Source organism: Sarcophilus harrisii, chromosome 6 (genome assembly GCF_902635505.1).
Source record: "Sarcophilus harrisii chromosome 6, mSarHar1.11, whole genome shotgun sequence".
NCBI classification, from domain to species: Eukaryota; Metazoa; Chordata; class Mammalia; order Dasyuromorphia; family Dasyuridae; genus Sarcophilus; species Sarcophilus harrisii.
Window position 1 is genome coordinate 178,764,690 of NC_045431.1, and position 127,876 is coordinate 178,892,565.

The following is a 127,876-nucleotide window of genomic DNA, read 5'->3' on the forward strand; positions in this document are numbered from 1 at the left end:
ATGAAGGCAGCTGAAGTGGGTATTGTGGAGTGCTTAGAGCTTGGTCAGACATTGAAGATGTCTGGGTCATTCACTGCCGCCCAGGCCATCATCAATCATCTTGATTTTTGTCTTGCCACTGGACTTCAACTTCACTTTCTCTTCCAGGGTAATTGATGATTTTGTATAATTCTATCTCACTTGCACCCAATTCACACATGAAGCAAGATATCTCTAAGGATGTCACTGATCTTCTTTAAAAATGGAGAAGGAAACACAGCAACTTAATAACTACAAAATCAGCTGTTCTTATTAACTTGAATTGGCCACAACTGAGCATATGTGATTAAAGAGACTGAGAACCAGAATGGCAAAGCAGGGTCTACTTTTGACACTGACGGATAGACAAAAGTGTCTATACCTTCGCAGACCTAATCAACTATCTCATCCATGCCCCACAGACTTAGCAAAGCAAAGTTTTTGTACTCTGTGTAGATGCCAGACTCCAAGGTTTGGAAATTGCCTTGGGCCAAGAGAGTGAGAGGGACGCTAGATCCTGTATATTCACCAGCAGAGGTTTGGCTTAGAGTAAATCTCTCCAACTCATCCACAAGAGCTCACTGAAAAGTTTAAAGACTTTGCGCAGGGGCAGGGGCTACGCTTTCATTCAGGTCTTCTCAGATCTTAATACATCTCTGTTCAAGCCCTTTTATGTGAGGGGTTACTTCTTTCTCTGGTATTCTTAGAACTGTGTGTGTTTCTCCATTAAACTGCTTTTCATGTGTTTCCCATAAAAGATGCTTCTGCTGCCCTTTCAATAAATAAAATGTTCACAAGAGAATTGCTTAGTGCCAAGGGCATACCTTACGCGGGTAAATGTCATGAATTCATTAGAAATGAAATCTCTACCTACGGGAATTTCAAGGGTCAGACACTCCTCCCAGCTGGGGACATCCTCACTTCCTGGTCTCCCATAATGTACTCTGGGTTGTCTTTTTTTTTTTTAACAATCCCATAAATGTGAGGAAATTTCCTCCCTCCAGTGCAGATTAGAAGCTTCTTAGCAATTTAGAGTCTTGGCTAATTGGCAGAGGCATAGAAAGCTTAACAGACTTGTCTAGGATTATTCAGTCAGTATATGTGAAAAAATTGGCTTGGACTCAGATCTTCCAGACTTGGATCATACTACACCACATTGCTTTTATAAAACTTGCAAGAAAATACACACACTATTGACCAGCCCACTCAAATGGTTCATTAGCCTATTTAGGATCATCCACATGGGAAAACGAAAGAAGTCTTCATTCCTTGCTGCAAACATAGCTTGCTTTGGTCCTTAAAAGGGGTATGTAAAATAAAAGAGGATGGTGATATGATAGGATTTTGGCATGAGGAAAACTTGAATGTGAATTTAGTCTCTGGTACCTACTGGCCCTGGACCATAATTTATTTGTCTTTGCTTCAATTTCTCTATCAAATGGGAATGGCAATTATACCTGTGGCACTTATTGTGAAACAAATGTTGATTAAGCATCTACTATGTACCAGATGCCGTGCTAGACTCTAGAGATATATGTACATTAATGAAGTTCTGAATTAATGAGGTCACCAAGTGGGAGAGCATAGAGAAAGAAAAAGGGGGAGCCCAGGACAGAAGTCTGGAGCACATTCACGCTGAGGGGATAGGATCTTGGTGATGATGCAGAAAAGGGAAATAAGGAGTAATTATACAACTAGGAAAAGAATCAAAAATGAGCAGTATCATGAAAATCCAGGGAGAAATTAAAGTCCTCTTTCCTAAATCATAAAATCAAATTAATATCATTCAATGATGCTATAGAAGGCATTCAATACTACTGCTGTATAGATCCCTCAGTTGCGGTTTTGACTCCTTCCTTATATATCTCTGAATGAAACCCATTTCTCAGGTGTACCTTTCCCACTTTCCCACTTCCATAGTTCCTCCTACAACATTCTGTCATTAACAAATTGACAATCCTATTAGATCTGTGGCTTTCCCATCCCAAGTTATTGGGAATATATTTTATTCTTAATTTTCTATGAACCTCCCCAAGTAGGATACAATCACGTTTCTCACTATCAGGGCCAGTTTTGTTTTTGTCTCTGGTTCTGGAGATTAGCAGAGTAACTACAGCATATAGTAGTTAATCAGATAAAATCTGCTTAATTAAATGGAAAGAATATTATTGACTAAGAAAAGACTGTCATATTTGGCAGTTAAGAGACTAAAGATAACTATGAAAAGATTTCTATTTAGTGATGGAGTCAGAAGACTGAAAAGAGTTGAAATTGTGGTGGAGACAATAGCGATAAAATAATACTTTTTCTAGGAATTTTCCAGTGAAAAGGCCTTTGAAGGTAGCTATCACATCTCTCCCAAGTCTTCTCTTTGGGCTAATTGTCCCTCATTCCTTCAATCCATGCTTGCAAGAAAGTGTCTTAAACTCCTTCGTGCTTCTGGACACCTTCCTTAAGACACTGTAGTTTGTTCATGTCCTTTCTAAAAGTGCTGAATATAACATTTCAGCCATGAAATATTACCATCACAATTGAATATTAAGCATGCCTTACACCTACCTAGGCACTTTGCAATCATAAATCCTGTTCTGGCCCTAGGATATGAAAAATGGAACTACAGGAGGTGGTTGGTATTTTCATTAAATAAAAGGCACCACTTTGTACAAATTAAGACAACTTTGAGGTACCACTTACATCTCTCAGATTGTCTAAGATAACAGGAAAAGATAACGATAAATGTTGGAGGGCATGGGGGACACTAATACATTGCTGGTAGAGTTGTGAACTGATCCAACCATTCTGGAAAGCAATATGGAACTATGCCCAAAGGGCTGTCAAACTGTGCATACTTTTTGATCCAGCAGTGTATCTACTGGGCTCATATCCCAAAGAGATCTTAAAGGAGGGAAAGAGACCCACATGTGCAAAAATGTTTGCAGCAGCCCTTTTTGTAGTGGCAAGAAACTGGAAACTGAGTGGATGCCCATCAGGTGGGGAATGACTTAATAAGTTATGGTATGTAAATATAATTTATTGTTCTATAAGAAACAATCAGCAGGATGAATTCAGAAAGGCCTGGAGACTTATATGAACTGATGCTGAATGAAGTGAGACTATTGTACACAGCAACAACAAGATTATGTGATGATTAATTTTGATGAACTTGGCTCTTTTCCAACAATGAGGTAATTCAATACAATTCCAATAGACTTGTGACAGAGGGAGCCATCTATAACCAGAACAAGGACTATGTTCCTCACATAGTGAATGTGGTTCACATCATAGTATTTTCACCTTTTTTGTTGTTGTTTGCTTCCTTTTTTTCTTTCTCAGTTTTTTTTTTCCTTTTTGGATCTGATTTTTCTTGTGCAGCAAGATAAATATAGAAATATTTTGAGAAGAAATGCATGCTTAACATATATTAGATTGCTTGCTGTCTAGGGAAGGAGGAGGGGGCAGGGAGGGAGAAAATTTTGGAACACAAGGTTTTGCAAGGATGAATGTTGAAAACTATCTTTGTATGTATTTTGAAAATACAAAGCTATTATCAAAAAAGGCACCGTTTTGCCTGTATAGATCTGATTTCACTAAGAATGAGATGGCAAAGACAATACCGGCTTTCATACAGTCCCTGTCCTTCATCATACAAGCCATTAATACTGGCAAAAGACATGAAGGAACCCGTCTAAGATTAGAGGGCACTCTCTAGCAGCAATTTTATAGTCATCCTTCTCAAGATTATGCCCTCTAAGCCTATTCCATACTATTTATGCCATCTATTGACACAAATCTCTTTATTGCTGTTTCTTCTCTATGTCCGTGGGTTTCTCCTTAGCTGTGTTTCTCTTTCTCTCTCTCTCTCTCTTTCTCTCTCTCTCTCTCTCTCTCTCTCTCTCTCTCTCTCTCTTTCTCTCTCTCTCTCTCTTTCTCTCTCTCTCATTTTGATCCTTTGATCATCCACAATTCTAATTCTTTAGAGACTGTGATGTCCCATGATAACTCAAAGAATATCAATGTTAGAAATTTAAAGTTTTCCTTGCCAATGCATAATTTCCAAATGTCATTGAACCCATCCTTCTTCAATTCTAAATCTAGTTCATTATGCACTTAAGGATCTATTCTGATTGACCATCTCCATGAGCTGTCCATTCTATTACATATCATAAGGTAGGCAATTAGCACAATCCATACATTTGGGGGTTTTGTGGAGAAAAAGATGTGGATTAGTTCTAAAGAATGAACTCAAAGGATGACTGACAGGCATGTCTACAGCACTGGTATTGATGTGGGAGACTCCTGTAGAGAGCTAATGGGAAGACATCCCACACAGGATGGACAAGCATTGATGAGCTAGGCTATGCCTCAAAGAAGGGAAAATACACATTGGTGAGATCATGGATCCATCAAAGGACTGCAAACAGACTTCAGTCATCAACAATTCTGTCTTTATTTGTGAAATAAAAGTGGAATTTAACTCAGGCTCTTACCATGATGAATAGAGCCAATGTCTTTGTGTCTCTCTAAAAACCAATCATGGCTTCTTGCTGGTCTTCAGCAACAATGAGCATATATGAGGCACCTACTAAGTGTCAGGAACTTTCCTAAGTGTTGGAAATACAAAGACAAGGAGCTCCCAGCCCCTGTCCTAGTTCTGTGCCCCTAAGCAGAGCCCATGGCTCTTTCTCTGTTGTCCCAGTTGGCTGCAATTCTTCTTTCTTATCCTTAGCATTCATCAGAAAAGATTTAAGAAATGAAAGGTCTTCTTGCATTCAGAGGCACATTTTTAATTACCTGTCAGCAGGGAAGGCTGAATGGTGACAAAGCACTGAATGACTGGACTCCAGCAGTGCAGTCAAAAGATCTAAGGACATTGAATTTGGTTAATCCAGTGAGAATTAATGTTGAGTGTTGGACATCTGAAGGTGGTTTTACAGGCAAATGGAGGCACAATTATTCATTTGAAGGTCAAAGGAAGCTCTGAAAAGGCACAAAAAAATCTATTTGAAAAGGCTACCCAAGCAGTACAATAGTGTGCAGAATCTTTACATCAGCCCTGCCTCTGGACATGGTCCTGTCAATCACTGGTGAGAAAGAGGGAACAGAATATTCCTAAACCTGCCTCTGTCTCAGTCAAGAGAAGTCTCCGTTTACACAGGGATTCTTAGTCTGGGGTCTATGAACTTGGCTTTTTAATATTTTGAACGCAGTCTCTCAATAGAATTGGTTTCTTTTATAATTCCATACATTACTCTATGCATATAAAAATATTGACCTGAAAAGACAGTCATGAGCTTTACCAGAATGATTGTCAATAGCATCCATTGACATAAACAAGGTTAAGAGCTCCTGTTTCAGAAAGCCTTTTTTGATGACAATCTGTGGCTAAATCAATTAACCCCTAGCAATCCACAAATATTTATTAAGGGCTACTGGGCATAAAAATAAGAGCAAAACTATCCCTGCCCTCAAGGAGTTTATGTTGCAATGGAAAAACAACATCTACATACAATATTCTTAAAAAATAATTACAAGAGTAATGGGTGAATGACAGGAATTCAAGAGAACAATGTATACAGTAATAGCAATGTTGTTTTTAGAATAACTTTGGGTGACTGTTATTTTATTTATTATAAATACCCAAATAAATTATATAGGAAATATGAAGGAAGATGCTATCTACATCCAGAAAAAGAAGCAAATGTGAAAAATTCACATTGGCATTCTCTTTGCCAAAATGTACCTTCATTTATAAGAAAAGGTTACAGACAAAATGAAGAGGTAAAATAGATACCAGGAGTAGTAAATATGAAATAGATTTGGGAGAGAAACAGAAAGATTTTAGTTAACAAGGAAAGGGGTTCTAACAATTAGCAATGGAAAAGACAAGTTCCCCAGAGAAACTCACAATTAACCAAGAGAAAGAGAAGTGGAAGTATGCCATTAACTGGTCAACTATATCCACAGAAGAGTTTGGCAGACTAACCCCAAAAGGGTAAGCACGGGAAGGGGATTATAACACTGGTTGGTGGGCTTGCCCTAAAAAGGATTTAGCACCCTAAAAGAGTTAGCTGTAGCAAAGAGAAAGACAGCATGAGGCAGGACACCAGGGTGGACTAATCCCTAAAAGTTATTGAGCAAAGATGGTACAAGCCATGGGCAGTAAGATGGGAGTGGAAGGGAATCAGGAAGGTAAATCTGAACGGATCCCATAAGTGCCCTTCCTTGCTAACCTAGGGAATTTATAATCTTATCTTTAGGCTTTCTTTGCTACCACACCTAAGCTACTCAGGACCTCATTAAACATGTGTATAGAAAAGCATAATTATATATATATATATATATATATATATATATATATATATATGAAATAGAAATATATATTATATTAGAAATAGAAATATATATTTCTAATTGTAGCCATCTCCAGGGCAGGAGGGAGGGGAAGAAGGAAGGAAAAAAAATTCACGTAATAATTTTGTTATATATTTGAAAGAAATAGCAAGTTTTGCACAATAGATTTGCACTTTCATATACAATTTTTTTATTGTCCAATGTTATGGAAAGTTTGTTTTATTCCCTAAATAAAATTTTAAAGATTATAATTTTAAAAAGAGCAATGGGGGAGAGTAACAGAGTAGGTTAAAAAGACCATTCTTTGGCTCATTTCTCTCTCACTTAGCCTTAATTACTGAATGGGTGTTGTCTCAATCAAGCTAAAATTTGTTAAAGCTTCAAAAGGCCAAGGTTTCCCACTGCATCCAGTACCATCTCTTCTTGTTCCAATTGCCACTTCCCAGATGGATCTGAAAAACAAAGTGAGATTGGTGACTTTGCACAGCCCTCTCTCATGGAAATCCATTTCACTTTCATGCCATGTTATTACCTTCCTAATGACATCATCCTCTTTAAAAATGAAGGACAAACAATAATAAGAGGGATGTAAAAATAGTGATGAGTGGATTCCAGGCATACAGAAGCCTGTGCAAAGGTATAGAGATAGGAAAAAGAGGGCCACGTGTGAGAAAACATAAAAATTTAGATAAACTATAGAATACACAAAAGGAAATAAACATATTTATTTATATAGATATATATTCTATATAACATATTCTTATTTAATATGAATGAAAAGAAAGTTGGAACTAGATTATAAAGGGTTTTAAATGACAAATGGAGGATTCCTTTGCTGTATCCTAGAAAATTTTAATTTATTCAAGGGAATGATATGTGGAGTCAGACTTGCACAGTAGGACTTGTATTTTGGCATGAATAGAAGTTGGACTTGGAAGGGAAGAAATGAGAAGCAGGGGACCCAATTAAGAGATTACTAAAATTAGCTAAGCAAGAGAGGGTACCATAGCCTGAATTATAATAGTGAAGAAAAAGGGTCAGAAATGAGAAAAGTTATAGAGGCAAAAAAGGCAAGCTTTGATTGGATATGTGGGATGAGAGAGTTTGAGGAGTCAAGGCTGATGCTGAAATTGTTAACTGGGATGCCTAGAAGAAGAGTGCACCTCCATTGAAAAGGGGAATTTGGGGAAAGAGAAGGATTTTGGGGAGAGATAATGAATTTACTTTGAGATGCCTCTGGGACATCTATTTTGAAATGCTCCATAGGCCATTGGTGATGGGACTGAGCTCAGGAGAGAAGTTAGGGCTGGTTGAGTGGAATTATGAGTCATCTGCAAGGAAAAGATAATTATATCCATGAGAATTGATAAGGCCCAGAGAGATAGTATAAGAAGATTAGAGAAGTGGGCCCTCGATGGAGAATTATAGAATACCCATGGTTAAGGAGCAGAAAACTTTTATGAGCCAGCAAGAGTCTGGGGAGCTATTGAAGAAATGGGAGGCGAACCAAGAGAGAACAATATCACAAAAACTCAGAGGAGAAAGAGTAGCCAGAAAAGAAGTCAGTGGAAGTATTCCTAATCTCAAGGGAGTCACTGACCAAAAGAAGGCCTCATAATTGCTATTTTATAGCAGCACTTTTTGTGTGATAGCAAAGAATTAGAAACAAAACTGCCCTAACAATTGGGGGATGGCTAAGTCATAGTGCCTGAATATGTAGGAATATTACTGTGCTATAAGAGACGTCAACCAAGTGGCACATAAAGGAGTATGTCATTCACATTGAAATATGACTGAGAAATAGTTCACAAAATAATTAAAAATACAATAAAACAGAGAGTGATAAATTTTAAAATTAACTCAAGTAACGTTTGCAAGAATCCTTATTTCTCTTACAGTTTAAATCTATTGCTAGATGAAGGAAAGCATGTGAAAATGAAGAATACTCTCGTTCTTTGATGCAAAGTGGAATCAGTAGATTATGGCAATGACCACAACTATGTAAAGGAGAACAAGCATACCAAATAAACAGAAATAAAAAGAGTAAAGCCTGACCCCAAAGAAGAAATGACAAAAGACATCTTCTCCTCCTTCTTTTTGGAGGTGAAGGGAGCCACAGGGGTGGAAGATGGCATATAACACCAGATGTTTTAAATGAATTGAGTAGTTTTACAGAGAATTTCTTTCTCTTCTTCCTCTTTTTTTTTTATTGTGTGACTCTGGGAAAGTCACTTTATCTCTGTCTGCCTCAGTTTCCTCAAATATAAATGAGGATAATTGTAACTATTTCTGAATGTTGTGAGGGTCAAATGAGATATTCTTTATAATGTACTAGGACTGTGTGTGGCACACAGGAAATTGTAAACAAATTCTTATTCCCTTCATGGCAATAGACCCTCCTCTCATGTTCTACCAGAAAATCTGTGTTCTTACCACATTTCTCTGTTCCATTATTATTTTCGAAATCAGTTTCTGTATGATAAAGTGGTTAGCCATTGTATTATTCATCTATGTGTTTTATTATTCAAATGTAGCTGAGATAGAAGCAATAGATGGTGAAGCATATGCAACAGAGACAGATAAGTGATGGAGATAGATACATACAGACAGACATGGAGATGGAAAATGAGCAGATATAGAAATAAAGAGATATTCATATAAAAAGAAAGAGAGAAATAGAGAGACAAAGACAGAGATTTGCACTGTCAGGATTTTTCCTGGCATAAGGGCTTGGTGCTGAACAAAATACAAATTATTGATTTGTATTGTTATACAGAGCAAGAGAGAGACACACAAATTTGACAATGTAATCAAAGAAATTCCCATGGCTCCCCACTTGTAACCCACAGTCATTATCCAAATAGGCTTCATCATTAAGCAAGTCCACTGCCTGGCTTCTCTGGGGGCTCATGATGTTCCAAGGAAAATGAATTGTTCCAAAGAATCATGGCAAAGGTCATGGCCTCCAGATCATTTCTTAGCATAGTCCACAATTTCAGCACTAGGTTAACCACTATGAAGTGGGTTCAACATCTTTGGAAATAATAATCTGTAAACTGATGGTACTGTAATACATTGTTTATATCTTTTGATCCTGTATTTCTACTAATAACCTTAGACCCAAAAAAAGGAGCAAGATAGCAAAATAAAGCTCCCAAATATTCACAGCAACACTATTTTTAGCAATAAAAAACTAGAGTAAGGAGAGGAAAGGGAAGGTGTGTGCACAACCATTTGCAAATGACACTAAAAGGAATGACAAAGATAAAGAATTCAAAGAAGTGTTGGAAGAATTTTATGAATTGATGCATCAGGGGGGAAAAAACTGAGCCTACCTAATTATAAAATAGGAATAGCAGTACTTACCTCACAGATTTCTGTGGTTATCACAGTGCCTAGAAAATAGTAGGGCTATGTAAATACTAGCAATATTATTATTATTATCATCACTATTAATACTACTATGAAATGAACAGTGATGATAACATTGGAAGCTAATATAACTTTAAATTGCAACAAAATCTGATAAACAAAAAATGAACACTCTTGGATCCAAGTTAGCTACAGTAAAAATTTCTTCCCTGCCTTTTTGTTAATTCCCACAAGTGTGGGAATTCACTCATGTCATCAATAACCATCACTATATTGGACAGTTTTTTTAATTGCTCTCTCATAGGAAGGTACAGGGAAGACATAAATGTTTTCTAAGACTGATATGACAAAACTAAATATCAGTTCAATCCTAATGATGTAATATGAGATATCTCATGGAGCATGGGTGGAGAGAGTTGGGGGCTCTACTTTCTTCTGGTAGGCTGTAAAAGACAAGTAAGTATGCCTGACCAGAAGCTCCTATTTGGTTGCTGACTGTTGAGTCCCTATGATTGGAAGCTATGTCAAAGATGATTGGTAGCTAACCCAGGAAAGTGACATGAGCCATATATGGGAAAGATGTGATCCCCCAATCACAGATGATAAATACAAAAGTATAGAGGTAGATAGAATCTCTGTGGTCCAACATTTTGGAGCTGATTTAGAAAGCTGACAATCATTTTCATAATATATAATTATATAATATAAATATTACATATCATATAATGCATAAATAAATATATGATATACAAAGTAACAATAACATTTTTATAAGAGGGAAAATTAATTGTCAGGTCCATACACCAATTTATAAGAGCTGTTGAAACACAATCACTATGGGAGGGGCCTTTAGAAGGAAGTGGGGATAGGAATCAGAAAGAAAAGTAAGACAGCCTTCAGCAGAATTTAATATGTGAAGGGTATTTGTAAGCCTCCCTTCTTTCCCCTTTATTTTTCTTTGCCAACCATTTTTCTTAGTACCTTTATTAATTATTAACACCGATAGCATGTATGAAGAAACCTACTAAAATTCTAAACAGCTCAGAGTTTTTACATAATCTTTTTATCTAGTCATTAATGATTTAATTTCTTATTAACTTATGCTAAAGAATTTAAATTAAGCACTCAGGATTATGAAATAATATCAGAATAAAGTCATTTTGGCAACAGAGAGAGTGTGTTCTTTTATTAGGTTTCTGGAGAAACAGGTTTTATTAGGTAGAGAAAATATGTTGGGAAAGGTAGTAACAGCCATGCAGAGAAACCCATTCAGAAACAAGCTGTTTCTAATCTCCATGATGAGGAGCAATGGGCTTTTATTTTAATCACATATTGATAAGCTGATTTATGTGCATGTTGAAAAGAAGCCAGTGTAAACACCCTGGAAACATTCATTGTTATTTATTCCTTTATGCTCCCCAGAGTTTCCCATTAATTTTATTTGAAGCTGGCATAAGGGGAAATTTATATTTGTAGTCTAATAAAATTTTTCAGTTCTCATTCTTTGATACAAACTTTCACATCTCCAATTAGAAATGTTTTATTTTATTTTGGAGATCATTATCGCTGGTTGAATGGGGAGAGATGAATCTTCATGACACAGGACATGGGTTTATTTTTAGTGTCCTTATCTAAAACTTCAGTGGGATCTACAGGTGATCTCACAATCTCCAAAGTCTTAGGTAGAATAGCATTAACTTTGACAGCTCCTGTCCAGACGGATAGACTCTTGAGTATGGCCTAATGACTGAATGTGCATCTAAAGACCAAACTCATCATCAAATTTGGCTTCATTTGGCCATTGCTTTCCTGGCCTGAGGTCACCTGGGCTCTGGTTCCAATCTTTCTTTTCTCTTCCAAGAAAGGTAACTGCTCTCTGGGTCACTCCCTCCCTCAGCAGACCTGCCTTGCTTATCTGCAATAGGGTGACTTCCCTCAATAGATGTCCTGTAACCTTGGGCTGCTTTTTCCTGTTTCAGCAGCACGGGCTCCCTGTTCACACTGATTCTTCTTCTGACATCTGCTTGTTGGATTTTGCCAGATCTGACTGCCTGGAGGGCTTTTCTCTAGTTCATACAGCTATAGCTATGTCAGTCATCAGGTATAATGTACAATCCCATGAGAATCTGAATGAGTCTGATATGTTCCATCCTACCATGTGTTCCAGTGACATTTCACTTCTGATCACATCATTTGTAGCAGCTCCTCCAACTCTGACTCAAAGTCAGAAGCCTTTTCTTCCTCCTAAAGGGAATAATTTAAGATTGACATTCTTTGACTCTCCAGCACTTCAGATACTGAAATTCTATAATCTCATGCATTATCTTTTCTGTATATGAAGGTCATCCTAAGAAAGACCCTTGAGATTCTGCCATAATTACACACACACACACACACACACACACACACAGAGTTCTCTGCCCCAGCTCCTGTCATGTCTAAATCTCATCAGTCCCAGTCAAGATTTATTATTTCTTCCCTGCAAAGCACTGTAGTTTTCTCTTTTTTCTGCCCTTGAGGAGTTTACATTTTATTTTTTTTATTAAAGCTTTTTTATTTTCAAATCATATGCATGAATACTTTTCCAACAATAACTCTTTTTTTTAAACAATTATACCTTTTTATTGACAGAGCCCATGCCTTGGTAATTTTTTTTACAATATTATCCCTTGCACTCACTTCTGTTCCAAATTTTCCCCTCCCTCCCTCCACCCCCTCCCCTAGATGGCAAGCAGTCCTATACATGTTAAATATGTCACAGTATATCCTAGATACAATATATGTGTGCAGAACTGAACAGTTCTCTTGATGCACAGGAAGAACTGGATTCAGAAGGTAAAAATAACCCACGAAGAAAAATAAAAATGCAAACAGTTTACATTCATTTCCCAGTGTTCTTTCTTTGGATTTCTTTCTTTCTTAGCCGCTTCTGTCCATCACTGATCAGTTGAAACTCAGTTAGATCTTTTCTTTGTTGAAGAAAACGACTTCCTTCAGAATACATCCTCATACAGTATCATTGTTGAAGTATATAATGATCTCCTGGTTCTGCTCATTTCACTCAGCATCAGTTCATGTAAGTCTCTCCAAGCCTCTCTGTATTCATCCTGCTGGTCATTTCTTACAGAACAATAATATTCCATAACATTCATATACCACAATTTATCCAACCATTCTCCAATCGATGGGCATCCACTCAGTTTCCAGTTTCTAGCCACTACAAAGAAGGCCGCCACAAACATTTTGGCACATACGGGTCCCTTTCCCTTCTTAATATCTCTTTGGGGTATAAGCCCAGTAGTAGCACTGTTGGATCAAAGGATATGCACAGTTTGATAACTTTGGGGGCATAATTCCAGATTGCTCTCCAGAATGGTTGGATTCGGTCACAACTCCACCAACAATGCATTAGTGTCCCAGTTTTCTTGCATCCCCTCCAACATTCATCATTATTTTTTCCTGTCATCTTAGCCAATCTGACAGGGGTGTAATGGTATCTCAGGATTGTCTTAATTTGCATTTCTCTGATCCATAGTGATTTGGAACACTCTTTCATATGAGTGGAAATAGTTTCAATTTCATCATCTGAAAATTATCTGTTCATATCCTTTGACCATTTATCAATTGGAGAATGGCTTGGTTTCTTATAGATTAGAGTCAATTCTCTATATATTTTGGAAATGAGGCCTTTATCATGATCTTTAACTGTGAAATCAACAATGACTCTTGCAAAACCTTAGTTCCAAATTTCCCTTCCTTCACCCCACTACCTCCCCTAAATGGCAATTAATCCAATATATGTTAAACATGTTAAAATATTTGTTAAATCTAATATATGTATACATATTTATACAATTATCTTGCTGAACAAAAAGGAAAAAATAAGAAGAAAGAAAAAAGCAAGCAAACAACAACAAAACAAATGAGAATGTTATGTTGTGGTTCACACTCAGTTCCCACAATCCTCTCTCTGGGTGTAGATGGCTCTCTTCATCACAAGATCATTGAACTGGCCTGAATCATCTCATTGTTGAAAAGAGCCGCGTCCATCAGAATTGGTCATTGTATAGTCTTGTTGTCATGTATGATGATCTCCTGGTTCTGCTCATTTCACTCAGCATCAGTTCATTTAAGTCTCTCCAAGCCTCTCTGTATTCATCCTGCTGGTCATTTCTTACAGAACAATAATATTCCATAACATTCATATACCACAATTTATTCAGCCATTCTCCCACTAATGGGCACCCACTCAGTTTCCAGTTTCTTGCCACTAGAAAGAGGGCTGCCACAAACATTTTTGCACATATGGGTCCCTTTCTCAAGGATCTTACATTTTTAAAAGGAAAGATGACACATAATAGAGAACTAGGAAGGAATTGGGTAGGAAAGTAAGCATATGGGGGCAAAGTTCAGGTGCAGCCTAGAGAAGGAAGATATGCCTACCATAGTCTTTTTCCTTGAAATGGAGATTCTGGAAGGAACCAGCCAATCAAAGAAAGAAGCTTTTTTCAATGTGAAGGCATTCCTAAGACAAGAAGCCTGGAGATAGAGTCAATTTTCAGAAGGAAGAGGTGATTGTGATATAATAGGGATAGTCTGAAAAATTAAGAGTTTCCCAGAGACAGAGTGTAGCCTGAAGAAAAATGAAAATATGACTGGCTTGAGGGTCAGGACTGTAGTTTTCCATATTGAGTTCTCTGCATTAGAGCTAATGAAAGGCCAGTCATCTGAAATCAAGAAGACCTGAGTGAAAATCTGGATTTAGACATTAATTAGCTATGTGACTCAGAGCAATTCATTTAACTTGTTATTCCTTCAGTTTCCTCAACTGTAAAATGGGGATAATAATAGATGAGTTTTTGGTTGAGTTTTTTAATGAAGATAAAAATGGGTTATGACTTGGAAAGGCACTTAACACAGTTCCTAGCACACAGTTTGTACTCTGTAAATGTTTGAACCTTTCTCTCCTTCTTTACTCTATCCTTAAGCAAGGTGTTGACTCTGTAGCCCCTGAGGTTGGTGCTATTCTTGCAGCATGGTTTGTGGAGAAGACATATGAATTACCACAGGGGATGCTTATCAGTTTGTTTGCAACAACTTACCAGGAAAACATCTAACTTTCTTACTAATTCCCAGCCATTGCCATCAAATCCCAAAGAGTTTCATTAACAGTTGTTTTGGGAGATGCTTGAAGATATAATTGTTTCAAGAGGTATATATACATAATTTCCCCATTCACTGTTCTACTATTCTCATATTTCTTACATTCCTCACTCCTCCTCCCAATAAATACACAAAAAATATGTTCTCAGAGAAGTGTTACCACAACTGAATAGTATCATCAGTACAGTCAAAAGACCACGGGCAGGAGGGAATCCTTGGGGTGGGATCAGTTCCTCTGACAAAGCATCAAGTCAATAGCATCTATCCAGCCATGGCAGCGACTAAACCCAGAGCTAGTCTGCAATTTGCCCATGTGGCTATTTGAGTGACCGTGATAAATAAAATCCTTTGATCCATACATTATATTAGGTAGAAAAGGTATTTTATGGTCAACCAGTCTTTAAAAAACCATCAAATATTCATCAGTTGGAGAATGTCTGAATAAGTTATGGTACATGAAAGTTATGGAATATTATTGTTCTATAAGAAATGATCAGCAGGATGATTTTAGAGAGACCTGGAGAGACTTACATGAACGGATGCTAAGTGAAGGAAGTAGAACCCGAAGATCATTATACATGGCTACAAGGATATGTAATGATCAACTCTGCTGAACATGGCCATTTTCAACAATGAGATGATTCAGGCCAATTCCAATAGACTTGTGATGGAGAGAGCCATTTGCACCCAGAAAGAAGACACTGGGTACTGAATATGGAGCACAACATAGTAATTTCACCTTTATTGTTGTTTGCTTGTTTTTTGTTTTTTCCTCATTTTTCCCCTTTTAAAAGTGATTTTTCTTATGCAAGAAGATAATTGTGGAAATATAGAAGAATTGCACATATTTAACACATATTAAATTACTTGCTATCTAGGGAAGGGGATGGAGGGAAAGAGGGAGAAAAATTTGGGACACAAAGTTATGCAAGAAGAATGTTGAAAACTACCTTTGCCTGTATTTTGAAAATAAAAAGCTATTTTTAAATTTAAAAAAAAATCAGGAAATCCTATTGCCTAATCATAGTCGGAGTCCTCCACTGAGGTATGTGTAGCCAACATGGAGCACAAACATTTGCAATATAGCACCTGGAGCACCACTCCCTTCTCTCAAGGGATCCCAGGATAGTTCTATTATCTAAAGTCCCCACTGATATATTTGTTTTGTTTCCTTCTTCCAGGAGAAGACACAGTTTGTTGTTGTTTAGTCCATTAGTTATAGCTGACTCTGTGATACTATTTGGGGTTTTCTTAGTAAAGATAGTGGAGTGCTTTGACATATATTTCTCCAGCTCATTTTACAGATGAGGAAACTGAGGCAAACAGGGCTAAGTGACTTGCCCAGGGTCCCACAACTAATAAATTTCTGAGGATTGATTTAAACTCAGGAAGAGCAGTGTTCCTGACTCCATGCCCAGCACTCTATTTTCAGCTAGCTATCTAGCTACCCCAAGATGATGTTCAAGGCTGATGGTATAGTAAGAAAAACCAAAATAAGACTGGGTCCCACTTACCCCACAATATATTTACCATCAGAGAAGAAATTGGGTATGCACGGTGCTCACACTTGTGACCAGGACAGCTCATGCCCAAGACTTCAGATGTCTTCAGCTAATGTCATATTGTTCATCATTCAGTGGGCAATTATTGAACACCTATTGCCCGTGCTAAACACTGGGTATATAGAGAAAGAGACAACAGACAGGCAAATATGTGTGAATAAGCTATAGATAGGATAAATATAAAATAATTAAAAGAGAAGGCACTGCTCCCATCTTCAGGACCCACGCTACTCCTCTGGTCCTTGCTGGTGCCATGGTGAGGAGCAGGAAGGAGACTTGACTGGTGTTTGGACTCTGCTTTTAATTTCTAGATTCCTTTTTTCAGAATAACATAAGCCAGTCTGCTTGGGCCAAGTCCTAAATGTATAGAGTGTAGACAAAAAAAAATGTTTCTCACTACCACTACTTTATTACAGTCTACTTATCCACCTTTCTATTACTTTACCACAGTGTACTCATCCATCCTTTCTCGTCTCAGTGAAGGGAATTCTGTTCATCGATACCATTTGGCACCAAGTTTCAAGAGTAAGAGAGTAACCTTCCTTAGAATGTCTTAAGCCTGGGCATAAACTGAGAAGTTTCCTCAATTCCTTAATGTGTTATCATGTCTATACCTTAGAACTATGTGTCCAAAATGCTTTTGGGTGTTATGGGTGTTATGTGTCCCATTGAAGCCTTATGGATCCACGTGTGGCCAACCAGATCTCTCTATGAGAGAGAATTCTGGGAGGCTGAGAAAAAGCCAAAGCCAAAGCAGGATTGAGCAAAAAAGGAAAAGCTGGAAGAATGACTTCATTTTCATTTAGTTAATTACTTATCAGGAGCTTCTAGTGGAATAGTCACATGGGTTTGGGCCAAGCCAGAGACATCCCATCTAAACATATGTATCTGTTGTCTAAAACTCAGCTTAGCTAAGAATAGAGTGAACAGGGATGATCATCAAATCTGGGATACTAGAAACACAGGAAAACTGTGTTTGAATGTGTGGAGGCTCCTGGGATAGAGAGTGAGTATACAGTGGATTTTCAAATTATTTTTTTAATTAAAGCTTTTTTATTTTCAAAATACATATGTGGATAATTTTCAACATTCACCCAACAAAACCTTGTGTTATAATTTTTCTCTCCTTTTCCCCATCCCCTTTCCTAAACAGCAAGTGATCCAATATATGTTAAACATGTGCAATTTTTCTATATACATATTTCCACAAATATCATGCTGCATAAGAAAAATCAAATTAAAAAGGGAAAAATTGAGAAAGAAAACAAAAAGCAAGCAAAAAAAACAACAAAAATTATGAAAATGCTATGTTGTGATCCATATTCAGTTCCCACTGTCCTCTCTCTGGCTGCAGATGTCTTTCTTCATCCCAACATCATTGGAACTGACTACAGTGAATTTTTTAACCATGCAAACAAAGACACCAAAAAGACATGCTACATGAGGCTTAAAGGGATATGGCAGGTATTTTTCTATTCCAAACTCCTCATTTTAACCCAAAAAAACCTAAGGCTCATGGAGAATGCATAATAATGTATAGTCCAAGACTACACTAATGCTAGGATCTAGAACCAATCAATCAGCTAGTTTTTATTGGGCACAAAATATATTTCAGATGCTGTACTAAATACTGGGGATGTGAAGGAAGGCCAAAGCAAAATTCAAATCCAAACCAAACAGTTTCTGGGCTGGGAACTGATGGTCTAATGGAAGAAATCACAGGCCAACAATTTCACACAAACAATCCAGAGAGAGAAGAGAAGGCACTAAGATTGAGGAGGACTGGCTTCTTAGAAAAGGTGGGACTTGAGCTGAGCTTTCCAGCAATCCAGGAGATGGTGGTGAGGTGAGAAGGGGGTCTTTTAACTCTGAATCCCCTGCTATTTCAAGTTGTTCAGGGTGTGGGGAGTAAGTGTAGATATTCCAATAGATGAGAATGAGGAAGGACATTGTTCTCTTCACCATCCATATTCAGAACTCAGCTTCTTTCACTTGAAAAAATTAAAGCCCAGAATCCAGAGCTGTACCCTTCCCTAATAAAAAGTCTAACCAACTTCCCCAGAGAGGAAGGTAGGATCCATTTCCAAGTCACCAAGTCTTAATTAAGTCCCTGTAAAAGTGGATCACACTAATGACAGGCATTTCTCAGTATTCTAAGGTTTACGAAGTCCTTTCCTCACAAATCACAGGAAGTATGGCAAACTACTGGACTGGGCCACCCCACATCCTGTGTGTGGGAATGGGCCCAGACTGTGAGCTTTCCTGGTGAGATCATGTGCGTTCTGGTTCTTGCCTAAGGGACATTCATTCTCCTCATTGGTCTTGTGGTTTGCGGAACCAAGATGGGATTGAGTCAAACATGATTGGTGACAAAGCTAGGAAGAGCTGACTAAACTCTAAGCAATGAGAAAAGAGAGCTCCATTATGAACATAACCAACAGCTATGAAGGTAATATGTTTTTCTTCCCTTCTTCCTCGCAGCAGCCATAGCAGCACATATACAGGACAGGGAGAACATGTAGCTCAGGTGAGACTGAGATGGAACTCAAGGGCCCTTGTGCCTTTTCACTTTCTTCATCTCCTCCTGAGTCCAGAACACTAAAAACTGAGAAAGGGACATTTCCAGTCCTCTTGGCTACCTATTTCAAGAGGCCAGAAGTCATCTCACTGAAGGTTGATGATTGTCCTGGGATCAGGCAGGGATACTGTCTGAAACTCTACTCTTCTCAGAGGAGAAGATAACCATTCTGGAACTGAAAAGCTTTTCAGAGATTGGCCAGAAGACCTGGACCTTGGGTTGCTGCAGTCACAGTGAAATCTACTTAGCACGCCCACAAGTCTCCTGGAAGTCTTACTGGTTCCTGTTTTGAAGTATGTGTTATTGCATAATTAGGAGACTCTGATGTTAATAGCATTTCTTTCAATAGCAGAGGAAAAGGCTGTCCTGTTCCTGACACTTATTACTCTGTACATTGACTATGTTTTCTGGAAAGGACATTTCTCATCCCTTTTGGTAATGTCATGAGCCACACAAATCTTTTCTAAAATATTTCCCCATAATTTTGGAGTCAGGGTTCAATAAACCAAAGACTAAGGGGGAAAGTCCTTAAGATTCAGAACTCAGCTTAGTCCTTGTAAGATCAGAGCAGATCTCCCCATAAAGGGGAGGGGGTATCCACTGGGGCCCCAGATAACACTATTCTTGTTCCCATTATACTGATGAAGAAAGGAGAGGCTTAGGGAAGAGTAGTCACTCAGACAGAAATTGTAAAAAGAAAAAAAAAAAGATTCATATTCCTGCCTCCTAAAGGATAGGGCAGTATTTTTCTCACCACATATCAGGACTGCCTCAAATATATTTGCTCACCACTGTTCCTTCTCCTCTGGTTCTAGCATTCAAAATTCATAAAAATTGAGTTTATTGTCTTCTAAATCAACACTCACATAGCATTTCTCTTTCATAATGCTATTATTTAACCCACAACTTTCATTCTTGTCACCGGGGAAGACAACAGGACATTATTAATGAATGAACTTTGCTGGGGCTTCCCTCTACTCATGAAGTCTGAATATGAAGTTTGGCTTTTGGAAGCCTTCCTTCAGACCCTGGACTCCCATATATTCCCTGGAGGGGGTTTCTACCAGCAGAGGTCAGAGGATGAAATGGAAAATGGAAGCTCTTCTTCAAAAAGCAAATTTCTCCAAAATCTAAATCATTTGTCTCCCTTACCCACTCACCCCCAGCTCCTAATTATAGCCACAGCCTTTAGTACCCCCAAAAGCTATTTCTAAAAGAATCTGTGATGTTGATAAGGGAGGGAAAACATATCTAAACCTGGGACTTAAACCACTTAAATTTGAATCAACAGCTAATAGTCATTGTTGGAAAATATGATGTAGTGGGGAATACACTAGACTTGCTATCGGAAGTCCCAAGTTCAAATCCCATCTCTGACATGTACAATCTATGTGTCTTAGGGCAAGGTTTTTCCTCTCCCTGGATCTCAATTTCCTTAATGAAAGGATTGGGATACCTGATATGAGATGTCCCTCCCAATTTTAAAAGAACCTATATATCTATTATCCCAGTTCTCTTGTGATTTTTTTCTTTTTACTATTAAATTTTTCTCAATTACATGAAAATAATTTTCTACATTTTTTTTTAAATTCTGAATTCTAAATCCTTTCCCTTTCCCCTTTCTTCTCCCTTCCTTGAGAGGAAGAACTTGAATATGTTATACATTTTGCAAACATGCAAAACATATTTCCTAAATATGTTGTAAAACAGAACACAGACAAAACACACACACACACACACACACACACACAAAGAAAGTAAAAAAAAATTAGTACACTTTCATCTGCATTCAGATTCCATCAGTTCTTTCTCTGAAGGTGAATAGCAATTTTCATCATTTTAAAACTATTTCTGAGAATACCTAAGTAATTCACAGTTGTTCATCATACATTATTGCTGTTACTATGTACAATATTCTCCCAATTCTACTCATTTCACTTTGTATCAATTCATATAAGTCTTCCCAGATTTTTTTCTGAAAACATCCTGCTCATCATTTCTTGTAGTACGATATTATTCCCTCACAATTACGTGCCATACTTGTTCAGCCAATTCTATACCACCACATAAATATTTTTGTACACAGGTCCTTTTCCTTTAGGAAAAAAAAAAAATTCTTTGTAGCTGTGTAAACCTGGGCAAGTTACTTAACCCCAATTGCCTCAGGGGGAAAAAAGACTTCTTTGGATTACAGATATAATAATAGTCTGAATGAAAGAGTACACACAGTTCTAGAGCTCTTTAGGCATAGTTCCAAATTGCCCTCCAGAATGGTTGCAGCAGTTCATAACTCCACCAACAATGCATTAATGTCCCGATTTTCCCACATTTCTTCTAACATTTGCCATTTTCCTTTTCTGTCATAGTAGCCAATGTGGTAGTTATGATGTGTGTTTTTTTTAAGCAATACTTTTTCTCAATTACATGTCAAGACAATTTCTATCATTCATTTTTACAAGATTTTGAGTTCCAAATTTTTCTCACTCTTTCCCACTCCTCCCCTCCTCTCTTCTGAAAATGGTAGGCAATTTGATACAATTTATAATGTGCTAACATGTTAAACATACTTTCATATTAGACACATTTGTAAAAGAAACAGACCAAAATAGAAAAATAAAAAAAAGAACAAAATAAGTGGAAAAAATATGCTTCTATTTGTAGTCAGAATCCATTAACTGTTTATCTGGATATAGATAGCATTTTCCTTTGTGAATCTATTGTATTTGTGTTGGATCATTATGTTGCTGAAAAGAGCTAAGTCATACATAGTTAATTATATCACAATGTTGCTGATGTTGTGTACAATGTTTTCCTGATTCTGTTTACTTCACTTTACATCAGTTCATATAAGTCATTTCATATTTTTCTGAAATCTGTCCGTTTCTTATTGCACAATAGTATTCTATTATAATGGACCACAGCTTGTTTAGCCATTCCCCAACTGACGGGTATTCCCTCAATTTTCAATATTTTGCTACCATGTAAAGGGCTGTTATAAATATTTTTGTACATATGGGTCCTTTTCCCTCTTTTATTATCTCTTTAGGATACAGACTCAGTAGAGACACGGCTGGATCAAAGAATATGCACAGTTTGATAGCCCTTTGGGGATAGTTCCAAATTGCTCTCCAGAATGGTTGGATCAGTTCACAACTCCAGCAACAATGTATTAGTGTTCCAATTTTCCCACATCCCTTCCAACATTTATCATTATCTTTTCTTGTCATCTTCTTTAGTCAATCTGAGAGGTGTGAAATGATGCTTCAGAATTTTCTTAATTTCAAGCTTCAGGTTCTTCATGCTGTTTTTAGAGCTAGTTCTGGAGGTCTGTAAATTTTCATTTCTTCCTAAGTGGTATGATCTAAGGAAGGATGTGGTCACTGCTCTCTTGGCTTGTGCTCTGGTCTGTGAATTTTCTGCCCTGGAGACTTGACCGTAGTCCCTGCTTCTATTAGTTACATTGGCGTGAAGCTCCCTAAGTGGTGAGTATCCCAAGGAAGGCAGATCTGTGGTGCTTACACCTGACACTAGTGATCAGGACCAGTTAAATCATTTCAGGGGAGTAAAGACTGAAAGTTGGTCCCTTTTTTAGACTCCCTAACAGATCATCCATGGGAAGAACTGATCAGGAGAGAAATTAATAATTATAGAGAATGTTACGGAGTATGGATTCCCTCCACATCAACAGGGACTGAAGAGAATTGATGAAGTCCTTGCTTCTCTTTACCTTAGAACTACAACCCAGATCCATACACAGATAATATAACAAGAGTTCTGTTTCCAGTCCCATCAAAGGATCCCTTGTAATCTTCTAGCTAGCTGCCCAACCCCTCTACTAACAAACAGGACTGAGAGCTCTGAAAGCCACTGCTTAAGTCTCCCCAAGGCCTGTTGCTAGTTTGCCAGGAGGCTTTATTCTCATCCCAATGAGACAAGCCTTTTCTACTAGTCTTCTAAACTGTCTTGGGCTGGAAAATTGTTTTACCCCGTTCTTTCACTGATTTTGCTGCTTCAGAATTCATTTGATGTACTCTTTTAACATTTAAAGAGGAATTTTAGAGAGCTCAGCCAAGTACCTGCCTTTATTTTGACAATCGTGGCTTTATCCCTCTGTTATTTAATTCTTTCCCCTTTTCTATTATTTTTTATTATTTTGCTTCAAGGCATATGACTACTATGTAGTCATCTTTAGTCCTTGTATTGCTGAGTAGCAATGTTGAAAGCTTTCCCTCCTTTTATTTCCCCTCCTCTCCCCTTCCCTTCTCTCCTTCTCTCCCCCCCTTTCCTTCCCTCCCTCTCCTTTTCCTTTATTCCATTTCTTATGCTCCTCCTTCCCAAAAGGGACTAAAATCCCTTCCTCTTTGCTGCTTGTAAGTAGCCACTCTTTTCTTCCTCACTGACCAGTTAACACTACTCTAATTATGCTAACCAGATGAGTCAGTCACCCTAAAGAGAGGAGAAGCCATGTAAAGGGCTATGTGACCCAGGATATGTGATTTAATCTCTGTGTCTCAGTTTCTCTTTCTATATAGAGGCACTTCCCTCATAGTTTTTCTGAGAATCAATTAGATGATATTAGGAAGCATTTTATAAAACAACTATTATTAGTTTTTGTGACTTTGAGCAAATACTTAAACTCTTTTCAACTCGGTTTCCCCTTCTATAAAATGATGGTAATATAGGAACAACTCTACAGAACTGTAATGAGGATAATGCGTGTAAATAATTTTGAAAACTTTGAAATGCAATATCAATGTTAACTATTAATATATTGTATCATATTATGTCATATTGCATTATAATTTGTTTTATATGTCATATTATAATACTATATTATACTACGTAGCATACCATATCAGCAGGCTCACAAATAATGGCACTTGAAATCTTGATTTGTACTTCTCTCTATAAAATTGGGTTGAGAATGCTTATATCTTTTATACAAACTAGGAGTCCCTTTTCTTCCTTAGAAAGACCTCTAGGTGATAAGCATCAAGCTCACACTCTGGTAGTGAAACACATGTCCTTGGAATAACAAACAATATTCTGACGTGGCTGACTGAACACAGCACTAAAGAGTGGCTATTTTTGTGTGCACTGTCCATGCTCAGGATTAACTAAATGTAGCATAAAATGGCTAATTATAGCCATGCTTGGGTGCTCCCTTTTCATCTAAAAGTAAGAGTAGACTTCTAAAAGTTATTACATGGGGAAGCACCTGCAAATTTGGGAGGAGTCAAGTAATTTCCTCTTGCAGACTATTAACTGGAAGCCAGATGCTTCTTACTTAGTGAGTGGAAAATTTAGAAGAAAAAACAATAAGAGATGAATCTCTCAAAGTCCCTTCTATTGGGAGAAATCAAAAACCTACCACTGTTCTTATCCATGAACACTGAAACCATGAAAGTAAAGGTTAAAGACTGTTCTAAGTTTTTGAAAAGGGTTTTGACAATACAATTTCTTTTTCAGGCTGTGGAAGTTTGGGGTTGATTTTTATCCTTTGTTCCTTGGCCCTAGAGAGAAGATTAGTGCCAACTGGCAGTCCTTGTCATGGAGGCAGCAAGTTGTCAAGCCAAACATGAGCCTCTCTTGCAGAGGCAGCTGGGAGGCAAAATTCTAGTTGGCAGGAAGATGAAACCAACTAAAAGTCCCTATAGAAAAAGAGTTTGAAAGTTGGAGTCTAGAGAACTGATTTGCTCAAAGGCATACAGCAAGTCAGTCAGAAAGGTGAAATCAAAAGCCCAGTTCCTCTGACTCCAAATACTCTCCATTCTACTGAGATTATTTTTCATGCAAAACTGAAATCCCAAGGAGACCAACCCCCTGGACCAAGAACAAGTACAGAGCCTCAAGATTGAAGAATCTAGCTCTAAGTAGGATGTGAGTGCACCTGAATCAAATGACCTGGGCTCCTGGAACCCACTGGATTGGCCATGAACTCTGCATTTTATGTATGTGTATGTATGTGTGTTTTATGGACCAAAATCTTCAGCAACTAGAATGAAAAGATATTTGGTTACAAAAAAGCAAAGAAGGTCCTTCCTATAAGTGGTGAGTTCACTCAAAAGGAGAATCAGCCCTCCGTGTAGCTGAAGCTGAATGCCATCAGGCTAGAAAATGGGAAACATCCTCAAGAGTCCACTTGTCACTCATTCTTCCTTGGTCCTTTCTGAATAAATAGAACCTTGTACAAATGACTTTGGAGACATAGGTTTGGGCATGGCCATGTGAAAAAATAGACTACAAGTAAAGTTTATATTCTAGTTGTCCTCTGAGACATCTGCAGATGATATATCTTCCTTCTATTCAAAGTTCATCAGCCCTTGAATCCACTGAATAGTTACTCTATGAACTAAGTAAGGACTATCCACTTTTTAGTTACATTGGTGTGATGCTCCCTAAGTGGTGAGTATCCCAAGGAAGGCAGATCTGTGGTGCTTACACCTGACACTAGTGATCAGGGCCAGTTAAATCATTTCAGGGGAGTAAAGACTGAAAGTTGGTCCCTTATTTAGACTCCCTAACAGGTCATCCATGGGAAGAACTGATCTTCCCAGGAGAGAAATTAATAATTATAGAGAATGTTACAGAGTATGGATTCCCTCCACATCAACAGGGACTGAAGAGAATTGATGATTGCCTTCTCAAATATGGAAGACCTAGGAAGCTATTTAAAACATGAGTTCTTTTAATCCTCCTTTTTCATCATGGTCCACCTTGAGCATTCTCTTGAAGCCTATAAGCATCTTTCTGACTGCTTTTAGATATTAAAATAAATGACTCATTGTTTAGAAATCGTTACCATAATATGCAATTTTAAAAGTTTATAGATCTTGGGTTAACAAATTCTAAAAGACCTGTTAGTCACTGACATTAGGAGGCTTAGGGGAGAGGACATTGGGCCTGGATTCAGGAAACCTGATTTCAAATCCAGCTTCAGATGTTTACTAGCTATGTTACCCTGGGCAAGTCATTTGATTTCTCCCTGCCTCAGGTTCCTCAGTTGTAAAGTATAATCACATACCTTCCAGGGTTGTAGTTAGGATCAAATGAAATATTTGTAATTACAATGTCTTTCACATAGTATGGATTATATAAATGTACACTATTATCCTCTCAGCAGTGTGTGTGCTTGACCCAAAGTAGGGGCACAAGAGACTGGAAAGATGCAAATGGAGTAGATGACCAGATTTTCAATAAGGGAACTGCAGTGGACCAGGACAACATATCGCAAGTTCAAAAAGAACTAAGCTATTTATTGGGTATCCAGTGGTTTTCAACATTGGAATTCCATAATGGAATCATAATGCACATCCTCAGGGCAGCAGAGTCAAGACAAGATGGGATTCATCTACCCAGCAGAATTTAACCCCTTTGAGTATATGTGTCATGGAATCTTGGGTTTGTGGGACAGGATAGGAGCTTATTATATATTTCAATGGCTTATCAAAGTTGTGGGAGACATTAGCAACATGAAAGTGTGGAGCACCTTGTTGTCTTTAGAGAGATCTTTGGAATAAACCGAAAAACTTTGTTTTTGTTACTCAAAATTCTTGAGGATAACTGTTGTTATAATCGGTGTTTCAACATTATTTTAAGGTTGACAGTGTTTTCCCTGCAACAATTGTGGTGGATACAAGTATTATTAACACCAGAGGGTGTTGCTGTGAAGAGTAGAGATGGCTGATGATTTTGATATGTGGTCTCTTTCTCACCTTCCTTACTAGAGAGGATAGTTTAATTTCTCTCAGGCCCTTCCTATCATTTCTCTTGCGGATGGTTTAAGGCATGATTTTTATGACCCAAGAAAAGTAATTAAACTCAAGCATATTGTTACGCTGATAATCTCACTTTTTTTAACTTATGGGCAATAAAATGATTTTCAGATCTATAAGTCATCTATTCATTATGGAGTTGTATCCTCCATCCATCCATAGTACCTCTCTATTTTGAAGGATTTTTATTAAAGTTATTAATGTGGGCATTTATTTAAACATTAATTGTCATTTACTATATGCCAGGCATTGTGTGAAATGCTAGAGATACAAAGAAATCACAATAGCTTGGAGCCCACAATTAGAGATTCCCAACATTGAGACAGAGGTCCGAGTCTTTGTCCTAATTTATAAATTGTGTTTAATCTTCATTTGATCCTTGGCTTTTCTGTATTTGAGACAAAAAACTGAATGCAGGAAACATTTAGGAAAAAGAAGCATTAGTTTTGTTACTAGATGGCACAGGGAGAAGTCTAGCAAAGAGCAGCTTTAGGGAGGTTGTTTTTCTGGGGGAAGGACTTCCCTCAATCCTTGAGGGAAATACTGCTGGCACTTTGGGCCTATGTCCCTGGGCCAAGGTATCTCTATACATGGCCCGGCCTGATCTCCCTCTTAAGACTTTGCCATGATTACACACTCATGTGTTTCTATTTTCATTTATTGACCTTACGGTTTCAATTCTTTCCATATGATTCTCCAAATCACTGTCTATTTTGTAGTTCCCGATTCATTCTTTTTCTCAGGATTGCAAAATTCCATATCCCAAGGTGATATTTCAGGGGCCAAAGAACCAACAGACATTCTGGGATGTAATTCAGGGAGACAAGCAATTCCTTGCTTGTCAAAGTGCTTTAGCAGGTGCCTAGAACATAGGAGGCGCTTGATAAATATTATTTTGATCTTACAGCTGACAGACTCAGACTCAAGTACTACCTAGGAGCTTTTAAAGGGATACAACAAGTCAATACAAGATAGGTTACAGCTTCTAGAATCAAATTTATTCTTGTTAATAGGGATTAAATTTGCAGGAGGGGATTTCAGTTAGATAAAATTGCTTAACATAAGGGAGGGAATTACTCCTTATCCTATCAGGCATGGAGTCATAGGCCTAGCTAGATTCAGGTCTTATTAAAAAAACATTAAGCTTTAAGGAATAAGTAACGTTTTTAAAAATAAATAACTGTTTATATGTGAAATAACGAACTTTCTGAATGTTGTCTATCAGGAAAGAGTAAAGAAACAAACACAATCACTAAGGTAAAAGAATTAGGCTCGGTATTTATAGTGGAATCATTTTCCCATGCCTTGTACGGAGGATACAGACCAGTAGCAATGTCCAGTGAGTTATGAGTCGGTGGGTGTGATTCCCTGAACCAATGGTGAAGGTTTCCTCTTCTTGCCACATAATTTCAGCTAAGGCGTCTTCTCCTAGGGAAGTGTCTTCTCTAGAAAGAGAACCCTAATCACTTTGGCTCTGGAGTGGAGGGATGATATATATCAAGGAAACTGCTAGAAGCAGATGAAAGCTATTGGATTTAGGGGCAGAGAGATGAGTTTGAATCCTACTGCAAATAGTAAATAGCTCTTGATTGAGTCTCTGCCTATTTCCTTATCTGAAAAATAGGGATACTAGTACCTATCTCCTAGGGTGGCTGTGATAATCCCAATAAAATCATAAGCTAATAGTTCAGGACTATTTTACTCAGAGGAGAGAGAATGTGGACCTATGTGGGGAGGTAGCAGGGATAAAGGGGAAAGGTCATCATTTCTCCATCTAACCTCCCTGAGTCTGTCCCCCCACTCTCAAACCCCCACCCAGGCTGAGCTCTTTTGTGGGAGTTCCATTTGGGAAGCAACAAGTGTGGTTGTGGCAGAATATTGCAGGGTTTCAAGGGTTGTTCAAAACATCCTGACTAGTCTGGGAAACCCCAGATGGCAGCTTTGCTGATGGGGGGAGCTTCGGTGGTCTGCAAAGGTGGTCAAGGCTGAGCAATGAGATCAGGGAAGTGTCCAAACCATGTGCTACACAAGGAGCATGAGTTTCCAGGGGTGTCTCTCCCTTCAAGGAAATGAATGGTACCTATTAATTCATATATGGATGGGGGTGGAGAGGAAGATTTCATTGCTTCATTTCCCGAGATTTCTTTTGCTGACAATTCAATGCCTATTGTTGGATTTAAGAGTCTATCCTAGGATGGCTGGCTACCTTCCCTCTCCGTGTCCCCCCCACCCCACCCCCACAAATAGCCATTTCTTCTCAACTCCCCCAGGCTACATTTATGAAATAGATAAACAATTGGGGGACTGCAGGACTAGAAGCAGAGGCCAGCAAGCCCAATATGATTAGCAATGTGTCATGACATGGTCACAAATAAGGGAACTCCGGGAGAGACCAGTCCTGTGGCCCTCTCACCTAGGTGAGCCACACTCAAAAACAGAAGCACTAGATCCCAGGGTCTAGTCATCCTGTGAGGGCAATTCAGAGAGTGGGAGGACTAGCAATTATTTCATAAAATGACCCCAGGGACAATACTGGGAGAATTAGGAGCTATGCTTGGAAGTATGGAGAGAGGTTGGGGAGGTGGACTCCTCAATATAAAGAAACTGTAACGACAGGAAAATGGCTGTTTGATGAGGTGCCTTATCACTTCACAGGTAGATGACCACTTCCTCTGGTGCAGTAGAAGGGCTTCCTATTCATGCAGGCTTTGAGGTTCTAAGAGTTTAGGACCAAAAGAAGTCACATTTCAGGTAGGAGTCTGGATGAAATATATAGCTCTGTATAGCTCCTTCAGCAAAATGAATTAAGCAGGACCCCACCTGGGCTCTGCCTGAATGTGGATGGCTTCATTCCTCCTGGCCAAAGTAGCAAATGAACAAAGTATTTGTCCAGAAGCCAATCAATCAGAATCAAGCAATAAGCCCCAAATCAGCTTACTAAAGCAGCCAAGGGGGTGTTTCCCCAAGTCCCTGCCCCCCCACTCCCAAAGCTCACTCAGTTAAGAATCGGTTACTCTGCCCTCCCAGCCACTCCACAAAGGCAGTCTATAAGCCAGCCCTGAACAAGACTCCCCTGCACAACCCATGCCCTGGCCTCTGCTTGAAGTTCTGAGGTAGGAGGCCACCGCCTCCCTTTCACTCTCAGATAGCTCTAATGCTTAGGAAGAACTTCCTGAAGTCCAGCCTAAATCTGCCTCTAGACAAATCCGCGCATACTGTAGTGGACCTCTCTATAGGGCAGGCACTGGGTTTAGCCTGGACCCTAAGGAAGGATCCTGAAGCTGGGGAAGGCCTGTGTTTCCTGCTCAATCCAAATCCCTGTTAACTTCTGGGGTGAGTGTCACAGTGGTGGCTCCATTTCTGCTCAGATCCCTCCACCAATAACTTTATTCCCCCCAAAAGAACACACTTGTTTGCGAGAGCTCATTCACTTTATCACAGTCACAGAGCTAATTCATACACATAGGACATAGATTTCATGCATATGGTTTGTGTCTGGGACATTGGCAAGAACACTTACAGGGATTACATTTGGGTTTTTTGACTAATTCCTGAACAATTCAGTAACTGTTAATTTCATTCCAATCCTGTACTATGTATTAGAAATAAATAATACCCTCCAACAGCTATTTGATGTGTCCTTTGTAAAAGTGGTGTTTACCTTCGTTGTCTTCCTAAAAATTAAATGCTCTATTATTTTAACTAGCAGAATGCACAAATAATTACATATGAGTCTAACTTATCACAGTTACTGATGGAACCACCAAAATTCTAAAGAACATAATGTTGGTATCGGGTACAGTTTATCTTCATGGTAAACATTCATCTTGGGCAAATCCTGCAGGATTTCATTTAATTAAAAAGCTGCAAAAGAAAGAAAAAATATTAAATGCTACAAATAATGACAGGCTTATCCCCAAACCCCAGAATAAATAAGGCTTTTCAAACTTATTCTATATTAAACTTTTTTTTTAAATGTCAAAACATAGCTAATAATGAAAGTATTTAGGACATAATGGAAGGCAATTGTAGAGAATAAATGACATTTAAAAGTTAAATCTGGGCCATTCAATCCAGTGGCAAAATCCTTTTACTTGATCTGGCAGGGTAGGGTAGGGTAAACATGGAAGGTTAGCAGTTGGGCCATCAGAAGGAAGATAATCAGGTAGCCATGGCTAATGCCTAGAGGTCATTATGGGAAATGGGTGAGGGAGATTTGGCTGGCAGGTGGACAGGTGTCCAGAAGGCCCTGGCATTGGAGAAGGCCCCTGAATAGGAGGCCTCTAGGAATGAACATGCATTTCAAGAGCCACAAAATCTCCTTCTCCACTGCCTATAGCTGTTTCTTCTGGGACATGTACTACTCAACGCTCAAGACCCATGGTGGTCAATAGCATACTAAGGTTTAGGCATCCAGGTTGAGGCACCTTCTTCTTGTCTGAAGTCATCCATAGATCCAAGCCTCTCCATGTGGACACAGACACAAAACATCATAAACTCAATTCAATAAACACTAAGGGTCTGTCATAAGTAAGGGTTAGCACAGAGACAGGAGCATTTAGCCTATGTTTGCATTGGCAGGAATCAAAGGAGAAGGTAACATCTGTGAATTTTCAATTTCCTCACAAAGCTTGAATATATGTATAAATCACACTTTCTGAATTTATGAACTACTAAAAACAAATTTATGGGAAGGCTTATTCATTTTCCTGTTTGGAGTATATAGCTTTCTGCCCAACTACAAAATCCAGATAAATCCCACAAAAGAAAACCATAAAAAAAGAAGAGACAACCTATTATTGAATTTCCTACCTATATTTGAATACTCCCTTTTCAAACAAAGGTTCAAAAATTAAATTTACAGAGACTAATTCATTAAAAATGAAAGACTTAGCACATCATTTTACATAATTTATTCTCAATTTCCTCATCTGTAAGATGAATTGTTGGATTTGATGAAAAGTTTTTTAGCTAAGGAGCCAGCACTTTTGTTTAAAAAATATCTGGCACTGGCATTCTAATATATTTCGTCTCAAACTCTTTTGAATTCTCATTTTGTCTTTAAACCTGATTGTAAGAAAGGGTCCAGGGGCAGCTAGGTGGTGCAGTGGATAGAGTACCAGCTCTGAGTTCAGAAGAACCTGAATGTGGTCTCTGATACTTAACACTTCTAGGCTGTGCCATCCTGGGCAAGTCACTTAACCCCAATTCCCCAACTGCCTCAGCCAAACATAAAAAACAAACAAACAAAAAAACTGAAAGAAAAAAAGAAAGGGTTTACTAGCTTCATCAGACTGCCTAAAGATACAGACACAAAACCCCGCCAGTGCAGATCCCCTGGCTTGAATAATATCATACCCACCTAAAGAAATGAATTCTACGTGCTTAAAGCCAACACTGTCATATGCTAGTGACTTATTAAGGTATGGGGGTTACCCTGGGTCACTGGATAAAAGGCTCCCTGCCAAACTAGAGAGGTTTGGGCCAGAGGACTGGCCAATGACCACATGTAAGCAGGCCCAACCTCCCTCTAGAGGTTGGCTCAAGGGTGTTTAAATATCACTCAATTTATCACACAAAAATACCAACATCACAAAGCAAGAAGAGCCTTATCATGGGGCTTGGTGGGTCAATCGATCCCTTGGGGAAGGGAACTGGCTGCTCAGCTTTGCTGTGGGTCCTAGTAGGGATGTCATATTTTACCTGGCACCAAACATCATTTACTCTGGTCCAACTGTCATGTAACTCTCTTATTTGTAAGATAAACCATCCACATAAGCACCTACCTGCCTTTGGGCACAGAAAGACCCCATCCTCCTCACACTGGCTCCTCTTGCGCCAGGGAGAATCTGGTCAGGTCCAGCTGCTTCATTTAAAGGTACACTTCTTGGATCTCAGTACTTAATCTGAGCCTCTGATCACTCCCTGCTGCTCTCCCCTTTGAAGACCTCTGGCTTACCTAAGGCTGGTAAGCATTATTCTCCTAGTCCTATGAGGCCCTGAAGCCATGCAGCAGCTTGCTGCCCAAAGCCAGCTCCTCTGCAAAGGGCATCCAGAGTGGCAATAGGTCCTAGTGGAGACCCTCAAATGATCTGTCTGGTGTCGGGCCTTCAGGCCAGGGTGAGTTTTGTGGCTGTAAGAAAGCCTAGTGGAGTCCATATGGTGGGTTCTCCTTGGTGGTCCCCTTTTGTGTGTCCCCAGGACTGTCACCATCTTCTGATACTGTGAAGATGTTCCTCCTCATTTTCTGGTGACAGCCCATATTCTCCTCTTTGTTTCTCATTTCATGTTTTTACAGGGGGGCAGGGCTCATACCCACCTGCTGATCCTTGTTTCTGATTACTTGGAGGGCAGAGTGTGGAGGGAAGTGCTCAGGGGATGGTGTCCGCTCTTCTGATACCCCGTGCAGGAGGGCTGACAGACCGATTAAACCTGGAGTCACTTCCTAAACCCTGCTCGTGTTCTACTCACAAATCCCTTGTTTAAGATTTAAGACTGAAGATGTTCTAACTGCTCACCCTCCTTTGCACTCTTCTTTCCAACCTCGTGGTCTCCTCTGACATCAGCCAAGAGTTGCTCCCTGTGTTCCATCTAATAGGTGCCAGTTTCAGTGGTGGGATTTGGGGCTCCATGCCAAGAGCCTTCTGACTTTTCCTCTCAAAGACAGGATTCAGCAGTGTAGAGAGGAGAATTCTAAGTCACCTGCAAAGCATTGGGACCAGTCTCCTTACTGACTCAGAACCAAGTTTCTCAACATGTTATCTGTCCTTGTCTATTCCCACCTCTGCACCAAAGCAGCCGAGACTACTTTTTCTGTTTGTGTTTTCATCCAGACAGCTTATCAACCTTCAGACACCTGTTCTCTATCTTCCTTCATTGCATTTTATCTGCTGGAGTCTTCTGAGAAGACTGATCCAATGTACCTGAAAGAGGTGGCTCTGGATGCCCCTGGATGCCCAATCACACCAGCATGGCCAAATCTTTGCCTTCCTTCCATTTAGCCCCCACTCCCTTTGGTCCTGGACTTCCCCAACTACCAGGTAGTAACCGTGTGTTAGTTATTGTATAGGAACTCACATTTAAAGTGTTAACACCAAGTTAATGCTTCTTACATAGCTGAACAACTGTGTGGTTTCTGCCCTGTCTCCTTTCTGCCCTTCTGGTATGGTCACTGTAGAAATGGAGGTGACAATGAAGGGCCTCCAGGCCATTTCACCTCCAACACTCCAGTCTCCAAGAGACAAGCCAGGCTGAACTTCAGTCTGCCATGGAAAGCAGATGCAGCTTGATAATGGGATTCTAGCCGAGATCTTTCCAGGCTAGGAGGCTCCCTCAAGGCTTGTACTCTGGGAAGCCTGGCCTCCACGATGAGACAATGGAATAGGTTTTTGTAGTCTCTGAGGGACACGCCATCTCCATCCAATGAGGATGACTGCCTTTAATGTTCCTCGACTACTTCCAAATAGGGGGCGGGTTCTCTGTTTGCCATTTCTTCCCTGAAGGAGTAGCCACAGTCAGCTATGAGCCTTCATTCAGAATAAGACTGACAGGACCCTTGGAAGGTACCCCAAAGAGGGAAGTAAACTCCATCTAAGGTTGAGTGCCAGCACCCGACCAAGAGCCCGGGTCACACGACACCCTGCAGTAGTAACTGGTCCTACTGCCAGGCCAAAGACAACTACATCCTTGTCAATGCTTCCTGAAGTCACCACTTGGTGTTCATGGGAAGGGTCCCTAGCTCAGAATCAGGGAAGCTCTGGACCAAATCAAGTTCTGACACTTCCTATCTGAATGACCCTGGCCACTTAATTTATCCTGGGACAGTTTCCTCTTTCCCTTACTGCCGAAGCTAGCATTTCTAATACAATATTGAATAGTAATGGTGATAGTGGGCAATTCTGTTTCATGCCTGATCTTATTGGGAATGGTTCTAGTTTGTCCCCATTACATGATACTTGCTGATGGTTTTAAATAGATGGTACTGATCATTTTAAGAAAAAGTAGTTTCCTCTTTCCCAAAATGAGAGGTCTGGCCTTTGAGGATCTTTCCCAGCAGCTTGGACCAAATGTCCCATGAAAGAAATCTGTTGCTGACCAGTCCTTGTTATGTTTGCAAGAATTATCCAGTTTTAACCAAGGCAGAACAATGCCCCAATACCACTCTCCTTGGAGGTGCATGAAGGTAAAATAAGATAAGGTACACAAAGTTCCCTGTAACCCCTATCGTGTTCTCCAAATAAACATCCAGCTCTTGGATCACAAAATGTTCATCACTTTTGTCTTATTTCTCCTTCCTCGACTCTTAGTTCCAAGAGACATGTTTAATTTCAGTCCATACATTTTTTAGACTCAGGAGCTCTAGGTAGGGCTGAGAGATGGAGGCTACACAGGGGAAGGGCCTGTCCATCTGGACAATGATTCCATCTCAAGGTTGACTTTATTTGTATTTTACAATCATTTAAAATTCAAGGTATGTTCTGATTTAGATTTGTTAAACTTACTAAAGATACACAATCATTCTTTTCTATTTATCTGGGTATGACGGATTCTTCTCCACCACATTTATCTGTCTAATCATTTTGATAGATAGACTCTAACAGTGTAACCAAAGACTCAAGAGTTATGCTTCTAATATCTCCTAATGTAACTCATAAAAGTGCATGAAATGCCTGAATGGCACACAAACCCAGTAAAAAGACAAGTAAAAAATGTGATTTATTTTCAAAGTTATATCTAGTTCTATACAATCCCATTCACAGAGTTTCTTGGATTGGACAGTGGGGAGGAATCTATCTTGCTTCTCTAGGCCTCTGGGCAACCACATACTCTCCACCCTCCTGTTTTCAGAACCCGATCTTTCTTGGTTTTCCTCCAGTACTGCCATCACTTCATAGTATCTGAGGGCCCCAAAGGGTTTCACTAATGAGGTTTGAGGTCAGGGAAAAAAATCAACTAGTCCTTTTGCAACCACTCCTTGGTGCTCCTGGTTCTATCTTCTGCTTGAAGGCCTCCACTAAGGGAGGGGATCTATTTCCCTTTCAAGGCTGATTTAGGACCAGGGATGGTATCGTCCTTAGGCCACTCTGCCACTCTCAGTTGCCCTTGTCCTGGGGAGGGAACTTCAAACATTTCTACTGATGTCTGCTCCAATGTTCTGGCCTCCTAGTTCCATGGTCTCCTCTAACCCTAAGACCAATTGCTTCTCTCCATCCTGACCCCACGTTCTAAGTCGGCTCCTCTCCTTTTCTCTCAGTCACCTCATCCCAGGCTCCATCCTCACTGGGGCTCCAGGCCTGCACCCTCAGAACTGTCCCATGGCAGCATCCCTGGCTGATGGCCCTTTCCTCTCTTCCAACCTTGACCTTCCGGTTAAGTGGTTCAATATGACTATTCTCTCCCTTTGAACACCTTGCCTACCTGGCCCGACTTGCACCCCCTGGTTCATCCCTAACCAAACTCCAATTCTGGGTTCCAAATAGATTCACAGTTCAGGAAAAAAAGAAGAAACATGGACACACCATTGCACATGCCATCCCCTCTTCTAGGGGGTGTAATTAAGAAAAAGAAATGTGAATGAAACATCTGACCACCCAGATGTAGCATGTCCCAGCCCAGCCATCCCCGTGACCCATATCACCACTGCCAAAAAGGCCCAAACAAGCTTCTCTAACCCCATGGTAACCCCAATGATAACATGCTCTCCTCCTGAAGTATTGAACACGATAAGGCATTTGCAGGTGACCAGGCAGAGGTGTGATCTCAATGGATTTCACTTTTTCTTCTGTTTTCATACTTCAAGTCCAGGCCCACCTCCTTCAGAGAGCCAATGCTTTCTCATGGCCTGCAGAATTTCCACCTGCTTGCTCAGTTTCAAGACAGAGAACTTCAACTCTTCCTATGTTTCTTCCCAATTCTCTGCCCCCCTCTTATTCATGCTCTGGTGGAAGTGGGAGTTGGAGTGCCCCCTCCCTGAGACCACCTCCAGGACAGGCAAAGAGGGCTTCACATGAACCAAGGCCTGTCCCTCTGTACTACAAAGATAAGGGTTTCTTGGAGGTTTGAATGAGGAAGGCCTCCTCACCCAACTGGGCTAGACACACTCAGTTCTCCAGCCCCCACGCTGTCTCAGTGCTCATTTCCCTTTGGGCGCCGTTCTCCTCACGGTGTCTGTGCTCCTCTGGGCGGTTCTGCCCAGAATACTCATGAGGGGCTTCTTGTTATGACATTAGCAGTCTCTGGGAGGAGCAGCACATCCCACAGTTCCTTCAAGTGCCATCCTGGGAAGCTCTATGAATACCAACTTCTGGAACATGGGAGGGCACAAGGGGTTTGCTCTGATCTGATAATGGGCAAAAATAACCAAAACCCATCCCATTCCTCCAATATCCTCCTGATGGAATCATGCTTAAGAATAAAGCCACAAAACTTTCAAAGCTGGAGGAACCTTAGAGGTAATCCTTTTGGCAGCCTGAATTAAAGTAAATAAATGTGATAAGGTGCTACTCACCTAGGGGCCAGGCACTGGGCTAGGCACTGGAGAAACAAAAGACAAAAATGAAAGGTGCTGCCTTTGAGGGGCTGACCATCCAGAGGGGGTGGGGGGCTCCACACCCCAGGAAGGAGGTGAGAGAGAGAGAGCACTGCTTGGAGGCGAGGGCTGAGCAGCAGGGGGCAGGCACTTGAGCTGTGCTCTGAAGGTAAACAGGAGAATCACCAGGTGCAGGGGGAGGAGGGGACATGCTCTGGGCATGGGAACCTCGAGCCCCAAATGACATCTGGTGAGCCGAGGGTCGACATGATGAATATGGAGAGCGCGTCCAACAGCAGGGAAATGGTGGGCAAGAGCTGCACTGTCCAAGGCACTCAAGGCTGGGAGGGGAGACTAGATCTTAGGCCTGATGCACTTCCTGAGCAGTGGAAGGACAGTGAGACTCGGGTGTATGTTGGCAGTTGTGAGGAAGGTGAATTGGAAGCAGGGAGACCCATAGGAGACTACGGCAACAATATTGGCAAGAGGATCGGATAAGGCCTTGGAATAGGCGGGAGGCTGTGTGAGTGTGAGAAGGGGAATGGATGTAGAGGTGCCGAGAAGGCATATCTCACTGGTCTGAGCATTTCACTGGGCAAGGGAAGGAGGTATAAGACACAGTCAAGAATGACTCCTCAGGGATTCCAGGACAATGGTGCCCAAAACGGAATCGAGAAGCTTAATGGAGGATGAGTACTGGTGAAAAATAACGGGCTCCAGTTTGAAGAGAGACATGAGACATATGCATGATGAGTCTTAGGGACATCTGGGGAAACTGTCCAGCAAATCTTTGGGAGAGGGATGAGTGCTGGTGGGGAAAAACTGAGACTTTGAGTGATGGGACCAGTTAGCCCAGACACATGGCAAGGAAGTGATGGAGCTGGAACTCCAGCCCACATCAGCTCTCTTCCACTCTAAGTCTCTAGCACACTACAGTACCATAGATATCAGGAATTTCTTATTTGATTCAAAGTCCTGGCATTAGAAAAGCAGGTAATGAAGACTTTCTGAATCTTGGAGAAAAAGGCTATGAACACAGCACAATCTCTCATGTCCCAAATTTAAACATTTGAAAAAGAGAGAAGATCCCACTGAGGTTAGTGCAGTTCTGAAAGGGTTTGGAGAATGCGCACATTTACAAATACCAAAAAAAATTTCTTTCCTTGATGCTGGGATTCCATATACTATAGCCAGAGGATGTGGTGCTTCAAATAATGTTCCCTAGGGATAAGCAATGTCCCATCCTGAATAAGGCGGCTGCAAGGCCCCTTGCCCCGATCTGGGATCTGCTTAGCTTTTTGTCCATGTACAGGAAGCAACAAGCCAAAAGCTAAGTAGCCTTTACCCTAAGGGCCAGTTTTTTCTTGGCCTACTCTCTATCAGCATTGATGCCCTATGGGAGCCCTTGCGTCCTTGGAGAGGGAAAGGCTGCAAGCTTCAATCCAAAGACCTTTAACTCCTCCTTTCAGTGTGGCTCTTTAAGATGCATGGGAGCAGAGACCTTGGAAGGGCACCTGGGCTAAGCACAGGGAGGCAGCTATGGGAGTCACAACATTTAAATTCCATTTTCAGTGTGATTTGTCCCCAGTAACCCTGGATCCCTGAAGATCATCAATCTTGGGAGTAAAGGACTAGTCCCAAGTCATTTAAACAAGCCGGACAGTGCCACCGGCCCCCTAGCCATGGCCCCTCAGCCATAGGGATCTATTTGGAGCACCGCCATCTTCCCTATCCCACCAAGGCTGGTAACCTTGGAGCCAGCCTGGACTCCTGGCCCTCACTCATCCTTCATAGGATATCAATCACTGGGCCAGGTTGGCTGACTGTCTCCATCACATCCTGCCTCTCCCTCACAGACCCTGACCCAGTTCAGGCCATCCTTCCCTTCTCACCTCCCTGCCTTCGACCTCTGTCATCCCAAATCATTCTCTACTCAGTTACCACACTATCACCTTTTTATGCATGTCATTGCCCTATTTCAAGATGGCCTCCTATGGACGAGTATTTTACAAGATAGATTCTGTGAAATATTTAAAGCCCATATTTCCAGGCTTCCTTTACACAATTCCCGCTAATACACTCTCCAGGCCTCCCAAACGGTGTCGTGACTGCTCCCTGTCTGTGATGCTCTGCTCTCCCTTCTGGGGAGCTCCTGTCACAGGCGCCTGGGACCTGTGGCCACTCTCCTCAGGGCAGGCTGCCTCCTGAAAGGCCTTCAAGATGCACTGGGGACAGACACAATTGTTTTTAATTTGTTTCACAGGCTGTTGTAGCCACAAGGGAGCATCTGTGTACTTAGCCAGGTCATATCAACCCAGGAGCACAGAGGCTCTGGGAAGCCTGGGCCCCGGTCAGTCTTGCTGCTACACCCCCAAAGGTGAATCCATCATCTCATAAGTGTTTATCAATGCCCACTTCATTGAAGTAGATGAGGAAAGAACATGAGGAAAGCTATTCAAAAATGAGACAAAACCCACTTAAAGAGAAAGGAATTAGAATGCCACAAGTCTGAGCAAGAAGCTCAGAAAGTAAAGTGGAGATGCAAACATGGGAGGAGAGGGAACACAAATGTTAGAGAGGTGAACATGGAGACTGCCTGGAGTGGGAACTGTGGAGGAGAGAATCTGCCTCTTGAAGGCCAGGCTTCATCTGAGGGAGAATGGAGTCTCCATGACCAAGGGGGCCTTGCTCCAGGAAGGACAGCACATAGGCAAGACCCAAAGAGGCACGAAGAGCATCCAAGTGATGGGGGTTTCTTTCTTTCTCTTCCTATGCTCCCCGCACTGTATGACTCCCTCTTCTTCTCCATATAAAGTCCCTCTCACCTTCCCATTCGTCTCCTTCTGTCTGATCCCTATGGTATTCCCTCTCTCCCTTTCCACCCACATCCCTGCCTGTGTCTTCCTCTTTATATGTATTTATACCTCTCTCTATCCATCTGTATCCCCCTCTCCCTTGCCTTGTCTCTGTATCTCTTGCTGTACAGATCTTTGTCTCCCCCCTCACCATATCTTTTTCCCCCATGTGTCTCCTCCCTCTCTTCTCTCTTTAATTTAAATTTGGTTTTCTATCACTTTGAGCTCTGAAAACATTTTTCCTTTTTTATTTTGCTCCTAGCTTGCATCAAGACTAGCACCCAAACTAAATCTGTCCCATTTCCACAAAACAAAACAAAAAACAAACAAAAAACTCATGAGACTAGAACTCAAGGAGTCCCTTGACCTGCTTCCTGTTGGAACCTTTGGGTTTCATCTCTTAGTTTGATATATTTTTCCACGTTGATAACATTCAAACACCTCAGCAAGCTTGTTGGAGGCAGTGGCACATGCAGGGCTCTGCACCCAGACATTTCCACCTCATACAAAGGGTGCATTTCTTCTGCCATTCTCGGGAGTGACATGGACCAGAGGTGAATGTAATGACCTGGCTCAGCACAATTTCCCTGGAATCCTCAGTACCTTGGCCCCCACAGCCGTCACATGTAGCCAAGGCCTCTGCTGACCCTCCCCACTCTCCCGGCCTTTCTACTTCACTTCCTTCACTTCTTCCACAGCACCCTGAAATATACTCACTGAAACTTGTCTACTCTCAATAAATACCCTCACAAAGCATATTCTCTTTTCCCTTAAATCCTGCCCCTTTTATTACTGGTGGGACACCACCATCCTTCCAGTATCTCAAGGCACTCAAAGCAGGATCCATTCTAGAGCCCTCACTCTGTCTCATCCCCCATATCCAAGAAGGTGCCAAGCAAGGGCTGTTTCCCTGCAGATCTCACCTGTAACGCCTGTCCCCAAGACCCCCTTCTCTTATCCGACGCTGCCCCAGCCTGGTGCAGGCCTACATCATCTCACACCTGCACTACTGTGCTCTCCGCACTCCAGTCCATTCTCCGTACATCCATGAAAGTGATTTCTAAAACCCAAGTTTGACCCTGTCACTACCCCTACTCAATCAACTCTAGTGAATCCCTATTGCCTCCAGAATCAAATACAAAATGCTCAGTTGGGTATTTACAGCCCTTCATAACCTATCCCCTAATACCCATCCAGTCTTCTTATACCTCAATCCCCAACTCATACAATCCAGACCCACCAGCCTTCCGGCTGTTGCACCAGCAAGGCTCTCTGTCCATCTGGATCGCGATCTATCCCCATCCCTTCCTCCCCCCCCCCCCATCTCTGTCTCCTCTCTTGTCTATTTCTCCCTTGCTTTTTCAATATCAAACAAGCTCCCCCGTGGAGAGGCTTGTGACCAAAAATCTGGGCACGGGGAGAGACTGCTTCAGGCCCAACAAATGCTCACGACAGGCAAAGGAGGTGCGATCCTCACTGGCAATTAGAGGAAAACTGAGGAAATCATGGATTGTCCAAATATCAAGCCACAGCTCTCTACAGGTGGAAGCCGCGGGCACACACACACTTCTGACAGCTGGTGCCTCTCAGTGCGTGTGTGTGAGCGCACGTGCCCGCATCCACCCTGACGTCTCTCCCGGGGGCACCGTGCAGGTGGGGGTGCTGCTGGAAGGGGGCTGTGTTGGGGTGGGGGATGTGCACCGTCTGTAACGCCCAGCACATGCGCTTGCTGAAGGAGCCGAGATGAGGCTGGCTTGGCATTGGATCAAGCGGATCTGAATGTCTCACCGGAGGAGCCTGTGCTTCAAAGCAAAGCCGGGACCCTGGCAGAGGGAAGGCGGATGGGCATGAGGCTCACCTGTAAGGGTATCCATGGTACTTGGAGCGGAAGATGGACAGCAGAAAGCTGAAGAAGAACACCACCAGGCCCAGGCCCACCAGGCAGATAACTGAAGAGAGAGAAAAGATAAGTGCAGGTGGACGTGTGGGGGGAAGAGGGGGAAGGAGAGGGAAAGAAATGGGAAAGAAGAGGGGTGGAGTGACCTGGAGGACAGCCAGGCCCATAATAGCCCCCCCCTTTTTTTTTCCTTTCTTTTTTTTTTTAAATTTAAGACATTTCCTCTTGACTTATTTGTCAAGCATTTAAGACCCAAGATAGATCTACACAAAAAGGAGCAATCACCACATTTTGCTTGAAAATATAATATGGTATGAATGCAACATTTTAAGATCCAAATTAGCTCCTCATAACAAAACATTTCATGGGAGGATTACTAATTTACTCTTATGCAAACCTTTGAGGTTTACAAAGTCTTTAGATAAATAAGGGTTCTTAACCTATGCTTCTGTCATGACTCCCTTTGTCAGCCAAGTGAAGCTTGGATTTTTCAGAATAAGGTTTTTCAATGAATAAAATTAAAAAAAAAAAACCAAAGATTTACAGAGGAAACAAATTATACTGAAGTGCGATTATCAAATTGTTTTTAAAGCGCAGACATTAAGTTTAGAACTCGGACTTCAATCAGATGAATTGGCTTCAAACCCTGATGTTGATGTTCATGACTTGTAGGACCAAGGACAGTCATTTAATCTTCTCTGGCCTCAAGATCTTTATCTCTTAAACAGGGTTGCAGGACTAGGCTGTTTATGAAGTCCCTCTCGGCTCTAAATCTATATGACCTTATGAGCAAATACATTCTGTCCTCCCAAAAAGGTTCTGTCAGGTAGGACAAATAATATTAGCTTCACCTTAAAAATGAAAGGAATTAAGCACTGGGATAGGAAGAGCTCCTGTTTCTAAAGAAAAGGTGACAGTGGGCCACTGGCCTCCTGGGATGAGAGGCACCTGGCCAGAACAGAACCAACTCCCGCTTTCAGCCCTTTCTCTGCCTCTACGCTGTCCCAGGGCCACTGAGGGTTTACTGGTTTTCGTTAGCTGCTCATCCCAGAAGGCCATGAGTGGATGGAGGTTTTTTTCTTACCATTCATGAAGGACCCTACATAATTTAGAGGGACACAATGTTAGAATCTCAGTAAATCTGATTTCTAAGTCAAAATATCTTTCTTCCAGGACAATCAATCATATAAGGGATGGTCTCTCAGCTTTCTGCACAATGTAATGACACATTGTATGTGCTGACACATATATATGATCAATGATGTAAGCCAAAGCATTAGTAAGCACCTACTATGTGCCACGCAGTGTCAGGCACTGGAGATCCAAAAACAACAAAGAAACTTCACTGAAGAGAATGGAGATGGTTCAGTTTCTTTGTCACTGTGGACTGTCACCTTTGTCTTCATCTGACTTAAGAGACGAAGTTGTCAACAACTAATATCAATGACTCGGGAACAAATGGCTACTTTATGAGGATTTCTTTTGTGAACTTCTATTAGGAATCAGGTTCAAGTCTCTGTGAAACTCCCCAAGAATGGCAAATGCCCGTTTCCTTAAGAGTCTCAAACCACAGCCATGAAGCCACTCCCTTCCACATGTTCTGTGGCCAAGGACTCCTGAGACCCGGCATCTCCTAATCTCGGGCTTCTGAGGTCCACTGTCCTACCTGGTGTGTATACAGTCATTGGAACATGGCCAGCCCTTGACTGTGAACTGCTGGGAAGGAGGAACCATGTCATTCTCTGTGTTTCCAGTGCCCAGAAGAGTGCCCAGCACACAGGAGGCACTAAATAAATACTTCTTGATCCATTCTTCCCCACAGCCCTGCCTGCAATGCCCCAGTGAGCTGTCAGCCCACTTTTGATATTGTGACTCATTACTACTTCAGAGGGCCATGGGCTTTCTATTATTGTCCCCCAACATTCTGATGTTGATTGTGTCACCTCACACAATCTGACAGGGTAGGTTTGATTTCCCAAGGAAGTCTAGCTAAGATGCATTCCCACAGGGCCTCTTTTAGGCCACACTTACACTTTTATTCCTCATTTCTGCAAATGGATAAACCAAGGCTAAGCCAAGGCTCCACTGCAGATGTTTTGGCTTCTAGTTGTTGCCCCAGCTACCCTGAAGAGGAAGCAGCCTTGATCCCCACCCCGACCCAGGCTTCTAAGGACCAACCAGTTCTGCAGGGGATTACTTACTTCTTCTCTTGCCCACATCCCCTTTGGAGGTGGCAGCTTCGTTGAGAAGGACCATCCCCATGGTGATGGCAGCATCTAGGGCAGTTGTCAAGGAAACAGCAGAAGAGCAGAGACCAGGAAGAGCCACGCCTACATGTCACTGACTCTCCCTGCCAGCCCCAGAATGAGAGGCTGGAATGTTCACACACACTCACACACACACACTCACACACACACACACACACTCTCTCTCTCTCTCTCTCTCTCTCTCTCTCTCTCTTCCGATCCATCAGCTTACCTGGATTATCTGGACATGAGGGCTTCTGAAGCCTCTAATGTCATGGATCCCATCAATCCAGTGAATGGAGAAGCCCAAAGACTCCTCCTCAGAACCATGTTTTGGGATATGTAACAGAGGAGATAACAAAAAAACCAACAACAAAAAACGATGCTATACTATGGGCATTAAAAGCATATTTTTAAAAGACAACCATGTCCTGGGCCTCCAGCAAGATTCTTTGCCGTACATGTACATATTATCCATCCCTTAGAATTCATAAAAAGGGAGCTTAAGGATGATACTCTCCTTCAAAAGAAATCTCCAAAACAACAAACAGATGGCCATATTCCCAAAGCCAAAGCAAATAAATACAGGATGGTCTCTGGCTGGTAACAAAGGGCTAGGGACTTCTCATCACATGACCAGCAAGGTGCCCCTTCCCTGGAGACTTGGCCCCCAAACCTTTGAGATTCTGAATCCCTCCAGGCCAGAGGCCAGACTCCCTGGGGGGTCTGTTTCTGGAAAGAGACCCTGGCATGGACAAGGGGTCAGGTTCTTGGGGCCTCCTCTCAAGCTTTACAGAGGCAAATGAGTAGCCCCGAGGAGTTCCACGGACCAGATGCCAGGATCCAGACCAGAGCTTGCTTTCTGGCTGTTTGAGAACAGAAGAAAAACCATCAGGAGACAGTACTAGACTGAACATGTTATGAGAGGGAGGGATTCAGGACTCACACTCACTTGATTAACAGAACCTTCTGTGAACTGGGCAGCATCCCTGCCCAGCCCCAAGGAGGTGATGATTCAATGGGGAAGAACATACAACATGTAAATAGAACCGAGGGGACAGAAACAGCAGTTGGGGGGAATCCAGAAAAAACTTCATGGGCAAAATGCTGCCCGACACAACATATAGAGCAGGGGTCCTCAAACTACGGCCCGTGGGCCAGATGCGGCAACTGAGGACGATTATCCCCCTCACCCAGGGCTATGAAGTTTCTTTATTTAAAGGCCACAAAACAAAGTTTTTGTTTTTACTACAGTCCAGCCCTCCAACAGTCTGAGGGACAGTGAACTGGCCCCCTATTTAAAAAGTTTGCGGACCCTGCTATAGAGAAACCAGAGATTCTGAGAGGTGAGAAAGATGAAGGAGGGCACCCCAGACACAAGCACCACCTAGTGCAAAGACACAGAAATAGAGATGGAGAGTCTTCAGAAGAGAAGACAGGGCCCCTAGTAACTGTTATGGGGAATCATGTAATAAGCAAGGACCAATAGGTTGGGTCCACTATAAAGAACTTCAAAGACCAAGCTTTCTATTTGAGCCTAGAGGTAATAATGAGCCACTGAAGTTGGCTAAGCAGGGGAGCACCGGGACAAAGTTAGCCAAAGGTGTAAGGAACAGAACTGAGAAGGGAAAGCCAGGACGCAGAAGCACTCAAGTGAGAGGTGATGTGGGTCTAAACTCATGATGGCACAGAGCCTGGAGAAGAGCTAAGACAGGGAGACATCATGGTACTAGAAATGGCACTGACAGGTGGTGGAGCTGAGGGTAAAGTCAAGCCACAAACCCAGATGATGCCCCTGAAGAAAGAGAGGAGTTTGGAAGATGGGTGAGATTTTGGAGAAAGATGTGTTCAGTCCAAGATGTCTCCGGGAAACTTCATCTGAAATATTCAAATGGGCACTGATGATGGAGCTCTGAGCTGAGGTGGATGAAAACACATTACAAGTATGGGAGAGGTTTGATTCAGAGGTTGGGTGAGGTCAAAGGAGCAGATGTTGGATGCTGCTGATGCTGCAGAGGACACTGGCAGGGACTGTACTAAATGCTGAGGATACAAAGAAAGGCAGAGCCAGGCCCTGCCCTCAAAGAGTGCCCAATCATGGAAAGAAGTATGTACAGATGGAGGGTATCGGCAAAGGGGTTCCACTGTGGAGGTTCAAGAAAGGCTTCCTGTAGGATGTGGGGCTTTAATGGAGACATGGAGGTACTGGGGAAGTTCCCAATCCACTGGTCCTTATTACCCATGATTCTCTCCTGTAGCCTAGGGGCCCTGTCTCCTCCAGAAGGCTCTCCATCTTTGTGTCTCTGCACTCGTGGTGCCTGTGCCTGGGGTCCCTTCCTTTGTCTTTCCCACCTCTCCGAGTCATTGGTCTCTCTCTAGTCTTGTGCCAGGAGCTTTTTGTATGAGATGCCAGGCCAGCAGGCCTCGATGAGAAGTGTCCAGGACAATGACCGGGGGTGGGGGTGGGAGAGGACCGAATGGAAGGGACCAGAATGAGAGCAAGCATCATGACCAAGGCAGGGGCGCAGCAGCAGAGGGCTCTAGCTGTGGGTGGGAAGGAAGGTGGTGGCCAAGTGTGCACGGGCATGGAGGGAGGGAGCCCCAGGGGCCCAAAAGGCACCGCAGAGAGAGACAGAGGATGGCTGCTAAGGAGGCAGAGAGAGCAACTGGTTTCTAACAGGGAAGTGGCTCTAGAGGGCACAAGAGGGAAAGGCATGGAGATGGGTGGGACTGAGCTAAGAGGCAGCAGGAAAAGGACACTTTGTATTGCTTTTCTTCTCCCCCTTCTAGGCAGGAGATGGCTCTGACTCACAGAGATGGAGGACTGGGGGAACCAGAGACAGCCACAGGAGAAGGTACCCACCTTCCTGGTCTTGGAACAAACAGCCCAGAAAAGGCCTGTAACTGGCATTCTTGCTGCCTCTTCACCACACCCTGGGAGTTCCACTGGGTGTCTGGGCCTGGAAGACCCTGTGTGAGGTCACCTCCCTGGCATCTTTCCAAGAAGGAATAGGACCCATGGGTGTCCACGTGCTGGTTCTGATTCAGCAATCAGCAGGGTACTGAGGGAAAGAGGGTGGGGCGCTCTAACTCAGACACGACACTCAGAAAGTCTTTCTGAAGGGGCAGTTGGGTAGTGCAGTAGTTTGAGCACCAGCCCTGAAGTCAGGAGGCCCCGAGTTCAAATCTGGCCTCAAACACTTAACACTTTCTGGCTGTGTGACCCTGGGCAAGTCACTTAATCCCAACTGCCTCGGGGAAAAAAAAGAACGTCTTTCTGAGATACCTGCTCTGTGCCAGGCAAAGGGGTTACAAAGATGAGAGTCTGCTCCTGAGCAACTTCCCATCTACAGGGGGAAGGTGGTGACAAGAACAAGGTCCAGGCACAGAACATGTTGAGAAAGGGCACAGAATAACCCAAGGGTCAGCAGACAACAGTCATCAGGACAGGGGGTGAGAGACAACTGGGCTGCAGTGTACTTCAAGGTCAGGCTTCTGAGTGATGTGCTGAAGGGAGCCGTATCCTAACCCCCAACCTGACCAATCAGTCAGAGGTATTAAGTCCAGGGCTGGATCGGGCAGTCAGGGATGCCACAAGGGGGAGCCAGTTCTTAGCTAGAGCCAGAAGAGGGAAGAAACTTAAAAGGAAGTTTTATTAATTATGGAATAAGAAAGAGAAGAAGTTTGTTAAGTAGGGAGTAAGAGTTTCAGAGGGCACAGTAGAAAAGGAAAAAAAGCATTTATTAAGTCTCTATTATGGGCTGGTCACCATGCCAAGGGCTCAAATGATCCTCAAAACAACTCTGAGAGGCAGCCGCTCATATTAGCCCCATTATAGGTGAAGTGACTTGTCCAAGGTTTCACGGATGTGTCTGAAGGAGGATTTGAACTTAAGGCTTTCTAACCCCAGGCCCAGCACTCTATCCAATACATCACCCAGAGGCCTCAGAGGAGGCAGAAAGAACTTGGGTAGGACACTGTGGGGTTAGAGTTGGGGTTAATGGAAAGGAGGAAGTAGACAGGACCATGTCCTAAAGAAATAAAAACCTGAAGGACTAAAGAGCTCCCTCTCCCTCTCTCCTTTTTGGCATTCGGACAGTTACCTCCCACTTCTTTTCAGTTCCCACCTTCTTCCGAAGCCATTTTCTTCTCTCTACCCCCTTCTTCCCCGGCCCTGTCCTTTAGCAACTTCTCTTCCTTTCTGGGGTTCTTCTTCTCCTCAGGTCCCTCTGATTGAGTCTCTCTCTTCCCTTTCTCCACATCAGTCTCATTCTTTTTTCTTTGGATCATCTCCTTTAGAAAAAGCCAATCTTCAGGTTTTTTCTTCCACCCTCCTAAAGTTCCTCCCTAAAATCTATCTAGCTTCTTCACAATTTCAAACTTCTAAAGACTGATCACTTTCCCTTGTGATTCCTTCTTCTTAAACAACTCATAATCCTTCTTATGGTCCTTCTTCCAATGCTTAATTCCCTCAGAAGCTAGAATATTTGTTAAATAAATTTGTTAAATAACAAATCCTTTGGAACAAAGCACCATGACCTCTTAGAGCTTTAAAAGCCAGTCTCTCTCTCTCTCTCTTCTTACCTCGGTTAGGAAACTGGCAAAACTCAATTTCATTTCATCATTTCTTCTTTTCTAAGTAAAAAATAAAGTGTTAGTTGAACTCATTTGATTCAAAAGTAATCATTAACATTAGGACAGAAATGTAGTTAGTGTTCCCACATCAGTCTAATCAACTGTAGTTCATGGGCAGCTCTAAATATTCCAATAATTTCACTCCAAAGTTTTCAAATCTTTGGATGTCATTTCATAGTTTCACTTCTAACATATCAATCACTTCCCTACTGTATAAATAAAAACTGAATTACACAAATTTGAGTTACACACACACAAAAAAGTTGCTCTTATTTGCATAAACTATATACAATATCGAGAAGCTGTGAACATTCTCCTGAACTGGTAACAAATATGTCAACATTACACACAGCACCATTCTCAACTATACCAGTTAAGAGGTTACATTCTCAGACAAGAGGGAAAAGGTTTTATCAATTTAAAGATAAATGAAATTAAATGTTAAAACAATACTAGACCATTATGGGGAGACTGAAAGTGGAAAAAAAAATTCAACTTGCATATTAACTTATAATAGTACGTCTATCCATAGGAGGAGCACATTAAAGAAAAAACATTTTTTCTGAGAATAATCTATCATCATACACTGATCAGTTGTGGTCCTGGGCAAGTCATCTGCCTGCCTGACTCAGTTTCCTCAATTGTAAAGTGAGGGCAATATTAGCAAACACATAACAGGGTTGTTCTGAGGATCAAACAATACAGTGTTTATAGAGTGCTTATGACAGTGCCTGGCTGTATATAAATGCCCATTGCCTTTGTTCCTGCCTAAACAACTCTCCCATCTGTTACTACACTGCATTTCCTTAGCAGCCTAGTCTAAGGAGGAATAACACTTTTAAAATCAGAGAAGAGGGGACTCTGGAAAGCCACCCTTGATGAAGGCAGAGTGAAGTGACCAGGTCCCCAAAAAGAAGAAACCAGAAAAGAGACAGATGCCAGGATCACACCTAACAAGAGGATGGGCACTCTGACACAGAGTGCTTGGAAGGCGTCGTGTGTGTCTAAGGTAGGGGCAATAAATTACCAGCCTTAGCCCAGGGGACTCTCAGTGGGCAGGAGGGCAGGGAGGAGCTGGAAGGTAGTCATTTTCCCTCACTCACCAATGAGCAGACTGGACGGCTTTGCCTGAGGTTGGGTCAGCTGGATTCCAAGCTGCCAATTCAGGGCTCCTGGCTGCAAGGCCAACTGAGGGATCTCCCTCCCAGTCAGGCTCCTTGCTTTGGTCTGTCTCTCCTCCCCCATCCGTAATTTAAAGGATACTCAGCAGTAGAATGATATGTGATTCAGCCACAAACTGAGCCTGGCTGCTCCCATGGATGTAACTCTGAAAAGGAGAGGACAGAGGGTTAGAGCAGGGGAAAACTCCTAGCCACATAGACACCTTGGACAGTGAATTGCCAGAGAAGGCTGCTTGCTCTTAGTCCCAAGAGGGTGGGATTCCTAATCTCTGAGAATTAACAGGAACATTACAACACTTGAGCTTCTCCAGCAAACATCCTGGGGAGAACCAAGCTCACTTCCTTTCACCCAAGAGACGGCCTTACTCCATTGCTATTTCCCAGGGATCGATGATTTGACATATTATGCCACAATGGCCAACTATTTCTGAATCACATTTACCTAATTAGTGTTACTCTTTTTACCATGAGCAGAAAGGCCTTATGGCTGGGCCAAGGCCAGGTTCCACCCTTCCTGCATTCCTGGATGTGGGAGCAGAGGCCCATGCATGGCACATTTTCCTACCTTGGCTTGGAGCTGGAACGAGAGTCTAACTCTCAGTCCTCACTGGCAGACTAGGAGCTAAGGCTGGCTTCACACCTCCCACTGGATGTTGCCCAGGCTCTGGGGCCTTGGGCTTCTCCAAATGCCCTCCAGGCCCACTTATAGGCACTCAGAGATGTTCCTCCCGCTTTCCTGAATGGTGCACATTTTTATTCATCAAGGACTTCAAGGCTCACAAAGTGGGACTCATCAAAGGGCATCTAGATTAACTCCACTACTTTACAAAGGGGGAAATAGGCCAAATCACAAAGGTTACAGGAAATGGTGGGGTCCTCTGACACAGGAGCCAACTGGTGCTCTTTCCACATCCCACACTGTCTCCTCCCCATTCCTTGGACCCCGTTTCTCAGGGGAATAGGGCCCAGCTGATACCTTTTCGTATCTTGTCTTTGCTAGATGGCCACTTCTTTTCCAGACTTCAAATTACTATTTTATATTATACCAAGGACACAAAACAAGATCTGCTGAGGACTGAGTGTGGACCCACTAGGACCCCCATGACAGATAAAGTCCTCTTCCCATTCCAAAGGGTGAGGGAGGGGACACAGGCCGGAGAGGTACATGGACCTGGGAAGAAAAGGGGAAATGCCAAGCAGGATGCCGTGGCTACTGTCCATGATAATCCCCCCCCCCCCCCCCCAGCAAAAGACAAATAGAAAGCTGAGGGAGTAACTGGGAAAGGCCAATGGGCCCCATCACAGTCACATATGCTGCTGAGAACAGAGCTAGGGTCTCTTCTTCCCCATCTTAGCCTCTGCTCCCCTTGCTTGCTCTCCCCTGTTTTTAAAGAGCTGGTTTTCTCCTCCCAAGTGCCACCAAAGGGCCTGGATTCTGGAGAATGAATCAGTTAAGTCCTGAAGTGCTGATCTGTGTGTACCCTGCATAAGCACTCAGGTAAGTGTTGTGAACCTTCCTGACATGGTGGCTCCAAGATGAACCAAAGAAAGAAAGAATCATGGGCTCCTAGTTTATAAAAGGGGGTCCACATTTGTTCCTAAGCAAATGAGAACAGAAACCTTTGGGGTAAAGGGAAAAAGGCTGGGAGAGATCCAGGAGCTGGGATTGAGGAGGCAGCTATCTTGGGTAATTCCTCTTTCCCAATGTCTTTTCCCACAGCCTGTTTGAAAGGAAAACCCTTTTCCATCAAGGGCAGAGCTGAGAGCTTGCTCAGGAGAGGGGAGGCCCTGGGAAAGGCCTCCCTTCAAGGTCTGGGGCAGTAAGAGAGAGGAAGTAACTGGACTTCTCACTAGCCCAGTAGTGAGCTCAAATCCAGTTGCTAAACATATAGCCCAGCCAAGATCTGTATCTATTCCTTGCTCCTAGAATTCACTAACTTCTCAGCTCCGTCTTCTGAAGTCCCTGACTTCCTTTACACAGCTCAGCTGACAACTCATGAGAAAAACTTCCCTGATCCTCCTGGCTCTCAGTTCTCTGTCTTCTGCAAGGTATCTCGGGACTTATTCATTGTTGTAATTCACACAGAATATAAGCGCCTTGAGGGAGAGACTTGGTTTCCATTTCTGTTTTAATATATTTAGCAGCTGGATCAGGGCTTTGCATACAGGCCTAGGAAAGGGAATGTGTACTTTCTGTTCCTAACGCCTGATCTTTGGAATGCACAATACTTTTAAAAGGTAGAAAAAGAAAAAAAAAGATGGGACTTTAGAAACAACTCAACAGTTTATAACATTTCTTTTGAAAGTTAAGATAGATGTTTAACAGAGTCACCATTACTCAACTTCTAAATTAACTTTAGCAATTAGCCCTTTAATGGTAATCCCAAAGAGAGGGAGAAGACTGGACAGCTGAGCAAAGGCAGGAAGGCAGAAGATACTGAAGCCAGAAGGGCTCACAGCAGGGACCTAGCTATTCAAGGATCAAAGGAAGATAAGAACAAATTATACCACTGTAGAGTTCTGATCAGCAAAGTACCATGACATCAACTTTAAGATGCCAAGATAATTATTCTCAAGAAGTACCTATGGTCTGAGGAGTCCTTTGACAAAAAAGCCCAAGTAAATCTCGTTCCCCTTTTCCCCCATCCAGATGATTTCTCCTTCTCTCTGCTGCACCCCCCTCCCCATATGGGACATCTGGTTAGCCATTCATAATAATAAAGTGAATTTTTAGAGGGACAATCACAGGGCACTAGGTAGATGGATGACATCTATCTAAAGAAGGTAGGGCGAACAGAATCACAGATGCTGGCCCATCAATGGACTGCTTGAACAGCCACAGCATTTTCTTTTTGTTATTTTTGAAAAAAAAAAAAACCCTCTAAACTCAGAGATAAGAAACTAAATTAGAGGTGACACATTACACATCCTCAGGGTCTCTCTTCCCCCAAATCCTAACAATCTATAAAAATAAAAATGAAAAAAAAATATGCTGGGAAGCCTCCAATATAAAACATATTTGATTTTAAATCAAAGAGCACTTGCCTAGATTTCAAAAATATGGGCTTCTAAATATTATCTGTCAAATACCTTGCAAAATTTAAAGCCAAATTGCATTACCTTTATTATCATTGTCATCAATATGAAAACTACAAACTGAATATAAAACCTTAAAAGTTTTATAGATCACTACAATAATCTGAAGGAGTAAACAGAGGGTTGAACCGAGTTCAAGCTGACTGAAACAGGGTTGCTGTGATGAAGATCTTTGGGGGGGAAGGGAATTCCCCCCAACAATACTCTCAAGGACCTTGACCACCCCACCTCCTCATTCCCCACTGGGGAATGTAGAGATACAATAAGTATATCTATTAGCTGCAATTGTTTGTGGCTTTTAAACTGGTCACCCCAAAATGAGAATCAAAGGCCAGAGAGATCTGGACAGGGATCAAGAAAAGAAGAGAAAAATCTCATTATCAACAACTATTTGTTCATGGGCATGGTAGACATGCCCATGATCTGGAAGCATCACATTAGAACCATGACAAAATTCTTGAAAACTGGCATCTTCACTGAGTTTGTTAAGAGAAAGTCATTGGGAATACCCACAGAATTAGTCAATGTTTTTATTCTAATTTCTTCCTGCCCCCAGGATCTAACAATTGCTCAACATACATACATGCATATGCATGCACACACAAATGATGTATGAAGTTAGTTAGGTTCCCCCAGGAGGTATTAAACATTGGGATATACATCAATCAGGCTTTTCCAGGAATTATTTTAGTAATATAACTGTTGGTCACAATCTCTCATCTTAAAACAAAAATATGATGCCAAAGAAAACTAATTTTAAAAAAAAGGACAGAAGGAGAGAAAGCTGAACACTAAAGAGTACTGATTTATACTTGCTCTTTTTCTCAGTCTCCAATTTTCTCCCTGGTCTGAGTCAAGATAATGGAAATTCACCCTGGTAGGTCAGTTTAAAACTCAGATTCAGACACTTCTGGGCCCTATGCTTGGTGAAGGCACCTCTAGACTAGACATGTGGGGATCTTCCTGTCCAATACCCTGGGCAAGCAGTGTTCCTAATCCCTCCTACTGGGATATCTAATGACCAGACCAGTGCTGACTTTCCCTGTGGCTCCTAGGATGAATTACACTTGATTTAAGAGTGACATCATCTTGGCTTTACTTCTAGGAAGCTGAAGACCTCAAATACAGCATAGCTTCCCTTCATGGTGGAGACCAGTCATGTGCCTGAAAGCTTTCCATGAATTCCCAGAAAATATTTGGGTGGCCAAAATTTCCCACATTTAGAAGTTCTCTGGGTTACAAAAGTACTCTGCACCTGCTAACTGAAATGCGTCTTTTCTCCCAGAGAGGAGAAGCCATTTTTCCCCTCATCTTCAGCTTTAGTGGCTATTAGATTTCTAGCTGCAAGGAATTTGCTGATTAATATGTGGTGATTGGTCCCTTAACAAAAGATCTTTCTGATACCTGCTACAGAGCAGTTATGTCACCAAGACATAAGGGTATACAACTTTATGAAAAACTAGAAAAGTCTGAAAACAGAAATATAAAATAACTTTTATACACTTTTGCTCCTAAGTTTAAAAAGGGACTCAGAGGCCATCTATTCCAGTCCTCTTCTTTTACAAATGGAGAAATTAAGACCAGAGAGGGTAAGGGGACTTGCCCAAATGAAAAAGCCATGCAAGGGGTAAATCTGCAGAAATCCTGAAAAGCCAGAACTATCAAAACTTGGAGCATTCTAACCCATCTGCTATGCTCGGCCATATCCCATCATCTCTCCTCCCACCTCTCATGCCATATAAAGCAAGAATACTCTGTCATGTCAGATCCTCAGGCTGCCTGGGAATAAACTAGCCCTGGTTTGTTCCAGAGATGGGTTCCCTCAGACCGTACCCCTCCTTGTAGTTATGCCAGCTCCTCCAAGTCCCTTTGGGCATTTCTATCCCACAGTGAACAGACTTCAGTGAGATCTGGCTTCTCCAGTTGATGCTGTAGCTCTACCACCATCTCCAGTACTGGCTATATTGGAAGGGGTATCCCTACGCTCTTCACTCCCTACCCAACTGCTAGCCATACCCTTGAGAGCCCATATCTCTCTCAAGACCAGCTCCTCCTTTAAAGTCCAAACTATCACAACTTTTCACCCACTAAAAACCATAGTGATCATTAGCTATTGATTTCCAGATCATTCTCCTTCCTTACTCAGGAGTAAATATCTTACCCAGGTACTTCCCTAATATTTACCCTTACACTGAGGGACTTCAATACTCCTACTGACTCTCCCTCAAACTGACTATCACCCAGGCCCTCATCTCAACTAATCTCATGACTTGCTCCTCTTTTCTCTCTCAGGCATTCCCAGTAATTTCCACTTCCAGGATCAAGAGCCCGACAATCTTGGACACAGTGGCCTCCTTGTGCTCACACACAATGTACTCTTTCTCCCAATTCAAGTTATCTTCCTGGGCTATCCATCTCTTCCTCATCTCTGGTTCTGGCTTCCTTCAGGTGTCAGAGACCCATCTCTTATCTTCACGTTTCCTCCTTTGATAACCACAAGTGTATGCAGCTTGTCTTTACAGAACCTTTTTGCACTGTCTCCCTATTAGACTGGGAGTTCCCCAGAGCAGGCACCACCTTTTGAGCCCAGGACATGGCATCCCCAGGCTCAATACTTGACTTGTATCCTAGCAGACGTTACCACAGCTTTATCCTACACTTATTCTCCCTCCCTTGGAGTCATCTCTCTCAAACATGAGCCTTCCTTTTTACTTGCACTGGGACAACTTACGATCACATTCTCATCTTCTCTCACCTGCACCACTGCAATGGTCCCCAAACTGGTCTCCCTATCTCAAGTATCTCCCTACTATAATTCATCCCACCAGTTACCAATATGACTTTCCTTAAGCACAGATCTGACCAGTTCTCCTATTCAATAGAAGCTGGAGCAGCAGGTGGTACAGGAGATAAAGAAAGCTATGATCTGAAGTTAGAAAAGCCCGAGTGCAAATGTAACCTCAGACACTTACTAGCTGTGTAGCCTTGGGCAAGTCATTTTAACTGTTTGCCTCAGTTTCCTCTTCAGTAAAACAGGGATAATTAAAGCACCTACTTCCCAGGGTAATTGTGAGAATCATGAGATAATAACTGGAAAGCAGTTCCATGCCTAGCACATGGCTGATTGGTTTTGCTCCTCTGTACTTCAAGAGGACCAAAATGACATCATTACACTTCAATTAATATATAGTGTGTCTGATTGTGGATGATCAGACTGATACAAGCTCAGAAAGTTCTACCACAAGTCAGGCACAAATAGTTTGCATGAATATTTGGAGTGGAGATTTCTCTAAATTTGCACATCTTCCATTCTTTTTTGTACTACTGCAATTCTCCTTTGCTCATAGAACACAGATCCTTCTCTGATGTAGACACGGAATGCCAATCAGTTCTTTGCCAGTATCTCCCATGTCACACAAGTGATTCCAAAGTTCTCCAGAAAACCTTCAGAGTGTCTTTGTATTATTTCTTCTGACTTCCATATGAGTACTTTCTTGTATGAGTTTCTTTGTCTTTTTCAGAAAACATACATTTGGTATTTGAATAATGTTCCCTGTCCATCAGAGCTGCCCTCTCTGCTATGGAATTTGAATACTTGAGAAAGAACCTCAGTGTCCAGTACCTTATCTTCCCAAGTGATCTTCAGAATCTTTCTAAAACAACTTAAATGGAATCAATTCAGTTTCCTGCCATAGCATGGGTAGGAGGTCCAGGTTTTACAGATTTACAACCATGAGGTCAATACAACAGCTTTGTAGATCTTCAGGCTGGTAAACAGCCTATTATCTCTTCTTTTCCCCACTTTTCTTCGGAGCCTCCTACACACTGAGCTAGCCCTGGCAATGTACACATCTATGCGTCCATCCCTAGAGAGCGCAGTGCCAAGGTAAGTAAACTTATCAACAGCATTCAAGATTTTACCATTTGCTGAAACTGATGGTTCTATGTAAATATGCTATGGTTCTGGCTGATAGACAATCTGTCTTCTTGGTATTAATTGTTGGCCAAAATTAGCACAGGCAGAAGAAAATTGACCCATGTTTTATTGCATCTCAGCTTCTGATGTTACATTGAATGCACAATCACCTGCAAACAAAAAACTGTGTACCAACTCTGTCCATTTTAGTCTTGGTTTGCAGTTTTTCAAGTTAAATAATTTACCATCAGTGCTATAGTTAATCTTGATACCATTTTTATCCTTGTTGAAGGCATCTGACAACATCACTGAAAATATCACATGCTAAAAAGCCCAAGCTGGGAGCAAGCACATAGCCCTGTTTCATTCCATCAATGACTGGGAAAGCTCTAGATCAATCATCTATTATCCTGAACTATGCAAGCATGACATCATGGAACTGATGAACAGTACTGATGAACTTCTCTAAGCCATCACATTTTACCATGCTCATCTCCAATCCCTCATAAATGACAGTATCAAAGACCTTGGTCAAATCAACAAGCATTGTATTACAGAATTCTGTTCTGTTCCTGGCATTTCTCTTCGAATTGTCGGGCAATAAACAACCATACTGACCATTGCTTGGCCCTTCTGAAGCCACACTAGCGCTCAGATAGATGACCATCTTCCCAGTGAAGGATCAGCTGATTAAGGAAGACACTAGTAAGAATTTTTCTATCAATGATTAAGGAGATTCCCCTTGTGATTGTCATAGGGCAACCTATTTCCTTTTCCTTTGTAGAGATGGACAATGGAAATATCCTTTCAATCTCCAGGAATAACTTTCTCTTTCCATATAACCTGGAAAATTTTAGTCAGCTTTTATATGAGCACTAGTCTGGTAAATCTTAGCTGGAACAGAACTAGCCCGAGACTCTTGAACCTACAAGAGGAGCCTGATGACATTCAAAACCAGTTCTTGAGTTGGCAGCTTGGCTAGTAAGGAACTTCCGCCTGAGACATACAGTCAATGATTCACCATGACTGATGACACTATGTAGACAACACAATCAAAGTGTTCAGTCCATCTCTAAGAGATCATGTCCTTATCACTAATCAATGTGGCTCCATCAGCACTGAATAGCTGAGATGCACCATAGAGCTTTGGCCCATAAATAGCTCTCAGAGCATTATAAAAGTGTTTTAGATTGTTAGTATCCACATAAAACTGAATTTCATTTCCCTTCTTACTGAGCCAAGAATCCTGCAATTTCCGAGTTTCACTTGCATCTTACTTTTGATGGAGATAAACACTGCCTTCTTAGAGATGGATAAATTATCCTGCTGACAAACTCTGTGTAGTTCTCATTTTTCATTTAGCAGCTTCTGAATTTCTCCCATCATTTTCTTCAACCCAATCTTGATATTTGTAAGTGTTCTGATCCAGATGAGTAAATGAAGTGCTATACACCACATCTCTGAGTTGCCCACTTCTTTTCTGCTACTTTCTTGCTAACCATCCATTGGCTCCACTTTCTCTTCTAGTCTGCAATGAATTGTTCACACATGAAGAAGCTCTTTAATCTGGTGACATTAAGTCTTCTGGTTGGCCTTGGAGTTTCCACTTCTGTTGCTGTATGAAAGTGAGCTATTTAATGAAATGAACCAAATCAGTTCCAATAGAGCAGTAATGAATTGAACCAGCTACACCCAGCGAAAGAACTCTGGGAGATGACTATGAATATGATGACATAGAATTCCCAATCCCAATATTTTTGTCCACCTGCATTTTTGATTTCCTTCACAGGCTAATTGTACATTATTTCAAAGTCCGATTCTTTATGTACAGCAAAATAACTATTTGGACATGTATACATATATTGTATTTAATTTAGACTTTAACATATTTAACATGTATTGGTCAACCTGCCATCTGGGGGAGGGGATGGGGCGAAGGAGGAGAAAAAACTGGAACAAAAGGTTTGGCAATTGTCAATGCTGTAAAATTACCCCTGCATATAACTTGTAAATAAAAAGCTATAATTTAAAAAAATAAAAAATAAAAGTGAGCTATTAATATTATGAAACTCTAGTCATTTTTTAATTGACTCTAAAATAAAATACAAGTTTTTCCTTTAAAAAGCCTTTCACAACCCATCATTCCAGTCTTTTCCCCCCCACATTTTAATCCAGCCAAACAACTTTTCTCTATGTTCTTTACGTATGGCACTCCATCTCCAATCTCCATCTCTTTGCACTAGTCATTCTCCAGACTTTGAATGCCCTCCATCCTCATCTCCACTTCATATAATCCCTCAGTTATTTCAAATCTCAGCTCCAGCATCACTTTTACTGATTCCCTGAAATGCTTATGTCCTCCCTCTCTCTAACCACTTTGCATTTTTAAAATTGTGAATCAATGTATTGCTTCATTTTTTTGGTCTTTAGATCACTACATGGTAGTCACCTGTGAGACTCTAGATTTCTGATCCTTAAACAAAACATTGACCACCTCCTGACAGATAGGTGAAGGCCCAAAGATGCTGAATGAGACAAATCTTTCAGACATGATTGATGCAGGAATTTGTTTTGTTTCACTATGTATTCAATATAACAGCCTTTCCTATGACAAAAAGGGAACTGAACACAAGATTTGCACACAGTAAATGCTTTAAGAATATTTGTTTTGAAAGAATAGCTTCTGAGTAAATACAGCCTATAAGGCAACTAACAATGGAAGTTTATGTGGACAAGGACATTAATAATCATGATGAATTTAAGAAGCTATACTTCATTCTCAGGTTAAAGGACAGATGAATCTTCAAAACATCAAGGATCTATGAGCTCACTGAGATGGTGGTAGAGGCTTGGCTCATCCTTTCAGCCTTGACCCTGTCTGGCTCATTTTGGCCTTATCAGAACCAGTACTCCGCTGTCAGAGTCTAGGAGAGGTCATAATGGAGCACCAGATGAGGGCTACAGTAGGGAGGAGAAACCATTCATTTACCAAATCCACCATCTACAAATTAAAGTTTAAAGGATGGAAACAAACAATGAAATGAGAGACCTCCTATCCACAGCCTCATCCTTTCTAGCCTCAGTAATGCAGTCACATGCTGGTTTGCAATTGCTCGAAACCTTCTGGGAAAAAGAGTCATCAAGCTTTGCAAAACCACAGCACCTTGGAAACAGAAAACACTTAATGGATGCCTCCCCCATTGAATTATAATTGTTCAAAGAAGATTTATGATTAAAAATGTATATCTTCTTAAGATTGTGTGTATAAATATGCAGAATAAAACACTTCTTTTAGAAAGAGAAACTATATACTTGGTGGAAAATAAGAATATTCTAGAGAGCTCTATAGATGGCTCTACAATCAACCAAACTGTTTGCCTGCCTGCTGCAAGGGGTTCAAATCTTCACTATCAGATAATCTGAAGAGATGTCTTCCCATGCAGACTATTCTGTAACGGATTCTTTATGAGTGGGAGCAACATTGTCCTCTAACAAGCACACCACACACACACCCCTCTCTCTCTCAAGTTTCAATGAAAACAACTCTAAAAGACAATACACTTAAAAAATAAATTTGTTTAAGTCACTGGTGCCTCTGGTATTTGTCAGCCTAATTAAGATTCTGTTCAATGTTTCTATATTATGATAAGAACTTTGCTGATCTCCCACTCTGATTTCCAGTTTTCTGTGGTTCTCTGTAACCTTTCAGTCTTGTCTTCTTCTATTGCCCTCTCTGCTGTTAGCCCTCAAGGTTCTTCACTCAGAGTCTTCAAATTTCTCTCTGTGATGAAGGAATTTAATCCTTCCCTAAAATAAGCTGCCTATGTTCATGAAGGGCAGCTAAGTAGCACAGTGAATAAAGTAATAGGGCTAGAATCAGGAAGATCTGGGTTCAAATCCAGTATCAGACACTTAATAGCTATGTGACCATATTTGCCTCAGTTTCCTTAATCTGTAAAACGATCTGGAGAAGAAAACAGTAAACTACTTCAGTATTTCTGTCAAGAAAACTTCATACAAAGAGTTGTATATGACTGAAGTGAATGAACAACAATTACAAGTAATGAAGACTGGTGAAGATTTGAGCTTTTCTTTGGAGTTTTCCCCAGCTCTCCACCTTGAAATCCAACAATAGCAATTAACTGACCTCTCTCCAATTTCTTTTAAGAGGGAGGGATCACTTATTCCCTTGTTGATTCTTTCCTAATTCTGAGTTGTACTGTTCCTATACAATCTGAGTTATTTACCAATAGAACCAATAGAATTAGGGGCTTGCTTTTAGAGGACTATGTTGTCCATGAAACCAACAAATGAAGTACAAAAAACAAAATTCAAGATGATGACCTAAATGGAGTCCAAGGAATAATGAGTATAATATCACAAATCAAATCATAGGGGGAAAAAAACATTCTTGGATTATAAGAAACAAAACTCAAGATAATAACCTGAATGGAGTCCAAGTAATAATGAATGTATCAAAAACCAAATCATAGGGGGGGAAATGGAATGGTAACAAAGAAAAATTAGATTGCAGCAAAAGCAATCCCCAGAGAAAAATTTACATTTCTAAAAAGAGAAGAAAAAAATGATTAATTATTGAACATGCAATTTTAAAAATTAAAATAGAAAATAAACCCCAGAACATGTCCAAAATAAGTACCTAGAAAATTGAGGAATGGGAGAAAGAATAGAAAGAAGGGGAGGAGGAAAAGGGTAAAGAAGAGTGAGAAAAAAAATTAATTACATGAACAAGGTAAATTAGCAAAGAATAGAGTGATTACAAAGATTGTCAGCAACAAGTACAGATCATTATATGCAAAAAAACAAAAAAAACACAAAACAAAAAAAAACCCACCCCTGAAAATTTAAAGGAAAAAATGATTGCCTATAAAATATTTAAAACAACCAAAGTAAGGAAACAAGCAACATACTAAACAAACTCCAATCAGAAGAAGAAACTGAATGAGTCATAATTGAATTTAAAAAGTGAAAAGGGAGGGAGGGAGAATAAGAGAGAGACAAAGCTCAAATAAATTTACAAGGGAATTATACGCTTTATGTTTCAAATTTTTTTTTGAATGTTCCAAGGACAAACAAATCAAAAAAAAAATTTTTTTTTTAACAGTTGCTAACAATCCTCTGAGCTCTGCTCTGCCCGAGGCACAATTCTCTTTCTCAGTTTCTCTCTCTACTCAAGACCTCTATTGATCACTGCAATTTTAATATCTGTAACTCCAGCATTGTGGCCGTTGTCACGGAGATGGGAATCAACCGGACCAGGTGCTCAGTTCACCAGGCTGGTGACATCTTTGATGCTGGCTTCCCAATATCTGTGCTTTATGGGAGGAGGCATAAAGGCAGGGTCAATCATTTCTGGACTCCTGCCACTCCAACACCAATCGTTCTCTGGCTCCACCCCATCTACATCTCTAACCAATTCCAGTCCAAAACTGATGGGGCTTGCTTAGGAAGGGGGCCTCCTGAAAACAGGAGCACCCAGCTTCTTCCTGGGTTATTTCTCCACATTCCTACTCTCACAAGAAGGGAGGTTTGCTTGTGTTGGGCCCAGGAAAAAATACAGGAAGAAGTATCTGAGGGAGCAGGCAGCCATGGGAGTAAGCAGCACTTAATCTGGAGCCAGGAAATCCTGAGTTCAAAACTCCTAAGACACTTAGAACATGGATGACCCAGGACATCAAATGGAAACCAGAGCAGAACTTATCTCCTAAGATTGTAGTGATCAAATAAGATAATAGCTAGAAAGCATTTAGCTCATGCCCTGGCATATAACAGGTACTACACAAATGCTTATTTCCTATCTCCTCAATATTCCCCTCTCCCCAGGCGGTATTCCCTTTTTTCCACCTGGAATAGGCACTGTGACTGAGTTGCAAAGTCCATCTCTCAACTCGCACATAGACATCACAGAAGCCGCTCATTTACTCGCTAAATTTCAACAAAACCTCTGAATAATAAGTTATTGAGATAGAAAAATGAAGACCCTGACTTGGTAAGACCAGTCAATACTGTACTCCTGTGTGGAAGGAGTGTCTTTTTCAACTTCAATAGCCATTAAAACAAAGTGTTAAAACATATGTACCACAATGCTCTAAATGAAAAATATTTTTAGTGGGACCAAAAAGTTTTTTGTAATGTTAATAACATTTTAAAATTGGTTATTTTAATCTTTATCTCATTCTTTTCCATGTCTATTTTTGCAGATAGTTTATCATGTATATAACATATACCATAATGCATGTATCTAAAAGATAAATCTACTAAAGTACTGGGGTGAGGTAGTGCTCAATTTCTTTTTCTTCTTCTTTTCTTTCTTTTGTTTTTTAAACCGATAGGGCTGTAAAACTGAAAAAGTTTTAAGATCTCACTACCCTAGGTAAGGCAGAACCAGTAGAAAATGAAGCTCAATGTCCAAAAAATTTAAGAACAAAACTACTGGGGAAAGACTCTTCACTGGACAATTAAGTGTTGGAAAAAGAAACAGAAAAAACTTAGAGACCAACTTCTCACATAATACATTACAATAAGTTCCAAATTAATGACCTTATTATTAAAAAGTCATCTAATTTTTAAAGGGAGGAGAGTCTGTTACTCACATTCTTTTATCCTTATGTTTTTGTGAATGAATAGAATTATCCACTGCTGTTTAAACTATCTAACCTCCTTCCCCTTCTTCTTGCTTTCCCCCATCCCTTTTCCCATCTTCCCCAACTCACCATGATTTGAAGACCAGAAGATCCAATCACAGGGAACAGCTGATTGTAAAACAACAGAGACCAACTCTTCCTCCTTCCCTTCTCCCCTAGGAAATATCACCTAGTACTCCTTCCCCATCAGCAACTTATTTTTCATTGTATAAAGATGAAGGGTAAGAAAGTAAATAAGCCCAAGCTAGAAAGAACAGGGAAGAATTTATTGAGTTGGAGAATACCATGCTCAGATCTGGGCTTTGAGAAAATCACTTTGGCAGCTGAGTAAAAGAAAATTGCAAGGGAAAATTTATGAAGTAAAGAGACCAAGTGCAACAGTCCAAGAGAGGAGTGATGAGCATTTGGCCCAGAACAATAGCCTCATAAGTAAATGTAAGAGTAAAATGAGACAATGTAGACATGTGAAATGACATGGTTAGGTTACCAAACGGCTATGCAGATGGAGAGAAAGAAAATTAGGGGCTGAAGAAGATGTTTCATGCCAAGAAGGCTGGAAGAGCAGTAGTGCCTCTACAGAAATAAGGAAGTGAAGATGGAAGGGTTCCAAGGAAATCTAAAAAGCTTTGCTTTGGAGATGCTGAGATTGAGATTCCTAGGAGACATTCAACTACATCACAGAAACCTAGACAGTCTATCAGTGCCATTCCAGGAAAGTGAATCACTTCCATTTGAGTTGTTTCACAGGGAGGTCAGAAAAAGTGGTACCAGGACACTCTCAAGATCTCTCTTAGGAACTTTGGAATCGATTATAACACACTGGGGATACTGGCAAAGGACTGCCCAGCATGGTGTGCCCACATCAAAGAAGGTGCTGTGCTCCGTAAACAAAGCAGAATCTCAGCAGTGCAAAAGAAATGTGAGATGTGCAAATTTACAGACATCTCAGCTCCACATGTCCATGTGGACTATTTGTACCTGATCTCTATAGCCTTCTGAATTCACACTGGTCGGATGAGCCACGGATGAACGCGCTGTAACTCGATCTTAATAAAGTGATGTCACTTTGGTCCTCTTTGGGAATGAAGGACAATAACCAATTTGGTTAGAAATGTCTCAAAGGCAATTAGTGATACAGGAAAAAAAGTCCAAGAGAAAGTTTAGGGCTGGATGGAAGAGTCATTTGGATAAAGGTGAGTAAACCAACAGAAAAGGATGAGAAGACTTGGGAGATGGGATATATTAGATATAGTCAGGGCTTTCTATAAATCATTGGTAATCTGTTCCTATGCAAATCAGTTTCAGAGACTGTGTAGAGTCTTAAGAGACCACATTGGACTTGGATTTCAGAAGACTGGATTCAAATCTTACCATAAGACACTTACTAGTTTATGTGAGCCTAAACAAATCTTTACTTCTTCTCTCTGGGGCTCAGTTTCTTTATCTGTAAAATGAGATGATTTCTGTCTCTGGCCTCCAAGATCCCTCTCAATTCTAATCTGAGATCCTGTGATCACTCTATGAGATGAGTTTTCTCATCAGCAATTTGAAGTGGGCAAGATCAGTGGCACTAAGTTCAGTGTGGCAGCAGTTTTGAGTGGAGCCCAAACTAGATGAAAATGCACCCAGAAAATGTTTAACAAAAACAAAATACAACAAAGACAATGCTAATTTGTTGTTTTTTTAAGTCAAAGTGTATTGCCAAATTTAGTGTTTCTATTTAAGCTTAATACCCCCAACTATATGACCTTCAATTCATTTCAATAAATACTTACTAAGCACCAACTATGTAACCATATAAGACTATAAGACTTTGATCCTTGCTTGGAGTCAGATTCAAAGTTTGGATGATAGGGTCCTGGTCCTCAAAGCACTCAACACCAAATAGAGTGATTGATTCTCCCAGATACTCAATACCAAAACTACCCAGGTTCCAGATCTCTGATATATACCTTACCGCATATCTGAATGATCTCATCATCCTACCTGGCCCTGAGGAACACAAAGGGTCATTATCTATGACCACCCTTACCACCCCCAATTCTACAACTCTCATCTCAAATGTTGGCAGAATGTACTACAGAGAAGATGAAGCCATAATCTTTCCTGTCCATCCAGGTCTCCAGAGTATACCTTGGATGTACTTCCCATCTACTCCTTTAAGGACTCAAGTTCTAATTGCCCATTAGAACTAAAAAAGATGTCAGAGATCACATAATCTTAAGAAGCACATCCCCTTTACAGGCATGGGAACAGTCTGGGTAAGTGGGTACTGGCCTCCGACTTCCATGAGAGCATGTTTTCTCAATCATTCATTCAACAAACACAGGTACCACCTGTGGGCTGGGCATTGTGGTTAGGTAAAAATGAGCAAGTTTCTCCAGCCAAAAGTTTCTGCTCTTTTGGGGAGGAGAGCAATGCAGGTAAATGAATACAAAAATATGGCAAGGAATGTCCAAGAAAAGGTGGGAAAGAAGGGACTAAGGGAGGAACTTGAACCAAACTATAAAAGCAGCTCAAGATTCCATCAAGAAGAAGCCCAGAGAAGACACTAGACACAGAGATAGAAGAAAAAAGGTCCCTATGGGAAACAATGGGTTGGCCCATTTGGGTGGAACACGGAGCATCTGAGGCAAAGAAATATCCAGGGAGCCCAGAATGACAGAGCAGAGTCAGAATGGGCGGAGCTTTCCACACTAAGGGGAGGAATTTGTATTTTCTCCTACAGTCAAGTGGGAATCAAAGAAACTTTATTAATGGGTGGGTGATAAACCTGGAATTAGCTTCCAAAGGGGAAATCTCATTGGGTGCCAGCTGAAGGAAGGGAAAAGGGAAATGCAAATTCCAAAGTACCTTATGAACATACACAGCAGGCTCAATGATTAGGGACAAAACCTCTTAGTGCTAGTCACTGCAGCATTGCCTTTATGGAAAACTACAAAAGCCTTTATTTATATAATTCATAAAATATTTCTTTTGTCACTGTATTCAACACATTAGAAAAGGGCTAAATGTCCTCATTACTGTCAAATATATAAAATACAAACTGCAGTGATTCTTCTTTTAAAAAGGCAGTTACACATATGTATAATCTACATCAAATTGCTTGTCTTCTCAGTAAAGGAAGTAGGGAAGGAAGAAGAAAGAGAATCTGGAATTCCAAGTTTTAAAAATGGAAGTTAAAAACTATTTTTACATGTAACTAAGGAAAACTAAAATACTAAATAAATGAAAAAAAATTAAGGCAATTAAAATATGTAGACCTAAAAAAAAATAAAATAAAGGGTAAATGAAACCTGGTGAAGTTTTCTCAAAAAATCTATGAGAAGGAGTAGATCAGACCTTAGGCCTAAGTCATGTGATCCCTATTCCCAGAGGTCTGCAGGGACAGAAGGTCTGACCTTAGGTCTAGGTTACAGGAAGTTACATTATGTCAAGGCCTAGAAGTCTCTGGGGCAAGAAAAGTCAAAACCTAAATCTAAGCTAAATCTAACCTTTAGGAACTACAAGACATGACATGACTCACAGGAAGTAGACAACATTGGTGACCATTGGTCAATAAGGATTACTTCCTTTTTAGTCCATCCAATGAAAAGACTTGATCTTTACTATTTAATCAGCTTTACTATTTCTGGCTTGCCAGGTCAAGCACCTGTTGGGAGATGAGATGCCTCCTGGGTGTGCTTGGGCCTCTCCCTGCAGGGACTAAATAAATGCTTTCTTTTTGTATCTAAAAATGTCTCTGATTAATTTGGGTAAGGGGGGAGGGGGTCTAGCACCAGTCCCACCCAAGGGGATTCCTATTTTTCAAGTTATAACTTTAAATTTCATTGATGTGATGAAGAAAACAACCTCTGAGACTTTTCAAAAGGTAATTGCTATTTTGAAGCAATTAAAGGGAATAGAAACTCTGCATCTACATTTACAAAAAAAAATTTTTTTTATTGAGGCAATTGGGGTTAAGTGACTTGCCCAGGGTCACACAGCTAGTAAGAAAAAAAAATTAAAAACCCATATTCTATTGCTTATATATTGGGGGGAGGGGAGATTATTTGTTATTCAAATTAAGTCAGTGAGGCAAAATCCAAATCCAAATAGCCTGTTTTTTTTTTTTTTTAAACCTTTAAGTTGTCAGAGTATACAAAAGAAGGGCCAATTAAGCAAAGAAAGCTCTGAGAACTATTCTACCCCTGTCACAACAGGAAAATCAGTGCTGGACCCAAGAGAATGAGACCCCAGCATTTTATATATGACTAGGAGAAGTCCTGAAGTTCATGCACAATGGTGTGCTGACCCTTTTCAGTATATGTGTGCACATGCACACAACCCCCACCTCTCCCATCATAGTTCAGCCACATCTACTTGGTAAAAAACAAACAATGGAGACACTTGCTCTTCACACTTTGGCTCGGCTGAAATATTTGGGTGGTCCTCTGTACCAACATCTCTCTGCCTTCTAAACTATTAAAATGCTTTCATTAATATAATTTGTACACATTTCTGATCTCTTCCATTCCATCCAATAGCCCCAAAAGGCTCAGTCAATTTGTCAGCAGGGGGAGGCCCACTGAGACTGCATCATGTGCACATCACTACAAAGAGACTTACAAAGGGGCCCATTCAAATTCCTAAGGGTATTCATGAGCAGCAGTTCCCTCTTTTTCAGACACCCAGAGCAAGCTGGGTCCCTCCCCCACTCAGTTCCATCCACACCTCTTTACCCAGGAGCCCTAACATTTTCAGCCAGTAAATGGGGAGCACAAAAATAGAGAATGAGAAAGGGGTAAAAACATTCAAAAAGTCTTCCTTCCCCAAATAAGCCTCCCCAACATATGAATATATCTGTCAGACTGTCAAAAACAATCACCTCTTATTCCCATGACTTCAGAGAATGAAGAGCTCTGCTCCAGGTGAAGTGACTCTCCCTCTTAGGTATACCCCACTCCTAACTCTCCCGTTTTACTTTGGAGAGGAGCCAAAACTCCAGAATAATCTTAGCTGTAGCAAAACCACTGCAGCTCATTCCTCTGAATGGAACATTTCAAGAAGTGAGTCTATTGAAGAAAGATTCAGAGTTGAATTTTAAGACAGAGCTTGGGTCAGGGCATGCAGAGATCCCCATCAAGTCCCCAATTCCCTAAAATCAAGAAAAGGAACTGAACCTGAGGCTAGTCAGGGTAAATTTGGGTACTTACTGAACCCCTGACCACAGCTATAGTAACATACCATTACTTAAAAATGTCGGGAAATTAAGGCTTTTCCCAGATCAAAACAACAAGATTTGGCTGGAGACCAGCAAATACAATAAAGACAGGCATGTGGATCATGTAAAGAGAGGACAAGGACTTTTCTTCCATAGGTTATCTGTTGTCTAGGCTCAAAATCATTTAAAATTGGGGTGAGGAAGAGAAGCAGACTTTAGGTAAGGACCTCCAGACTAAACAAGGTCTTGGACCATGGAGCAGACCTATGAGTCCAAGAGAGCAGAATTCATCTGGAGTCACTCTACTTGGCTTTTGATAACTTGTTGTGGCAGGTATAAGCAGAAGCACAGTCTACATCAGAGCTAGTCTAGTGCTAGCTTCTACACTCTGGCTAACTAAAAGCCCAGCAAGGTAGGAATCCTACTTTGAGTCAGGAGACCACTGCAGAAATGATACACAGGAGGTACCAGCAGCCCCTTCACGCAGATTCTCACTGATGCAAATGATCATGTCACAAGGAGCCTCAAAAGATTATCGGCCACAGTGATGAAGTTTTAGGCAACGAACTGAAACCCACAGATTAAGAGGGCTGAGTTGTCCACACATCTGTTCCTTGAATTAAGGAACATGGAAGAAGAAAAAGTGCTCTGGGAAATGAACATCTAGCTAAGGAAATGGTATTTGAGAATCCAAATTGGATTTGGATTCACTAATCATTAAAGACAGGGCTGACAAATTTGTGGCCTGAGAAGAAGCCCACCCAACAATGGCTGGTAAGAAAGGATTTGGCAGATGTCCTGTCAAAAACTAATAAAAAATGTTCTACACTCAAAAAAGAAGAGGGGGTGTGTGCCAACAAATGAACAGAAATGCATCAAGATCTGACTTTGCGCCAGGAACTGCATTAAGCCCCAGGAATAAACAGTCCCTTCTCCCAAAGAGCTAAGAGGGGAAGACAGCACACACAGGTGGGGAGGCCAAGAAAAAAGAAGGTGCAGGGAATCTCAGGCACAGTCTTTGTCCCTGGGCACAAGCTGCTGCCACTCCTTAATCTCATACCTGAATAGAAGGGCAATCCAATCATGGGAGCTGATGAGCTCAGCCCAAGTGAAGTAGTAAAGACAGCCCAAAGAAGAGGGCCTAGGGCAGGGACTTGTGGAACACGCACGGTCAGAAGACTTGACCAGGAAGAGATGCCTGAGGAGGAATGGTCAGAGAGGTAGGAGAAGAATAAGAGGGAAGAGACTCTAAGGAAAGAGAGAGTGTTCAGCGGTGTCATAGATTGCAGATGTCAAGGAGAACAAGGACAAAGAGGCCGGAGATTGGGTAATTAAGAGACCGCTGACAAATCTGGAGGGAGCACATAAGGAGATCAGGAGCAAGGCTGCAGAGAGTTCAGAAGAAAGTGAAAGGAGAGGAATGGGAGACTCCTGCAGCAGACAGACATCTCCAGAATAGCTAAGAATGGGGGAAGAGATTCAGCACAATGGCTAGGGAGAATGCACAGATGGAGGATGTGGAAGACATGGAGGTATTTCTATAGACCACAGCAGACAGGGACAGAGAGAAGGTAAAAGCAATCTGCTGGAGAAGCAGGGGTGGAAAGGGGTCATTTGTGCAAGTAAAGGGGTTGACTCTAGCAAAGAGAAAGGCCAGCCACCTCTTCAGATGAGATCAGTGAAGATGGAGAGAGTGGCTAAAGATATCAAAGTGACATGGCATAAATCTGGGGAGCCCCCAGTCAGCCCCTTCACTCAGCAGCCGGTGGGGAGGAGCAGTGGCAATGGCCAAAGCTAGGGCTTGGCAGACCAAGAGCTTCACTAGGATAGGGGCAAAGAGGACACAGGAAAAGATATAAGGATAGACCTGAACTGCCAGGGCACACCTGAGTGCACGGGCAAGCAGAGCTGGAGTGAGGAAGATCTGATTCATGTCTGGCCTCAGACTCTCACTAGCTATGGGAGCCTGGGCAAATCACCACCTCTGTTTGCCGCAGGTTCCTCAAATGGGGTTCACAATGGCCCCTTTCTCCCAGGGGTGTTGTGGGTATCAAATGAGTGCTCGGTAGAGAGCCCAGCCCGAAGCAGGTACTGTACAAATGTTAGCTAGCGTCATTGTTAATCACAGAAGGCCAAAACCACTCTTGCAAAGGCTGAGGCATCCCCCTCAAACCGGGACGACAAACTCCTTCACGACTGAGCCTCTGAGGCTCAGAACAGCAAAGAAACCTCCCCAGTCATGGCACCGAGAATAGCTTCTCCTTCCTAGAGAGGAAATCAGACCAGCCATTACAAAATGGTGCCCCCCCAACACAGTTATCTACTCTGCAGCAGATCCCTTTCTGGATAAACCTTCATTTCCATGCTGGGGTCAAGAGTTTGTATAACCTCATGAGAAAATGGGCAGCAGAGTCCTTCAGGATCTGCATCTCCTCTTGGGCTCAGTGACCACAGCCACCGCCTCTATAACATTAGACCATCATCAATCAAACCAGGATGCTGAGGGGAGGGAGAATGGACAGATGAACATTTTTAAATAATAGATGTAGAACTAATATTTTTCTATAGGCTAAATACAAATTAAATCTGTGAATCATTGGACAGGAACTTACCACTTGTCCATTCTGAGGGTTCTTATGAGCATATGGAGGTCCACGGATATGATTCCACATTTGTCCAGATGTCATAGCAAAGACCACACACTGAAAAATAGAATATATTCAAATGATCGAAATGCAAAGAATATAAAAGACAAATGCTAATTCAATTCAATTAGTTTATCCAGCAAACTAAGTTTGCTTAGAGAAGGCTGGCCCTTCTCTTTGCCAGAATCAACCCCTAAATTTCAAGATTTAAGATACTACTTATTAAAGACAACCACAATTCTTTTACTTTTTACCTTTCAAACCAGCTATAAGATCATGTGGACTAAACTGACTTGACAGCATGACCATGTGAAAGAGTGTCTCCATTCCTAGTAGAATGTCAGTCACATGAGAGGATAGGGATCATTTTATTTATGTCTCTGCAATTACAGAGTTGAGAAAAGGGTCTTCTCAGGGTATATAAGAAACACGAAATTAGTGTTTTTTCCCCTAAAAAAAAGAATTTTAGATCTAAAAATCTGTCAAGAGTAGGAATTGACAGACTTAAGTCAGGTTTTCTATTTATGAATTCTCTGCCAAAGATAGATCTAGTGGTCCAAGTAAATAACATTAAATGAGTACCAACCTACATTCTACTTGACTTGTGATGAATAAAATACAAATTAGAGGATACATGCCCTTGGAGAATGTACAGTTTAACAGCAAAAGAATGGACATTAAGTAACAATATTAAGGTTAATTTATAGCCCCATCTCTGGAACTACCATCATTGTCATTGACCAAGCTAAAGAGAAGCATGTGGGATGATGGGATATTTGTCTGTTTTATAGGATGCTATGACCAGAATAATTATGACAGCGGCCAACTTTCTGCACACTTGGCTGGACTGATTATGCTAGATTACATTTGGGACTGTCCAGGGCTGCTCATGATTGCCATCTGCTCACTGCCACAAAAACTCATTATTGGGATAACAGTATTCCCCCAATAGGACTGCAAGGCTTCCCTTCAAAGCACCCCATGATCTCACTATAATTAAAATGATAACTGATTCCAAAACAATGAGAAGGTGAATAATGGTCCTGAGCATCCTCAGCATAGTGCTAACACAGACATTCCCACAAAGGATGGCCCAAGATCCATCATGGAGAGCAGATATGAGCTGTAAAGGACAGCTACATAGGCCAGAAGGCAACGAACAGACAGGCCTGACAATCCTTAAAGAATAAGAGTCGAATCTCCATGAGTAGATCCTGAGTCTGGAACTGAGAAGGGAAATGGGCAAAAGCCACTAGAGAGGCTACAAGGCAATGCATGATTAAGGGGCAATGGCTCTGAAGGTTAAGGAAGGAAAGGTGATGATAGCCAGGTTTTCTTTCATTAGAGACACTGAAGGATAGTGGAGGGGGAGGGAGAGTAGAAGGAGAAGAGAAGGAAAGGGAGGGTTGACTTAAGTAGAAAGGGATGAGGAGAACATCTGGAAAAAAAGATAGGAGATGGAACATAGCAGTTTAGCTGAAGCAAAAGGGATCAAATGTCTATATTCTCACTGATACTAGCTCTAATAAATATCCAACATACTTGCTACCTTCTGCTGTCCCTAAAGGAAGAGATCTTCATTATTTCCAGAGTACACCAGTGAAAGCTTCAGATTGATGCATACTGCAACCACAAATCAAAACCCTGATCTTATAAAATCTACCACAAAAATCCAAGCTGGAAGCATCAAGAAGACACAAACCAAGGAATAACACAGAAAAAAGCACATACAAAGCAAAGGTCAATAAAGCCTCACATCCTAGAAGTTCACTTCTAGATTCATCTCACAAAACCAGTTACTGGCAAGCCAGGCAGCTTCTAAAACAAAGAAACTGACCAAGAGAACAAGGAAGTGGTATAATTGAGGGTTTTGTGAACAGAGAAATTATCTGCAATTACTGTCAAATATCAAATTTATCTTCATTACCCAAGGAACCAAACTTTTCCCAATCTACAAACTCACTTTTAAAAAGAAAGTTATGAGTCCCTTGAAGAAAGACATTTAGTCTCTCCAGTGCCAGGTAGTTCAGTAGTGAAACATGAGCAAAGATGGGAAGTCCTGGAAACACTTATTTTACAATTCCTAGCTGATATTTTTTAAAATGGAACTTTTTGTCTAGCTCTATGTATGTACATTTCTTATTAGTCTATTTTTAAGGCTTTATAGAAAAGAGATAGTTTCAATCTTGTCCCATTATTTTTGCCTTTGAATATTGTTTTCTAACTTCACTATGCTTTTCTAACTTGTATTCTATCTTCCATGACCATGTTGAAGAACCAGCCACAGCTGGCATCTTCTCTATCTTTCAGTGTGTTACCTCCAAAAGTCACAGTCTTGTCACAGGGTCCAAATATAATCTCTAAAACCCTAGAATACATATGCTCTAATTAAATGATCCAGATGATTAGACGCCATTGATTTAGATGTTCCTTCCAACAACATCTATCACAATCCAATCATGCTCACTAAATAATAATCATACTATAATCAATATGAATTATGATAACAGTAGCAATAATATTAGAGAACTTACTTATATGCCTGATACTGTACTCTTCTGAAAATCACAACCCTGAGGGGTAGATGCTTTATTATCCCTGTTTTACAGAGGCAGACAGTGATTCAGTGACTTTAGCAAGATAGTAAATGTCTGGGGTTGCATTTAAACTCAGATTTTTCTGACTCCAGCTAGTACTCTGTCCACTGTGCTATTCACTTCCATGCTCTCCCCAAAGTTAGGGGAAGGGGAAGTTTTCCATTCCTTAGGGAAAGAGGAAGTTTCATATAATATAACCATCCTCCTCCCCTGTTTAACCCTGGGCCCAACCTGTCATCATTTGCACTTTCCCAGATAAATACGAGCTCATTATCTCAATGTGGATTACAGATAATCTTTATCCACTCAGCCTCTATGGTGTGGCTAGTTGAACTTTTTACAATCCTAGATCTTTTCCACGGACTCTACAAACTTCTGGAGCTAAAGCCAACTTCAATATTACCATCTATATACAAGAATATATGGAAAGCCTCACTCTCCAACCAATACTCTGCAATGGACTAAAATATGACTCCTGAGAAGGAACCAGAGGCTTCACCAGACTCTCAAAGGAGAGGAGGACACAGATAATCCCTGTTTTGGAATAGTCGAAGTGGCAGCAAGTCAACATTTCTGTCCAGTTCTCCCACACCCCCTGCAATAACCCACAAAATGAACCACACCAAACTCTAGTAAAACTAAGTAAGAGTCTCAGGAGTTGTTTTTCCAGTACATGGAAGCTTGGGAAGAAAAGACAGATCTGTGGACACTGAAGAGGAAACTATGAGAGCAACACAATGAGGAGCACTGTAGCTTCAAGGAAAAGTGCAGACCTGAGACTGAACAACAAGGAAAGAAGCATGAGGGCAAAAGAAGATTCCATGGGACCTCTGAGCCAAACTTGGGAGTGGGAACAGGTGCCATCCAACAGTTTTTACCTTACCCAGTTCCCAGTCACCAGATCCAGGACAGAGACAAGATTTAATATCTCTAACATCCATTACCAGAGGTCATAGGTTCCAGGGTAGGGTAGAGAAATCACAATTGCATGTGAGAGGTCCTAACTATGCATGGAGCAGGGAAAAAAGTCCAAGAGCAGATGAGGTTCAAGAGTAGAGCAAAGATTCAATTCCAGTCTTAAGTTCTATATATGTCTGCAAAAAAAAATTAACCAGGGAAGGAAACAAAGATCAATGGGAGCTGGCAATTCAGTCTCTCTGAGTCGGAAAAACCTTCCAGAGAGCTAATAGTGACTAAGTCCAGCTGCAGTCTCAAAAGCAGCCAAGGAAACAGACCTGAACCAGGTCAGGAACTTGAAGAACACAGACCAAGACCTCAACTGATCTGTAAAAGTAGCTGAAGCCAAGGCATCCCTCTTCAGAGGCCAGCTGAGTCCAACATTAACAAAGTCCAAAGTCAGTAAGTGGGTTGTTAACATAAGCAACAGAAAAAGAACCCCAAAACAAAGAGCTATTCTGAGAACAAGGAAGAACAAGACATAAACTCAGAATAAGACAATGACCTGAAGATCTCTCTCTCTACAAGCAAAGTCATAAAGAAACATGCAGTCATAAAAGCCCAACAAGAAGTCTTAGAAAAAATTTTAAAAGAGCCAAAAAAAAAAAAAAAAAAAAGCATCAGAGGAAGACATGGGAAAAGAAATGAGAGCTATGCAAGAACGTTATAAAAACAGAATTGACAAATTGCTAAAGAAGGCATAAAATTTTACTAAAACAAAACAAAACAAAAATTGCTTAAAAGCCAGAACTGGACAAGTGGAAGGTATAACTCCATGAGACAAGAGCTCTGCAAACAGCTATTAGACAAAAGAAGAAAACCTTTTCCAAAGCCTGGAGGAGATTTATTGGTCCTACCTGAGCTCCCCTACACTGAGAAACCAAGCTTACAATTGGCAGGACAAAGACTGGCCAATAAGGCACTCTATGCAGAAAATTTCCAGAAAGCTTCTGTCCATGAAAATATTCTAAAACACAAAATAAGGTACAGGGATCACCTGGAGCCAGGCTATTTTTATCATCGAGAGCTATAAGGCCCACTTTTAAGTTATAAAACCAAAAATTATCTTTAGACAAATGAAGTATAATGACTTCTAATTCCTCTGCAAGAAAAGAGATTAAAAAGATACATCAAAGGGTCCCTCACCATCAACAACATGATAGAAATTACATAACAAAAGCATTAAAAATTCAGTCTTGAAATTCAATTTGCCTTGCTTCTCAAGGCTGACAAAAACAGGGGATTGTCTGTTTCTACCCAACCTTTCTAAAGAATAAGATGTAAGTATTTTTCAAGAATTACAATGGACCATAAAGCTATGATATTGTTCACAGGAGACAACAAGGCCTAGAAAAACACAGAACGTGATATGCCATGGAAAAAATACACAGATCTTGAAATATTTTTCTCTAATGGCATAAGGATTTATGTTTTGCTTTTATTTAACAGTTAAAATTTCCATCATTTCCTAAGTTCTTATCACACTAACAGTACTCTATTTTCTTACTCTGGCATATTCCTTTGGTATTTATCAAAGTTATATATATATATATATATATATATATATATATATATATATATATATATATTAGATGGAAATGCACAAATATTCTAATTTTCAAATTATAATTCATCTAAGAGTTATTTAGGTGCTGACTAAAAACCTACGGCTATGAGAGTGGGAGTACAATTTCCCCAGAGTTTATAGTATAATACATGGTGAATAACTATCAATAAACATACTACTTCATATAACAGCCACACAGAGTAAGAATCAGGGGCAGGATATAAATTCAGACTCTCTGATTCCTACTTCTTCTTACTGCCTCCTACCACTTTTATCTTTTTTTTAAAACCATCTCTGGGCTTTTTGCCTCTAACATTTCAAGGTAGGAATTGTTGGGCACAAGACATGGTAAACACCAATTAGTGACCACTCATTATTACCAATTACATACTCAAAACATACTCATCACAGAAGGACCCTGAAGTAGCCATTAGTAGATATAGCAGGACCGATGACTAGGTATGGCAAATACCAGAAGTAGTCACAGTTAAAAGGAAATGACCATAATAAACATCTAGGATGTACAATTGAAACAACTCAGCCTTGAATGATCTAAACAAGAAACTAATCATGAGAAGTGATTAAGAATACAGAAATGACATCACCATGGGATAACATTAAGACTTTTAACTTATGAAAACCTATTGTCACAAATATGATCTAAAGATCACAGAAAGAACAAATAGTTGATTGCCCTGCCAAGCAGAGAGAATAATAGCTTGTCTGTAAAATTTTTTGTAACGGAGTAATGGAGTATTATGAGCCCTTGAAAAGTGGAGAGACACTCCTCCCCCTCTCCTCCCAGATTCCCATTCTTTATCTCCTCAAAAAAGAGCTACAAATTTTGTTGTACATTCTTGAGGATGCTTTACTTAGGATTCATCCTTCCTTTAATCTACCAATTCCCTAATTACCTCGCTCCCTTTCCCTCTTTTTTCCCTATTTTTCCTATTTTCCCTATGCTTCTTTTCATTCCTGTGTCTGACCTCCAAAGTTCCTTTGCAACAATGTGCTTTTCATCAGAACCGCTTGGAAGTCCTATATTTCATTAAAGGACCATAGCATTATGTTCTCAGTTTTGGTGGTTACGTTAAGAGTCCCTCCACATAAGATTTCTGTGACTCAGATTATGACATATACACATACACACAAATGATCATCCAATCTATCCCATGGGCAACTTTGTCCATCAGTAAATACATCTGGACTAGAAAGCAGATGGACAGGTTAGGCACTTTTAATGACCCCAAGCTTTTCCCATAGACAAAAGGACATCTTTCTAATACCAACATTTAACTTTCTACAGTTGTATAACTGAAAGACTGAAAATGAACAATAACTAATGGATAAGAGAAAGAGACTAGAGAGAGTGTCAGTAAGCTACCACATAGAATCAGTGAGAATCTCAAAAGAAAACAGGAGAAAAAGGTAGGAGGAAAATGTCTATTGGCATAAGAATGAGTAGGGATGAGAGGTGAAAAGCCAGGCATTCTTTGGTATGGTTATGTGGTCAATAGTTAAGTGTAGGAGGTCATCAGCATGTAGGTGAGCCTTGCAGCAGGCTTAGAGAAAGAGTCCCATGGGTTGAGTAGGCAGGGATCCAGGTGGACAAGATCACAGGTGCATCTGAGTACTTATTCTCCTAATTAACTGTTTGGGGGGAGAGAGAGAGAGAGCTTTTAAACTCTTTTTTGACTAAGCTGATTCCTTTAGGGTTTTTTTTTTCTTTTTTCTCAAAGTTGTCATAGCAGGTCTTCCCAAAACGATTCAGTTAAGAATAGTGGAAAGTGGAGTCCACCCTCAAGGATTCTTATTATCTTCAATTAGACATTTTTAAAGTTAAATGACATTTTCGTAATCTTATACCACCTTTTGTTCTGGTTTCTAAGTGGATATTATATTTTTTCCAAACTTTTTTTTTTTAATGCATCTGTTGAGATGCTAACAGTTTTGTTAAAAATGCAATTTATTTTCATTATTTTCCTAATACTGAGCCATATTCACATTCTGTGTACAAATCTTAAATGAACCTAATATATATATTTTATAGATGAGGAAACTAAGATCTGCCAAGGCTCAAACAACCTATAACTAACCAATATTTGAGCCCAAGTATACCTGACTGTAATTCCAACAAACTTTTTAAAATACTAGATTATTTCTATTAATGAAATTACTCTTATACTGACCTGCATTTCTTTTTCTGGCATATCACTACCAAGTTTGGATATTAAGTCTTTATTTGACTATTTCCATGGTCCTGAAAACAATTTATGTAATATTTATGAATATTTGAATGAATTTATCTGTGACTACATATTATCCAGGTTGTCTTTTTCCCAAGGTATCTATGTTATTAATGACCTGTTTAATTACTCATTCTGAAAATTATTTGCATAGATTATATGATTCATATCTATTCAATTTAGGTATTTAATTTTTCTGTAAATATTCGACTTTTTTTCAAGATTCTCATTCTCTTGGCATATAAATCTTTAACATGTCTCCATGATAAGCATTTTTCCTCCCCACCCCATTTAAGCTTCATTTTGGGGGCTGTCTTCCCATATTAGGTTGTAAACTCCTTGGCTGTATTATTTTTTCTATATTTATCTGCCCAGAATTTTGCAAAGTACTAAGGCACATGGTGGGCTCCTCAGGAGGGAAGGAAGGAGGGAGGGAAAGAGGAAGTAAAAAAAAGGAGGGAGGAAGAAAGGAAGGAAGGAAGTTTTTGTTTCTGTCACCTTGTCTCATTCTCATTTCTGAAGTTTTTTAAATTTAACTTTTTCTTCTGTTCTTTTTTTGAAAATTAAATTTGCTAGAGGTTTATCAATTATATTGTTCTCTTCCAAAGTACAGATTATTTTATTAAGTTATTTTTTTCCCTATATTGCTAATATTCCTCATTTGGGTGATTTGTGCTTTCTTTGGTATATGAATTTGTGCATTTTTAATTTAATTGCAAACTTAATTCATAAATGCCACTGAATCCACAAATTTCTAATTGCTCCTGAATATTTTCTCAGATTTCTTTAATTTGGGCTTTATATTTCTATTAATTTTTAATTTTTTAAAAATCTTAATTTTGATGCATATTAGTTTCTAATGAGCAAGTTATTTTTAGTCATAATTTATATCTATATCTTTGAAATCACATTCCTCTTATTTATTTTTTATTGAAGTATGATATATAAACAGAATGCTTAAAATTTCTGCCTTTTTAAAGAGTTTCTATGTCCTTTATGGACATTTTTATGTGGATATGATTTTTGTGAACATGTATTTACTGAAATATATACAGTCCAAATGTAGATATAGATGTCTCTTAATACAGCTACCAAATCTAAATATTTCAAAAGCCAAAGGATTTTCAAGACTGCTTATTTCAGAGAATCAAACTTATGACAAAATAACTTTTTATTATGGGGCACATTTTCCAGTAAGAGTAAGTTAAAATTGAAGCACTGTTTATTTTCAAAATTAAAACTATTTATTATTTTACATTTATGAATGCCACAAAATGTATGTCAAAGTCTAAGAAAAACACGAACCATTTGGATATTACTGTGAGCAAAGTGACTCTTTCGAACAGAATCAAGATTGAGCTGTACCTCTGGGGGTGCTGAATTACTAAGCTAGACCCAAGTACCCAAAAGAACAGTCACCAGAAGCACCAACCAGAAAGCAAGAAATGGGGTCCCTGTGGTCAGGAAGTGCTGAGTTCAAATCTGACCTCAAAGGGTGGGCAAGCCACTTCACCTCTGTCTGCTTCAGTTTCCTCAACTATAAAATGAGTATCATATACAATCCCTATCTCACATGATTATTGCAAAGATCAAATGAAGTTATATTTATAAAAAAGCTCCAAACACAGTAATTGTATGCTTATTACATATAAATGCTTATTCCCTTCTTTCCCTTTCCTAAAGGGAAAGGCTCCATATAAGGTAGGTTCTAGGTTTTTTCAGTTATTTGCACAGCGCCATTACAGAAAGACATTAAGCAGCATAGAAGGCCAGAAGCTCTACTGGGACAGGATTATGAGGGTGGATGTCCTAGCAGGGAAGCCCTGCTTAAGGCTCTCCATGATCAGATTCTCCCTTGGGGAGGCGCTTAGTGCCTACTAGTCCTGATCTGCTGATGTGTACTGACGTGAGTGTGCACGCACACACACATACACACACACACACACATGCACACACATGTTCACTTACCAGGGAAGCCATGGCCCAGCCTGTCTTGTTATAAATGAACTCCAAGTTGTTTCTTCTCAAGTAGAGCAACCCTCCAACAAGAGAGATCAGCAGGGCCAAGGCAATGGTGCCCGAGTAATTGGGGGGGCGGAAAACGCGAATCTGAAAAGGAGAGGGACACAGAGCACTCATCAGTGGTCCATGAAGAGATTTCCCAATGCACTGCCGATACCCTCCCTCCCCAGGAAGCTCTCTTCCCCACATCTACATCCCCAGAAACTTACATGAACATCTGTCCGGTCAGCAATCCACTTGGCGAGCTGCTCTGCAGCAAACCCAATTCTTTGTAGGTCAAAAGTGTCAGCACGCTTGGGTTTCCCCTTTGGAGGGAAATGCATGAAAGTCGGTGCTGAATTCATGTTGAGCTGCAAAAGAGGGAAGCTCCATCAGCAGACATCAAGCCTTTCAGCCTGCCTACAGCTTATCAACCTAAGGGAGGGAAGCATTAGGGCCTTGCTGGGGGAGGACTCAGGAAGCAGGTGCTTCACTTACTAAACCCACCATTATCCCTAGGCTCTGTCTTTGCTGATAAGCAGCATTGTGGCCCAGTGACTGCCTTTGTATATACCCCAAGAATTCAGCCTAGTACCTACAACTGACTTGAGTGGTTATGGCCAACTTAATAGAGCTGAAAGGGTACATCATCGCAGGTATGTTCTGTGAAGTGCCACCCCTTGGGATATGAAACATAAAGACTTCGAAGCTAGCATTAAACTGTGGCACATAAGGCAAAACTAATGAATTAAATTGTATGGCCAACAGCTGGAAATCCTTGATCAAAAAACTGGGCTTTAAAGGCAATCACACACCTGTCTGGGAGACAGGTCAGTGCCTGGACAATGAGAATAAAAAGATCCAAAAAACCCAGTCTCAGCCTATAGGTGACCAGGACAGTCTGGGAAGAAAAAAGCCAAGAAATCCAAGGGCTCAGGAGGCAGGAGGAGGGCATCAGGCTGTGATAAGGATGAAACTGGGTCCCTGAAGATTCTCTCAGACCCAATTCTGTCTCATTCTAATCCTCCCACACTGGTTGCCACCCAAAGCAAGTCTGTCCTCTCCTCAGTGATACCCTGGAAGGTTCTGGGAATGCAAAGGCAGGACCAGGTGGGTACTAGCTAAGGCAGCATGTCACAATTGTTAAAATGCCTACACCTGGGAACAGACGGGGACCTGGGAACACAAAATAAATGCAACAGGGAACATTTACTTTAAATTGAATATCAAAGCCAAACGCAGATGCTTCTTGCATCACCTGGGGTCTGAAGGGTGGATAAACTGTGAGGGTGGATAAACCTCAAGTCACTCCAATGCCACAGCCAAAGGCTACCATAAGAGGACCTACACTGTTGGCAGCCATGCATGTCACAAGAAACAAAATGCTCACTTGAGTTGCTTGCATCACAAGACAACTGTTCCCATTTGGGGACTCAGTGGACCATGGAAAAAGTAACTAGGTGCAGGTACCTGCTGGAAAACATCTGCACCCTCATCATAGTCCACGATACTGAAGAAGAGCTTGTTGGAGAAGACCGAGGAGTAGCGCCAGGAATTGGCCAGCACCTGGTACTCTTCATTGGCCTGCCTGTGGGAAACAAAGTACTGATGTGAGAACAGGGCACCATGACGCCTGGTGGGGCTCAAGGACAGAGCGGAGTCCCTTTTTCCAAGGAGAAACCTGCAGCCAAGTCCTAGGCAAAAATGGCTCATCACTGACACCTTCCCACAAATATCCTGTTAGTCCCAGGAGACAGCAGGACATGGATTTCCTCATGGAGAATCCACCAACTAGAACCTTCCATCACAATTAAAGATGCCTGCACAGAAAAGCATATACCTTATGCTTATGGATCTGAATACTACAGCAAAATGTTCCGTTTTTTATAAAACTGAATTAAACCCTCCCAACTATTTACCTTAAGCTGTTGTTCCCAGTGCAAAGAATCAGAAAGCTCACTTTTACACAGGTTCTCTTCTATAAAATATGCCTTTCATATACCATCTAGGATGTCCTCCCTTTTAAAACTGACAGGCTAAAGTAACTGTCTGGTGTCCTTCTAAGCATGGCCACAATTTAGCCAGGGAGATCTGAGGGTCCTGATCCACAAATATTTTTATACCCAGGTAGATAAACTTTCATTTCAGTGGATACCCATTGCAAATTTCTAAAAATCAAACATTTTTTTTCCCCCTCTTAAAGTGGATAAGTTATACTTTAAAATGTTAACTTCAGGGATCTAATTTGTCTCCTGCCAGGAATATCTGAATAGAAGACAAGCATGAGTGAAGTGGCTTTGCTTGAACAATTCCAACACTCAGATTGGTAGTTCAGACAGGTAACATCAATGTAATATAAATCACAATAAGCATATTACAGCTTTTTAAGCCATGGAGCTGTTTCATTTTTATCTGATGCATGACTTCGACAAATATTTAATTTAATGGAATCATAATAGTTATCTACTGAATTCAAGAGAGGTGCATGTATTTCCCATGGAAGTGATTTCAGAACATTCCATCTTCTTTCCCAAGAGGGTCTCCATTTAAGAATTTTGATCAAGAATATGGATGACCTTGGAAAATATTACCTGCACACGGAGCACTGCCTCTGTGGCTGCAGGGCTGTGAACATCACCACGACTGAGTAGTTTCGGGGAGGCGCCTTCACAAACCTCCGGAACTTGTCCCCATTCATTCTGATAACCGAGCGCCTCACACTCCAATCCATCAGCTGTTCCACTTTTTCAGCCAAGAGGTTCTGAAATTAAATGCAGGGATTCGACTCTAAGAAATGTCATAACACAATTAGCCCCCTCGCACCAGGTCTCAGGCTCAACCTGATGGTTTGCATCCTCCAGCTGCCAGTGAGATTTCTGATGCTCAAAAGGCTATGTCAATTCCATCCCTCCAAAACAAAATACTCATTTGTTCTATCACGTTTAAAGCACTTGGCCTTCTCCCTCTGGCCTCCTTTTCCAAAGTTTAGGACCCATCACTCTCTTTCAAGCTAATCTGGCTAGCACACTGTTCTCACAACCCATGTGACATCTCCAATCACCAGGCCTTTGCCCAGGAGGTTGACCCTCTCCAAGTCTACAATATTCCTTCTCTCCTCTTCTTCTTAATAGTCCTCTTATCCACCAAAGTTCAGCATAATGCTCCCTGTTTCAAAAGGCCTTTGTCTACCCCTACAAAGACAATGCCCCTGTTCCCAACTCCCAAAGTGATCGCATTCTTAAATCACTAGGTCACCACATTGTGTTAATCTTACATTGATTTATGTGTGAGCTGAAGGCTGCTGGAGAGCAAGTGCTATTTTGACCTTTCTCTGCATCTGCAGAACTAACCAGCACAATGCTTGGCACAAGGTGATTGCTTAATAAACATCTGTTGAGTGACTGACTGATAACAGACCCAAAAGGAGCTCAGGCAAAGAAGGTTTTAGCCATAGCAATTCTGCAGAAACATCTTTTAAGTCATACTCCCCCTCAGTTGTTACACCCAATAGCCCAATCCCAAATCATTTAAGTATTCAAGGAGAAATTGTGTTCTTATTCTTATAGAATTTTCATTGCAGTCAACTTGTCCTGGGCCTTAAGAGTTCTACATGCAGTGTTCCACATAATCAAGTCTTTGTTAATAACAACATAATTCAAATATTTAGATTTTTCTATCAAATTGGGGGCATTTTAACCACTTTGAAGTCAAAATCATATTTGCTTTTTGACAAATAATGATGCAAGAACTCCAGAAAGAGCAAGAAGACAAGTTTCACCACATGCTTTTAGTGAATGACCTGAATGCCAAAATCAGAAACCAGGTCAGCTTCCAAGAGGGCCATCATGATGCTTGTCCAATCAGCACCAATCCAACATGAATGTTCACTCATTCTGGTAAATTACATCCAATTAAATACAGAATGGTATTCTAGGCCAACAAAGCATGTACTCAGAACACAAAAGATTTCTCACACTATTTGGAGGGTCTGTAACATACCAAAAAAAAAAAAAATAATAATTTGTATAACAGTATTGTAAAAATTAGATTGGTAACAATAATGTAGAAATCTTTTGAAATTAAAAAAAAATCTAAAGAATATTCTGAATAATGTTTACTACGCTAACTTGTTCCCATGTGTTACCATAATATAATATATTTAGATGCTGAAATTATATATACTTTGCAACTACTTTTTTAATGTCAAGAAATATTTGAAGGAAGGAGAGAAAGGGAAGGGCTCACTCATAAGTAAAATAATACATAACAGAAAACTCTCAAATTATAGCCATAAAGCTACATTCTACTTTCAGTAAGTTAGTCATCCAGTCAACAAGCAATTAGTAAACATCTGCTATGTGCCAGACACTGTTAAGTGCTGGGTATGCAAAGAATGGCACAAACACTGTCCCCTCATGGAGCACACAGTCTCCTGTGGGAGATGTGTAAATAACTAGGCATGAATGAAATAAATGAATAAGTGTTCCCTTCAGAAACATATCTATTAAAATAGAAGAGATAAAGAGATTAATATGGTCCTGAGAAAGGATGGCATGTAAGTTCTTAAAGTATTCCATATTTTCATTTACCATAAAATATGAACGTTATGGAAATGAATAGATCATGATAATGATAAATCTCTGAAGAAAACTGAATGGGAACAGAAAAAAAGTATACTTATTCTCAGAAATGGATGACACTTTCACAAACTTGCCTGTATATTAGGGCACAAAAGCCTCACAAACAAATGCAAAAAAGGCAGAAATATTAAATGCATCTTTTCCTCACCATAATGCAATAAAAAAATAAAATTATATTCAGTAAAGTCTTTCAAGTAGAGATAAAAAATTAAGGGGAAATAATACTGTAGTTTGTATTGGGAAGGGTTCTTTGCACTTCAAACACTTTGCACAGTGCCTGGCATGACCTATTGAATAAAATGGCACAGATCTGTGGCTATTCTTAGAACAATCTATTCTTATCAACAAGTTTAGGACACTGCTCCAGAATGTACTCTTTCTCCAATTATACCCAATTTTACCCAGTGATGATATTCTATAATCCAACACAAGACTAATATAGTTGGCATACAAATGATACTGATTTCTTCAGCCTTTTTCATTTATATTAATATCTAAAATTACTGCCTCTCTGAAGATACCTTGTCTGTCATTTTGATACAGTGGATGAGGCTAGGGCTCCAGAATAGTCTGGGAACCAGCCTCAGTACAGAGATTTATAGGTCCATCTCCCAAAGTTCAGCAGGCTGGAAATGGATGCCAATTAAGGACCCATACAGTTGGAAACTCTTAGTCCTGCAAGGATAGAAGGATGAGATTCAAGGAAGAATCCTTGTTTGTACTCAGCTTCTCTCATTATTGAACAAATACATTTTAGCAGAAATCAATGGGGAGAGGCCATTTCCTTAGGAGCCTGTGCCAGGATTCATCCTGCTGCTTCAGTTTTTCACTCCAAGGGTTTTAGCCAAAGCATTCACCTTAGAGTGCAATGGCTCTTCCAATTTAGTTCTATGCTGTGTCTGCAGATTTTTTTTTTGAATAAATAAAAATAAACACATAAGTAAAGAAAAAACCTGGGAGACTCAAAAGACTGGCGTTACCTTTCTACAAGATTTCAAACCAAGGATATCTCAGCAATTTCATTAGCCAGTTTCCAATTATTTAGAAACCAAATGCTTGGCATTTAGTTCTAAATTCAACCTTCCCAAGCAGCGCTGGAAAAGTGGAGAGAAGTATGTGCAGAACTTGCAAATAATTCAGTTTTATAAATAAAGTCTTTGTGAAATAAATTCTTGAGGAAAATGAAGATCACAGGCATGGCACTTTCGAAAGCCAATTGGTGATGCTGATGAATGAAGGTGGAAGAAGTCACATAATTGGACAAACTACCAATTTATGTTACCATAAACCTCACCTGGGCATTCTGGAATTGAGGTTCATTCAGACTCCCCAGAAAATCTGCTGCCAACATCCCACAACTCCTCTTATGATCTCCCCACTGGCACTGCCAAACCTGACTGATGGTCTTTCTCAGGCCTCATCTATGGACCCCCTAGCCATGCCTGGCACCACTGAGCACTGGATGCTGCTTGAGTTTTTTCTAGCACTGATCTCTTAGTTTCCTCCTTTCTCTCATTGCTCCTTCTCAATCTAAGTGTGAAACCTGCTCAAAGGCCATACACAGTAAGGGCATGAAGCAGGACTCAAAGAAAGCACTCCTAACCTCTGCAGCAGTAAACTCCACTGTTTCCTGCCCACAATTTATTTGACTTCAAAAAAGCTTTTCTGATTCTACAAGCGTTCTGTCAGGAACAGCCACCACAGAACAATTACCTGGGGAAAATGGTTTCATTTTTGAAGCAAAGAACTGGAAACTGTGTTAATTAAAATAACAGTCATCTGAAATCTCATTAGGATAAATGAACCAAATATGGCATGAGTCTGAAAGTTACAAAGTTGGAAAACAAGAAGAAAAGCCTCACTATCTCTGCAAACACTTGCAGGCCACCTTCTTTTCATTTCTGTCCTCTGCTTGAGGAAGGTAGAGTTCTGTTACAGTCTCTAAGCCATCGAATTCCTCTCCAACTTTCCCCAAATGACCAGCACCATACCTTGTTCTACCTCACTTTGCGACAAAGAAAGCTTTTGCACCCAATAGTCATGAGTTCATTGTTTGCTGTGTGTAGATGCTGGCTCACACCCACCAGGCCTCTCACACCAGTCCTTTGAGTAAGGTATTCTTTAATTCTTTGATGGGGGTAGTGCCTCAGTGTGCCACCACCAAAGGAATCTTGGATTCCCTCATTCCAAGGAGATGTCTGGAATCTTTACAGGAATGCCAGTTTCCATTCTTCTCTTTAATGATAGACAGCTAGTTATTCATTTGCAGCATCTGAGGGAGAGATAGGGGGCTAGCTGGCTAGATGGATGAATGCATATTTATATGCACATATGGACTGAATATACATTTCCCATCTAAATTAATGTCACTGCATGGATAAGAGCCATTTTCATCCACTTGGGTTTTCCATATGAATAATTAAATCAAATTTTTGAGTAGATATAGGGCATCGTCCAGGATGTTCTACAGTGTTCTGAGCTTTAAGACCATCAGCATGTCAACTGCAAAGAGGTGCTTCTGAATGACTGCACCATCTATAGGAAATCTTTTTTCACCTTGGAATGCTCTCTGGAATTCCTCCATCACCATGGTAGATATTTGTGGCAAACAAACATCTCCCCAGTTGAAACCTTGATTGATATGAATAATCAAAGCAGCATTCTTAGTCAGAATGTTTCCTATTCCCCAAAGTTACTTCAAAACTCTCCTTTTATGTTTTCATTTTTTTCCTTTGATTTCTACTCATTAAAAAAAAAAAAATCACCCAATCCAAATTATGGAAGCTAGAATATACCAAAGTCCAAATTATATACCCTACTTTCTCAGGGATTTCAGTACCTGACTTTTCTCTCCAACATACTTCCCTTAACTATTCACATAAACCCTCCTTCAAATTTCCTAACCTAACAATTCTTTAACCTGCTAAAATCTCATGACTCATTCCTTCAATCCACTTCAGCAAACACATAGGTAAACACACACAAGAAATCCACTTCCCAAATAAAAACTTTTTTCAAATGACCACCACTTTAAGGCCCATCCTTTAACTTCAGGGACATCCAGTTCCTCCTATGCAAAATAACTCCACTGGATTTGGGAGGGATAAGTCTCTTAATTAGACAACTGCAGAAGTGGGCATCCTATATAACACAAACACTTAGAATTAACAGATATGCCTTTTTTTATATCCAAAACATAAGTCCCTCCCCCAACACCCCATTGACAGAGGACCAGAGAGATCTCAACCTATCTGGAGTTCATAATATCACTTGATTCCCTACTGCCTGAGTACTATGAAGGTTATGACCTTTCTAAGGAGTCTGATTCTTCCAGGAGTCTCCTCTCCAAATTACATCATTATATCTCCCTCCCCCTCCCCCACCTCTAATTACATTTTACCATAGTGTTTCTTATTCTAAATCTCCCTCCATTTTCAAGTCCAAATCCGGAACCCCAATACATCTTCCTTTTATTCGTTTTGTTTCCTTGTTCCTTGTTCCAGCCTCCATTTCCTAGGCTTCAACCTCACCTTGATAATTTAAGTTTCATCTCTCTGCAAGCAACTCTCCAATTTAATTGTTTGTAACTCTATGGAAACCAACCCCCAACCAATTCTCACTTTCCTTTACCTAGGACTTTCTCAGGCCATTACCCTCATTTTAACTTCACTTCCCTCTCTCCAATTTCAACCTTCAAGTCTACAATGTCCTTTACTATCAAATACCTTGCTTGTTCCCTTGACCGCTCCACTAGTATGCCTTGTGAAGCCTCATCTCTGGAACCCCCACTATCCAACCTCTCCACTCCCACTCATATTAGAGTAAAACAGGACATACAAAAATTCTGATTAAACGCCAAACAAATTCATGTCCTCCAATCTCAAGTGGATCATTGTAACAAGAGGCCTTTTATTTCTCCTTCCCACTTCTCTAGTTCACTCCCCTTATTCCACTATTCCAAACTTCTCCACCTTCCCCTTTGCTTTCCCCTTCTACCTCAGCTGTGGACCTCAATTTTTATTCTAGGGGAAAAAAATTCAGACCATTCAACGTGATTTCTCATTCTCATCTCAAAACCTTCTGAAATCAGCTTCCTTTCTCTCCTCTTTCTATTCTCTGACAAAGAGGTGATTCTTCTCTTTCCTAAAATCAACCTCTCCCTCTACAAGGCACCTACATTTTTCCTAGCAGATTGCTATTTTCAATTATACCCATGTTGTTCTCAAATTTTTAATCTCTCCCTATCAAATGTCATTTATGAAGCACTTACTATGCCAAGTTCTGTGCTGAGCCCTGGGGGACATATGGGAAGGTTTACTGGCAGAGAGAGATCAGGAAAATTGTTTTATTTTGTTTTTAATGGGCAAGAACTCATCATATAAAGAGGACAAAGGGCTGTAAAGGTAAGGAGGAAGAAAAGGCACAAGGCTCTTTTAGGGAAAATCAGGAGGCTCCTTTGGCTCCAGTGGGTGGGCAGGGGAACATCCTGAGACAAATTGGAGAGGGACAGAGCAGAGACTGGAGGGGCCTGGGTAAGGCCAAAGACTCTGAACTGGATTTGATGGGCGATATAAAGCCAGGAAATAGGTTTTTTAACACTCACATGAAGTGACTAAACTGTATGAAACTAAAGAATAACTCTCTATTAAAGCAGAGAGACAGAGGATAGATTAGAAGAGGTCAGTGAAAAGAGGGAAAAGGGCTGTCAAAGAAGCGTGGGGAAGACAAACTGCTAATCTTGCCTCTATTCTTGTAGAGGTCAAAGGGAATCTCTGAGGCAGAAAAAGGTTAAACAATTTAATTCTAAGGGTACAATTGGGTTTTGGTTTAACTCTTTCTTAGCTGAATATATCCAGTCAAAAATGTGGTATAAGTGAAGAGGTCCTGAGTAACTAGGTGGGGCTGACAGAGAAAGCCAGAAGCACTGATAAAATTACTCCCTGAGCTAACAGGGAAGGGCACTGATGGGGATTCATTCTATCTTAAAGTCCCATATGGAGATTGTGGGCACCCCCACTTTGCTGTGTTCCATCAGAAATCCTACTTATGTCAAACCCTTGAGATTAAATAACTCTGTCTATGGCCCATTCCATTTTTGTTGAACCCCTTTTGGATTATAGTCTCCCAGGCACTCTGCCTCAGGGTGTCTTCTTCAATCACCTCGCCATGCTTTCTGGTATCTTTCTCCTTCTTACAGCTAACTTTCAGGATGATAAATCCCTCTTATGAGATTTTTATTTTATTTACTTGTTTATTTATTAGCATTCTTTTTCTTGAAAATGGAGTTCAAAAGTCTTTCCTTCTGAGCCCTCCCATGTCCAATGAGGGAAACAAAATATTAATGTGAAATCATGCAAAACAATTCTGTATTTGCCATTTCACCCCCAAAATGGAAAAAAGTATACTTCAATTTGCACTCAAAGGTTTTCAGTTCTCATTGGAAATGGACAGTAATATTGTTCATCAGGGGTTCTATGGAATTCTCTTTCACAATTGATAATCATTATAACATTGCTGTTTCTGTGCACAATAATTTCTTAGTTCTTCTCACTTCATTTTATATTAACATATATATAGGCTGAAACCATTTCCCTCTAATCATTTTTTTTTTTGAGGGAGGGGACATTCTTTGGTATTTATCCTAGGAAAAACTGTTTGGATGAGAGGCATTCATGATATAGCCTCATCTGCCCCATCCTCCTGACTATTATCCCTACTAACTTCACTTAATTAATTTTATTTTTGCTTATATTTGGCCCCTGCATTTTTAACCTATTTGTGAGATTTGTTTCCTCCAAGCTCCAATCTTCCAATTATTTGTTCACCCTAAATAACACTGGCTAACTGATTCTGACACCGAGCATTCCTCTGATGACACCACTGAGTAGGGACAACTCTACACCCCCTATCAGCATGAAGCAGCTCCAAAAGATGACACTTCCATCCCTTTGTCCAAATAAATTTAGGATACAGACTGCTTGAGAGGGGAAAATAATGTAATATAGCAATGATTTTGTGGTCCCCTGACCTTAGGGGGGCTTCTGTTCTAACAATAATTCAGTAATCCTAAATCTTTTGGCTTTGGAGTCTGCCTCAGGAAACTCCCATGCCATTTCTGTCTGATTTTGAATGGACCACTCTTCAATTCACTGCTGATTGATAATGTGTGGGGAAAGGTGAAGAACTTACAGATTAAGCACATATTGATCAGAGACTTAGCTAAAGTAGGTCAAGCCTATAGGCCTCAGTTTCAGCTTCTCCAGAGGTCATGTGATTTTAGATAAGGCCTGGACTATATTCCATTGTCCAATAAAAAGGAGTGGCCGAAGACCAACTAGGGGAACAGTAGACTTATGTGACCAATCACAACATATAGAGGGTGGGATTTTAGAGGTTTTTTGGTCTGAAATGTATAAAAGCTGTAAGCATTTTCAAGGCTCTGGCCCTATCCTGCTGTGAAATTTGGCTCACAGACCAGGATGGAGTCTGCTTCTCGAGATTCTAATAAATAATTCTGCTTCCTATAAGTGATTTCTGTAGAAGTCAAATTGGGTAAGTCTTTTTGTCCCAAACAATAATCTTGTCAGTGAAAACCAAATTCCAGAGACCACTGGGCCATAGAATTAGCATGTCAATGATAGAAAGCTGGATAAAGGGGTTGCCTTGCTTCTTTTGCTCTGCTAAATTCTCCTGAAATTCATTCAGCTTGTAATTGGCATTACAATTACAATAAACTTTGACCCTTGACAAGGAAGTTGGTTCAAGCCTGCAAATTCTTTTGAGATACCTCATGACACCAGTCTGTGACCCCAAACTTTTGGGGTCCCTTTCCCAACCTCAACAATTTCTTATAGCATAATAGAATTTCATCCCAATAATCTACCACAACTTATTCAGCTATTCCCCATTTAATGAGTATTTCTTCAATCTTTGAATTCTTTGCTACTACCAAAAAAAAAGTTTCTCTAAGTTTTTTTGTACATAATAGGACCTTTTCTTTTTTCTTTGATCTCTTTGGGATATAAAACTACTAGTAGTATTGCTGCATCAAAAGATATGCACAATGTTATAGCTTTTTGGATACAGTTTCAAATTGCTCTCCAAAATGGCTAGATCAATTCATAACTCCCAGATTTTTTAGGGTACTTATTTTCCATCAGTTCCTCCAGCACTTATCATTTCAGACAGATATAAGATAAAACCTCATAGCTGTTTTTAATTTGCATTTCTTTAATCAATAGTGATTTAGGGCATTTTTTCCATGACTTTAGATAACTTTTATTTCTTTTTTTCTGAAAACTGTATTCATATCCTTTGATCATCAATCAATTAGTAAATGTCTCATATATTTGAGAAATAAGAACTTTGTCAAAGAAATATGCTATCCATTTTTTGGATATCATTGTCTATGGTACTTTTGACAAAATGTAGTTTCCCTGATTATTTCTTTTAATTGGGTTTATTTTGTTTTTACTTTATCTGACATCATGTTTCCTACCCTGTACTTGTTTCTTTTTACTTGGTTTCAGAAAAAAAAAAGGCAAAATCTGTCTAAGTTGATACAAAGTAAAATGAAAAGAATTGGGAGATCACTATGCACAGTAACAACAATGTTGTAATGATCAACAATGAAAAGCAAAACAGATTCTGCTCTAGTCTTATTTTAACTCTATGTCTCTTTCTGTTTCAAGTATATCTCTTGTAAGCAACATATTTTTCGATTCTGTTTTCTAATCCATTATGCTATCTCCTTCCATTTTATGGATAAGTTTGTCCCATTCACATTCAGCTATGATTATTATTTTTACCTGTCTTTTTATTCTGTCTTCCCTCAAAAGTCCATTTTGTTTCTGACTACTTACTCCTCTTAATCCCTCCCCTTTTATTACTGCCCCCATCCCCATTTCTTATATTTCCCCCTCCTATTTCCCTATTGGGTAAGATATTTTCTTTTTTGTTTGTCTCAAGGATAGATTTTTATTTAAAATACTAAGATGATGGTTTTTCTTCAATACAGTTGTATCAAATGTCCACTGTATATAGAACAATGGGGGTAAGAGGGTGGGGGGGAGAAGGAAGACATAGAAAAGATCCTCGCACTTTACAATCTATTTGAGACGTAACTGAAGGGTTTTTTTGTTTTGTTTTGTTTTGTTTTTTAAGACAAATAACAATGTTATATGATGCATTTATTTGCTACAGAATCCAATTCCAAGATTTCAACATGAAGTGGCCTTGGGTATAAGATAAGATTTCTATACCCTATTGAAAAAAGAGAGAGGGGGAGATAAAAAGGGGGAGAGAAGGAAAGAGAGAGAGGGAGGGAGGGAAAGAGAGATTGTCGTGTATGCATGTATATGTAATGTATATACATAAAATCAAAGTAAGGCTCAATCATGGACTGCCATGCCTTTCATTTCCTCCTCCAGTACAAAAAACATTTGAAAATTTTCCTCTTTCTACCTCTCCTTTCCCTTCTCCCAGTGCCTTCCTTTTTCATCCCTTAATTTAAAAAGAAAAATTATCCCATCATAATCAACTCATACCAGTGTCCTCTGTGTAGCCTCCTTTAGCCTTTATAGTAATAAAGTTTAGAGTTCTGTCATCTTCTTATATAGGAATGTTAATAGTTTAATTTTATTGAATCTCTTATGATTTATTCATAGTCACTTTTTTATGCTTCTTGTACATCTCATTTTTGAATGTCACATTTTTTGTTCAGCCCTGGTCTTTTCATCAGAAGTGCTTGAAAGTCCTCTATTTCACTACATATTCATTTATCCCAAGAATTATACTCAATTTTGCTGGACAGATTATTCTTGGTTGTAATCCTAGCTCCTTTGCCTTCTGTATATCATATTCCAAACCCTCCACTACTTTAATGTAGAAATCACTAAATCCTGTGTGATTCTGACCATGGTTCCATAATATTTGCAGTTTCCTGCTCCCTGCAATATTTTCTCTCAAACTTGACCTGGGAGCTCTTGAACTTGGCTATAATATTTCTGAGAGTTTTCATATTCTTTTTCAGGAGGTGAACTGAGCATTCTTTCCAATTCTACTATTTTACTAGGTCTTTTAGTCTTTTAAGGTTTTTTAAGATATTGAGACAGCTATGCTTGATAATTTCTTGAACTATGATTTTAGGCTCTTTCTTTGATCATGGATTTCGGGTAGTCCAACTAATTCTCAAACTATCTCTCCTTGAGATCTATTTTCCAGGTCAGTTGTTTTTCCAATGAGATAGTTCACATTTTGTTTTGTTTCATTTTTTTTTTTCATTCTTTTGACTTTATTTTATTGTTTCTTCATGTCACAATGGAGTCATTAGCTTCCATTTACCCAATTCTATTTTTAAGCAATTATTTTCTTCAGTGAGCTTTTGTATCTTTCTTCCCATCTAGCTGTCTTTAAAAAAAAAATTTTATTTAAAACAAATGCAAAACAGAAAAAGGAAAAAGTAACAGAATTCAAAATATAATACATTTCCATTTTCAAAAAGTCTTTATAATAAATGTGTTCAGAGTTCATCTTTGCTTCCTTGTAGGTTTTCTTTCATTCTCTATGTACTTTTTATTTTATTCTTTTTCCCCTTCCCTTTCCCTCTCCCCAGAAGGCTACAATTAAGTGTGGATACATTTTATATATAAATATAAATACATAATAACCAAATGTACACATACATACATATCTATAATCATACACATATACATTCATATACATCTATGTAAGACCATCCTAGCTTGTTTGTCCTCTTGTTTTTCTGAAGGTGAATAACTTTTTCCTTCATAAATCCAAATCTTTCCATATTTTTCTAAATCCACCAACTTATTTCCTGTACCACAGCAATATTCCAATTTTATACTATCTAGTAATTTGAAAGTCTAAAACCATACTGATTAATATGGCTGACATAATGTAGTTTCCTTTTTTCCTTTTTTGATTAAATCTATTTTAGCTTTATGAGATCATGATTACTACCCCTGCTTTTTTTTAATCTAATAAATTTTACTGATTTTCATTATGTTTATGAGTTTATCTCATGTCCTATCCCTGCTGACTCCTCTGCTTTATTTCTACCCACTACTTTACTTACCCTCCTATTACTTACCCCTACCTTCTACCCCAAGGATCTCTTTCTCTTCCCATTCTTTCCACTTGTTTCTATCTTAATTTGGAAGACTTTTATAACCTTCCAAATGTATACATATATATGTTATTTCCTCTTTATCACATTCCTGTTCATTTACACGCCCTTCTCTACCTGCACCCTTATCCTATTCCTTCACCCTCTTATTTATAAATTAAGACTTCTATTCTCTTCTAAATGTATATGTTGTTCATGCTTTAATCCTGATCTAATGAGAGTAAAAATATAAAATCTCTCCCTAATCATCTCTTCCCTCCCTCTTATCGGTCTCTGAATTTAGAAAACTTTTATACCCTTTTATATATATAGTTCCCTTTTTAACCCATTCCAGATAAGAGCTTTTGTATCTCTTCCCATCTAGCTAAGTCTTTTAAAATTAATTTAAGATAAGATAGGGTTCCAGAACTATCAGCCCTCTGCCCCCATCTAATTCCTGTTTCCAACAGTTTTGCTTTTTAGAATCATATCATTCTCAACTTTACCCCAATCTTTCTTTAAAACTACCCAATTACTAATGACAATCTTAGACGTACACTTTGCATTTTCATGTGTAAAAACATAGTTTGTCCTTGTCAATAAAATGCTTGCAGTTAAGTCTTTGATGTTTATATTTTTCTCGGATCTCATATGCCAAATTTTCTATTACGTTTAGGTCTTCTTTTCCAACAAAATCCTGCAAGTCTGGAAATTTATTGAAAGGCAACATTCTCCCTTTTCCCCTAAATTCAGGATTATATTTAACTTTGCTGAGTACATTTTTGAGCACAACTCCAGTTCTTTTGCTCTTCAATACACAGTGTTCCAAAATCCACAATCGTTTAACATGGCTGCTTCTAAGTCTTGTATGATTCTAATAGTGGCTCCACTATATTTGTTTTGTTTTTTTTCTTATTGATCTTAATATTTTCTCCTTGACCTTGGAGTGTTAGATTTGGCTATAAAGTTCCTGTAGGTCCCCCCCTCCCCCATAGGATCTCTTTCAGGTGATGTCAATTTTCTTTAATTATTTTTTGTTATATCAAGATTCTTTTTTTTTTTTTAATCACAGCTTTCAGGTAATCCAATTATTATGTTTTCTCTTTTTGATCTATTCTCCAGATCAGTTGTTTTTTTTGTGTGTTTTAAGAGATGCCTCACATTCTCCTCTATTTTTTCATTCTCTATATTTTGTTTTATTTCTTTGTCTCTCACAACTTTGATGCTTTGCCCTTGCCCAATTCTATTTTTCAAGGAATCATTTTCTTTCTTAAGTTTTTCCTCTATCTCTTTTAATTTTTAAATTCTCTTTTGAATTCCATGAATTTTTTTTTAGGCAGGTTTGATATTACTCTTTGGGGCTTTTTTTTTTTTTTTTTTAACACTTCAATATCCTCCTCTAAAGATAGTCTAAAGATCAGCCTTCTCTGTTCCAATAGTAAATTTCTTCTTCCTTTGCCTACTTTTTTTTTAATTTACAGCAATTTGTTAGTGTAAACCACCTTTAGTTCTATGGGGGGAAGGGATGGTGCCTTTAACCTCAGGTCCTTCTTCAGTTCTCCTCTCTGGCCTGGAACCCAAAACTAAGAACTCTACTCTCCTATAAGTTCCTGTAGGCCAGCAACATCCTCACTTCACTTTACTCGCAGTGTGTGTGCTGGTTCCTTCTCACCCAAGGCCACTCCTCAGCAGAACAGCTGAGCCTTATTAACATAAGTTCCCTCAATTTTCCAGGTTCCGATGTCAAACTCCCCACAATGTCCAGGAGGTGAAATGTCCTGTGGCTGAGACCTGGGCTATCTCCCAGTACAGCTATCTCCAGGACTCACAGATTGCTATTTCAATGTAACTAGCCTAGAGGTGTTGACCCTTCAGAAGAGCCAAATTTCTCTTATCTTTATTCAGATCTTTTTATTTGGTCCCAGGAGGTTCACGGTTATGCCCCATCTCTAGTTTTTAGCTATTCTACATCGTCCTGAGGCACTATTTTGTCTAGTTTGTGGAGGAGATATGGAGAGCTTGAAATTTTCTGATCTACTCCACCATTTCCCCAGAATCCTCTAAGTCAGCCTGCCTTTTAAGAAGTTCTTTTCTACGCTGAATATTTATGCTCCTGTTTTCAGAGCTAGCTAAAGCTCTGCAGCTTTTCAGTGTTTCCAAGCTGATGTGATCTGGAGGAAGATATGGTCACTGTTTTCGTTTTGTACTTTGAGGTTTATTCAGGAAGAGCCCCTGCTCTCTGGAAACCACAAATACTAATGTTCCTCTCTGCCCCACAACTACAATTTAGTACTGTTTATAGTCATAGTCAATAGAATTATCACCTCCAAAAGTTAACCTCTTATTATATATTTTGTCTAAGTACAAGATGTCTTCCTTAATGGTCTCTATACTTTTGAATGGAAGGTTTCGGTTTTGTCTCTGTGTCACTAACTATCCAATATGGTCCCTGGCACACAGGAGGTGCCTAACAGATATTTGCTGACTGACAGAACTTTTTCAGTCTTTTTTTGTCACCTTCTTGGGAACAAAAGCATACACAGTCTGTCCTGCTTCACTTGCTATCAGTTCTGCCATCTGGGGACAAAAATTTATTTGACTTCTATTTAAGTTTTATTTACTTGAAATTAAGAGAATCCAATAAATTAGTAGGGTGGAATGGCAAAGAAACAACCTATACTCATTTTCTTTTCTCCCAAAGTATTCCCCGCTGAGCTCTTATAACAAGGAAACTCTCCAGATGCCTTTAGATGATTTGGCGATGCCTATTAACTTGGCAGGAGAGGGAAGGTGAGAGATCCTGGTTAGGATCCAATTCCCTATCAAGAAAAAACCATAACACATGGCAACTCAGAACATCAACAATCATTGTCAAGGGAAACACAATTACCTAACGCTTCCATTTTCAGGAATGTCATATGTAAGGCTATGTCTATTTAGACATAGAGTGAAGGGGCCTAGGTTCCCTGTAAGAAGCAAAGAAAAACTCCAACTGAGAAAGGGTGTGGTTTAACAAACTCACCCAACGGCCTGGGAGAAGCCTATTAGTTGTTAATAAGTGAGATCAATGACCTTGCTCCAGAGTACAAACTTAGGGCTCAATCACTATCTCAAGGACCCAACAGGAATCTAGAGAGAATAACAAGCTGACAGCCAAAAGGAAAGGGGGAGTGCGTCTAAAAGTTAGTTACAGAAAAATAAATAAATAAATAAAAAGTAGTTAGTTACAGGATAGTTCCTGGCGTTATACACTATTCATTTCTTGGAAGGAATGTCTATTTGGAAAATCAATAGTAACAGAAGCCTTCTGCATATATGTAGGTCAGAACTAAAGGAGGGGGCACTCTCAAAGGGCTTTAAGGCTTTAAATATGCTGAGGCCACAATGCTCATGCAAACTATTCCAGACTGAAGGCATTTGCTCTTTATCAATATTAACTGGATAGTCCATCAGAAGAAGCCAGACCTCTCCCAATTTTTGCCTGACACCTCTGAGACAGTCAAACGAGAGAGTTTAGAGCCAGGGGTCCTCAAACTATGGCCCTCGGGCCAGATGCAGCAGCTGAGGACACTTATCCCCTTCACCCAGAGCTATGAAGTTTCTTTATTTAAAGGCCCACAAAACAAAGTTTTTGTTTTCACTATAGTCCGGCCCTCCAACAGTCTCGGGACAGTGAACTGGCCCCCTATTTAAAAAGTCTGAGGACCTTTGGATCAGGCATTGCAACACTAAGCCAAGCAAAAAGCCAAACAAGGTAAAGATAGCATCTGCCTATGGAAAAGCAAGGGAGGTGGGAAACAGGCAGAGAAGTAGGTCCAGAAAGAGCCCAGCCCAGCCTGCCTAATCCAACAAAGAAGCAGTGGCTCTGTCCCCAAGGCCCAGCTCATCCCAGGAGCTTGTCTCTCTGATGATAATGTGCAAGTTCCTTCATGGTGTCCTTTCTGTCTCTGCATCCTCCTATGCCTACCACAGCAGGAAGGTAATGCATTTTTTTTTGAGTGAGTGAATGAGTCATCCTTATAAAAACTTGTATTCCAAATAAAAATATTGAAAGTCAGGATTAGAAGGCAAACCCTGAAACTATACTCTCAGTCAGTCAACAAGCACTTAATGACTACTTGTAATACAGAACAATATCCATCCTGTGACAAGTCCAGTGCTAAACAGGCAGAAGAAAAGGAAGGTCTATGAATTTAGGAGTTCCCAGTCTCAGGAACTAAGAAAGTAAAGTTCCTTTTCTTCCCCAGTCATAATTAGGCCATTATTGTTGTTGTCGTGTATTCTTTGTTCTCAAAGAGGATCAAGGACATCATGAGAGAGAGGTCTTGCTTGGGATGTGAGTTGGATTTAAGTGGGTCATTAAGTGGGTGACTTTCTCAGTCAGTGGCAAGACATAAGTCAGGATGATGGGCAATGGCCCCCTCAACAAAAAAGGGCCAAAGAGGGCAGGTGATTTTCTTTGGGAATCTTTTAGACTTCTTCCCAGTCCGTGCCAGCCACCAGCTCCTTCTCCTGGGGGCAGAACAATCCGGGAAAGCCCTGCACTTCCCTGAGGGGCCAGGGCATTCAAGGACCCCAGGAAGCAGCCAGCAGGATGTAATGATTTACAAAGACAAACCCAGGACCCCATAATATCACCAGCACAGCAGAAAGAAACCGGCAGTGACTTTCTAGAACCCAGAGATGTTCTTACAAAGAGCCAGCCTGACTTTATCAAGACAAACTGGGAAAGAGATCCCTGAAGATGGCGGATGGACCCTTTACAGACCCCACTGATTCCCAAAGCTGAAAAGCGATCATACAGCAGCAAAATCACTCATTGCAGAATCCCTATTTCTAACTAAAACCAATAGCTACAAGACTAATTAATAGTAGTCTGCAATACTTACCACCACTAGTACATGGGTGGAGAGCTCATATCCTGATATCATGGAACAAGCACAACCTCAGAAAAGCCAAACTGTCTGAGAAAGGCGGGCAGCAAATAGAAAACATCAGAGATGATCCTTGTGTCCTGACTGGTGGGAAGAATTACCAAGGGTGAGATTAACGATCCCATGGGGTGACAGGTACACAGCTTGAGTGCTGCATTGGGACTCACTGAGTAGTAAAAAGTATCAAAGAAAGGCCTCCTGGGCATTGGCCCAATGAAGGACTGCCAGGAAAGACTGGGACAAGAATAGCAGAGGATAGGGCAAAGGCCAATTAGCTACACCAGCAAGCACTAAAATACCAAAGAATGGATGACAGGAGAGAGAGATCACTGGGTTTAAAGTCAAGAGGACCTGGGTTCAAATCCAGTTCTATAGCTTCGAGACCCTAGATGAGCCAAAAGCCAGTAAACTGAAGGTGAATGATTGGTACTCTGGGGCAAAGACCTCCAAGAGAGATCATTCTGGAAACAAAGAACATGCCAAATTATTCAGAGTAGCACTTAGTGACTGCATCAAATGCAAACAAAGCCGGCCAGATGCCCATCTGCTGGATAATGGCTGAAAAAGAAAACAACTATGATAAACAGATGTGATGGAATATTACTGTGTAGAAGGAAACATAGAAAGATTATTAAAAATAACAGCTAGTACTTCTACAGCGCTTTATAGTTTGCAAAGTACATTACAATATTATCTCATTTGATCTTCACAACAACTCTGCAGAGGAGAAGCTATTATTAAGCCCATTTTACTGCTGAGGAAGCTGAGGCAGACAAAAGTTTAAGTGACCTGTTCAGAGTCATATAGGTAGTAGTATTTGAGATTGGATTTGAATTCAGGTCTTCCTGACTCCAGGACCAAGGCTCTATCCACTGCAGTACCTAGCTGTCTTAAGATTTGTAAAAATCAATACAGAATAGAAATGCAGAACAAGCATATCAATATACACAAATGATGGACTTAGAAAACAAAGAATGGAACACAATGTGCCCTCCCTTATAGCAGAGGTAGGGAAACTACTGGGACAAAATGTAGCATACATCATCTTATAGAATCCCTTTGTGTGGGGTTTTTGCTTCATTGTTTTTCTTACATAGGAGGAATCAGTCTACAGAGGAAAGGTGTTTTCCATCTCTCCCCTTCCCACTGCCCGTCCCCCAATGACTATAAAAGAATGAAGTCATTGAGATTTCATGTACTTAAATTAAATTCTCTTTTAGAGGAGGAAGTTCTTTGGGAAGTGTGAGGTTAATGGGAGGATCAGCTATCTGTAGCAGGGCAGTTAACTGTGCACACAGCCCAGTTAAAAGGGCAGGCAGCCCCAAAGCACTGCCCCTTCGTCCTCAGCTTGGTAAATACCTTCCTTTAACCTTGCAGTAAGAGGCCCTGAACTAGTAGTCTGCCCAAACAAACAACCCTGGGGAGCTCAGGGTCATGCATCCCCACCCTCTCACCCCCAACAGTGCAACAGGGAAATCTCTGTTCTCTGGATTCAAATCTGAGTTCTGACCACATGAGTAAGCTTACACAGCTTATTCACAGCCTTAGGCCTCAGGTTCCTTCTCTGTAAAATGAGAGCCAAACTGTAAGATATCTGTGTTACATTCTAATGGAGAAAATGACTTGTATCTCTAGTCGAAGGTCATGGTAACAAAGCTGGGGTAGGAATACATCCTCATTAGTGGTTGTTGCGATTACTGTATTGACTCATTCCTCTCTCATCATGTGTAACTCTGACCTCCATTACCATCCATCTTCTATTTGGTTTATTTGGAGGTGTCCTTATTACTGTAAGCTGAGTCTTTACAGGCTTCTGTGAGCTTGGCATAGACTACATTGCTAATACATAGCAAGGTACCAAGGTACACAAGTTTCAATGATCTAACATTGAGTCACAAGCACTAAATGCTTTAGATGAATTAAAACAGAGTACAAAAACCTAACCAAACTGTTGGCAGGATCCCCTTTCAGCACATGATAGAGCCTGCATTTTCACTGAGATGACTGAGATCATATAAAATGAGTTCCTTTCTCTGCATCATTCCCCTGCCCCCCCTTTCTCCTGATTTATTCCCTACTAAGGCCAAGCCTTCTCCCTTCCTGGCCTGGCCCATAGCAGGGCCTCTGCCTGGAAGCTCTCTCTCCTAACACTGGCTGTAACCAACATCTCTCCTTTTTTCACTCATCTTCAATACTGCTTCACTCCTGACTCCTCTGCATCTGCCCACAAATGCGTCCCTAGCTCCAGTCAGCCTAAAACAACCTTCCCAGGACCTTTTCTTTTTCTATTGCTATTATGTTGCTGCTTTCCCATATCTGCTTTCCAGCAGTGTTAAAACGTCTTAAAAGTTTTTTTTTCTTTCTTTCTCTTTTTTTTTTTAAGTAATCTCACAATCAGAAAGATGAAACAACAGACTTTTTGTGTAAAGAATTAAATGCCATAGAGAATTACAAACTGATCAACACTACAGGGGGAAGAGCCTATTAATCACACTTCTTCTCTGATATGCTCTTCTCTCTAGGCTTTCAGGACACCCCCTCTATCCCTGGCTTTCCTTCTCCCTCTCTGAGCAAGGCCTTCTCAGGCTCTTTTGCTGGATCCTCATTCAGGCCATGCTCTCTACTACAGTGTTTCTCAGGACTCTGTTCTGGATCCTCTTTTCTTCCTTCACATTGCTTTACTGGAGTGATCTCATCAGCTCTCAATGCTTTAATTTTCACCTGATGATTCTCCCATCTACCTATCCTGCACAAATCTGTTTAACCTCTAATTTCCCATATCCTACTACTCCAGCTCAAGATATCCAAAATAAAACAAAATTCAGTATCTCTCCTTTTTTCTTTTAATTTTTGGGGGCAGTGGGAGGAAGCAATTGGGGTTAACTGACTCACCCAGGTCTTCCTGATTCCAGAGCCAGGCTCTATCCACTGTACCACTTAGCTGCCCCGTTATCTTCCCTTAAACCCTCCCCTCCTACCTTCCCTATTACTGTCTAAGGCACCACAATGCCCCCAGTCCTTCATGTTCACAACCTAAGAGTCCCCTTAGATTCCTCACAATCTCTCAGGGTGTCATTTTTATCTTTGTAACATCTTTTGAATAATATGCCCCCTTCTCTCCTCTACTGCTGTCCCATCTCTAGTACAGGTTCTCATCACATCACACACAGACTATTGCAATAACTGCTGATCACCAACTTGCCTCAACTTTCCATACTCCAGTGCATCCTTTGTTTAAAGCACAAGTCTTTGTTAGCAACACCCCCATTCAATAAACTTCAGTGAGTCCCTATCACCTTCAAGATCAAATATAAAATGTTATTTAGCATTCAATGTCCTTTATGATCAGCTTCCTCCTACCTCCCCAGTCTTCTTATACTTTATCTTACAGCACATGTATTCCCCATATGATAAGATTAAATGACCTTGGCTTCCTTGCTAAGCTTCCAACCCAATCTCCATCCCCAGACTCCAAGGGTTTCACTGGTTGTCCCTCATGAGTGGAATGTTCTCCCTCCCACTACTCAACCTCCTGGCTTTCTTAAGTCCCAGCTAAAATCCAACCTTCTATAGGAAAGTTCCTGGTCCCCATAATTTCAGCGCCTTCTTTTGACCACTTTCTATGTGAATATATCTACAAGCTGTTTTCATGCCGTTTCCTTCAGAGCAGAGGTTTTTGTCTTTCTTTGTATCTCCAATGCTTAGCAAAGGGACTGCACATAGTAGGCCCTGAATAAACGCTTGCTGACTGGTGGGGTAACATTCTGTATCTCTGACATTGAGAAATTCACGGGGAAAGGTCACAAATTCACAAATAACTTCGAACTAATTTCAGTAACCAACCTCAGAAATGACTCATAGGCCGGTGCCCTTGAACAAGCGGGACACATTCTTGCAAAGCAATGGCCGGGAGTAGTGTAAAGAGATCATCATAGAGTGTATGAAAGGCAACCGAAGGGCACTTCCCTTGGGAGAGAGAGGTCGGGACGGGCAGTCCGTCCAATGAGAAGAGGTCTAGGGAAAACCAAATGGGGAAGGGGCAGCAGGAGAGTCAGGCAGGCGGCGGATGCCTGCATCCTTGGAGGGGCTATTTAACCAAGGGAAGTCCCAGAGCCAGTGAAATGACCCCAGACTCTTTCTTGCATGCGGCCTCGGATGTCCTCTTCCTCACCCCGATTAGGTTACAAGCTGCACAGGGACGAGGCATATTGTGAGGCAGTCCCGGCCACCCCGCTCTTGTCCGCAGCCCACTGCAGGCTCCTCGACCCGGCCCCACCCCCGGATCCCCCGACCGGGTAGCTCCACGAGACCGGGGCAGAACAGCAAGGGGCCTTAATCTGCATTCAGGAGACTGATGGATAAGTCACCCTAACCCACTGGCTCCCAGTCCTTCCCGCTCATTTCCCAGGGAGGCAAAAACAGGCCCCGCCCCGGGGCGGGGTTTAACGAAAAGGTATGTGTGGGCACGCGCGGGGGTGTCCGCTGCGGTTGCCATGAGAACAGAAGGATGAGGTCGAAGCGCGGATACAAACGTGGCGTTGCCCGGCAACGCGGCCCCGGTGCGCCAGACACCCCACCCCCACCGCTCCTGCACCTGCTGCTTCCTCTCGCCCTCTCTGCGCACGCGCAGCTCGCACCCCTCGAGCCCAGCCGCGCCCCCCACGCGCGCTCCCGTACCTCCTTTTTCTTCTGGGCCACACTCGGGGGCGCGCACAACAGCAGCAGCAGGAGCGGCAGCAAGATCGCGCAGCTCGCGCCCGCCAGGCCCCATCGCCACCGGCTCCGGGCAAGCATGCTCACGCCGCCGCCCCGCGGGGACGGTCCCGCTGCCGCCGCCGCCGCCTCTGATCTGGACACCGCCATCGCCCGAGCTCCGGGGCCCCCGCTGCTGCCGCCGCTTCCCCGAGTGTCCCGAGCTGACCGTCAGACCAACACCCGGCACAGACAGCCGCTGCCCCGCCCCACGCCGCGCCACTGAGGGAAAGGATCTGCGCTTGCGCAGTCCACACCCAAGCCCCGCCCCCGGCCCTGGCTTCTCTCCCGCCCCGCCCCCTCAGAATGTGCCTCTTCCCCGGCTCCGCCTCCTGAGACCCCGCTGCTCTCTGACTCCTCCCCTTTCCTGTCCTCCTCTGCGGCCCCGCCCCGCCCCTTCATCTCTGGCTCCGCCTTCTCAAGTCTGGCTCCTCTCCAGTCCCCATCATTCCAATTCTGACTCCACCCCTTACGTGGACCGCCCCCAATTTAGGTGTGGTTTCTTAGATCAGTCCTTCCCACGTTTTTGGAAGTGTCTTTCGTAGAGAAAGACCTCTGGGCCTGAGTCTTTGGATAACTCCTCCCCCACCCCTTGGGTGTGGCTGTTCTCACCTCCCTCCAGCTCTGCCCGTTCTTGTCAAAGAGCTACGCTCTTGGGGGCATCACCTGGGAGATAAGAACCCACGAAATTGCTTCAAATACAGCGCACTTTACGAAACACGGGATACCCACAGGGAAGTAATGGAACAAGTCTGGAAAGCTTGGTTGGAGTCCAATTCTGGAAGGACTTAAACCCAGACAAGTGGCAGAACGCAGAAAGGTTTTGTAGCGCATCTACCACTTAGCAAATTGTTACCATTAGTCTAAGCCAGAAGAGCTAACGGCTTGGGCTGTGGTCCTGTGAGTGAAGAGACAGATGTAGATCAAAGCAACAGTAAAATCAACAAGATTTGGCAACAATTGATTGAGAAGAGAAAGGGGGGGGGAGAGAGGAATAGTGAAGGATGAATCTGAAGTTAAGGGCTTAGACTGCCTTGGGAGAATGGTGGTATACTCAATGAAAAACAAAAAAAAAAAAAAGATTGAGGCGGGGCTGATTTAGGAGAAGGAAGATCATGAGAGTTTTTTTGTTTTGTTTTGTTTTTATCATTTTGAGTTTGAGGTGGCAATGGATCTTGCAGGAAAAGATGCCTAGCTGGCAATTGAGCCTAGAGTCCAGTAAAGAGATTTTTCAGGCAATGATATTTAAACCCATGGGGGCTGATGAGCTCAGCACTAGACAGTATAGAGAGATTAGAATAAGAGTCTTCATACGTTGGGAATAGGAAGGAGATGATGAACTGACAAAGGAGATGGAGAACAGAGAGGTAGCAAGAGAAGTAGGAGAGATCACAGTGCTATGGAAGCCAAAAGTAGAGAAAATGTTTGGGTCATTACTCGTAGAAAGCTGGAAAAACTCAGAACTGATGGAGGCAGATTTAGCAGTGCAGCTTTTGGATTACCCCAAGAAAACAGTTTAGTTGAGTGGTAGGATCAGAAGCCAGATTGCAATGACAAAGAGGAGAGAAAGAGAAGAAATTATCATATGTCTAGACATAGGTGAGGTAGAAAATATAGATGACTTTTTAGTGAGAGTAAATATGAAAAAAGGGGAAGTTATGGTAGCTTGAGGGGGTACCAAGTTGATTTTTTTCTGGGCTTTTGTTTATTGTTTGTTTGTTTAAGGTAAGAAAGACCTAGACCTGTTTGGAGGTGGATGCCTAAAACCAGTGCATACAGAAAAAAAAATAAACGATGGAGGAAGTTCCTCCCCAAAATACAGGAGGAAATAAGGCTATGAGCACATGGGAGAAGGACTGAGAGAGCTTCCACTGTCCCAGAAAATAGGAGATGATTTTCTCTGCCTGGGAAAAGTGGGTGGGCAGACACCAGGGCTTTGAAGAAAGAAGAGAAGATTTATCTCTGCTGCTGAGGGGAGTAGGAGGGTCAATGAGGAAGGTGAATAAAATTTTATGGAGCATTTAGAGTCAGAGCCCCACGGAGATGAGGCATTGTGAACTCTTAAGTTAGTCCATGTTGTGACTTGTTCAGCATCATCCCCCAGAGCCATGAAGTCTCCCGGGACTTGGTTGTTCCAGCTAAGTATCTACACAGGATCAAGGAAAGGAAACTCTAGTGGAATGGGATGGACCATGACACTACTAGAAGGAACCTTCAGAAACCATCTAGTCCAACAGACAAGGAAACTGAGGCTCAGAGAGGTCACTCAGGAGCATGAATCTGAGGTGAAACCTGACCCCCAGGTCCTAGAACTTAAAAACCCTTTTCACTCATTGCCTCCCAAAGGGTTAAGTGACTTTCTATGTCATTAGACCTTATTAAGCCGCTGTTTATTTTTCTGTGAAATAGATGGAATCATCTAAGTGATTGGCTACTCAGGTCTCCTCCAGTTCTAGAATTCTCCAATTCTATATGACCCAGGCTTAGTCACCTCTTTCCTGGAATATTACCTCTTCTCCTAGCCAGTTTTCTGCTTTTGTTTGTTTCCTCACCCAGCTGCCATTTTGTTCATGTATTCTTGGTATTCCGTCTTTGAAACTTTCTGAGCTCACAAGATGAGACAAATGATGAAATTTAATAGCATACACTCTAATAGATGGCACTCCTTAGCTTCTTCCCTCTTCCATTCATGGTTTTGAAGAGCTCAACTGGTAAGGAAGAAAGTTGAAGGGTTTCCTTTTTTGGTCTCATCCCCATGCTAACATAAAATAATTGAGAGTGTCAAAGTATTATGGGTGAGAAGTTCATTCAGAAATCAGTCATATTAAATGTCTACTATATGTCAGGCACTATGCTAAGCATTGAAAAGACAGTTAAATGATAAAGTCTGTAAGGAAGGAGTCAGCAGCCTACACACAGCTGCAGTAGCAATGCTGTAGGGATGGAGTTCTTTTCACCATAGACTTCTTATAGCTCCACTTCTGGTCACTCCCTTCCATTCCCCCCAACATATCATCTCAGAACCATCTACAAAAAAAGTTTTTGTCAGCCTCTGAGGCAAATGACAGGTATACCCTTCTACTCTGAAAGTCCTCTCTTCCCCCCACACAGAACTTTAACTGGCCAGCCAAACATCCCTGTAAGATCAAGATGTGCCATTCATTTTAAAGGCATAGCCAAACCTGACACTAATGGTAATTCATTTTGTTGTTGTTGTTGTTGTTGTTATTTTTATTTTTTTTATTATAGCTTTTTTTTTTTTTTTTTTTTTTTTTTTTTTTTTTTACAAAACATGCATGGGTAATTTTTCAACATTGACCCTTGCAAAACCTTCTGTTCCAACTTTTCCCCTCCTTCCCCCCGACCCCTCCCCTAGATGATAAGTAGTCCAATACATGTTAAATATGTTAAATTATATGTTAAATACAATATATGTATACATATTTATATAGTTATCTTGCTGCACAAGAAAAATCGGATTTAGAAAGGAAATTAAAATAACCTGAGAAGGAAAACAAAAATGAAAGCAGACAATAACAGAAAGAATAGAAATGCTATGTTGTGGTCCACACTCATTTCCTACAGTTCTTTCGCTGGATGTAGCTGGTTCTCTTCATTACTGAACAATTGGAATTGATTTGGATTATCTCATTGTTGAAGAGAGTCGTGTCCATCAGAATTGATCATCGTATAGTATTGTTGTTGAAGTGTATAATGATATGGTTCTGCTCATTTCACTTAGCATCAGTTCATGTAAATCTGTCCAGACCTCTCTGAAATCATCCAGCTGGTCATTTCTTACAGAACAATAATATTCCATAACATTCATATAATGGTAATTTATTTCTCAAAAATTTACCAGACCCATACTAGGCACGTAGCAAGATTCAAAATATAAATGTGCAAATCAAAGGATCCCATTGCTCACATTAACTGTTTTCAAGAGGGACCATAGAAATTCTAAAAGAGTGTCTGATCATCTCAAGCACACACATTCCCTTATCTCCATTGAGATGGCTATAATAACCTTTGTGTAGGCTCTCATCCTATCTCAGCAGCTTCCTTCTTAGCCTCCCTGCCTCAAGACTCTTCATTTCAGCTCATCCTCCACATGCTTCCAAAGTGACCTTCCTAAAGCTCAAGGCCTATCACACAAACACATTCTTTTTGTACTAGTTCAGGTCTTCAAACCTTCTCACCTGGGCCATTGTAATCCCCTCATAATCAGTCTTCCTGTCTCATTTCCCTTGCTTCCAATCCATCCTCCCATAACTCCTGAAAAGCTAATACAATTCTGACCTTGTTACTCCCCTGCTCAAGAAGTTCCCATAATCTTCCTCTCTTACCTCTTGGTTAAAATATATATTACTCAGTATTGATAGTCTTCATGGTTTGGTTCCAGTCTAGTTTTCCAGGTTTACTGTATCTTCTCCTCCTTCATATATTCTACCTATAGCCACAGTGACTTCTAGTTATTTCCCATGCATTACATTCCACATCCTTTCTAAGTATCTTTGCATAAGCTATCCTCCATGCCAGACAAGCAATTCCTTCCTGTCCATCTCTCCCTCAGAATAAATAGCTGGCTTTAAGGCTCAGTTCAAATGTCACCCCCTATATGAGGACTGATCTAACTCCCCTTATTAATAATGCTACCTTCCCCAGAGCCCTAAAATACTTTGCATATATTGTGAATTGGCAGATGTAATCCATGCCCCTGGAGCTCACAGAAAGGCTGCATTCAGTTTTGACCTGGGTTTAATTCTGAGGGTTCCTGATCCCCAGAAAAAGAGGGCCTGCCATCCTTTCTTGTCCATTGTTCTCCCAAAATCTCTTAGATGTCTCTCTTGGTAGGAGTCCCCAAAGTGCAATTAATGGCATCCCTTCTACTAACTATACTATGTGAGTACCAGGTGCAGGACAATTTTTTTTTCCTCTGCCATAGAAATTGTATAAAGTCTAAAGGACTCTTAAGTTCATATTAACAAACATAGCAGACCCAGATCTCCAAGGGTCCATTATACTCACCATGCTCCCCCTGGAGTACAAAGACAGCTTTGTAGGACAGTATAACCGGAACTGTCCATGGTACATGACTCCTGGATAGCCAGTGTTTGGCTTCCACCTTTCAGTAATAGAATTCTCAGTGGTAGGTATCTTCTCCAGGGAGTATAAAAGTATCCTGTTTTTATGGAAATCACCTCTCTCTGAGCAGTCAGCAACTGACTTGGGATCTTTCAAATTTGGCTCAGAATTACCATCTAAGCAAGAAATGTTTGTTTCTCTGGATTACTGTTAACCTATTCAGGAAAGGAAACAAAAAGGCAGAAAACAACAGCCTAGGCTGTTTTTGTTGCTGTGTGCTGTACCTACCATTGCCACTGATGTAAAGAGCAATAAACCCCCTCTTTTCTGGATGAGCAAACAAAAGGGAAAGAAGGTACTTTCAAGGATTCCCCAAAGAGAATCACTCAAAAGAGAGGGGACATTGCCATCTCCACAGCTCTAATGGAGGGTTCATAAGAGTCTACCCTAGTTCTCAAAGAGTCCATAGACCTTCAACACAAAATCCCAATTAAGGGGACTCACAGGAACTAAGTATTCTGTGATCCCATTATAGCTTTTCTGAAAAGGGGACATCTGGCCTCTACTTGCCTCCAAGAAGGGCAATCCCTATTCTATATTGTCAATTATTTTATTATAAAAACAATGTAAATGATGGAGGGGGAATAAACATTGGGAACAAAGCAAAGCATTTGAAAATGCCTACGATGTCTACAAAATTCTACATCTACTCCAGTCTTCCCATTATATACTTGAGAGGGATAGCTTTGTCACATACCTTTCACAAACCTATCCAGCTCTAGTCTCTCATGAGCAACAATCTCTCATGTCATCAATTTTTAAGGGTGAGGATGTTTTACATCAACAGAGTGTTTTACATATATTATCATGGACATTTCAAACCAGCTGTCCTAGAGGCTTCTCATACTCAATACATTCAAAATAACTCATTTTGTCTCCCAGCCCCACTCTCTTCCAAACTCCCCAATTCTCTTGAGGATACCACCAACTTTTTGATCTCTTAGACTATCTAGCAGACGTTTCCCACTCTTCACTCTCCTTTGCCTTCTCTTTCCAATCAGCTGCCAAGTCTCGTTGTTTCTGCTCCATAATATTTCTTGCCTCTGTATCCTCCTTTCTACATACCTTGCAACCATCTTAGTTCATGACCTTATTTCCCACATCGGCTATTGCAACAATCTCCTACATCATTTCCCTCTTCAAATTTCTCTCCTCTCTAATACTTTTTCTACTCAGCTTCCAAAAGTATTTTCCTGAAGCACAGATCCAATAGTGTTGTCTACCTCCTTTGTACACAAACGCCTACCCTTAGACCTGGCACTTAGTAGTTGCTTAATAAATACTTGTTGATTAATTGTTTAATTGATCATGCATATTGAAAAAGTTGCAATTTTAACAGAGCCCCCAATTATCAAATAATTTTTGTGATTTTCCTTCTCAGAAAAAAAGCTGTCACTAATCTAGTACAGGAGGCTAGTGAAAGCTATTCGAATTTTTATTTGTAAATTCATCAGCTATATTAAGCAAAGAATTAGGATGAATTCTGATCTGTTCTCCTTTGGACCAATTCCTTCCCCCTCTTCCAAAAACAATCCTGACCCATGTTTCCCTTCCCTATTCTTTGCTTTATTGTATTTCAACATGTGTGTCTCCTGAGAAGCATCATGGTGCAGTGGATATAGGACCAGCCAAGAAGACTTAGGTATAAATCCCACATATCATTTAGCCTCTCAGAAGTCTAGATAACTCTATAAAACTATACCTTATGGAGAAGGTGTTGACCTGCATTGATATAGGGAGTATCTTCATCTGTGAGTTCCTACCAATGAAATCACAAGTATAGACCTATTTTTATCACTTTCTACTATCCCTATTAATATGTGGTAAACTCTTGAGATCTGGGCTGGCTAGATAAAAAAATTACATTTCAAGTTGAACATTGCCTTCCTTGTGAAGTTTAGAACCAGTTTCAATAAGCTCTGCCTATTGTTAAATTTTTCAGTGAAAAAGTCGAAGGTGAACACTTACATACTCTACAAATCAAGGTTTATTTTATTGTTGTTTTGATTACATTAACTTTTTTCCCTGGCTCATTTAATTTTTTCCCACTTATATGTGAAAACAATTTTTAACACAGAATTTTTTGAGTCCCAAATACATTTCCTCCCTCCTCTACTCCTTGAGAAGGCAAGCAATTTGATGTAGAGTATACATATGCAATCATGTAAACTATCCTATATTAGCCATGTTGTGAAAGAAAAGACAAAAAATTAAATAAAACAAAGAAATAAAGTTTTAAAAAGAGTATGCTCCAATTTACAATCAGATTCTATTCTTTCTCAACAGGTAAATAGCATTTTTTATCATGTCTTAAATCACCTCATTGCTGATAATAACTATTATTCACAATTTATCATCATACAATGTTGTTGTTACCGGTACAAAATTCTCCTGATTCTGCCTACTTTACTTTGTGTCAGTTTATGTAAGTCTTTTCAGTTTTTTTTAAAGCATCCTGTTTGTTATTTTGTACAGCACAATACTATTTATTCCATCACAATCATATAGCACAACTTTATTCAACTACTCCCCAATTAAATGGCATACATTCAATTTCTAATTCTTTGCCATCACAAAAAAAAAAGCTGCTATAAACATTTTTGTGCATATAGGTCCTTTTCTTTTCTTTTTTATCTCTTTGAAATTCAGACCTAAGATCTGGGATCAAAGGGTATGCACAGTTTGATAGCTTTTTGAACATAGGTCCAAACTGCCTTCCAAAATGGTTAGGTTAGTTGAAAACTCTACCAATAATGAATAGATGTTTTAATATGCATTTCTCTAATCAGTAGTGACTCAGGGTATTTTTATATGACTATAGATAGCTTTGATTTCTTCCTAAAAGCTGTTGTTCACATCCTTTGACTACCAATTGGGAGATGAGATTATATAAATTTAAGAAAATGGTGGGAAATATATAATGTAGACTAAACTTCAGTGTGTGTTGGGAATTATTTTTTTTCCAGAGATGTAGTTAAATATTATAGTCCTTTATTGGAATATGAACTACTTGAAGATAGGGACTGTATTTTGCCTTTCTTTGCATTCCCAATCTTAGGACAGTGCTAGGCATATAGTATGTATTTAATATTTATGCATTTTAAAATTTGTTGACAACATAGTAACATCAAGTTCCCAATGCAGAAACTCAGATACTTATTGAAAAAACTAAGAAATATGCTAAAGGAAAACTCTTATGACTCAGTTACATTACCTGGAATGCTGTTTTCCAAATTCAGCTTTCCAATGTCTGTTTCACATGATGTGTGAAAGGAGATTTTATGAGAATTTGGATGCAAGTCACATTTTTTCTCCTAAAATATTAAATGGGGGGGGGGGAGGGAGGAGCAGAGGCAGATAGGTGGAGTGCTTAGACAGCATCGGCCCTGGTGTCAGAATTCAAATTCAGCCTCAAACACTTATTAGCTGTGTGATCCTAGGCAAGTCATTTTATATTTCCCTCCAAAAATGAAGTATTATCTGGGAAATCATGTGCATATCAAAAATGCATATTTTGTGCCTCTACTTTAGTAGCTCTTTTTTAAATTTTGCTCTAAATTTTTTCTAAACTTGTACATATTATAGACTTCTTCCTTAGAATGCACAAAACAATTATATTATCTATGGCTGACATTGGTGCATTTCATACCTCTCAATACCTACTTTCTATAGTTATTTCATAAGAGCGTGGGATCACAGATGAAAGAGACTTTATAGATCATACAGTTCAATTCCCTCATTTTGCAGATAAGGAAACTGAGGCTCAAAAGATTGAAGGGACCTACCTAAGATCACACAGACAACAAATGGCAAAGTCAACCCATGTCCTCTGAATCCAAATCAATCAACTAAGAGGTATTTGGGATGCTGGGGATAGTGTCAAAAGGACTCATGCCCCAGGTACTATTTGGATAAAATAACTGGGGAGAAACTTGATGGTTCTCTAATAGCTCCCATCTTTAGTAGTTTTCAAGCCATTGAGCAATTCTTTGATATTTCAGTGGACATTAATGTGGATATAGCCTTCATTGATCTAAAATATCATCTATCTATCCTCCACAAATAACCTTATCATGATATGGAAGCAGTCATAAGTGCTCAGTGATGAAGCCAATGGAATACAAGTTCTATCAGATTTTTATCAAATGAGGAAAACTTGTAGGTAAGATTTTGGCAAAGATGATGTCTGCTTCTAGAAACCAACCTAGCTTATACATAAAACTATTTTTCCTTTAAAGTTATTTTAAATTATGAATTTTATCCCTTGCTTCAACAAATATTCCATGTATCGAGGACTGAAATACAATACCTATTATACATATGAAGTCATGCAAAATAGATTTCTATCTTAGCCAATAATAATAACTTAATGAGAAATAGAGGCTCTCATCAGCAAATAGGCCACTAGGTGATGGTGGGTTTTTGTTTTTGTATTTTGATCTTAGTGATCCATTGAAAAGGTACAAATCCAAAATGGCCTTTGGTTCTGTATAATCTTTTTTCACTACCCTAATCCTAAAATCTGGAGGGGGTGCTAGAAACCACAGGTTTCATACAATAAACATTTAAATGTTGGTGAAAATGTTATCCAATGACTAATCAAATGAGACGTTATTAGAGAAATAGAACTATAACCATGTAAATATTCCCACTGTGCACAAAACCAAAAGACATAAAAAATTGCAGCAAAATGGAAATACAACTTTCAAGTTGGTTTATTCACTCTGAAAGGATTGATGAAGGGTGTACTTTGAACCAGACAAAGTACCTGTAAGTATTGGGAATACAGAGTTAAAGTTCTCCTCTGGGTAGTGATACAAGGAACTAGCTTCCTCATGATCCCAAAGATGATAACAAAACCCAATTCATGTCATTTCTCAGGAATGTGGAACATCCCAATTTGCAATGGTCCCAAGGACTGCAATAGATGAAGCAAAGATGACTACTTTGACAGGACCCTCTGAATCAAATTAACATAAACCTTATACTCCATTCTATACTTATATAAACTAATGCCAAGATAATGTGAAGGAGTGATGATGATGCCAGAAAGGTTTTTAGCATTCTTGACAAAATGAAATCAATGTGAAGTGGCTCGTTGGTCAATGTTTGAAGAAACACATTTCAGAGGCTATTTGACAAGTGACATCTTCAGCTGTTTTTGTCTTCCTTAGCCATTTTCTCCTGTGAAATATTCATAGCTGTACAATCCCTTGCTCAACAGTCATTTCTTATGAGTCACTGTCTAATTATATATGGATGCCCTTGATTACATTTCTATCCGTGTTCTTTCAGACCAAGTCATCTGACCAAATGAAAAGAAATGAATACATCTAATTTCCTTTGCCTACTACTTAACTTAAAAACAAGACAAAGTAAAAATGGTTCCAACCCTCAAGGTTGGGGATCAGAGAATCTGAGTGTAAAGCTAGCCTTTGGCATTTACAGCCTATATCAGGGGTCCTCAAACTATGGCCGCGGGCCAGATGCGGCAGCTGAGGACAATTATCCCCCTCACCCAGAGCTATGAAGTTTCTTTATTTAAAGGCCCACAAAATAAAGTTTTTGTTTTTACTATAGTTCGCCCCTCCAACAGTCTGAGGGACAGTGAACTGGCCCCCTATTTAAAAAGTTTGAGGACCCCTGATCTTATGGTTGTGACTTAGCCTTTATGGGCCTCAATTATGTGATCTGTAAAATGATCCCCAAGATCCCTTTTAGTTCTATGGTCCTATTTTTCCAGAGACTCATAATTTCTAAGGAAAGAATAAAGACAATTGAGTTCCAGAGAATGGCAAGGATGAGTCACAAATGATCTCCTCCAAGCTGGTTAAAAATATATAACAAAGAACTAATTAAATGAATCTCAATTCAATCCATATCCCCCAATCCATTTGATGAAAAGATAAATCTTGAACAAGGAGGCCCTTCCCATGGATGTGGGCATGTGCAATGGGTAAAGGACAAAATTAACTCCCCTGATTGCACTTGCATCAAAGAGGATTGATGACTGAGAATCAAAGACTACCCTATTCCCATGGCCTGGAATAGTGAATATAAAAACAGGTATCTGGGTTTTTTTGTTTGTTTGTTTTTTAGAGGAGGAAGTTGGGAATCCATTATTCCTTTTTATATGCTTTGATTTTCAGCAAATGAAGAGAATTTCTCACCCTTTACCAGGTCCATACCCAGCAAAACCTATGGCAGTGTTCTGGAGATGTGTTCTTGCCAGAAACAGTCTCAAGTTTCCCAACCATCCAGATACTAGCTGCCTTTTCCTGCCTTTCTATTTCCTATTCCGAATATAACAGTAAACAGTAATTCTGACATTTCCAGCCTTGGTATTGACTGTGTTGGCCAAGAGTCCCTGAAGTCAACATTTGGGCATTCAAAAGGAGACAATGGAATGTTTCTCAGGGAAGAGGATGGTCAAACTATGCTTCAAAGGAAGGGCCAAACAAAATATTTTCTGTGAGCTGGTTGATAGTTTAAGGTCAAGATGAACACAATATATCTGTTCATCTATTCCAAATAGTGTATTTACTTTTGGGGTGGAGTTTAAAAATGTAATGGATTAGTAGGCTGCTTGGTGTTTCTTATCTCTTCCAATGCACATCTTTGCTAGGCTTGTGCATCAGGGTCAATGACCATACCATTACCCTATTCAAAATAATTCAATGATTCTCTTGTCTTATAAAGTACAAACTCCTCAGCCTAATGTTAAAGGTCTACTAAAATGTGGCTCTAATCAATCAACTGACAAGTAATTATCAAGTACTTCATGTATGTCGTACATTCTGTTAGACCTTGGAGACGAAAAAACAAGACAAAATAAAAACAGTTCCAACCCTCAAGGAGCTTAGATTCTACTGTAGGACAGGGTGATGTAGTTACAATATGTACCAAAAAAAATTGAGTGAAAAGAACATAATGATTAGCACGTTAGACCAACTGACTCTGAAATGCCAATGGGATAATCAGGTGGAGAGGTGAATGAGGAAGATGATAATCAGGCTTCAGAATTTAGGAGAGATATTAAGGAGATGAATATAGATTTAGGGAACATTTGCATAGGATTAGTAAATAAACCCAAAGAGGCTAGAAAGATCACCAAGGAAAAAAATATTCACTCTAAAGAGAAGGATCTATGATAGAATCTAGAGGGACCCCATGGAGAGAAGTTGAGAAATGGCTGATGAATTAGTAAAGGTCATTGAGAAGGAGCAAAGAGGAAAGAAAAGAACCATGAACAGTGTCATGAAAGTCAGGGGGAAAGAGGATGTCTAAAAGGAAAGGATGGTTAAAAACTATAGAGAGGTCAAGTATATTAAATTTAATGGTTAGGAGATTATTGATACTTTGTTGGTAGAACTATTGTGAAGAATTATTTTGAAGAACATTTTGGAACTATATCCAAAGGGTTATAAAAACTTCATACCCGTTGAGTCAGCAATACCATACTGGGTATGTATTCCAAAGAGATCAAAAAAGGTAAAGGGACCTTTTTGTACAAAAAATATTTATAGCAGATCATTTTTGGGTAGCAAAATATTGGAAATTGAAGAAAAGTTCGTCAAGAAGGGAATGGCCTAACAAGATGTGGTATATGATCATGGTGGAATACTATTGGGCTGTAAGAAATGATGAATGGGATGGCTTCAAAAACACCTGGAAAGACTTACAGGAACTCATGCAAAATGATATGAATAGAACTGGGAGAACATTGTTCATAGTAACTGTGAAAGCAACTACTGTGATCAAGACGATGATCTAAGACAATTCCAAAGGATTCGTGATGAAAAATACTATCCATCTCCAGAGAGAGAATTAATGAACTTTAAATGCCACTTAAAATATGCTATTTAAAAATTTTATTTATTTTTCTTGTTTTCTTTTGTAACATGGCTAATAGGTAAATATGTTTTGCATTACTTCACACACATAATTGACATTAAATTGCTTATCTTTTTAAGGGGGGGAGAGAGAGAGAATATAGAACTCAAAATTTTAAAAAATGATAGTTAAATTCTTAACATGTAATTGGAAAATATTTAATGATATAAATAAAAACAATTTACAAAAGAGAGAGAAAAGATTGTTAGACTTCACATTTTGAGGTCTGAGGATTTATTTCTAGAATTAGACCAGGAATAACCTCCAATTTTTAAAAATTCAATATTTCCTCACTGTGTCTGCTTCTTTTATGAATGCCTATAGTGTCTCATACTTTAGTAGGTTATATTCATGGCTAAATGTAGTCAAGACATTCATTCATTCAGCCAAGCCCTACCTAGGTTAGTCCTTGGACAAAGAACAACATCTGGAAATGTCTTGTCTGGTAGAAGCTGAAACATTTACTGTCTTCACTTTCTTGTCCAGGATAACCTGTACTCTAGAGGGCAGCACTAGAGGAAAATTTCAGAGGAAGTGCCAGGAATTACATGTACAAATTTAATTGCACAAATACTTAAAAAGAATTATAGCATTGAAAAGTGCAGCATACCCCCTGGAAACATCCACTGTTCTATTTGAATTGGATAGAACAGAATATGAAAGAATAAAGAATATAAAAGAAGGGATATTTGGTAGGATGAAGAGTATTTCTCAATAATAACTGGGCCTCTGAGAGGGTTCACAGTGAAGTAAACAATATTATCGTTCAACTCTACCCCCCCACCCAACCAGTTAAAATGGATTCTTTTCTCCATTAAAAGTACAAAAGCACTCTATTTCTTTTTCTAGCTTTCTAGTTCTTTTTCCTGAGTACATATAGGCACATTTTGGTACTTTAAAAAATGAAATATTTTAAACAGAATGAAAGTTTAAGGAAATAGGGAAAAAGTACTTGAAGAAAACATTTTAGAGATATCTTTGAAAGCTTAACACATAGAAAGGAAGCACATTCTATTATATTTCCAAGCTTCAGAAATCCTAGTCTACTGCTAGCTAAATGCTTATCATGATGAGCTATTGTTTGAACAATTCCCTTAGAAACAGTCTTAAATCAATTGTAATCTAATAGGAAGAGTAAGCAAAAGAGTACATCTAGATCCTCTAGGCCTTCAAGGAATAACCATCCTATTAAAATTAATCATCTTGATAAGATGCAAATGGCTTACTCCCCTATATTCTTATATTTATGCTAATGGTCACAAAGATGAAAGCTATTTAATCAGGTAATCCTTGCACACCACTAGAGTAGTGGCATCTGTATCTGAGTCCTTAAAGAGGGGATTCAACACAGTCTTCTGCCCATTTCCCATCAGATATTCTGTTTTTGTATGTCTTTGGAATCTTCATCGTGCTCCTGTATCAGATACCTTCCTTTTAACCCTTCTCCACTATCCTTTCTAGTTTTAGAACCAAAGATCCTTGAAGGCATGGGGTATTTGTTTTTATTGATTTTCCCACCACTTAATGTAGTGACTGGGAGATAGCAAGTATTTTATAAATATTTAGCAACTGACTGACTGAACTCACCTCACCCCTCCCCCATATCTGCATATGTCATGTATTTTAAAGAGTTCTCTCTCAAATACTTTTTTTTGTTGTTGTTTTTTAGTTTAGCTCTTTCTCTTGGCTTTTCACATACCGTTCTAAGCTATATTCAGTTCTGTATATTTTATATGTCTGCCTTCTCCCATTTGATTGTATGGTCCCTAAGGGCTAATATTGTGGCATTTTTCATCTTTTTATCCCATTGCCCTGACCAGAATCTTATGCAATTTTTGCTCCCTTTTGTTGAATTGATGTGAAATTGAAAACATACTGCAGATTAAAGGATTAAGCTTAATTCTATTAAACTGAAAACATATTGTTCTTCTGGGGGGGGGCAATCTTTTGAAGAAGAATAATGGAATCTTTCTATACTCAATAAATATTCAATAAAAATAAGAGGAACATGGGAAGACATATGAATGCATAAAGAACAAAATAAAGAGGACCACCAAAATCACTTACACAGTAACTACAATAATATAAAGAGGAAGGGAAATACTAATAAATTGAACACAGTGTACATTCAGAACCAAGGTTGGCTTCCTAGAATAAAGGAGACAAGATCTCACTTGCCTTTCATACTCTAGAGAGTGTTATATCTGCTGCCAAATAGCTTTTTTATATTAGCTATCTTTATTGACTTTTTTTTTCCATCAATTGGTTTGGGGAAAAGTACAATGCGTTGGGGGAGATTGGGATATATTGAAAAATGAATGGAACAGATCACTTAACACTTACTGCTTCAAAAAAAAAAAAAAGGAAGGAAAGCAAAGGAAATGGATAGAATGTAGTCTTTTTAGGAATAGAAAAAAAAAAAAACTCATCTTTGATAGTATGGGATTTATCCTGAATCAGTTGACTTTACGAGCACATCACCAACTTATCAGAGAAAAGATTGAAATGGGTAAAAAGCTAGAAATAATAATGCTAATAATATGATAGAAAGTTATGGTAGACAAATAATTAAATGCTGAACTATTTAAATAATCAATTATGGAAAATATAAACTGAACAACAGAAGCAACCTTTGTAACCATTATATCAATTTTATACAGAAGTTTAATCAAAGTAATTCATTTCTTGCAACAAAAAGACTTATCCACTTAAGCACTTGATTCATTTGCCAATCAGAGAGATATGCTCATAAAAAAATATTTAAAACCAAAACCAAGAATGATAATAAAGCAGATAGAAGTAATGGAGGATTAAAAAGAACAACAATATACAACAAGGAATCTGCTAAACAAATAGAGATATAGGAATACAAAAGAATGTCACTGTAAGATAAAAAATGGTAAACATGGTGAATACACAGAATCACAGGAAGACTTATATGAACTGATGCTAAATGAAGTAATCAGGACAAGGAAAACCATAAACATAGCTATTATAAAGTAAATGAAAAGGATAACAACCACCAAAAATCCAAGCTGAATGTTACAAAATTCTCCATACCAAGTTTGGCTTTATGGAAGAGATTAAAAAAAAAAGACATCCCTATAATCCTTGGCAAAGTGGGGTGCACGGTTGTAAAATATTACATACAATGTGAGATGTTGGAGACATGTATTCATTAGTTTTACTGATAACTTTTTTTTTCCTTTTAAAACATGTTATAAGGGAATGGAGAAAATACAGAGTGAAATGCAGATGATTTAAAAACAAAAGATATCAATTAAAAACCAATTCATTAGAACGGTCTTTATCCTTCTTACAAGCTAAATTAGTATAACATAGTCCCAGAAAAAAAAAAAAAAAAAAAAAAAAAAGACAGAATCTCCATTCTCTTTTTCTCCTTTTGGCAGCCTCTCTTCATCCACCAGGAAAACAGAATCTTCAAGCTGACAAGTGAAAGTGGCTATTTCCACAAAATCCCATTTGGCTCTTAAAGCAACAGTAAATAGTAACCATAGACTCAGCAGGAAAGTAGGTGTTGCACAAATAAATTCCAGGAATGAAAATGCAAATGATTTCTCTACTTTGTACTTTAACTGCAATGCCATTTTAACATCAATTAAACAAGAACACCATGTTCCCTAAAGGCAGGGCTATATACTCTCACTGTAGCTGGCTCCTCAGCTATTCTAGGCTTCCTAAATGATTCAAAAATATTTCAGTCCCATAACTCCCTATTCTTCAATCATCTTTACAACAATTTTACCAGCCATTTTACCGCCAGGGTCAGAGTGCGTACCCTGGAGGTTTTAACCATTTCATCTCTGCAGCTTTTACCCCAGAGTTCCCCTGTTCTCACCCCCTCACAAGGGACAAGCATCTCAGGCAGGTCTCAGCCATGCTTCTCTTCTCGACCTACTTCTTGCCCATTTTTGACAATCTGTTTAACTGCTTTGGCACAGATTATGTTCCCCTTTCCCTCCTCCAGTTCTAGAAATATGATCATATCAACTTCATAATTGTTCCTGGCCCATTCACCATCCCTGGAACAATAAGAGCTAGAGGCAGCAAATGGCATAAGGAATAGAACAGCAGGTTTGGAGTCTGTAAGACCTGAAATTAAATCCAGTCCCATACACTGACTAGCTGTGTGACCCTGGTCAAGTCACTCAGATTTTGCCTGCCTCAGTTTCCTTATCTGTAAAATAGGATAACAAAAGCACTTTATCATCCAGGGTTGTTGAGAGATTCAAATGAAATATTGTTTATAAAGTGCTTAGCGCCATATGCTAATTCCAGACCCTTCCTCCCTTTTTTCTTATAATTTTCTGAACAAAGTGCTCACCTTTCCCTAATTTATATTGTCTTCCTTTATTATAATGTAAAGTCTTAGAGCGCAAGGACCACCTTTGCTTTTCTCTTTGAATCTCCAAACTTAGCATTGTGTATGGGACTGGAATATGTAGTTTTTTAATCATGGTTTTGCATAACCTCTGGTCCGTCTCTTTTTACTGATAGGGACGGAGGCCAATAGGGGTTTTAAGTGACTTGCCCAGAATCACAGTTAGTAAGTGCCTGAGGCTGCATCTTCCTGACTCCAGGCTCAGGTCTCTATTCAACTCTGTCCCTCACTGCCTGTTTGGAACATGTTGTTTATTCATTTCATTTTGTTTCTGAATCTTCATGACCCCATTTAGAATTTTTTTAGCAGAGATACTTGAAGAGATAATGGGAAGAAAATATTTGAGGCTGGATTAGAACTCAGGAAGATGAGACTTCCTGACTTCAGGTCCCACATTCTTTACATTGGACCACTAGGTTTCTTGTGGGACATATAAGTGCTTTAAAAAATGTTTATTTTGGGGCAGCTAGGTGGCACAGCCCTGAAGTAAGAAGGACCTGAGTTCAAATCCTGAGAAGACAAATGTGACCTCAGACATTTAACACTTCCTAGCTGTGTGACTCTGGGAAAGTCACTTAACCTCAATTGCCTCAGCCAAAAAAATTATATATATATGTATAATTTACATGGATATTTATTCATATATTTTATTCACTGTTCATAATACCAAATCCAAGAAGTTCTAATATACAAAGTAGAAATACTAATAGTCCTATGGTTTGGAGAGAAGACAATTTTCTCAGTCTCTGTCTCCACATTCTGTTAAGCAGATCAATGTGTATTATAAATAACTTCTTTTAAAAAATGTTACTTTTATTTATATTTTTTCCTTTGATGTCACTTTTGACAGGGGGAACCCTGAAACTGTCCTCTGACTTTGGGTATGAAGCCACGAGTTAAACTCTTGAGAAACTCTCCTTGAACTCTTGACAAATTCTCCTCTGAGAGAGGCTCGCCTCAGGGAATTAAGATAAAGTGACTTCATTCTGTTATTTTGGTGGTGACTAGCTGCACCCCCTATTGAGCTGAAAATTAGTCCAGGACCACTCCTAGTAGCTGGAACTTAAGTGGTCTCATTCAATTGGAAATTTAGGCCTGGGAGCAGTGACAACATTGAAGGAATCTCATGCAATTGATTTCTTATAAAAAAGTCAATTTTAAACTCATAACTTGCAGAATGTCCAAAGCAAGATTATGCCTTGTCAAGGAAACTCTCTCCCTGGGCATAGCTTCCTGCCAGAACTCCTGCCCACTGTGAAGAGACATTCTTCTCGGTGAAAATCTTTTGTTATTTCTCTGCCAGGACCTTGTCACTCAGAAGTCTGTCTTCCTAGCACAGCTGATTTCTCTGTGCCAATAAAACTTCCCTTTTGCCAGTCAGACGTTTTGGGTTCATGAATTCTTTCATGTTGAACCTGCCCTGACCAGAAGGGGATTCTCTCACCTAAACTCTCTGTACTGCCACTAACCATATCACTTTCACTTCTGAATATTTCCATCCCTTCCACCACACCCCATGCAGCAAGTCGTACCTCCTTACAAAGATTTACAAGGAGAATAAAGACCATTTTCAAAATCAACAAACACAGCAATTGCCTCTAACAATCTATGCAATATTCCCTATGTAGTTGCTGCCTCCAAGAAGAAGGAGGTATGTTTTTTTGAGGGCTAAACTTGTAATTATATACTAATCAGTTCTGTTTCTGTTTGTTTCACTTTACATAGCTATAATGCTCACAGTTATTATTTTCCTGGTTCTGCACACTTGATTCTTCATCACTTCAGCCAAGTCCTACCAGACTTCTCTGAATTCTTCACCTTCATTGTTTCAATCAATTCTCTATTCAGCTATCACATTCCATCATCAAAAGCTTGACTATTGTTAATCCTCTCCCTACTTAGTAAATTCCAGTATCTTCCTGTTACCTCCAAAATCAAATACAAAGTGCTCTGTTTTTCAAAGCCTTTCATAACCTAGTTTCCTCTTACATTTCCATTTTTATTATATCTTGTTCCCCAATACATACTCTTTGGTCCAGTGACACTGATCTCCTCAAACAAGACTCCAAAGAAGCTCCTTGTTCCTCAAATAAGACACTCTATGTCTTTGTTCTGGGCATCTTGTCTGGCCGCTTTCTCTGATGAGACCCTGAATATTGCTTTAGACCAAGAGAAACTAAAGAATTGATCCCCAAGGCAGGCAGGGAGAAGGCTGTGATAGAGATCCATTTAGCTCCATGGTCTCACCCTCTAGGAAAGTCATCCAGTCTGAAATCCAAATTATGTCAAAACCTGAGCCCCATTCTCTGTAGAGGTCTCCAGTAGTCTCATCTTGCCATGTCCTGTCAGGAATCCCAGTCTTGTTCCTGAGGTTAAATTTTCTTTATAAAATACACTTATAGGCCTATCCTGTGTCTACGGCCTCATAGGTCTTTCCTCTTCCCCCATGCCATGTGGTATCTCCCCTAATTCCACAATGCTTCTCAGCCCTATTTCTCCTCCTTATAGCTAACTCTTTTAGAAGATTTAGCCTGCCAGCTAACTCCAATCTCATGGGGTGCTCCCTTTCTATTCCCCTTCTACTAAGGAACTTGCCTTTCACATGCTCTCCCATTCTATTTCTTATTTACCATTCCTGGTTTCTATTGTATTCCTTCCTTTTGTCTGCAACCTATTCTCTATAAATTCTACTCTATATAAATCTACTTTTTGCCATAGAGAATAGCCATTGTGAATTCTCCATATGCCCAAACCCCAATTTGTGGTGCCTGCCATTATTTGGTGACAAACACCACATCATAGATCACATCATTCTATACCTAGAATACTCTCCCTTTTCTGTTCTGCTCTATCTTCTACAGGAAACATTTTCCATCCCTTCTTGATTCCAACTTTTCATCTGTTTTTTTCCCCCTAATATAACTTGTTTATAAGTATTTTGTTCACTTAATGTCTGTACTTTCTGTGATTGTGAGTTTCTTTTGCCTCTTTTTGTATCTCCAGTTCTTAGTACAGGGTCTGGAAATACAGAAAGTGCTTAATAAATGTGTATTGAGTAATGCAATATTATTGTTCTATAAAAAACGATCAGCAGGATGATTTCAGAGAGGCCTGGAGAGATTTACATGAAGTGATGTTAAGTGAAGTGAATAGAACAAAGAGAACATTGTATACAGCAACAAGATTATAGGATGATCAATTCTGATGGACATGGCTCTTCTCAAGAATGAGATGATTCAAGAATGAGATGTTCCAATGATCTTGTGATGGAGAGAGCTATCTGTACCCAGAGAGAAGACTGTGGGGGCTAAATGTGAACCACAACATAGCATTTTCACTTTTTGTGTCGTTTATTTGCTTTTTTTCTCTCTCATTTTTTTTCCATTTTGATCTGATTTTTCTTGTGCAGCATAATTGTGGAAATATGTTTAGAAGAAGTGCACATTTGATCTATATTGGATTACTTGATCTCTGGGGCTAGAGGAGGGAGAAAAATTTGGAATACAAGGTTTTATAAGGGTGACTATTAAACCTAGTCTAGTATCTTTGCATGTATTTTGAAAATAAAAAGCTACTATTAAAATAAATGAATATTTATTGATCTTGTAGAGGAGTAACACTCTATTACATTCACGTACCCCAGGTTTGATATTTCCTGACTGCCACTAGGTAATGCAGTGGACAGAGCATGGGGTTTGAAGTCAGAAAGACCTGAATTAAAATTCTGCCTCAGATACGTACTTAGAGTTGTATGACCCTGAACAAGTTATCCAATTGCTACCTAACTCTGTTTCCTTATCTGTAAACTTGGGGTCAGAATAGCACCTATCTTGCAGAACTTGTATGAGAATCAAATGAGATAATACTCATTAGTGTTTAGTTAGCATAGTACCTGGGCACATAGTAAGCATAGGTAAATGTTTTCATCTTCATCATCATCTGGTTTTACATTTTTTTATTGCCACAAAAGGACTGATATGAATGTTTTTTAAGACATTTCTTTCTTCATTTTCTTTGGGGTATGTCTAGGAGGGGATTTTTGTGTAAAAGGATATGAACATTTTACTCACTTTTTAAAAGCATAATTCCTAATTGCTTAGAAAACCAATTCTTAGGAAATAGAATCTGTGCTCTTTCTAAGTAGTGTTTAAGAGAGACAGTGGTATTTACTCTATTTATGAGGAATAGAGTAGAAAGAAATTATGCAGTATGACTGAAAAGTGAATTATGTGAAAGAAGGGGATATATATTCTCATAAAAGTAGATTGGAGTCAGACTAGAGAGGGCCTTGAATGCCAGGATGAGAAGTCTAATAGCTTAATTGGAAGGCAATAAGAGCTCAATGATGATTTCCAAATAGAATACTGATTAATACAAGCAGAATATTCAGAACATTCAAATACTGATAAACCTTTGCATCACAGAGTAAAGAACCCTCAAATACAAAAGTGGCCTATAAAATTATATAGGATAATTTTAAATTATGCATTAAAAGATTATATAGAAAAGCATACACATGTATACATTTATATACACTCTGTTTTGTGAGTTTTATATGTGTAGTCTCTAGATATTAGTGATCTGGAGCATTTTTATGTGATTGTTCATAGCTTGAATTTCTTCTTTTCATAAATACTTGTGTATATCCTTTGACTACTTATCTATGGGGAAAGGGATGCTCTATAAAAACTTAAAGAAAAAATAATAGTTAGCATTTATATAGCACTTTAAGGTTAATGCATAACACCTTATAAATATCTTATTTTATCCTTAAAACAGTCCTGGGAAGTAAAAGCTACTGTTATCCTCATTTTAAGATGAGAGATTAAGTGATTTGCCTAAAGTCACCCAGCTTATATCTGAGATCAGTCTGAAGTCAGGTCTTCTTGACTCCAGACCCAGTATTCTATCAACTAAGCAACCTAGCTTT

General features: G+C 40.1%; 1 protein-coding gene across 4 annotated transcripts; it reads right to left on the reverse strand.

Moving 5' to 3' along the window:
• Positions 1-30,231: 30,231 nt before the first annotated feature.
• On the reverse strand, positions 30,232-105,699 carry TUSC3 (tumor suppressor candidate 3). 4 transcript variants are annotated; one of them, XM_031943146.1, is made up of 11 exons: positions 105,432-105,697; positions 83,646-83,815; positions 82,525-82,642; positions 81,285-81,425; positions 81,022-81,162; positions 71,654-71,743; positions 50,244-50,307; positions 44,301-44,375; positions 42,061-42,151; positions 37,327-37,352; positions 30,232-30,683 (listed from the first exon to the last, which is right to left on the reverse strand). In XM_031943146.1, exons 1-10 carry the CDS (start codon positions 105,615-105,617, stop codon positions 37,346-37,348), a joined length of 1,083 nt encoding a protein of 360 aa, XP_031799006.1. In that variant the 5' UTR covers positions 105,618-105,697; the 3' UTR covers positions 30,232-30,683; positions 37,327-37,345. The 4 variants fall into 4 exon arrangements, with proteins under 4 accessions (XP_031799006.1, XP_003772860.2, XP_023361430.1 ...); XM_003772812.4 differs by lacking the exon at positions 37,327-37,352 and having other exon boundaries at positions 105,432-105,696; XM_023505662.2 differs by lacking the exons at positions 37,327-37,352; positions 105,432-105,697 and adding an exon at positions 100,710-100,766.
• Between the last annotated feature and the right edge of the window lie 22,177 nt (positions 105,700-127,876).

What these genes read in the sequence shown, in the direction of transcription:
- TUSC3 (XM_003772812.4), bottom strand. Translation starts at nt 105,617, where the DNA reads ATGGCGGTGTCCAGATCAGAGGCGGCGGCGGCGGCAGCGGGACCGTCC. An exon ending in TGGCCCAGAAGAAAAAGGAG is followed by an intron (nt 83,816 to 105,431) that starts GTACGGGAGCGC and finishes ATTTAATTTCAG; the next exon opens with AACCTCTTGGCTGAAAAAGT. An exon ending in GTGCAGATGTTTTCCAGCAG is followed by an intron (nt 81,426 to 82,524) that starts GTACCTGCACCT and finishes CCTCTTTTGCAG; the next exon opens with CTCAACATGAATTCAGCACC.